This window comes from Tachyglossus aculeatus, chromosome X3 (genome assembly GCF_015852505.1).
Source record: "Tachyglossus aculeatus isolate mTacAcu1 chromosome X3, mTacAcu1.pri, whole genome shotgun sequence".
NCBI lineage: Eukaryota > Metazoa > Chordata > Mammalia > Monotremata > Tachyglossidae > Tachyglossus > Tachyglossus aculeatus.
Genome location: NC_052099.1, coordinates 5,093,160 through 5,218,916, shown reverse-complemented (window position 1 = coordinate 5,218,916; position 125,757 = coordinate 5,093,160). Strand labels below are relative to the sequence as shown.

At 49.8% G+C, this 125,757-nt stretch overlaps 7 protein-coding genes, 1 long non-coding RNA gene and 3 other non-coding genes across 11 annotated transcripts; 4 read left to right on the top strand and 7 right to left on the bottom strand.

The window, feature by feature from the left end:
- Positions 1–7,062: 7,062 nt before the first annotated feature.
- LOC119948757 (olfactory receptor 56-like) lies at positions 7,063–8,668 on the top strand. Its single transcript, XM_038770255.1, has 2 exons — positions 7,063–8,000; positions 8,665–8,668. The coding sequence occupies exons 1-2, from the start codon at positions 7,063–7,065 to the stop codon at positions 8,666–8,668; spliced, it is 942 nt and encodes a 313-aa protein (XP_038626183.1).
- Positions 8,669–9,183: 515 nt separating this feature from the next.
- Positions 9,184–11,887, bottom strand: LOC119948756 (olfactory receptor 2M3-like). The gene is made up of 2 exons (XM_038770254.1): positions 10,968–11,887; positions 9,184–9,262 (listed from the first exon to the last, which is right to left on the bottom strand). Exons 1-2 carry the CDS (start codon positions 11,885–11,887, stop codon positions 9,184–9,186), a joined length of 999 nt encoding a protein of 332 aa, XP_038626182.1.
- Positions 11,888–18,500: 6,613 nt separating this feature from the next.
- LOC119948755 (olfactory receptor 2T11-like) lies at positions 18,501–19,463 on the bottom strand. The gene has a single exon (XM_038770253.1). The coding sequence runs from the start codon at positions 19,461–19,463 to the stop codon at positions 18,501–18,503; it is 963 nt and encodes a 320-aa protein (XP_038626181.1).
- Positions 19,464–29,192: 9,729 nt separating this feature from the next.
- On the bottom strand, positions 29,193–30,155 carry LOC119948754 (olfactory receptor 2AG2-like). The gene has a single exon (XM_038770252.1). The coding sequence runs from the start codon at positions 30,153–30,155 to the stop codon at positions 29,193–29,195; it is 963 nt and encodes a 320-aa protein (XP_038626180.1).
- Positions 30,156–51,920: 21,765 nt separating this feature from the next.
- Positions 51,921–51,992, bottom strand: TRNAE-CUC. Its single transcript has one exon. It is a non-coding gene; the product is annotated as a tRNA-Glu (tRNA).
- Positions 51,993–54,682: 2,690 nt separating this feature from the next.
- TRNAL-CAA lies at positions 54,683–54,791 on the bottom strand. Its single transcript has 2 exons — positions 54,754–54,791; positions 54,683–54,728 (listed from the first exon to the last, which is right to left on the bottom strand). It is a non-coding gene; the product is annotated as a tRNA-Leu (tRNA).
- Positions 54,792–57,041: 2,250 nt separating this feature from the next.
- On the bottom strand, positions 57,042–57,113 carry TRNAE-CUC. The gene has a single exon. It is a non-coding gene; the product is annotated as a tRNA-Glu (tRNA).
- A 3,907-nt stretch (positions 57,114–61,020) lies between these two features.
- ZNF692 (zinc finger protein 692) lies at positions 61,021–81,674 on the top strand. Its single transcript, XM_038770362.1, is given in 13 exon segments — positions 61,021–61,142; positions 66,393–66,543; positions 68,909–68,940; positions 71,933–72,060; positions 72,062–72,140; positions 72,241–72,280; positions 72,357–72,599; positions 78,990–79,115; positions 79,192–79,260; positions 79,348–79,426; positions 79,548–79,662; positions 79,790–79,889; positions 81,419–81,674. Coding segments are annotated over 13 exon segments (1,452 nt in total). The 5' UTR covers positions 61,021–61,072; the 3' UTR covers positions 81,639–81,674.
- Positions 81,675–84,184: 2,510 nt separating this feature from the next.
- Positions 84,185–95,936, bottom strand: LOC119948915. Its single transcript, XR_005457055.1, has 3 exons — positions 95,688–95,936; positions 86,289–86,407; positions 84,185–84,532 (listed from the first exon to the last, which is right to left on the bottom strand). It is a non-coding gene; the product is annotated as an uncharacterized LOC119948915 (long non-coding RNA).
- A 6,088-nt stretch (positions 95,937–102,024) lies between these two features.
- LOC119948721 lies at positions 102,025–108,417 on the top strand. The gene is made up of 3 exons (XM_038770197.1): positions 102,025–102,446; positions 106,698–106,825; positions 108,158–108,417. The coding sequence occupies exons 1-3, from the start codon at positions 102,025–102,027 to the stop codon at positions 108,415–108,417; spliced, it is 810 nt and encodes a 269-aa protein (XP_038626125.1).
- Positions 108,387–117,395, top strand: SH3BP5L (SH3 binding domain protein 5 like). Its single transcript, XM_038770356.1, has 6 exons — positions 108,387–108,624; positions 110,574–110,636; positions 110,770–110,898; positions 116,019–116,180; positions 116,687–116,860; positions 116,964–117,395. The coding sequence occupies exons 1-6, from the start codon at positions 108,430–108,432 to the stop codon at positions 117,363–117,365; spliced, it is 1,125 nt and encodes a 374-aa protein (XP_038626284.1). The 5' UTR covers positions 108,387–108,429; the 3' UTR covers positions 117,366–117,395.
- Positions 117,396–125,757: the final 8,362 nt, after the last annotated feature.

The following is a 125,757-nucleotide window of genomic DNA, read 5'->3' as shown; positions in this document are numbered from 1 at the left end:
CAAACGCTCAGGACTAGGGGCGGTGACAGTCAGGCTGCGGGGACAGTGATGTGTGGATTTCATCTAGCACCGAATCCTCCATCCAAGATTATTTTTGTTCGACGTTCTTCTCCTCTGAGAGAGAACGAACGAAGGGAGCTGAAGAAGATTGTTGCGTTTCCTGGGCACGTGGCTGATCAGGCCCGAGGGAGACGAGCAGGGAGGAGGTAGATTAGAGAAACAGCTGCAAGGACAGCTGATGGCACCTGCAGAATCAAAATCTCCATCTTCCCCTCTCCTAGAAGGAATGTGATTTCACCTCTGAAAAATTTCTTGGGGTGAAGGGAACCCCAACACACTCATACCCTATTGCATTATCTGGTGAGTGCCAAGTTTGCCCTGAACAAATCCCTGGGCCTCTTACGAGCCTTCAAAATAGGGCTGAGCTGAGATTGGTACTGATTTGTGTAATTTACTGAAATTTGTAACTCTTTTTTTTATGGCATTTGTTAAGTCCTTACTATGTGCCAGGGACTGTACGAAACACAGGGCTCGATCCAAGCTGATCAGGTTGGACGCGGTCCGTGACTCACGTGGGGCTCACAGTCTTAATCCCCACTGTACGGATGAGGTAACTGAGGCTCCGAGATCTTAAGTGACTTGCCCAAGGTCACACAGCAGATAAGTGGTGAAGTTGGAGTTAGAACTCAGGTCCAGTGATTCCCAGGCCTGGACTCTTTCCATTAGATAACTCTGCCTCCTCAGTAAATAACGATGGCACGTGACATGTTCCTTCCTTCATTCATTCATTCAATCATATTTATTGAGCGCTTACTGTGTGCAGAACACTGTAGTAAGCGCTTGGGAAGTACAAGTTGGCAACATGTAGAGATGGTCCCTACCCAACAGTGGGCTCAGGGAACATGCTTACTAACTCTGTTATATCGTATTCTCCTAAGCAGTTAGTACAGTGTCCTGCACACGGTAAGTGCTCAATAAATGCAATTGATTGACTGATTGCTGGATGGATTCACCAAAGCAGAACCATCGTCGGCAGTAAACAGTAAGATTGGCTTCGACCACCAGTTAGGCCTCACTTCGCCTATATTATTTTAGCTAAGGGAAAGGGTTTTCAAGTCTGAATTATTTGTAGATATTCTCCTGGATGATACCCTTTATTTCCTCAGTGTATCTATGTGAAACTCTGGCTGGTTTTGTGGAAGGAAAAACTTCCCAGACTCTGTGTTGTTGTCGAGGTGGTGTGTCAGAGGTAAGTTTATTGCTACTAGTGCTTCTTCTAGCACTAGTAGGGAGAGGTGGTTGAGACGTAGGGTTTCCTCTGCCAGTCAATGCCAGCTCAGCTCTGAGTAATACAGAATTTCTTTTATAGGGTTAAGCAACTGATTTAATCATAGTACAATACAGGATAAATACATCAGGATAAACGGCAATAACGTCTTGGGATGGGGTTTTCTATCCAGCCCCTCACCTTGTCCTCAAGGTGACTGAACCCCACACAACCCCACTAAAAGAGCAGCTTCGTCTTGTCTTTGGCTACTCCTTTCAGAAGACCTAGAGAACAAAGTGAAGATGTGTTGTGAAATTGTTTGCCTTGGCAGGCCTACAACTGAAAAGGCCCGGAGAGAAGGAGGCAAATACAGGACCTTGACCATGATGCTTCCACAGTTTTAAGGATCCGATAAATAATAATAATAACTTGAATTTGCATAATGCTTTTATTTCTCCAGAGAACTTTCCTATGACTTATATTTCATCCTCCCAGCATTGCCGTGAGTGAAGTAGAGGCAGGTTTACTAGCTCCATTTTATAGGTGAGGTAACTGTGACAGTATAGTAACTTGCCTATGTTCACACAGCAGGCAGAGGGTAGAGCCAGGATTAGAACTCAGGTCCTGTGACGCCCAGGCCCGGACTCTTTCCACTAGGCCACGCTGCTTTGCCACTCAAGGTAAGGTTCTCCTTTACAGGGCATGTTTTGGGGACTTTGGAAATTACTGCCAGTAGTGTTTCCCGGGAAATGTGTAGACTGCAAGCCATTACCCAGAGAGTCATGGAATCCTGATATTGGGGTGAAAAGGGATGTTGATAGGCCAGGGCAGTGGAGATGAGCACACATTCCACAACTGTGTCATGTCAGAGAAAGGTTAGCATTATACTATGTGTATACGTACATCTGTATATATCCATAATTCTGTTTATTTCTATTGATGCCTGTTTACTTGTTTTGATGTCTGACTCCCCTCTTCTAGACTGTAAGCCTGGTGTGGGCAGGGATTGCCTCACTTTATTGCTGAATTGTACTTTCCAAGAGCTTAGTACGGTGTTCCGCACACGCTCAATAAATACGATTGAATGAATGAATTAACCTGTCAGCGGAGACCCCGCCAGAAATAGGTAAGGCAGATCTTCGATCATTCCATCAACCAAAAAATCGATGTATTTATCGAGCACTGTGTGCGGAGCACTGTTCTATGCTCTTGGGAGAGCATAATACAACAGAGTTGATAAACACATTCCCTGCCTCCAGTGAGTTTACCGTCTAGAAGGGGAGACATCCATTAACTTAAATGACAGATATGGACGTACGTGCTGTGGGGCCGAAGGTGAACTGAATATCAAGTGCTTAAAGGATACAGATCCTCAAGACTGTAAGCTCGTTGTGGGCAGCGAAAGTGTCCACCAACTTGGTTATTTCTACTCTCCCGAACGCTTAGTACAGTTCTCTGCACACAGGAAATCCCCCATAAGTACCATCGATTGATCGATCGGGATCCTAAAGCCAGCCGTGGCCTCATGGAATGAGCATTGACCTGGGAGCTAGAGGACGGGGGTTTTAATCCCAGCTCTGCCACCCCTTGCTGAGTCAACTCTGTGCCTCAGTTTCCTCATCTTTAAAATGGAAATCAAATGCCTGCCCCACCTCCTGCTTACACTCTGAGCCCTGTGCGGAGCAGGGACTGTGTCTGACCCAACTATTTCACGTCTAGTGTAGAGCTTGACCTATAGTAAGTGCTTAACAATTACCACTATTTTATTATTGTTATATAGCTCAGCATGCAGATGAAATTTTTGGCCAGTGGGGAATGGATGATAAATGATATAAAACAGATCAGAAAATATCTCTCCGTATTCCAGGGAAGGTGGAAAGGGTGATGGGTGGGGAGACAGGCAGACAGACAGAGGGACGGAGAGAGATGGAGAGAGACAGAGATAACCCATCAATCAATCATATTTTTTGAGCATTTATTGTGTGCTAGACACTGCACTAAGCACTTGGGAGAGTACAATACAGCAGAGTTGGTAGACAGGTTCCCTGCTTACAGTCTAGAGGAGGAGACAGACATTAATATAAATAAATTAAAGATATGGATATAAGTGCTGTGGTGGGGTAAAGGGTGAAAATCCAAGTGCAAGGATGATGGGGAAGAGAGTGGAAAATGAGGGATTAGTTGGGAAAAGCTTCTTGGAGGACTTGTGTTACAGGGGGACAGAGAGAGAGAAAGAAAAACAAAGAGACCAAGAGAGAGACAGAGAGACAGAGAGACAGAGACCAAAATACAAAAATAGACACTAATAGAGTTGTTTAGTGAGTGAATGGGCAGGTGTTTCTCTTTGTGAGAGAGTATTTCTGGGTGACATAATCCAACCCATACTGCGAAAGCGAAATAAATGTTTTTGATGGTATTGGCTAAGTGCTTACTATGTTTCAGGAACTGTTCTAGTCGCTGGGGTAGATACAAGACAACCGGGTTGGACCCAATCAGTGTCCTACATGGGGCTCACAGTCTTAATTCCCATTTTACAGTTGAGAGAACTGAGGCACAGAGAAGTTAAGTGATTTGCTTCAGGTCACAGAGCAGATAAGTGGCAGGGCTGGGATTAGAATCCAGGTCTTTCTGACTCCCGGATCGTACTGTATCCGCTAGATTGTTGAGCGGTGATACACTGGGCCACTTCTGCTAAAGGATCTTTATCTGACCCACTTCATTAGTGAGGAAGAGAACTTTCAGGAAATAGTTCCACTCGCTTTCCGTTTCACCAGAAATGATATGAATCAGGTATGAAGGTGGCATCTTCAGAGGAGCAATCATGTGCATTAACTGAGCAACTAAGGTGTGCAGAGCACTATGCTAGGCATATGGGAAAATAAGATCAGCATCTCAGGGATATTTTAGGGCACATCAGCTGGGGCTCATTTAGAGATTTCACTTTGGAGAACTGAACTCTGATGCTCCAAAGTAAGCGATTTTCTCTTTAGAGATTAATCTTCCACAACTCTCCTGTGGTGACTGCGGTTAATTGAAGTCTGGGGACACCATTCCTGCTGGACAATCTCTTGTGGGGTCTCTGCCTCTCAGGGAGGTTTTAATGATGTAATCTCTTCACCTGACCTTCCCGTATATCACACAAAGTTGGATCAGGTCTGCAGGGGACCAGACTGGGGGCCATATATGAATATCCATCCAACGCTTAATCAACCAGATGAGATTCTTTTTTTCCTGAAGACATAATGCAGTGTCTCACGGTTTGAAAACCACTCTGTGCAAAGGGGGAGTTCTGCACATCTCAACCGCTCCAAGATGCAACGATGACTGAACACAAATAAGATGTGACTGGAGAATGAGCCTAATATATTTCATCCAAAGAGAGGGCTAGATTTCTGTTGAGCTGGATTAGTCCCTATTCTAAAGGTGATAAAAGACCCAAATCCCTAGGCTCTATAGGCAAAAACTGTAGTCTAAAATGGTGACATATAGTTCTTACATCCCCCCTTTGTTAAAAAATGGTATTTGTTAAGTGCTTACTATGCAGCCGGCACTGTATTAAGTGCTGCTGAAGATACAGGATAATTAGGTTAGACACAGCCCCTCTCCCACATAGGACTCAAGAAAGAAATGGCTCAATAGCAACAGAGATCCTTTTTTTCTTTTTTTTTTTTTGAAGGTATCTGTTAAGTGCTTACTAGGCATCAAACACTGCTCTAAGCGCTGAGGTAGGTATAAGTTAATTAGATCAGACACAATCCCTGTCCCACATGGGGTTCATTCTCTTAAGCAGAAGGCAGAACAGGTATCTGCCTTTTACAGTTGAGAAAACTGAAGCCCAGAGATGTGAAGTGCCTTGCCCAAGGTCACACAGCAAGCAAGTGGCAGAGGTGGGATTAGAACCCAGGTCCTCCTGACTCTCAGGCCCGGGCTAGGCCATGCTACTTCTCCGTGGCCTTGGCCAGATAACAAATAATGAGTCAACCGGTGGTATTTGTTGAATTGTTGTTGTCGTTGAGTCCTTACTTTGTGCAGATCACTGTACCAAAGCCCTGTCATTAATAACAGACATATGAATCGTTCATTGATTCTCTCCTTATAATCGATGTGCTTCTCCTTATTCATTTAAGCGATTCGGAGTTGCAAAAACTATCCAGTAGGTCAAAAAATCCAACCATTTGGCCGGAGTTTGACTCCGCACATCAGTCTACCTGCCTGTACCGAGGACCATTCCAATCAATCAATCAATCAATGGTATTTAGGGAGTGCTTGCTGTGTGCAGAGCACTGGACTAAGCGCTTGGGAGAGACCGGTACGACAGAGCTGGTAGACTCATTCCAAGCCCACTGCCAGGAAAGATGCCTCATCTTCTGTACAAAGGTCTCCAAAGACAAATTCTTCTGGCATTGTAGCCCACGCCTGACCATATCCCCATCAATCTGGCAATGTTTCACATCGAAATCTGTGTTTTTTAGAAGGGAGGAAGACCACCATTTTTTTATAAGCAGTTTAAGTGGACCTCTGACTCCAAAGCCGAAGAGGACAGAGAAGACTCAGAAAGCGGAGCAGGTGTCCAGAGGAGGCTATAGGATGGGGCAAAGGTGAGTGCCCACATCAGTGATGAATGAGGTTGCTTCTCAGATGCAGGTTGCGGGCAAAGACTGACACTTCTTGTCTTCGGAGATGCCTGCACTATCGTCCCTCCATTGTGAAGGATTTTTTGTTGTCATTTTCTCTTTTTTTAACGGTGTTTGTTAAGTGCTTTCTAGGTGTATTGCCTCATCTGCAACATGGGGATTAAATCCTACTCCCTCCTACTTAGACTGTGAGCCGCCCGTGGGACGGGGACTATGTCCGAACTGATTAACTTGTGTCTACCCCAGTGCTTAGTCCAGTGCTTGGCACATGAATACCAAATGCCCAAAGGGCAAGGATCCAAGTGCCCAAGTGCAGAGTTTTCTCTTTACAAGATGTCTGAGGCACAGTATACTCTTAACTCCAATTTCAGGGGGTGCTGTCCCTGCCCTTGATTCGCCGAACATTCATTTTGCCGTGCGGGACAAGGACTGTGGCTAATCATATTGATAATAATTAATGGTATTTGTTAAGTGCTTCCTGTGTGCCGAGCTCTGTACTAAGTGTTGGGGTAGATTCCTGAAAGTTTCTTTATATTGTGCCTGTCCCAGATTTAGAACAGTGGGACAGGTACTCTGTCTGACTTATTACTCTATTTTACTTGTACATATTTACTATCCTATTTATTTTATTTTGTTAATATGTGTTGTTTCGTCGTCTGTCTCCCCCTTTTAGACTGTGAGTCCGCTATTGGGTAGAGACCGTCTCTATATGTTACCAACTTGTACTTCCCAAGCGCTTAGTACAGTGCTCTGCACACAGTAAGCGCTCAATAAATACGATTGAATGAATGAATCTGGGTAACTTGGATCCACCCCAGGGTTTAAAACGGTGCTTACCTCATAGTAAGCACATAACAAATATAGTAATAATGATAATGTGTTGTAGAGCTGAAACTGAGTGTACATTTGGAAACCCCCTGTTTTTCTTAACTCCAAATGTCTTAAGACGAGGGCTCCCTTGAAGAAGACAGGTTGAAGGTTGAAGAATCACGAACACCCATGTCACTCCACGTTGTCTTCCATATTGTCAGAGGCTTGAACTTTAGCAAGGAAGAGGCGAGGAGATGATGGGCAGCGAAAGCGGGAAGACAGGGGTGTGAAACAGTCGCTCCTCTCACTCCGTCCCCTCGAACTTCCGATTCGAAGCAGTGTGGAAAAGGCATGGGGAGAAGGAATGAGTCCTCGACCACAGATTTCATTCTCCTGGGACTCTTCCCCGAGTACAAGCACCGGAATCTCCTGATCTACGTCGCTCTCCTGATCTACCTCGCGGCCATCGCTGGAAACGCGGTCCTGGTTCTCCTGATCTGGGGGGACGTCCGGCTCCACACCCCCATGTACTTCCTGCTCAGCCAGCTCTCCCTCATGGACGTCATCTTGACATCCACCACCGTCCCCAAGATGGCAGCCGACTTCTTCTCGGGGAGGAGAAGCATCTCCTGTGTGGCCTGCGGAGCCCAGATGTTCTTGTATTTGTCTCTCGGGGGGGCCGAATGCCTCCTCCTGACCCTCATGTCCTACGACCGCTACGTGGCCGTCTGCCACCCGCTGCGTTACCCGGTCCTCGTGAGCCCCGTCTTCTGCCTGAAGATGGTGGTTGTTTGCTGGTCCGGCTGTGTGCTCGGTTCCCTGGCCCACACTGCCTACACCATGAACGTCCCCGTCTGTGGGGCCAGGGAGATTCACCAGTACTTCTGCGAGCTCCTCATCGTTCTGAAACTCGCCTGTCGGGACACCTCGACCTACAATACGGTGGTGTTAGTGTCGGGCATGACTTTGCTTCTCACCCCCTTCTCTCTCATCGTGGTCTCTTACGCCCTCATCTTCCTCTCCATCCTGCGCATGGACTCCCGGGAGGGGCGGAGGAAAGCCCTGGCCACCTGCTCCTCCCACCTCACCGTGGTCGCCCTCTACTTCGGGCCCGCCATGTTAATCTACATGAGGCCGGACTCCGTCCGCAGCCCCGAGCAGAGCCAGGCCCTCTCCGTGATCCCCAACATCCTCACCCCCGCCCTGAACCCCCTCATCTACAGCCTGAGGAACAAGGAAGTGTTGAGGTCGCTGACCAAAGTGTTGGGGAAGTGTTCTGTCTCGCAGTGGTGCAGGAACGCTTTACACGTCTCTCATTCATTCATTCAATAGTATTTATTGAGCGCTTACTGGGTGCAGAGCACTGTACTAAGCCCTTGGGAAGTACAAGTTGGCAGCATATAGAGACGGTCCCTACCCAACAGTGGGCTCACAGTCTAGAAGTTGCCCTTAGGGAATGGGAAGCAGCGTGGCTCAGTGGAAAGAGCACGGGCTTTGGAGTCAGAGGTCGTGGGTTCAAATCCCGACTCCGCCAACCGTCAGCTGTGTGACTTTGGGCAAGTCACTTAACTTCTCTGTGCCTCAGTTCCCTCATCTGGAAAATGGGGATTGCCTGTGAGCCCCACGTGGGACAACCTGATCACCTTGTATCCCCCCCAGTGCTTAGAACAGTGCTTCACATAGTAAGCGATTAACGAGTACCATCATTATGAGAGAACAGGCTCCCTGCCCTGATTCACAGCCTAACCTGACCGTCTCTATATGTTGCCAGCTTGTGCTTCCCAAGCGCTTAGTACAGTGCTCTGCACGCAGTAAGCGCTCAATAAATACGATTGAAGGAATGAGCCCATTAATCAGTGTCACGTCCTAAGCACTTTCTATGCGCAGAGTACTGAACGTTTGGGAGGGGACAATACAACGTGCCGCCTCTCCGGGATTCCTGTTTTCCTTCAGCTAGTGGGAATGAGGCAGTGTGGTCTAGTGGAAACAGCGCAGGCCCAGGAGTCAGAGACCTGGGTTCTAATCCTGCCTCTGCCGCTCGTCTGTTTTCCTAACGTCACTGGGCCCCTGTTTCCTCATCCGTAAAACGAGGGTTGCCAACTTGTATTTCCCAAGCACTTAGTACAGTGCTCTGCACACAGTAAGCGCTCAATAAATACGATTGATTGATTGATTGATTGAGGGTGACAAACCTGATCTTGAAGCGACCCTGTCCCCAGAAACTAGCCCAGGACCACCACGAATCTCAAACTGGACAACACATCGTACTTTTCCAAGGTCTAGAAAACAATGATCGAAGCGATATAATCGTATTTTGAGAGTGACAAATGAAGTGAATGCGGTTCCGTTAGCAATGCGAACATGTAGCAGTAATGAAAGATTTCGAGTTCCTTCTACGTGTATGAAAGTAAATACCTAATTTTCAAAGAGTTTCTTTCACATGCTATTCAACTAAAATTTTGTTAGCTGAATTTAGGGTGTCTCCCGCTTCCTTCCAGCTGCCCTCATCTTCGCCGCCACCTTCCCCTGGGTCTCCACACCAGAGCTATTTCTGAGTCGGGGCAGAATAGCACCCAGGCCTCAACCCCGCAGCCCTGATGTCCATATCCATAATCCATAACATTTATTACTTTTATGGCATTTATTAAGCGCTTCCTATGTGCAAAGCACTGTTCTAAGCACAGGGGAGGTTACAAGGTGATCAAGTTGTCCCATGGGGGGGCTCACAGTCTTCATCCCCATTTTACAGATGAGGTAACTGAGGCACACAGAAGTTAAGTGACCTGCCCAAAGTCACACAGCTAACAATCGGTGGAGCCAGGATTTGAACCCGTGACCTCTGACTCCAAAGCCCGGGCTCTTTCCACTGAGCCATGTTGCTTCCCCTGAGCACTTACTGTGTGCAGAGCACTGCACTAATCACTTGAGAGATCACGACTGAGTGAGTAGACACGATTCCTGCCCTCTAAGAGCATACAGTGTACTGTGTGCAGAGCGATGTACTGAATGTTTTGGAGAAGACAATATAGTTGGTAGACACAATCCCTACCCTCAAGAAGTTTAAAGTTAATCAGGTCCAGAGGGCTGTACTAAGCGTTTGGGAGAGTACGGATAATAGAGGCAGTAGACACAAGAACCTTATACTTCACAGTGGAGGCAGAAATTAAAATCAAGTGGGAAGGGACAGAGGAAGAGCTGGGTGAGGATTGGCGTGGGTGATTGTGTGTGTGTGTGTGTGTGTCTGTGTGTAAAACAGACAGGTAGTCGGCCGCCTCTCTGGTTATTGTAATGATGATATCGAGTTGTACTTCAAATCTAGTTTTTCCAATGCCCTTTGAAGCCAGGGCTAAATATCCTTTCTACCCTTTATTGGATAGATAGTTTGAGGTCCAATCCATCAGCCGGTGATATTTATTGAGCCTTTATAGTGTGCGGAGCACTGTACTAAGCACTTGGGAGGGTACAAGATAACAGAGTTGAAGGGCACATTTCCAGCCCACAGGGAGTTTGTAGTCTACAGGGGCAGCCAGATGTTAATTGTATTTATTGAGGGCTTACTGGGTGCAGAGCACTGTACTAAGTGCTTGGGAGAATACAACAGAGCCGGTGGACAAGTTCCCTGCCTTTAAGGAGCTTAAAGTCAAGAGCCAGATATAATAATAATAATGGGATTTGTTAAGCGCTTATTATGTGCCAAGCACTGTTCTAAGCGCTAGGGTAGATACAAGGTAATCAGGTTGTCCCACGTGGGGCTTACAGCTTTAGTCCCCATTTTACAGATGAGGTAACTGAGGCACAGAGAAGTGACTTACCCAAAGTCACACAGCTGACAAGTGATGGAGCAGGGATCAGAACACAAGACCTCTGAATCCCAAGCCCATGCTCTTTCCACTAAGTCATGTTAATCAATAATGTTTCTTTGGTCATGCATCAGGTTCCATTATGAATCTTCCATCATCCATCAGTCCAACATAGATGGTATTTATTGAGCCCTTCCTGTGTGCAGAGCACTGTATTAAGCACTTATCAGACCCTGATAGGGTCCCTTCTCACTGGGGCAAATGCTGCTTGTTGCCCTGCTTCTTCTCCTAATTTATATTTGTGTTTATCTCCCCCTCAGACTATAAGCTTGTCATAGGCAGGGATTGTGTCTGCAAATTCCGTTGTGTTGTACTCCCCCGAGCGCTTAGTACAGTGCTCTGCCCATAGTAAGAGCTCGATAAACACGATTGATCGATCGATTGAAGGAGCAGCGCGTCCCCAACGCCTTGGCCAACGCCCCTAGCACCTCTTTGTTCCTCAGGCTGTAGATGAGGGGGTTGAGGGCCGGGGTGATCAAAGTTCCGAATATGGAGCAGGCCTGGTTCTGCGCAGGGGAATGCGAGGTACCGGGGGTCATATAGATGAAGACGATCGGGCCGTAGTAGAGGGTGACCACGGTGAGGTGGGAAGAACAGGTGGTCAGGGCCTTCCTCCTCCCCTCCCGGGAGTCCATGCGCAGGACGGTGAGGAAGATGAGGGCGTAGGAAGACGCGATGAGGGAGAAGGGGATGAGGATCAGCGCGAACCCGGACGCCAACACCACCAGGTCGTAGGTAGAGGTGTCCCGGCAGGAGAGCCGCAGTACGGACGGAAGCTCGCAAAAGTATTGGGGGATCACCCTGGCCCCGCAGATGGGAATGCTCATCACGTAGAGAACGTTGCTCAGAGAAAAGAAGGCAGCCCCAATCCAGGTGCCGGCGACCGTCCCCAGGCAGAGCCCCGGGCTCACGAGGACCGGGTAACGCAGCGGGCGGCAGATGGCCACGAAGCGGTCATAGGACATGAAGGTCAGGAGGACGCACTCAGACGAGCCGAGGGTCAGGTAAAAGAACATCTGGGCTCCGCAGCCGAACGCCGAGATGTTTCTCCTCCCCGAGAAGAAGTCGTACGCCATCTTGGGCTCCGTGGCGTTGAGCAAAGCCAAGTCCATGAGGGAGAGCTGGCTGAGCAGGAAGTACATGGGGGTGTGGAGCCGGGGATCCCTCCAGATGAGGAGGATCAGGACGGCGTTCCCGGTTACGGCGACGGCGAAGATCAGGAGGTTGATGGAGATGAGGAAGGCCCGGTGTCCGAACTCGGGGAACAGGCCCAGGAGAATGAAATCCGTCGTTGGTGTCTTGTTCCCCTCCGCCATGCCTCCTCTTGGTTTCTTAGAACTGGAACTGCAGTGAGGAAAACATAGTAGATGGGAGACCAGCTCTCTGACGAATTTAATCTTCTCTAATTATAACAGTAATAAAAAAGGTACCTGTTAAGCGCTTACTATGTGTTAAGCACTGTTCTAAGTGCTAATAACATGGATCGTATTGGAAAACTCCCTCTGGACTGTGAGCCCTCTGTGGGCCGAGAACGTGTCTACCAGTTCCGTTATCCTCTCCCAAGTGCTTAATGTAGTGCTCTGCACACGGTAAGTGCTCAGTAAATACCATTGATTGATTATTAAGCACTTACTATGCTCCCATCATTGTGCTAAGCACTGAGGTGGAAGAAAATCACAACAGACACAACTCCAGCCCTGCTTTTCCTGACCCCTTGGCTAGCTTTGACTCTTTGGGACTTTCCTTTTTCTAGAAAATGCTGTTTACCCTCGATTTGATGAACCAAGTTCTCTCCTCATTCTTTTCTTACCTCTGGCTGCTTCTTCTCGGACTCTCTCCCCACTCCCCCCTAACTGCGGGCATCCATCAAAGGCTCCGTTTTGGGTCTCCTTCTCGTCGCATGCTACCTTATTATTATTAGCATGGTATTTGTTAAGCGCTCACTATGTGCCGAGCACTGTTCTAACCACTGGGGTAGTTACAAGGTAATCAGGTCATCCCACTGGGGGCTCATGGTTTTAATTCCCATTTTACAGATGCGGGAACTGAGGCACAGAGAAGCTGAGCGGCTTGCCCAAGGTCATACAGCAGACAAGTGGCGGAGCCAGATTAGAACCCATGTCTTCTGACTCCCAAGCTCAGGCTCTTTCCACTAAGCCACGCTGCTTCTCCTACCCACATCCACACCCCCATGGCTCCAGTTACCTCCTCTGGGTGGGCGACTCCCAAATCTACCTCACAGCCTGAACCTCTTCATCTCCCGTGGCGGTCACTCCACCTAGCCCCAGGATTCGGGACAGGGGAAGAAGAACTCAGAAGCTGGTCTCTGGTTTTGTAAATTAATTAATTCATTCAATCATATTTTTTGAGCGCTTACTGTGTGCAGAGCACTGTACTAAGCTCTTGGGAAGTACAAGTTGGCAACATATGTAAATGCCCTTCCCTGAGGGAGGTTCAGTGGAGCCACTTGCTTCTCGTGCCTTACGTGGATTTAACCTGGATCCAAGCTAATCAGAGGAAAATACTGGGGAGGGCGAAGGGGACCGGGGGCGGGGGGGAGTTGGTGAAGAAGACCTTTAGCCATTTTTGGATGGACGAGGGTTGGAGCCTTGATCCTGGGAGATCAGGACCCAGAAAAGGCTCAGAGCTGTGACCCTGGAAGGACACAGCTTGAAGGGAGAGAGCTTAAATGTGATTCTAGGGGATTAGCATAGCCACAGGTTTTAGCGATCCAGAGGTCGGCATTAAAAAGGAGCTTCCTTCCTGCCTCTGATGGGCATCAGGTGGCACAGAATACCCTGGAGGCCGCAGGAGAGGGCGAGTCTGCAATCTGGGGCACTCCAAGAAAACAGACCAGAGGAATGTAAGTCCTGGGACACTGATGGGAAATCAATCAATCAATCAATCGTATTTATTGAGTGCTTACTGTGTGCAGAGCACTGTACTAAGCGCTTGGGAAGTACAAGTTGGCAACATATAGAGACAGTCCCTACCCAACAGGGGGCTCACAGTCTAGAAGGGGGACACAGAGAACAAAACCAAACATACTAACAAAATAAAATAAATAGAATAGATATGTACAAGTAAAATAAATAAATAAATAGAATAATAAATATGTACAAACATATATACATATATACAGGTGCTGTGGGGAAGGGAAGGAGGTAAAATGGGGGGATGGATGGGGGATGGGGGGGAGGAAGGAAGGGGCTCAGTCTGGGAAGGCCTCCTGGAGGAGGTGAGCTCTCAGTAGGGCCTTGAAGGGAGGAAGAGAGCGAGCTTGGCGGATGGGCAGAGGGAGGGCATTCCAGGCCCAGGGGATGACGTGAGCCGGGGGTCGACGGTGGGACAGGCGAGAACGAGGTACGGTGAGGAGATTAGCGGCGGAGGGAGCGGGCTGGGCTGGAGAAGGAGAGAAGGGAGGTGAAGTAGGAGGGGGCGAGGTGATGGACAGCCTTGAAGCAGAGGGTGAGGAGTTTCTGCCTGATAGTACAGAGGGTCCTAGAGGGAAAAGAAGTAGATCTGGGAAAAGGCCATTTGGGCTGGAATTCTGTTTGTTTCCTGATTAAGAATGCCTTCAAGAAGACTACTAAACGGTGGTTGAGATTTCTGGTCTTGGGGTCTGCTAGAGGAAAAGTTCCAGGTGCGGGGGAGATATGCAGAACTGGAGAGCCATGGGAGGGAGAGCTCGCTCAATGAGCTTCCTATATCTAGCCTTGGGGGTGCCGGGGAAGGGAGGGAGATTGATCCTCTCACCTTAAGGGAAAAACCTAGGCTTAAGACAAGAGGTGGCCCAGATTGAGCCCCTTCCTTCCTCTCCCCCTCGTCCCCCTCTCCATCCCCCCCATCTTATCTCCTTCCCTTCCCCACAGCACCTGTATATATGTATATATGTTTGTACATATTTATTACTCATTTATTTATCTATTTATTTTACTTGTACATACCTATTGTATTTATTTTATTTTGTTAGTATGTTTGGTTTTGTTCTCTGTCTCCCCCTTTTAGACTGTGAGCCCACTATTGGGTAGGGACTGTCTCTATATGTTGCCAAATTGTACTTCCCAAGTGCTTAGTACAGTGCTCTGCACACAGTAAGCGCTCAATAAATATGATTGATGATGAGGTGGGGGCAGAGATTGGGGCTCAGGGATTTGCAGATATCCTGCAGCATTCTCCAAATCCGCCTGGCCCGGGAGGGGAAGAACTGGAGGGCTTTAGGCCCCAGGGGAGGCTAACTGGTTCCAGGGGGCTGCTATAGTGCCAAAGAAGCAGCGTGGCTCAGAGGAAAGAGCCCGGGCTTGGGAGTCAGAGGTCATGGGTTCTAATCCCGGCCCCGCCACTTGTCAGCTGTGTGACTTTGGGCAAGTTGCTTTGCTGTGCCTCAGTTTCCTCATCTGTAAAATGGGGATTAAGACTGTGAGCCCCACGTGGGACAACCTGATGACCTTGTATCTACCCCAGCGCTTAGAACAGTGCTTGGCACATAGCAAGCACTTAGTATCTACCCCAGCGCTTAGAACAGTGCTTGGCACATAGCAAGCACTTAACAAATGCCATCATTATTATAGTGATTCCAGACGCTCTTCTGGATGGGATTTAGAGCTGAGGACCCAGATACATCACACTCCTTTGCAATCTTGCTTCTCAACATCTCCACAATCCACCCCCTCCTCTCCTTTCCAACTGCCACCACACTGGTCCAAAAACTTGTCATGTCCTACACTCTTTTTTTCATTTTTTCATGGTATTTATAAAGCACTTACTATGTGCCAGGCACTGTATTAAGTCCCGGGGTAGATACAAGATACAGGTCCTCCAGTCTCCTTTCCAGTCCATATGTTACTCTGTTGCCCTGGTCATTTTCTGAATCTATCTCCCCCTTCCTCATAAACCTCCAAAGGTTACTCTTTCCTCTCCACATCAAATGGAACTTTCTAATCATCAGCTTTAAGATGATCAATCTCTTTGTACGGTTGAGAGAGGAGCGAAAAGAGAGAGGCATAAGAGAGGAGAGGGGAAAGGAGGAGAGAGCCTGATAAGACTAAGATTTTAGTAGTTATTTCTACTGCCTTTCTTAACGTGCCCAAAAGGGATTATAACTAAGGATTTTCCTAGATGCTCTCCATTATATTACCCCAGGAGGTCTCTGACAGCTGCAGTCTGGTCGCCTTTGCTCTTCTCTCTTCTCCGGGCCCGAGATCAGCTGGGCTCAGCCCCACAGCCATCCACTCCACTGGTTCTTGAGAAATCCAGAAGGAGCTAGCGGATCCAGTGCACTGAACAGGGCAGTCAACACCCAGATTCCATTTATAGCCAAGAACACCATGAATTCTAGTTCTGTTTCTAGTAAAGCCATTTTGAATCGTTGCTGACGGATTGGAGCTGGAAGGTAAGAACGATCCCTCCGGGATCACTGGCAAAATCCAACTTAGGCTATTTCTCCAGAAAGACGGCTGCCCCGCCATCTACGCAGCCTAAGCAGTCGCTCTGACTGGGGGAGCATTCAAAACCTTCTCCATCCCCTTTTAATCGCTGTCAGTCTTTGAATAATGAACCACGACCGCGTCTCTCCATAGAGACCGAACCCAGACGCTGGATTCGGTGGCTACGGAAAATCTGCTCTCCACAGTTCATCGGAAACGGGCTTCAGCCAGCGAGTAATGATAATAATAAAAATAATAATAATTGTTAAGCACTTACTATGTACCAAGCACTGTGCTAAGTGCTGGAGTAGGTGCAGGCTAATCGGGTCTCACATAGGGCTCACAGTCAGCATAGGAGAAAGAACAGGTATTAAATCTGTATTTTGCAGGGGAGGGAACTGAGGCACAGAGAAGTGAAGTGACTCGTCCAAGGTCACACCACAGAAAAGTGGAGAAGCAGGGTTTAGAACTCAGGTTCTCTGACTCCGAGGGCCGTGCACTTGGCACATAATAAGCGCTTAACGAATACCATCATCATCATCCATTCTGTCTAAGGCTAAACTACGGAATTGAGGCCGGGAAGAACTGTTGAGTCACACAACCCACACCACGATCTCTTTGAGTCAGAAGGAAACTCTCCTGAGAACCGTGTCCCCAAACTTTAATTAACATGACTCTCAGAGGCCGCCCCCAAAATCACGTCTCTGGAGAAGAAACAAACTTGAATCTCAAAGATCCGAGCCAAACGTTCCAGAAATGAAGTCCCCAAAGCCTTCCTCAAAGTATCCGTGAGCACACCCCCACATGTCCCTCTTTGAGATCGATGCCCCTTGGCGGGGTCAAGGATCATCATCATCATCAATCGTATTTATTGAGCGCTTACTGTGTGCAGAGCACTGTACTAAGCGCTTGGGAAGTACAAGTTGGCAACATATAGAGACAGTCCCTACCCAACAGTGGGCTCACAGTCTAAAAGGGGGAGACGGAGAACAAAACCAAACATACTAACAAAATAAAATAAAATAAGGATACGCTTCCACAACACGGAGCAGCTTAAGGAAGTGGCTTGGATCTGTGCCCTTTGGGCATTTGATATTCACCCCACCTTGAGCCCCATAGCACTTTATGTACATATCTATAAATTATGTATTTCAAACTATTTATATTAGCGTCTGTCTTTCCCTCTAGACTGTAAGCTTGTGGGCGGGAAAAATGTCTACCAACTCTTTGGTATTGTCCTCTCCCAAGGGCTTAGTACAGTGCTCCACACACAGTAAGCGCTCAATAAATACGATTGAATGAATGCTCCGCGCACAGTAAGCACTCAATACTGATGATGATGAAGTGACTTTTCCCTCTCCCATTGGTCTGGAATGTGAAAAAGAAACCCCGAACTCCTATCTGAATGAGGCTGGGGAGGAGAGCGGCTAAGATTCTCTGAGGAGATGGGAAGAATGGTGAAGTGCCCAGAGGGTGAACCAGATTGATTCAACTTGGAAAGCAGCGAGGCCTAGCGGAAAGAGCATGAGCCTAGGAGTCCGAGGACCTGGGTTCTAATCGCAGCTCTGCCACTTGTCTGCTGTGTGACCTTGGGTAAGTCATGTAGCTCCTCTATGCCTCAGTTTCCTCAACTGTAAAATGGGGATTCAATATCTGTTCTCCATCCCACTTAGACTGTGAGCCCCGTGTGGGACAGGGACTGTGTCTAACCTGATTAATCTGGATCTATTCCAGGGCTTACTACAATGCTTGGCACATAGGTAAGCATTTAACCCTCTAGACTGTAAACTCGCTGTGGGCAGGGAATGTGCCTATCAACTCCGTTATATTGTACTCTCCCAAGAGCTTGGTACGGTGCTCTTCATACAATAAGCACTCAATAAATACCATTGATTGATTGAGTGATTGATTGAGACCTCCCCGGTATTTATGTTTCCCTGTCATTCTTGGTCCATCAGTCCTGAGTCTTGGACAACCTTTTCCATCTGTCCCTTTCCCCAAAATCCCTACCCCCTCGTTCCCCCTGGAGTCTCAGAAAACCCTGACCCTTTTCTCACGGGCAAGATGTCACCATAAGGGGAGGATGTCTCAAATACAAGGCAGAGTAAGGACAGGAAAACTGCAATAATAACCAATCTACCAACTCCATTGTATTGTACTCTCCTACGTGCTTAGTTCAATGTTCTTCGCACAGTAAGAGCTCAATGAATACCACCGATTGATTGATTTGTGTCCGTCTCCTGAACTGTAAGCTCCTTGTGGGCAGGGAATGTGTCTACCAATTCTGGTGTACTGTCCTCTCCCAAGCGCTTAATGCAGTGCTCTTCACACTGTAAGCGCTCAGTCAATACCATTGGTAGATTGATTAGGGACTAAAACCGTGAGATTCTCGAAAGGGAAGGAAAGTGTCCAAGATTGTCCATGAGGAAATGCAACTCAGACCGTAGCCAAGGCCAGCTGACTGGAAATCTCCGCTCCATGTGCCTGTCTGGAATCGGTGATTTCACAGCCGAAAATTCTTCCTGCTAGACTGCAAGACCGAGCTCTGCTTCATGATCTTGGTCAAGGCCCCCAGAACCTCCCTGTTCCTCAGGCTGTAGATGAGGGGGTTCAGGGCGGGGGTGAGAAGCGTCCCGAACAGAGAGACGCCCTGGTTCTGGTCGGGGGCGTGCGAGGGGCCGGGGGTCATGTAGATGAAGATCCCCGGGCCGAAGTAGAGGGTGACCACGGTGAGGTGGGAGGAGCAGGTGGTCAGAGCCTTCCTCCGGCCCTCCCTGGAGTCCATGCGCAGGACGGAGAGGAAGATGAAGGCGTAAGACACCACGATGAGGCTCACCGGGACGAGGAGGAAAGTGATGCCTGAAACCAACACCGCCATCTCGAACGCCGAGGTGTCCTCGCAGGCCAACTTCACCACGCTCGGCAGCTCGCAGAAGTACTGGTGGATCTCCCGGGAGCCACAGATGGGGAGAGTCGCCGCGTAGACGGTGAGGACCAGAGAAGTCAGCGTCCCCCCGATCCAGGACCCGCTGACCATCTGCAGGCAGACGCCGGGGCTCACGAGGATCGGGTAGCGCAGGGGGTGACAGACGGCCACGTAGCGGTCGTAGGACATGAGGGTCAGGAGGAGGCACTCGGAGCCACCCACGGTCAGGTACAAGAACATCTGGGCTACACAAGCGACGCGTGACGTGTTTCTCTTCCCCGAGAAGAAGTCAGACACGATCTTGGGGATCGTGGTGGACGTCAAGGCCAAGTCCAAGAGAGACAGTTGGCTGAGCAGGAAGTACATGGGGATGTGGAGGCGGGAATCCACCCAAATCAGCAGGACCAAGACAGCGTTCGCAGTGAAGGCGGCGAGGTAGACCAGGAGGACGACGGAGACGAGGAAGCTGCGATGTTGGAATTCCGGGAAGAGTCCCAGGAGAATGAAATCAGTCCCTTGTGTCTCATTCTGCCTCCACATTTCTCCCCTTCCCCGTTTAGCCTGAAGGGAAATCAGTGTCCGAGTGGGCTCCGGTGAGTGGTTTCAAAAGTCTTTATTTCAGCCTGCCAGACTGCACCTCTCTCCACCCGTCCGGGACTCGGACAGAGTTTGGAAGACTTCCTCGTGCCAAATGGGTTTTCACTGGTTATCTGATGGACTCTGGCCTTTCACCCTAGAGTGAGAGGAATTCAGGGGAGAAGAAAGGGAAAGCATAAAAAGGGGTGAAGGGAAATGTGAGCAGAGGGACCGGTAGGAGTTAAGGAAGGGTTGGTGCAGGAGAGCAGAGTGAGGTGAAAGGGCATCCGGAGGAGGAGGTGGAAGTGGAGAATGGAAGAGGAAGTGAGTGTGTGTCTAGAGCTGCCGAGATGATGGGAAAGGGTGGGAGCAACCTAGATCAGTGGGGCAAGCCGGAAAAAATGGGATTAAACCAACAGAAGTGGTCAGGGTTGGGGAAGAAGAAGAATAATGGTATTTGTTAAGCACTTACTATGTGCAAAGCACTGTTCTAAGCGCTGGGGAGGTTACAAGGTGATCAGGTTGTCCCACGCAGGGCTCACAGTTTTAATCCCCATTAAACAGATGAGGTAACTGAGGCCCAGAGAAGTTAAGTGACTTGCCCAGAGTCACACAGCTGACGGATGGCGGAGCCGGGATTTGAACCCATGCCCTCTGACTCCGAAGCCCGGGCACTTTCCACTGAGCCACACTGCTTCTCAAGGGAAGGACTGGGAGTGATGAGAAAAGGCGGAAGGGAGGAAGATAAGACATTTTCTTCTCAGGAGTGAGACTGATGGCGGGGGGGACGGTTATGCCCTTTTACTCCCCTTCAGCTCCCATCAATCCATCATCCAACCAACGGTATTTATTGTGAAGCAGCATGGTCGAGTGAAAAGAGGACAGGCCTGGGTCCTTAGTTCAAATCCTGGTGCTGCCAATTGCTTGCTGGGTGACGTTGGGTAAGTCACTTTTTTAATGATATCTGTTCAGTGTTATAGTATGTGCCAGGCACTCTACTAAGCACCAGGGTGGCTATACGTTAGTCACAGTCCATGTCCTGCATGGGACTCACAATCCATGTCCTACATGGGACTCACGGTCTTAATCCTCAATTTTCAGATGAGGTAACTGAGGCACAGAGAAGTTAAGTGACTTGCTCAAGGTCACACAGCTGACAATCAATCAATCGTATTTATTGAGCGCTTACTGTGTGCAGAGCACTGTACTAAGCGCTTGGGAAGTCCAAGTTGGCAACATATAGAGACAGTCCCTACCCAACAGTGGGCTCACAGTCTAAAAGGGGGAGACGGAGAACAAAACCAAACATACTGACAACATAAAATAAATAGAATAGATATGTACAAGTAAAATAAATAAATAAATAGAGTAATAAATATGTACAAACATATATACATATATATGTATACTGTATATACATATATACAGACAAGTGACCGAGCAGGAATTAGAACCCAGGTCTTCCGACACCGAGGCCCGTGCTCTTTCCACTAGGTCACACTGCTTCTCAACTTAACCTCTCTGTGCCTCAGTTTCCTCAGCTGTAAAATGAGGACTCGTCCCCCACTCCATCCCCCCCATCTTACCTCCTTCCCTTCCCCTCAGCACCTGTATATATGTTTGTACATATTTATTACTCTATTTATTTATTTATGTATTTTACTTGTACATATCTATCCTATTTATTTTATTTTGTTAGTATGTTTGGTTTTGTTCTCTGTCTCCCCCTTTTAGACTGTGAGCCCACTGTTGGGTGGGGACTGTCTCTATATGTTGCCAATTTGTACTTCCCAAACGCTTAGTACAGTGCTCTGCACATAGTAAGCGCTCAATAAATACGATTGATGAGGAGGAGGAGGAGGAGGACTAAATCTTACTCCCTCCTACTTGGCCTGCCAGCCCCATGAGGGGCAGGGACTGTGTCCAGCTCGCTTAACGTGTATCTACCCCAGCACTTAGAACACATAGCGAATGTTTAGCAAATGCCAGAATAATAATTCATGGGGCGCTTACTCTGGGCAGAGCATTGTGCTAAGCACTTGGGAGAATTCAAGACAATAGAGTTGATAGATGTAATCCCTGCCCACAAGAAGCCAACAGTCTGAACGCCCCTCCCTCCCCACACCCTGTTTAGAAAACAAATTGTCCTGCCAGCATTTCTGGGAGAAGAAATTTGGCCCGCGGATGGACGTGAGTCCCTTACAGTCAATCAATCAATCAATCAATCGTATTTATTGAGCGCTTACTGTGTGCAGAGCACTGTACTAAGCGCTTGGAAAGTACAAGCTGGCAACATATAGAGACAGTCCCTACCCAACAGTGGGCTCACAGTCTAGAAGTCTAGAAGGGGGAGACAGAGAACAAAACCAAACATACAAAATAAAATAAAATAAATAAAATTTCATCCAGCTTTATCTGTTCCTGTCATCAATCAAAGATCTCCCCAGAGCTCTGAGGAACTCAGTGCTTAGAACAGTACTCGACACATAGTAAGCACTTAACATGCGAGCCCTTTGTTGGGCAGGGACCGTCTCTATATGTCGCCAACTTGTACGTCCCAAGCGCTTAGTACAGTGCCCGGCACACAGTAAGCGCTCAATAAGTACGACTGAATGAGTGAATTATTACCGTCTCTGCACACAGTGAAGTAACCTGACCTGGGTGACAGAGCGCGGTCCAGGGAGTCGGAGCATCTGAGTTCATTCAGTCATATTTATTGAGCGCTTACCGTGTGCAGAGCACTGTACTAAGCGCTTGGCACTGCACTAAAATCCTAATCCCAGCTCTGCCACTTGATCGACAGAGCTGCAAAAGCACCGCGGACCTGGAGAAAGAGCCCGGGCCTGGGAGAAATAAGACATGAGTTCTAATCCTGACTCTGCCGTTTGCCTGTGACCTTGGTGGGCAAGTCACTTCTCCGAGTCACAGTTTCCTCATCTGTAGGATGGGGATGGAATTCCCAGTTCTGCTGCCCTCCCAGACTGTGATCCCCATGAGGGATAGGGATTACGTCCCAGCTACTTACATTGCGGCTTCTCCAGTGCTTAGTGCAGTGTTCCAGACACACTAAGTGCTCAATAATTACCACAATTATTCCCTAGGAAATTTAGGGCTGAAGGAAACTCCTTTGTCCATGGTGGTTGAAAAGAGTGAATCCATATCTTTAAGCACCTCCCCCCCTTCCCAATGGATCAGGGAGAGATTTAAGTTCAGTATTCTGCTTCATCCTTCTTAATGTTTGAAAAAATTCTACTTGTTAATCACTTACTACATTCCAGGCACTGAACTATTCCCTGGACTAGATGCAAGCTAATCAGGTTGGACACATTCCTTGTCCCACATGGGGCTCGCTACCTTAATCCCCGTTTTACAGAGGAGGTAACTGAGGCCCGGAGAAGTGCAGTGACTTGCCCCAGGTCACACAGCAGACCCGTGGCCGAGCTAGGATTAGAACCCAAGTCCTTCTGCTTCCCAGGCCCGTGCTCTATCCACCAAGCCACGCTGCTTCACTTGATCCCAGCTCCGCCGCTTGTCAGCTGGGTGACTTTGGGCAAGTCACTTCACTTCTCTGTGCCTCAGTGACCTCATCTGTAAAATGGGGATTGATTGTGAGCCCCATATGGGGCAATCTGATCACTTTGTATCCTCCCCAGCGCTTAGAACAGTGCTTTGCACATAGCAAGTGCTTAACAAATACCAAAATTATTATTATTATTATCCAGAGCCTTCTCTCCTTCTGAAGATCCTCTGAACGGTGAGGGGCAGACATCTCAGAATGGGGTTAATGGACGGCTACATACATTCTCCAAGTACTAGAGGACATCTCAAGCCTCTATCATCATCATCAATCAATCAATCAATCAATCGTATTTATTGAGCGCTTACTGTGTGCAGAGCACTGTACTAAGCGCTTGGGAAGTACAAGTTGGCAACATATAGAGACAGTCCCTACCCAACAGTGGGCTCACAGTCTATCAGAAACAGAAGTTCAGTCATTAACAGGCAACATGGCTTAGAGGAAAGAGCCTGGATCTAGATATCAAAGGGTTCTAGTCCTGCTTCTGCCATTTGCTTTCTGTTTGACCTTGGGTAAGTCACTTAACTTCTCTTCCTCAGCTTCCTCAACTGTAAAACGGGGATTCAATACCTGTTCTCCCTCCTACTTAGATTGTGAGCCCTAGGTGGGACAGGGACTGTATCCAAAATGATTGACTCACATAATAATAATTTTGGTATTTGTTAAGCGCTTACTATGTGCCAAGCACTGTTCTAAGCGCTGGGATAGATACAAGGTTATCAGGTTGTCCCACGTGGGGCTCACAGTCTTAATCCCCACTTTCCAGATGAGGTAATTGAGGCACAGAGAAGTTAAGTGACATGCCCAAAGTCACACAGCTGACAAGTGGTGGAGCCAGGATTAGAACCCACGACTTCTGACTCTTAAGCCCATGCCACGCTGCTTCTCAGCATCTTGCCCAGCACTTAGAACAGTGGTTAACAAATACCGTAAAAAAATTTAAATTATATTTCAGGGGCCTGAAGTCCCTTATTATTGTCTGAGGTTTAGCCTTGGGTAAGTGAGTTGAGAATCTTTCCATTGATCACCTTTTTTTGAGTATTTGTTAAGGGCTTACTGTGTGTTAAGCACCATTCTAAGCAGTGGGGTAGATCAGATCAGAAAGAGTCCCTGTCCCACGTGGGGTTCGCAGAATAAGTAGGAGGATGTACAGGTATTGAATCCCCATTTCACAGATGAGGCCTAGAGAAGTGCAGCGACTTTCCCAAGTTCACACAACAACAGGCAAGTAGCAAAGCCAGAATTAGAACCCGAGTCTTCGAACTCCCAGGCCCGTATTCCTCTCACTAGGCCACGCTGTTCCTCTCATAAAATGCCACGATTTGAACCTTTAAAATTAAAGAACATCCAAGATCAATGTGATTTCGTAGATCAAACAATGGCCAGCCCTTTTCTCTGATCATACCTTTATTCTCTTTCCTGCCCATTCGTCACTGCGTCTTGGAAACCACGTAACCTTCTGCACTCTCCTTTGCCCATTGTTGCTCTTCAGATAGCGACGCTTTGAGCCATCGTCCTGAGAGAGAAATTTGGGCTATTGATCAATCGGTCGATGAGTGGTATTTATTGTGTGCAGAGCACTGTGCTAAGCACTTGGGAGGGGACAATGCAGTGTCCGCGTCCCCGGCCCAGTGGGCTCGGCCCCAAGCCTGGGACGTCTTTGACAGTCCAGGGTCTCGGGGCTTAAATAGATGGTGGGGCGGTCAGGGAGAGATGTTGCCTCACTGGATCTCCGCCCAGGGCCAATTCCGAAGCTCCGGAGTCTCAGGGGAACGTCCGGGAGGAATAGTCCCCGGGCTTCAATTAACCCCAGAGTCACAAGTCGGCTTACTCTCTCTGGAAGAACCAACTTGTGTTTTAGACGTCAGAGCTTTCCAAATCACGTCCCTGAGGAGAAGCAGCCCGCCCGGCGCTTCGGAGACGCGGCCCCGGGTCTCCAGACTCCGGGGCCGAAATCTCAGGTCTAAGCGCGGTGACGTTTTCCCGAATGCTGGAAGAAAGAACCAGGGCCTCTCCCTCTCACCTTCCCATCGGATGCAAGAGGTCCCCCGCTTCTAAGACGTGCGACGGCCGCTCGGCCAGATGGAAGGGGAAGGGAATTATCTGGGCCTCCTCAAGGGAGAAAGTGGATCAATCAATGAATCAATCAATCGTATTTATTGAGCACTTACTACGTGCAGAGCACCGAACTAAGCTCTTGGGAGAGGGCAATATAACACTATAACAGACACATTTCCTGTCCACAACGAACTTCCAGTCTGGAAGGGGAGACAGACATAAATATAAATAAATCAATTATAGATATATTACAGGTGCAGCAGAGGAGTGGCAGAGCGGGGATGAAAACCCAAGATTATTCTATTGGTAATTACGTTTACATCTCTCTCCCCTGTAAGTGTGTAAGCTACCTGTGGGAAGGTGACGCTAAGCACTTCCCGAGTGCTTAGCGCAGTCATTCATTCATTCAACCGTATTTATTGAGTGCTTACTGTGTGCAGAGCACTGTACTAAGCGCTTGGGAAGTACAAGTTGGCAACATATAGTGACGGTCCCTACCCAACAGTGGGTTCACAGTCTAGAAGGGGGAGACAGAGAACAAAACCAAACATATGAACAAATTAAAATAAATAGAATAAATATGTACAAATAAAATAAAGTCATTCATTCAACCGTATTTATTGAGCGCTTACTGTGTGCAGAGCACCGTACGAAGCACTTGGGAAGTACAAGTTGGCAACATATAGAGACGGTCCCTACCCCACAGTGGGCTCACAGTCTAGAAGGGGGAGACAGAGAACAAAACCAAACATATTAACAAAATAAAATAAATAGAATAAATATGTACAAATAAAATAAAGTCATTCATTCATTCATTCATTCAACCGTATTTATTGAGCGCTTACTGTGTGCAGAGCACCGTACGAAGCACTTGGGAAGTACAAGTTGGCAACAGATAGAGACGGTCCATACCCAACAGTTAGCTCACAGTCTAGAAGGGGGAGACAGAGAACAAAACCAAACATATGAACAAAATAAAATAAATAGAATAAATATGTCCAAATAAAATAACTAAATAAAGGCACTCGATAAATGCTCTTGCTACTGTGTAGAAAGCTGGCAGCATTTCAGCAAATAATCTATGGGTATGCTGGTCTTCAGAATACCACCTAACAATTTCAATTTGACCTCCAAGACCAATCTGCAAACCCACTTTTTATCATTAGTATTATGAGAAGGATGATAATAAACATCCATTAAGTGCTTGCTCTCTGCTAAGCGCTCTAACCGGGTCCCTGGACCTCCTAGTCTAAGAGAGAACAGTCATTTACATCATTATTCATTCATTCATTCATTCAATCGTATTTATTGAGCACTTACTGTGTGCAGGGCACTGTACTAAGCGCTTGGGAAGTACAAGTTGGCAACATATAGAGACGGTCCCTACCCAACAGCGGGCTCACATTAGCATCGTACTGTGTTGTGATACTAGCTCCCTCACACCTTCCACCCTACTGAAAGCCCACCTCCTCCAGGAGGCCTTCCCAGACTAAGCCCCCCTTTTCCTCTGCTCCCTCTCCCCTCCCCATCACCCCAACTCCCTCCTTCTGCTTTACCCCACCCCGCCCCGTGGCACTTGTGCATATACGTTCATCTTTATAATTATAATGCTATTTATTTCTACTCAGGATGTGTACACATCTATAATTCTTTTTATTGATAATGATGCTACTGATGCCCATTTACCTGTTTTGATGTCCGTCTCCCCCATTCTAGACTGCGAGCCCATTGTGGGCAGGGATTGTCTCTCCTTGTTGCCAACTTGTACTTCCCAAGCACTTAGTACAGTGCTCTGCACACAGTAAGCGCTCAATAAATACAATTGATTGATTGATTGACCCGTTTTCTAGCACTGGAGATCCACCTAGCAGGGGAAGCCGCAGTGCTTTTCTCCGATCACCTATGACCAAACTGACCGCTCACTCAACCGGCTTCTGCCTATATCATGAAGGGATATACTTGTACTTCCCAAGCGCTTAGTACAGTGTTCTGCACACAATAAGCGCTCAATAAATACGGATGAATGAATGAATGAATGGGTCCACTACACTCTCAGCTCCTTGAGGTCAGGGATTGGGTCTACTGACACTACTGTCCTCTCCCGAGCACTTAGTCACGTAGCACTCAATAGATAACACGGATTGATTGATTGTGCTTAATACAGTCAACCATTCCATCGTATTTCTTGAACTCCTACTATGTGCAGAGCACTGTACTAAGCGCTTGGGAGAGACACGTTCCCTGCAATCTAGAGGTTGATCTTACAGTCTAGAGCCTCTGCTCTGCACAGTTAATGCTCAACAGATACCACGGATTAATTAATTGCACTTAATACAGTGCTCTGCCCACAGCGAGAGCTTAATAGAAACCATTAATTGATTGACTGACTGATTGTGCTTAGTTCAGTGATATGTCCACAATTATCACTCAATAAATACCATGGATTGATTGATTGCTATTAGTAGAATTGTCTGGACATTAAGCCTTAGTAGATAACACAACTTGATTGCTTTTAGGTCTTGGGTTCTAATCCCGGCTCTGCCCGGCTCTGTCTTCTGTGTGATCTTGGGCAAATGGGGATCGAGACTGTGAGCCCCAGATGGGACAGGGACTGCGTCCAACCCAATTTGCTTGTAACCACCCCAGCGCTTAGTACAGTGTCTAGCATTCATTCATTCAATTCATTCCATCGTATTTATTGAGCGCTTACGGTGTGCAGAGCACTGTACTAAGCTCTTGGGAACTACAAGTTGGACACCGTAGGCACTTAACAAATGCCATAATAGTAATAGTAATAATGTGGTAATAGTAATAATACATAATAGTGTATTATTAATAAACACAGTGTTCTGCCCACAGTAAGTGCTCATTAGAGACCATGGATTGATTGACTGTATAAACCTGGGTATATCTGTAATTTATTTATTTATTTATTTGTTTGTTTATTTATTTATATTAATGTCTATCTCCCCCTCTAAAGTGACTCGTTGTGGACAGGAATGTGTCTGTTTGTTGTTATATTATACCCTCCCAACTGCTTAGTACAGTGCATTGCACACAATAAGAGCTCAGTAAATAGGCTTTTTTTTAAATGGCATTTATTAAGCGCTTACCATGTGCAAAGCACTGTTCTAAGCTCTGGGGAGGTTACAAGGTGATCAGGTTGTCCCGCGGCGGGGCTCACAGTCTTAATCCCCATTTTACAGACGAGGGAACTGAGGCCCAGAGAAGTGAGGTGGCGGGGTCAGGATTTGAACCCTTGACCTCTGACTCCAAAGCCTGCGCTCTTTCCACTGAGCCGCGCCGCTTCTCTGAACGAATGAATTGACTGCACTTACTACAGCGCTGTGCACGGAGCACTCGATAGAGACCACGGATTGACGGATGGATTGATCCAGAGGGAACCCGGACATCAGCGGGAAGAAGGGTTGAAACAACTCCGAGTTTGTTTCATTCCTTCTACCCAGGTGCTCTCCTTTATCCATTCATTCAATCGTATTTATTGAGCGCTTACTGTGTGCAGAGCACTGTACTAAGCGCTTATCTGGGTTTTATGTCATGGCTCACCCTCCAGAAAAGGTGGACTGGACTATTCAGTACAGGCAATACCTCCACCAGTTGCTTTCTTACTGACACCCCCAGAAAGAGAGAAAGCGAGAGAGAGAACCCCTGTACCCAGTGGGGAGGGGTTGGCAGGGGGTAGAGCTTTTCTTAGGCAAGAATCGAGTTGTATTGTCCCAAATCTGTTGTATTTTATTTTCCCTAGACAGTAAACTCATGTGGGTAGGGAATGTGTCTGTTGTATTGTTACATCGTACTCTCCCAAGCCCTTAGTAGAGTAGTCTGCACACAGAAAGCACTCAATAAATGCAATTGACTGACTGACTCTCTCGAGTGCGTAAGATAGCGCTCTTCCCCCGGTAAACGTTCAACAGATGCCACTGATTGATTGATTAATTGATTGATTAACGATCATCCACCGGTCTACGTTGGAGCCCATAGCCACAGTCCGCTGAGCCCGAGCCAAGTGGCGCCTGCTCCTTTCGGGGTTGGCTTTTTCACTGCCGAAAATTCTTCTTGCCCCACCGCAAGACGACACACTTTCCCAACACCTTGGTCAGAGCCCCCGACACCTCCCTGTTCCTCAGGCTGTAGATGAGGGGGTTCAGGGCGGGGGTGAGGAGCGTCCCGAACAGAGAGACACCCTGGTTCTGGTCGGGGGCGTGGGAGGGGCCGGGGGTCATGTAGATGAAGATCCCCGGGCCGAAGTAGAGGGTGACCACGGTGAGGTGGGAGGAGCAGGTGGTCAGAGCCTTCCTCCGGCCCTCCCTGGAGTCCATGCGCAGGACGGAGAGGAAGATGAGGGCGTAGGACGCCACGATGAGGCTCACCGGGACGAGGAGGAACCCGACGCCCGAAACCAACACCGCCATCTCGAACGCCGAGGTGTCCTCGCAGGCCAACTTCACCACGCTGGGCAGCTCGCAGAAGTACTGGTGGATCTCCCGGGAGCCGCAGACGGGGAGAGTCGCCGCGTAGACGGTGAGGACCAGGGAAGACAGCGTCCCCCCGATCCAGGACCCGCTGACCATCTGCAGGCAGACGCCGGGGCTCACGAGGACCGGGTAGCGCAGGGGGTGACAGACGGCCGCGTAGCGGTCGTAGGACATGAGGGTCAGGAGGAGGCACTCGGCAATCCCTATGGTCAGGTACAAGAACATCTGGATTCCACAGGCGACGCACGAGATGGTTCTCTTCCCCGAGAAGAAATCAGACGCGATCTTAGGGGTGGTGGTGGACGTCAAGGCCAAGTCCAAGAGAGACAGTTGGCTGAGCAGGAAGTACATGGGGATGTGGAGGCGGGAATCCACCCAAATCAGCAGGATCAAGACAGCGTTCGCGGTGAAGGCAGCGAGGTAGACCAGGAGGACGACGGAGACGAGGAAGCTGCGGTGCTGGAATTCCGGGAAGAGTCCCACGAGAATGAAACCTGTCATTCGTGTCTCATTGTCCCTCCACATTTCTCCCCTCGCCCGTTTAACCTGGAGGGAAAAACGATGTCGGCGTGAGCTCCGGTGAGTTGTTCCCAGATTTTATTTCAATTTATTTTATTTTAATTCTCCCTTGCGTTTGGATTTGTTCCCTCTATTCACCCCGCTCTCAGCCCCACAGCATATTTGAACGTATCCATAATTTATTCATTCATATTAATGCCTGTCTTCCCCTCTAGACTGTAAGCTTCTTGTGGGCAGGGACCGTGTCTACCAACTCTGTTATATTGCACTTTCTCAAGTGCTTAGTACAGTGTTCTGCACACAGTAAGCGTTCAGTGAATGTGACTGATTGATTTTATGGCATATCCAAGTTGCTAGATTGACACACCCCGGACTCTGACAGGGTTCAAGCATCTTTTTATGGTTTGTGTAGCCTAGTGGATAGAACTCGGGCCTGGGAATCCGAAGACCTGGGTTCTAATCCTGTCTCCACCATTTCTTTGCTGTGTGACCTTGGGCAAGTTACTTCGCTTCTCTACGCCTCAGTTTCATCATCTGTAAAAGGGGGATTCAATACCTTTTCTCCCTCCTACTTAGACTGTGAACCCCACGTGAGACAGGGACGGCGTCAAATCTGATTTACTTGTATCTACTCCAGTACTTAGTTCATTCATTCATTCACTCAACTGTATTTATTGAGCGCTTACTGCATGCTGAGCACTGTACTAAGCACTTGGGAAGTACAAATCGGCAACATATAGAGACGGTCCCTACTCAACAACTGGCTCACAGTCTATAAGGGGGAGACAGACAACAAAACAAAACAAGTAGACAGGTGTCGATACCATCAGAATAAATAGAATTATAGCTATATACACATCATTAAAAAAATAAATAGAGTAATAAATATGTAAAAATATACACAAGTGCTGTGGGGAGACGAAGCGGGTAGAGCAGAGGGAGCGAGGAGGAGGAGTGGAAAAGGGGGAGCTCAGTCTGGGAAAGCCTCCTGGAGGAGGTGAGCGCTCAGTAGGGCTTTGAAGGGAGGAAGAGAGCTAGTTTGGCAGATGTGAGGAGGGAGGGAATTCCAGGCCAGAGGTAGGATGAGGGCCAGGGGTTGATGGCGGGACAGGCAAGAACGAGGCCCAGAGAGGAGGTTAGCAGCACCAGAGGAGCGGAGTGTGCGGACTGGGCTGGAGAAGGAGAGAAGGGAGGTGAGGTAGAAGGGGGCGAGGTGATGGGGAGCTTTGAAGCCAAGAGTGAGGCGTTTTTGCTTCATTCAAAGGTTGATGGGCAACCACTGGAGATTTTTGAGGAGGGGAGTGACATGCCTAGAGTGTTTCTGTACTTAGTAGAGTACTTGGCCCATACAAAGCGCTTAACAAATACCACCATTATTATTAATTAAATTAGTAAATCAAATTTTTCTTGTGCTTTTTTTCTCACGGTACTTGTTGAAGACTTACTTTGTGCCCAACAGTGAATTCAGAACTGGTGGTAGATATAATAAAATCAGTTCGGACCCAATCCTGGTCCCACATGGACCTCGCTGTCTAAATAGGTTGGAATAGGATTGAATCCCCATTTTGCAGATGAGGAAAGTGAAGCACAGAGCTGCCAAGTGACTTGTCCAAGATCACACAGCAGACAGATGGCAGAGGCAGGATTAGAACCTACGTCTTCTGACTCCGAGGCCCGGGCTCTTTCCACTAGGCCACGCTGCTTCCTGTCTGACCTAAGGTTTAGAAATCACTTTGCTCAAGTCAAATTCCCCTGCCTAAATGAACGGTCAATCTCACACCATAATAAGTAAAAATTCTGGCATTTTTAAAGTCTTACTTCATGTCAAAAACTGTACTAAGCGCTGGGATAGATACAAGTAAATCAGGTTAGACGCCATCCTTATCTCCCATGGGGCTTCCAGTCCAAGTAGGAGGGGGAACAGATATTGAATCCCCAGTTTCCAGGTGAGGAAATGGAGGTGCCAAGAAGTGAAGTGACTTGTCCAAGGTCTCGCAGCAGAGAAATGGCAGAGGAGGGATTAGAGCCCACATCCTCTGGCTCTCAGCCCCGAGCTCTTTCCACCAGGCAATGCTTCTTGACCGGATATTCTCTACTTGTCCGTAGTCTCCCTCTTTGGTTAGGGGACCGGCTCAAAAAGCATATTGTTAGGACGGTGATATCCAAAGTCACTTTACCCAAGTTTCAAGTGGGTGTGCAGAGTTGCTAACGCAATTCTAGCCTTCAGGGTGACCTAGGAGAATTGCATTTAATAACCTAATTGAAACAGAGGTGGCACGGACTAGTGAAAAAGGCCCTGGGCCTGGGAATCTGAAGACCTGGGTTCTAATCCCAGGTCCACTCTTGCTTTCTGTATGGGCAAGTTGCTTCACTTCTCCGAGCCTCAGTTTCCTCCTCCATGAAACGGGGATTCAATTCCTGTTCTCCCTACTAATTAGACTGTGAGCCCCTTGTGGACCACGGACTTGTGTCTGATCTGGTTATATTGCATATACTCCAGCACTTAGCACAGTTCTCGGCCATAGTAAGTACTTGAGAAACTCCGCTATTACCATTATGTTTCTTTGTCCCTGCTGAGGAAAACCAGGGAAATGAACACATGAACTCTAAGTTATGAAAAGGTCTTCCCGTTCTCTTTTTCTTTTCAGGAGGGAAAAGCATCCCCCTGAACTCAAAAACCTTACGTCGTCATCATCACCAGTAGTAGTTACTGAGAACACTCTACTAAGCACTTAACATCTCATAGGACTGTGAGCCTATCCCACTTCAGTATCTGATCAATCAATCAATCAGTCAGCCCATCAGTGGTATTTATCAAGGACTTACTGGGTGCAAAATACTGTACTAAGCACTTGGGAAAGGAAAATACAACAGTGGTTGGTAGACACGTTTTTTTTTCCAACAGTGAGCCAATATACTCACATTGCAGCCACCCCTGTTCTAATTTCAGTGATGGGCACAATATCAAATACTCAGCAAATACCCCAACTACTCTTATTATTATTTTGCCACAATCCCTCTGGAAAAGGAACAGGATTGTATGTTAGGAATATACAATCTTCCTGAGGTAAACTCTCATACCCTCTGTCCACGGGAGAGAGAATTTGCTTCAAACTCCACCAGGAAAAGAAACGCTTCATGATCCCAGGACTTCTAGTTCACCATCATGTTCACGCTCCACCTACCAACTGACTTTGCATCCTAAATGCCCATTAATTTAATTTTAATTTTATGGTATTTTTAAGTGCTTACTAGGTACCAGGCACTGTGCTAAGTGCTGGGATAGACACAAGTTAGTCAGGTTGGCCACAGTCCCAAATAGGGCTCAGTCTTAATCCCTATTTTTAGATGAGATAACTGAGACACAGAAAAGTGAAGTGACTTACCCAAGGTCACACAGCAGATGTATCAGAGCCGGGATTAGAACCCAGATCCTCTATTTTAAGTGCTAGGTACTTACTAGGTACCAGGCACGGTACAAAGTGCTGAGATAGACACAAGTTAGTCAGGTTGGCCACAGTCCCTGTCCCAAATAGGGCTCAGTCTTAATCCCTATTTTTAGATGAGATAACTGAGACACAGAAAAGTGAAGTGACTTACCCAAGGTCACACAGCAGACGTATCAAAGCCGGAATTAGAACCCAGATGCTCTGACTCGTAGGCCTGGGCTCTTTCTGCTAGACCATGATGATTCTCTGTGAAAAGGAGCTGGAAGAGTAGGATGGATTGGTAGGTTAGAGAAGCGTCCTGGCCTAGTAGATAGAGCTCTGGCCCGGGAGTCGGAGGATCTGGGTTCTAATCTCTGCTCGGGCACTTGTTTGCTGTGCCACGGGTAAGTCGCTTCACTTTTTTGGGCCTCAGTTTCCTAATCTGTAAAATGGGGATTCAAAAGCCATTATCCCTCCCACTTGGACCAGGAACCCAATGTGGGGCAGGGACTGTGCCCATCATGATTAGCTCATCTCTACCGCAGTCCTTAGAACGGCGCTTGGCAGATAGTAAACGCTTAACAGATACCATGATCATCACAAAAATAATGAGGAGGAGGAGGAAGGACTGCTCTTGCTGGACAACGAATGGCATTCATTCCCTCTCTCTCCCTGTGCCTTCAACCCATGCCCTGGATGAGATGGCACATCACCAGCTGTTTCCATGGAAACTCACCGTTATCCTCCCCTGGATCTCTGGCAACCTCCCGCTCTTCCTTTTGCCTGTGAGCAGTCCTCTGTGGTTTGGAAGTCAGCACAGCCTGAAAAAATGTACCTCGTTGATGCCTTCCTCAGTGGTATTGATTGAGCACTCACTGTGTGCAGAGCACTGTGGAAAGCTCTTAGGACAGTACAATACAAGCACTTAGTACAGTGCTCTGCACACAGTAAGTGCTCAATAAATACGACTGAATGAATATGACAGAGTCGGTAGACACGTTCTCTGCCCACAAGTTTACAGTCTGGGGGGGGAGGCAAGCGCTAATATAAATAAATAATTCGTAATATAATCTATATTCTATAGACATGTAATAAATACTTATTTTGTAGATGCCTTTTAGAAATTCTCTACTCTCTGGAGTCCCCTTTTTCCGTGCTGTTCCTCAAACAGCAACACGCTGAGATAGCTGCGTAGGGAAAATAAACTCAGTCAATTCATCAGTGGTATTTATTGAGCACTTACTGCTTGCAGAGCACTCGGGAGAGTACAGCAGAGTTATTCATCAATCAACCAAGCAATAGTATTTATTGAGCACTTACTGTATGCAGAGCACTGTACTAAGCACTTGGGAGAGCTCCATGCATCACATGCCTGTCTCCCCAGCGCAAGAGGCTCAACCTCAAGCCTGAGACGTCTTTGACGGTCCACGGTCTCGGGCCTTAAATGGGGGGTCAGGGAGAGAGGTTGCCTCAGTTGGATCTCTGCCCAATTCAGACTCCGGAGCACCTCCCGAGAACGTCCAGGAGGAATCGTCCCCAGGCTTCAATTAACCTCGGAGTCTCCAGGGTGCTCCCCGGGAGTCCCCCCGAATGAAGTCTCCGTAGAAAACCGAACGTATGTTTTCGATAGCAGAGCGGAACATCCGAAACAGTGTCTCTGAGGAATCTCAATGGCCACTCACTCCATTTCCCACTTCTGAGACATGCTTTCGGGTTGTCGTTGCTGTTGATGTTGTTTGTTTGTTTTAATGGTGTTTAAGGGCTTACTATGTGCCCGGAACTGTACTAAGTGCTGGGGTAGGTGACCAAGGCTAATCAGAGTGGACACAGTCCATGTCCCATGTGGGGCTCACAGTCTTAATTCTGAGAGTCTGACTGGACCTCTTCCTCTGCTTCTGTGTAAAAGCAAAGCTAAGACAAATTGTGTTCTAACCTCTTTCCGCCTGCCCCTCCTTATCAGATTGCCACCATCCAGTCAAGAACTAAGCACTTCTTCCTTCCTAGGCACTGTACTAAGCACTGGAGTACGTACAAGCTAAGCAGGTTAGACACAGTCCATGTCCCACATGGGACTCACAGCCTTAATCCCCATTTTACATCAACTATGTGCAGACCACTGGACTAAGTGTGGGTTTTTTTAAGAGTGTTTGTTAAGCGTATACTATGTGCCAAACACTTTACTAAGCACTAGAATAGATAAGATATAAGCAGGTCGAACACAGTCCCTGCCCCACACAGGGCTCACAGTCTTAATTCCCATGTTACAGGTGAGGGAACTGAGGGCCAGAGAAGTTCAGGTGTTGAATTCCCATTTTAGAGTTGAGGAAATTGAGGCGCAGAGAAGTGAAGTGACTTGCCTAAGGTCACCCAGAAGGCAAGTAGCAGAGCCGGGATTCAGAAGCAGCGTGGCTCAGTAGGGACTATCTCTATATGTTGCCAACTTGTACTTCCCAAGCGCTTAGTACAGTGCTCTGCACACAGTAAGAGCTCAATAAATATGATTGATTGATTGATTGATTTGGAGTCTGAGGTCATGGATTCTAATCCTGGCTCCGCCACTTGTGTGCTGTGTGACTTTGGGCAAGTCACTTCACTTTTCTGAGCCTCAGTTCCCTCATCTGTAAAATGGGGATTAAGACTGTGAGCCCCACGTGGGACAACCTGATCACCTTGTATCCCCCCAGCACTTAGAGCAGTGCTTTGCATAGAGTAAGTGCTCAACAAATGCCATTATTATGATTAATAATAATAATAATAATAACCCAGGTCATGTGACACCCCAGGCCCGTGCTATTTTCACTTGGCCAAGCAACTTCCCATTAGTTTGTGAAAGCTAAGCACCTTCTTGGTTGGAGGTAGGAGGATGGTCGGCGTGACCTCTGATGGAATTTCTACATGTTGTCAGGTCTTGAGGACAGGGATCCTCCTTCCTTGTACTGTCTCAAGCGCTTTGTACTCTCCCAAGAGCTTAGTACAGTGCTTTGCACACAGTGAGAGCTCAATAAATACAGTTGAATGAATTCCCGCCTATTGTATTGATCTCTTACAAGCGCTTACTACAGTTCTCTGCACAAAATAAGCCCTTAATAAATGCAACTGATTGATTTGTGGATTCTTCTTGTCTGTAAGCCCTTTGTAGGCCGGAATTTTCTTTATGGCATTTATTATGTGCTTACTATGTGCAAAGCACTGGGGAGGTTAGTAGGTGATCAGGTTGTGCCACGGGGGGCTCACAGTCTTCATCCCCATTTCCCAGATGAGGTAACCGAGGCACAGAGAAGTTAAGTCACTTGCCCAAAGTCACAGGCTGACAGTTGGCAGAGCCGGGATTTGTGTCTATTATATTGTTCTCTCCCAAGCGCTCAGAACAGTGCTCTGCGCACAGTAGGCCTCAATAAATACCTGGGTGTTCTGCTCCCCCAATCTCAGCGTACGACCGGACATCGTCGCGTCCTCCCCCGTCCTCCGAAGAACTTCTAGCCCAGCTGAGTGCGTGGTCATGCTTTGGGGTTTCATCTCTTTAAGAAACGTTTGCCATGTCCACAGCCGCGGGAAATCCTGGGCAGATAATAATAATAATAATGGCATTTATTAAGCGCTTACTATGTGCAGAGCACTGTTCTAAGCGCAGATGAGAAAACACTTCCACTTTCATCTCCCAAAAGGTTGGAAAGTGGCCACAGAGACCGCAGAAGGGGTTCAGGGGTGCTGGGGGAGAGCGAGGCCCTGTCTGGTCTCTGCCGCCGGTGCGGAGAAGGGGGCTTTGGAGATGGACCCCCCGCAAGCAGGAGCTGGGACTCTCCTCTTCCTCCTCCTCCTCCTCCTCCTCCTCCTCCTCCTCCTCTTCCTCCTCCTCCTCCTCCCCCTGCTCCCCTGGAAGGGCTCGGGGATGTGTTTTCTGGGAGTGCGCTCAGCCAGAACCGGGGGGCTTCCAGGGACAGGGGTGGTGGCGAAGCTGAAACTTTCAGGGGAAGACCCTGTGGGTTTGTCAGAGAATCAATCAATCAATCAATCAATCGTATTTATTGAGCGCTTACCATGTGCAGAGCACTGCACTAAGCGCTTGGGACGTACAAGCTGGCAGCATACAGAGACGGTCCCTACCCGACAGTGGGCTCACAGTCTAGAAGGTGGAGACAGAGAACGAAACCAAACATAGTAACAAAATAAAATAAATAGAATAGATATGTACAAGTAAAATAAATAATCATCATCATCAATCATATTTATTGAGCGCTTACTATGTGCAGAGCACTGTACTAAGCGCTTGGGAAGTACAAATTGGCAACATATAGAGACAGTCCCTACCCAACAGTGGGCTCACAGTCTAGAAGGTGGAGACAGAGAACAAAACCAAACATAGTAACAAAATAAAATAAATAGAATAGATATGTACAAGTAAAATAGAGTAATCATCATCATCAATCGTATTTATTGAGGCTTACTATGTGCAGAGCACTGTACTAAGCACTTGGGAAGTACAAATTGGCAACATATAGAGACAGTCCCTACCCAACAGTGGGCTCACAGTCTAGAAGGTGGAGACAGAGAACAAAACCAAACATAGTAACAAAATAAAATAAATAGAATAGATATGTACAAGTAAAATAAATGGAGTAATCATCATCATCAATCGTATTTTTTGAGGGCTTACTATGTGCAGAGCACTGTACTAAGCGCTTGGGAAGTACAAATTGGCAACATATAGAGACAGTCCCTACCCAACAGTGGGCTCACAGTCTAAAAGGGGGAGACAGAGAACAAAACCAAACATACTAACAAAATAAAATAAATAGAATAGATATGTACAAGTAAAATAAATAAATAAATAGAGTAATAAATATGTACAAACATATATACATCTATACAGGTGCTGTGGGGAAGGGAAGGAGGCAAGATGGGGGGGCGAGGGGGAGAGGAAGGAGGGGCTCAGTCTGGGAAGGCCTCCTGGAGGAGGTGAGCTCTCAGAGAATCAATCAATCAATCAATCAATCGTATTTATTGAGCGCTTACTATGTGCAGAGCACTGTACTAAGCGCTTGGGAAGTACAAATTGGCATCACATAGAGACAGTCCCTACCCAACAGTGGGCTCATAGTCTAAAAGGGGGAGACAGAGAACAGAACCAAACATACCAACAAAATAAAATAAGTAGGATAGAAATGTACAAGTAAAATAAATAAATAAATAAATAAAAAGAGTAATAAATATGTACAACCATATATACATATATACAGGTGCTGTGGGGAAGGGAAGGAGGTAAGACGGGGGGATGGAGAGGGGGACGAGGGGGAGAGGAAAGAAGGGGCTCAGTCTGGGAAGGCCTCCTGGAGGAGGTGAGCTCTCAGCAGGGCCTTGAAGGGAGGGAGAGAGCTAGCTTGGCGGATGGGCAGAGGGAGCAGGGCATTCCAGGCCCGGGGGATGACGTGGGCCGGGGGTCGATGGCGGGACAGGCGAGAGCGAGGTACAGTGAGGAGATTAGTGGTGGAGGAGCGGAGGGTGCGGGCTGGGCAGTAGAAGGAGAGAAGGGAGGTGAGGTAGGAGGGGGCCAGGGGATGGACAGCCTTGAAGCCCAGGGTGAGGAGTCTCTGCCTGATGCGCAGATTGATCGGTAGCCACTGGAGATTTTTGAGGAGGGGAGTGATATGTCCAGAGCGTTTCTGGACAAAGATAATCCGGGCAGCAGCATGAAGTATGGATTGAAGTGGAGAGAGACACGAGGATGGGAGATCAGAGAGAAGGCTAGTGCAGTAGTCCAGACGGGATAGGATGAGAGCTTGAATTAGCAGGGTAGCGGTTTGGATGGAGAGGAAAGGGCGGATCTTGGCAACGTTGCGGAGCTGAGACCGGCAGGTTTTGGTGACGGCTTGGATGTGAGGGGTGAATGAGAGAGCGGAGTCGAGGATGACACCAAGGTTGCGGGCTTGTGAGACGGGAAGGATGGTAGTGCCGTCAACAGAGATGGGAAAGTCAGGGAGAGGACAAGGTTTGGGAGGGAAGACAAGGAGCTCAGTCTTCAACATGTTGAGCTTTAGGTGGCGGGCGGACATCCAGATGGAGATGTCCTGAAGGCAGGAGGAGATGCGAGCCTGGAGGGAGGGGGAGAGAGCAGGGGCAGAGATGGAGATCTGGGTGTCATCAGCGTAGAGATGATAGTTGAAGCCATGGGAGCGAATGAGGTCACCAAGGGAGTGAGTGTAGATTGAGAACAGAAGGGGACCAAGCACTGAACCTTGGGGAACCCCCACAGTAAGAGGATGGGAGGGGGAGGAGGAGCCTGCAGAAGAGACTGAGAAAGAACGACCGGAGAGATAAGAGGAGAACCAGGAGAGGACGGAGTCTGTGAAGCCAAGGTCAGATAACGTGTTGAGGAGAAGGGGGTGGTCCACAGTGTCAAAGGCAGCTGAGAGGTCGAGGAGGATTAGGACAGAGTAGGAGCCGTTGGATTTGGCAAGCAGGAGGTCATTGGTGACCTTTGAGAGCGCAGTTTCCGTAGAATGAAGGGGACGGAAGCCAGACTGGAGGGGGTCGAGGAGAGAGTTGTTGTTGAGGAATTCTAGGCAGCGCGTGTACGCTATGTACGTTTGTACATATTTATTACTCTATTTTACTTGTACATATATACATGTATACATATATACAACACTACTTCTATAACATGTATATAATATGTTATGTAACATACATATATAACATGTTATATAACATGCAACACTACTTCTATAAGAGCTTAGAAGAATACGGTAGAATTGGGAGACCCGATTCCTGCTCTTGAGGAGCATACATATATGTATGTTATACATAACATATATGTATGCATATATACATGTATACATATGTATATGCATATGTAAGCATATATACAAACATGTATATATGTTTGTAATTCCCAAACAGAACTCCTCATCTTCACTCTCAACCCTCTCGGCCCCGTCTTTCCCGTCGCTGTAGACACCACTATCATCCTGAGCACTGTAGGCAACACCACTGTTCTCCCCGTCTCACAAGGGGGTCGCCTGGGCATGATTCTTGATTCCTCCCTCTCTCAAACCCTACAGTTGGTCTGATTAATATACTGAGTACATATATATATATATGATATATGATATATATGTGGTATGTGATATATATGTGGTATATGATATATATCATATATACATATATATGTGTGTGTGTATATCATATACTGACCATATCTGTACCCTATACCCCACCTGCTATCACTTCAGCACATGTATGTCATAAAAGTAGCAGAGATTTCTACATACTTTCCCTCTCTCCTCCCTATAATTAATTCAAGCGTCCTTTCCCCTGCTGGATTGCAAGCTCCTCAAGGGCAGGAATCGGGTCTCCCAATTCTACCGTACTCTTCTAAGCTCTTATAGAAGTAGTGTTGCCTAGTGGAAAGAACCTGGAGCTGGGAGTCCGAGAGCATGGGTTCTAATCCTAGCACAACCAGTCAGTCCATCGTATTTATTGACCACTTAATGTGTGCAGAGCACCTGGGAAAGTACAATATAACAATAAACAGACACATTCCCTGCCCACCACGAGCTTACAGTCTAGAGAGGGAAACAGATATGGATAGAAATAAATAAAAATTAAAGATTTGCACCTAAGTGCCATGGGGCTGGGAGAGGGGATGAATAGAGGGAGCGAGTCAGGGTGATGTAGAAGGGAGTGGGAGAAGAGGAGAGGAGAGTTTAGTCAGGGAAGACCTCCTGGAGGAAGGCCTCTTGCCTGCTCTGTGACTTGGGACAAGTCAGTTCACCTCTCTGGACTTCCCTTCCCTCCTTTATAAAATGGGGGATTAAGACTGGGAGCCCCATGTGGGACATAGACTTTATCCAACTTGATTACTTCGAATCTACCCCGAGGGTGCCTGGCACACAGTAGGTGCTTGACAGATGCTATTTAAAAAAAGCACTCAGTCCAGTGCTCTGAACCTAGTAGATGCCCGATAAACGCCACTGACGGATTGGATGAAAGGGCCTCCCAGCTCAACCTCGACAGCTGCTCACCCCTTACTGTGCCCCAGCGCTCGATAAATACGACTGAATGAGTGAATTAATTGAGCACTTATTCCGTGCAGAGTGAGGTAAGCACTTGGGAGACTACAACAGATTGGAAGCTCGTTGTGGACAGGGAATTTGTCTGTTTATTGTTAGGTTGTACTCTCCCAAGTGCTTAGTACAGTGCTCTGCACACAGTAAGCACTCCTGGACTGAGCTCCCCTTTTCCTCTGCTCCTCCTCCCTCCCTCTGGTCTACCCCCCTCCCCGCCCCACAGCACTTTTGTATATATGTATATATTTATTATTCCATTTATTTTATTAATGATGTGCACATATCTATAATTCTATTTATTTATATTGATGCCTGGCTACTTGTTTTTGTTTTGTTTTGTTGTCCGTCTCCCCCCTTCAAGACTGTGAGCCCGTTGTTGGGTAGAGATGGTCTCTGTTGCCGAATTGTGCTTTCCAAGCGCTTAAAGTGCTCCGCGCGCAGTGTTATCGATAAGTAGGGTGCAAAATAGGTTAACTCGGTGTAAACCGGCCGCAGGATTTTTGTACCCAGGGTGGTGATGCAGATAGGAAAAATGACTCGGAGACATGAGTTCAGATAGAGCAGTAAAGAAGGAAAGTGGCTACCTGCCCGAGAGGTACGAGTGACAAGCAGCCCCGATCCCAATATCACTGTGTCTTTTATTGAGTTACAGCAACACGGGGGTGGGATATTTGGAAATTTCAAGAATTCAACTGGGACCGGCAGGGTGTTACAAATTCTCTTTATTCTCTGTTCTCACTGCCTTGTGCAGGTTGTTGTTACCTGCCCTATGGCCTTGCATAGATACTTGCTACTGGCCTTGAAGACATCTGTTGCTGAGCCTTGCATAAGATACAAAAAGGAGTTGCTCTCTCGGCCTACACAAAATGAAGGGTTATTGTCGGCATACACAAAACGGAGTCAGTCACGTCAAGTCCGCTGGTGGACAACACACAGTAAGCGCTCAATAAATGATTGAAGGAATGAATGAATGCCCCAGCCCGAGGGGAACCCAGGTAAAGCCAAGATGGAGGCACAGTGGGGGGTACAAGAAGAGGCGGAGCTGGGCCCTGGGAGACCCCCAAGGCATCGCTTGCCCCAGGCCCACAGGACATATTTATTACTCTATTTATTTATTTATTTATTTTACTTGTACATATCTATTCTATTTATTTTATTTTGTTAGTATGTTTGGTTTTTTTGTTTGTTTTTTTTTTGTTTTGTTTTGTTTTGTTTTCTCTGTCTCCCCCTTTTAGACTGTGAGCCCAATGTTGGGTAGGGACTGTCTCTATATGTTGCCAATTTGTACTTCCCAAGTGCTTAGTACAGTGCTCTGCACATAGTAAGCGCTCAATAAATATGATTGATTGATTGATTGATTGATTGATTGATTGACCCTTCCACGGGCCTTGCAGCAGGATAGGAAGGAGAGAGGCGGGTGAGGGTCACCCACAGCCCGGTGTCTGCCCTGGGCCCGCTGGCTAGTGCTCGTCATCCGAGCTGGCCCGGCCCCTTGGTCTCTTCTCCTGACCCTCGCCCTCCCTCCCAACCATGCCCATCTCTGCTCCATGCTGACCCTCCACCTCTGCCCATCGCCCTGTCTGCAGGGCAGCTCACGGTGACGGGGCCCACCCAGACGGTGGTCGCCCAAGTGAGGGGAGAAGTCATCCTCTCCTGCCACCTCACCCCCAAGACGGATGCTGGAATTATGGATGTGAAGTGGTTCCGGGTCGATAGAGGATTTCTGATGCATCGGTACCAGGGGAGCCAAGGTTGGGCAGAGACCGAGGGGACGAGAGATGAACAACGGGGTCCGTGCTTCGGATGAGGGCATCTATAAATGCTTCTTTCGGTCGCCCTCCTACAGCAACGGAGCTCAGTTCCAAGTCCGAGTGGCAGGTGAGAACTTAATGTGAATAGACGCGCTCAAGTGTAGGGTTCTCCACATGTATAGTAACTGCTTTGGCACCCGGGTAGGGGAGTTTAATCTGGCCAGACCCCCTTCCCGGGGTTAAAAAGGACCGATCGGGTTGTTTCCTTTACTTAGATTATTCGGATTTGGAGCACAACTTGGAGTTGTGGGAAATTCTCCGTTTTCTGCTTTGGCAGGGAGTCAATCAATCAGTCAATCAATCATATTTATTGAGCGCTTACTGTGTGCAGAGCTCTGTACTAAGCGCTTGGGAAGTACAAGTTGGCAACATATAGAGACAGTCCCTACCCAACAGCGGGCTCACAGTCTAAAATGTGACAAACCCGGAGAACTGAGCCCTGCCGTCTGTGTCAGAGCAGACTGAGCTGCATGCTTCCTCCGGTGTGCGTTTCAGGCCTCCTCCGTCTAGCACCATCCTCATTCCCTGCTGTATCCCAGCCCCTTGGGCTCACACCTTAACAATGCATTTTATTTATTGAGCGCTTACCGTGTGCAGAGCACCATACGAAGCACTTGGGAGGGCGCAATGCAACAGAGCTGGTAGACACGTCCGCAAGTTCTACCGTCACAGCATCGCTGAAATTTGCCCTTTCCTCTCCATCTAAACTTGCCGCTATGATGATCCAAATATTTATCCTACCTCTCTTTGACTACTGTGTCAGCCTCAGCCTCCTCACAGACCTCCCAACCTCCTGCCTCTCCCCACTCCGGTCCACGCTTCACTCTGCTGCCTGGATTATTTTTCTACACAGACGTTCAGTCCATGCCCCCCGACTCCTCAAGAACCGCCACACATCCACCCCCGCATCAAACAGAAACACCTTATGATGGTCGTTAAAGCACTGACTCACTTTGCCCTCTCCTATCTTATCTCCCTGATTTCCTACTGCATCCCAGCCCAAACAATTCGCTCCTCAAATGCCAACCTACTCACTGGACTTGGATCTCATCTCTCTAGCTGCTGATCCCAACTCTCTCCGCCTTCACGTCCAAAAGACGATCTCTATCCCCACCTTCAAAGCCTTACAAAAATCGCATTTCCAGTGCTTAGAACAGTGCTTTGCACATAGTAAGCGCTTAATAAATACCATTATTATTATTTCCTCCAAGTAACCTTTCCCAACTAAGCCCTCATTTCTTCTTCTGCCGCTCCCTCTTCCACATCACCTTTGCACTTGGATTTGCATCCTGTATTCACCCCGCCCATAACCCCACAGCACTTACCACGTATCCATAATTCATTTATTTATATTAATGTCTATCTCCCCTTCTAGATTATAAACTCCTCTGGGGCAGGGAACATGTCTATCCACTCTGTTAGGCTGTACTTTCTGAAGCGCTTAGTACAGTGCTCTGCATATCATACATATTTATTACTCTTTTTATTTATTTATTTATTTATTTTGCTTGTACATTTCTATCCTATTTATTTTATTTTGTTGGTATGTTTGGTTTTGTTCTCTGTCTCCCCCTTTTAGACTGTGAGCCCACTGTTGGGTAGGGACCGTCCCTATGTATTGCCAATTTGTACTTCCCAAGCGCTTAGTACAGTGCTCTGCACATAGTAAGCGCTCAATAAATACGATTGATTGATTGATTGATTGCACATAATAAGCACTTAATAATCACCACTGATTGATGGATTGCTAAGAGGTGGGACAGAGACAGGAGAGGGTTTTTGGACGTTGGGAGTGGGTTAGTAAGCTCTCAAGAAATACCATGGATTGATTGCCGCTACTGCTACTAATGATAATCAATCAATCGATCGTATTTATTGAGCGCTTACTGTGTGCAGAGCACTGGACTAAGCGCTTGGGAAGTCCAAGTTGGCAACACATAGAGACGGTCCCTACCCAACAGTGGGCTCACAGTCTAGAAGGGGGAGAGAGAGAACAAAACCAAACATATTAACAAAATAAAATACATAGAATAGATATGTACAAGTAAAATAAAAAAATAAATAGAGTAATAAATATGTACAAACATATATACATATTTATAATGGTGTCATTTGTTAAGCGCTTACTATGTGCAAAGCACTGTTCTAAGCACTGGAGAGGATACAAGGTGATCTTTTAGACTGTGAGCCCATTGTTGGGTAGGGATTGTCCCTATATGTTGCCAACTTGTACTTCCCAAGCGCTTAGTACAGTGCTGTGCACACAGTAAGCGCTCAATAAATACGATTGATTGATTGATTGATTGATTGATCAGGTTGTCCCAAGTGGGACTCACAGTCTTAATCCCCATTTTACAGATGAGGGAACTGAGGCGTAAAGAAGCTAAGTGACTCGTCAGTCACACAGCTGACAAGTGGCAGAGCCAGAATTTGAACCCATGACCCCTGACTCGCAAGCCCGGGCGCTTATTTATTTAACTTGTACATATCTATTCTATTTATTTTATTTTGTTAGTATGTTTGGCTTTGTTCTCTGTCTCCCCCTTCTAGACTGTGAGCCCGCTGTTGGGTAGGGACCGTCTCTAGACGTTGCCAACTTGGACTTCCCAAGCGCTTAGTCCAGTGCTCTGCACACAGTAAGCGCTCAATACATACGATCGATTGATTGATTGATTGATTGATTGATTTCCACTGAGCCACGTTGCTTCTCTGCTAGTAATAATAGTAGCCAGCCTCTTTCAGCCTTCCTCAATGCCCGGTCTTCTACCCCATTATAATTTTGAAGGAGTCCGACCTCCATCCCTCCCGCTGCGGCTTCTTCCCGGTCTCCCCAGACTTCCCGTTCTGGAGAATGAGTAGTAGTAGTAGCCTCCACTGGGAGACTACGGGAAATAGTCACGGCCCAGCCAAATAGCAGAGCCAACTCTCCCTCCTGGGATATAGGTTGCACCCCATTAAAAGTTTTGGCGAGGCCGATTAATGAGGCCCCCAGGTAGCCATGTTCTAACGAGATCATTATCTCCAAACCATTCCCAGTTATTAGCTCTCCGGGGCCCACGTCCCCATGGAGAACCCCCTCGGAAGTGGGCACTCGTTCAGCGTAACTGCTTCCGAACAAGCTGTGTGACCCCGAGAGAACCGGTCGCCCTCTCTGGGCAGCTGGATTCCCTCCTCTGGGACGGGCCAGGGCGTTAGAACAGCGCTTGACACCAAGTAAGCCGGGCGGGGTCAGAGGTCATGGGTTCAAATCCCGCCTATTGTCAGCTGGGTGACTTTGGGCAAGTCGCTTCACTTCTCTGGGCCTCCGTTCCCTCATCTGTCAAATGGGGATTAATAATAATAATAGCATTTGTTAAGCGCTCAGCAAGGGCTCAATAAATACGATTGATTGGTGGAGTCGCTCCGGTTTCAGTTTCCACCCATTCTCTCTAATAATAATGATGATGGTATTTGTTAAGCGCTTACTGTGTGCAAAGCACTGCTCTAAGCGCTGGGGGGGATGCAAGATGATCAGGTTGGCCCACGCGGGTTTCACAGTCTTCATCCCCATTTTACAGATGAGGTCACTGAGGCTCAGAGAAGTGAAGTGACTTGCCCAAGGTCACACAGCAGACACGTGGTGGAGCTGGGATTTATTTATTTATTTTACTTGTACGTATCTATCCTATTTATTTTATTTTGTTAGTATGTTTGGTTTTGTTCCCTGTCTCCCCCTTTTAGACCGTGAGCCCACTGTTGGGTAGGGACTGTCTCTATATGTTGCCAATTTGTACTTCCCAAGCACTTAGTACAGTGCTCTGCACATAGTAAGCGCTCAATAAATACGATTGATGATGATGATTCGAACCCATGACCGCTGACTCCAGAGCCCGGGGTCTTTCCACTGAACCGCGCTGTTTCTCTAAGACTGTGAGCCCCAGGTGGGACAACCTGATCCCCTTGTATCCCCCAGTGCTTAGAACAGTGCTTTGCACATAGTAAGCGCTTAACAAATACCATCATCATCATTATTAGAGAGAATGGGTGGGAACTGAAACAGGAGAGACTCAACCAATCCATCGTATTTATTGAGCACTTACTGTGTGCACAGCACTTGCACACGGTATTGTTATATTTATGTTGTATATTATTGTTGTATATCAATATAACAGTTGCATTCCCTGCCCACAACAAGCTTACAGTCTAGAGAGGGAGATAGCCATTAATACAAAGAAATAAATTACAGTTTTAAATGCTGTGGAGCCAAGATGGGGGTGGGAGAAGAAAGGGAGCAGGTCGGGGCGACAAAGAAGGGTGTGGGAGAGTAAGAAATGAGGGTTTAGTCAGGGAAGACCTCATGGAGGAGGTAATAGTAAGCAGCTCGCGAAGCAATCAATCAATTAATTGCATTTATTGAGCGCTTACTGTGTGCAGAGCACTGTACTAAGCGCTTGGGAAGTACAAGTCGGCAACACATATAGACACTGTTCTAAGCGCTGGGGGAGATACAAGGTGATCAGGTTGTCCCATGCGGGGCTCACATTCTTAATCCCCGTTTTACAGACGGGGAACTGAGGCTCAGAGGAGTTAAGTGACTTGCCCAAGGTCACACAGCTGGCAAGTGGCGGAGCCGGGATTAAAATTAGGGGATGCGCCTTCAGTAAGACTTGGAAGGTGGGGAGAGTCCCTGTCGGTCAGTTATGAAGAGGGAGGGCGGTCCAGGCCAGTGGCAGGACGCGAGTGAGAGAAGAAGGACGGATTACAGAAAGAACTTCCCCATAGTGAGTAAATGAGAAAAATGGGGATGGGGAGGAAACAGACCTAGACTCGTGCCTCCCAAGTCATCATCAATCGTATTTATTGAGCGCTTACTATGTGCAGAGCACTGTACTAAGTCATTTCACTTCTGTGTGCCTCAGTGACCGCATCTGTAAAATGGGGATTAAGATGGTAAACCTTAAGTGAGACGTGGACTGTGCCCCACCTTATTAGCTTGTATGTCCCCCAGAGCTTAGAACAGCGACTCGCGTAAAGTAAGTGCTTAATAAGTACCATTTTTTTTAAAAAAGTTACCCCCTCCCTCCCACTCCCCACCTGGGTCCCTGGGCCAGGCCTGTACACAGGGGAATGGACAGTGTGGCAGGTCTCACCAGCACAGCCATCCTGTTTTTGTTTTTATTTTTTATAGTCTTTGTTAAGTGCTTATTATGTGCCAGGTCCCATTATCACTAATCAGGTCCTACGTGGGGCTCACAGTCTTCGTCCCCATTTTCCGGATGAGGGAACTGAGGCCTGGAGAAGCAAAGTGACTTCCCCAAGGTCACAATCAAGTCTTCATCCCTTTCACTATTACTATTAGAATGGGTTCCATTTCTCCCACCTTCTCCACCCTGTCCTAAGTGCTGGGGTAGATACAGCACTAATCAGGTTGGACTAATCGGGTCCTACATGGGGCTCACAGTCTTCGTCCCCATTTTCCAGATGAGGGAACTGAGGCCTGGAGAAGCAAAGTGACTTCCCCAAGGTCACAATCAAGTCTTCATCCCTTTCACTATTACTATTAGAATGGGTTCCGTTTCTCCCCCCCGGCTCTACCCTGTCCTAAGTGCTGGGGTAGATACAGCACTAATCAGTTTGGACAAATCGAGTCCTACATGGGGCTCACAGTCTTCGTCCCCATTTTCCAGATGAGGGAACTGAGGCCTGGAGAAGCAAAGTGACTTCCACAAGGTCACAATCAAGTCTTCATCCCTTTCACTGTTACTATTAGAATGGGTTCCGTTTCTCCCCCCTTCTCCACCCCGGCTCTTCCCTGTCCTAAGTGCTGGGGTAGATACAGCACTAATCAGGTTGGACTGATCGGGTCCTACGTGGGGCTCACAGTCTTCGTCCCCATTTTCCAGATGAGGGAACTGAGGTCTGGAGAAGCAAAGTGACTTCCCCAAGGTCACAATCAAGTCTTCATCCCTTTCACTATTACTATTAGAATGGGTTCCGTTTCTCCCCCCTTCTCCACCCCGGCTCTACCCTGTCCTAAGTGCTGGGGTAGATACAGCACTAATCAGGTTGGACTGATCGGGTCCTACGTGGGGCTCACAGTCTTTGTCCCCATTTTCCAGATGAGGGAACTGAGGCCTGGAGAAGCAAAGTGACTTCCCTAAGGTCACACACAGCGTATAAGTGGTGGAGCAGGATTAGAACCCAGGCCATCTGTCTCCCAGACCTGGGCTCTTTCCACTCCTTCCACTCTTTCCATGCTGCTTCCGACCCGGACGTCCGCCCTGATGTAGAGAAGGAAGAAGAAGAGAAGGACGGCCATTCACCCGCCCTGTCACAGTGCCAGGGATGCCAACCCAGGAGTCCCGACGCCAAGCCTCGTGTCAAACCCACCTCGCCCTTCCATGCTGTAGTAAGCGCTCAATAAATACGATTGAATGAATGAATTAATGCCCGACCTGGGAGATGCCACTGCTGGGAGAAGCCGGGACCCAGGCGGGAAAGGAAGATGAGGCCGGAGGGCGACTGGGAAAGCGGAGGAGGGCAACCGGGCCACGCCGTCCTGGCACATGGAAGGAGAGAGCCGGAAATTGGCCCCCATGCCCGGATCTGCCAGGAATCATCATCATCATCATCATCATCAATCGTATTTATTGAGCGCTTACTATGTGCAGAGCACTGTACTAAGCGCTTGGGAAGTACAAATTGGCAACATATGGAGACAGTCCCTACCCAACAGTGGGCACACAGTCTAAAAGGGGGAGACAGAGAACAAAACCAAACATACTAACAAAATAAAATAAATAGGATAGATATGTACAAGTAAAATAAATAAATAAATAAATAGAGTAATAAATATGTACAAACATATATACATATATACAGGATCCAGCTGGCAGTGCTGCCTCGGAGTCAGGACCGGTTGATTAGAAAATAATAATAAAATAACAGTCCTTGTTAGTAACAATAATGGCATTTGTTAAGTTCCTACTATGTGCCAAGCGCTGGGAGGGATACAAGGTGATCAGGTTGTCCCACGTGGGGCTCACGGTCTTCACACTGCTTAAGAGAAGCAGTGTGGTGTAGTGGAAAGAGCTCGGGCTTTGGAGTCAGAGCTCTGGGTTCAAATCCCGGCTCTGCCAATTGTCGGCTGTGTGACGTTGGGCTAGTCACTTCACTTCTCTGGGCCTCAGTTTCCTCATCTGTAAAATGGGGATTAAGACTGTGAGCCCCCCGAGGGACAACCTGATCACCTTGTAACCTCCCCAGCGCTTAGAACAGTGCTTTGCAATCAATCAATCAATCGTATTTATTGAGCGCTTACTGTGTGCAATGTACTTTGCACATAGTAAGCACTTAATAAATGCCATTATTATTATTCTCTGGGCCTCAGTTCCCTCATCTGGAAAATGGGGGTGAAGACTAGGAGCCCCCCCGTGGGACAACCTGATCACCTTATAGCCTCCCCAGCGCTTAGTACAGTGCTTTGCACATAGTAAGCGCTTAATAAATGTTATTATTATTATTCATGCCCATTTTACAGATGAGGTGACTGAGGCTCAGAGAAGTGAAGTGACTTGCCCAAAATCACACAGCGGACAAGTGGCGGAGCCGGGGTTTGAACCCATGACCTCTGACTGCCAAGCCTGGGCTCTTTCCACCGAGCCACGATAATAATGATGGCATGCGTTAAGCGCTTACTATGTGCCAAGCACTGTTTCAAGTTCTGGGGTGGATACGAGGTCATGAGGTTGTCCCACATGGGGCTCCCACTCTTCACCCCCATTTTACAGATGAGGGAACTGAGGGACACAGAAGTGAAGTGACTTGCCCAAGGCCACACGGCAGAAAAGTGGCGGGGGAGGAATTCGAACTCATAACCTCTGACTCCCAAGCCTTTTCCACTAAGCTGAGCTGCTTCTCAAAGTGCTTACTATGCGCCAAGCCCTGTTCTAAGCATGCATTCATTCATTCATTCAACATGGGGCTCCCACTCTTCACCCCCATTTTACAGATGAGGGAACTGAGGGACAGAGAAGTGAAGTGAGTTGCCCAAGGCCACACGGCACAAAAGTGGAGGAGTGGAATTCGAACTCATGACCTCTGACTCCCAAGCTCTTTCCACTAAGCTGAGCTGCTTCTCAAGGTACTTACTATGTGCCAAGCCCTGTTCTAAGCATGCATGCATTCATTCACTCAATCAATCGTATTTATTGAGCGTTTACTGTGTGCAGAGCACTGTACTGAGCGCTTAGGAAGTACAAGCAGGCCACATATAGAGACATATAGAGCCCAACAATGGGCTCACAGTCTAGAAGAGGGGACAACAAATCAAAACACGCACTGGTGTAGATACAAATTAATCAGGTTGGACCCAGTCTCTGTCCCACATGGGGCTCCCAGTCTTAATCCCCATTTTCCAGATGAGGTCACTGAGGCCCAGTTATAGATTAAAAAATATATAAATTAAAAGAAATGAGAAAAAAGACGTTCCCTGACCGGGAATCGAACCCGGGCCGCGGCGGTGAGAGCGCCGAATCCTAACCACTAGACCACCAGGGAAGCGCAGGCGCGAAGCCTTCGGAAACGTCCTCGAGGACAGGCAGGGCTAAAGGGCGCATGCGCTGAATCTTCCGCGGCTTTAGGCGGGCTCTTGGCCTCGAAGCGCGCATGCGCACCGCACGGTTTTTTTTTTTTTTCCCCCCACCCCGGAGCTTGAGAAAATAAATCTGATTATCAAATTTTTTTTTCTTTTAATGGTATTTATTAAGCAGTGACTAGGGGTCAAATACGGTTCCCAGCGCTTAGTCCAGTGCTTGGCCCATAGCGAGCGCTCGACAAATCCCCCATTATTTTATTGTAGCTCTTATAATTAGGGGCCCTTGGCCTCGAAGCGCGCATGCGCACCGCACGTTGCCCCCCCACCAATCAATCAATCAATCAATCGTATTTATTGAGCGCTTACTGTGTGCAGAGCACTGTACTAAGCGCTTGGGAAGCACTAATTGACAATATATAGAGACAGTCCCTACCCAACAGTGGGCTCACATTCTAAAAGGGGGAGATGAGATAATAAATCTGATTATCCAATGTTTTCCTTTTTTTTAATGGCATTTATTAAGCGCTTACTATGTGCAAAGCACTGTTCTAAGCGCTGGGGTAGCTACAAGGTAATCATTTAATAATACAAGCGCTGACTAGGGGTCAAATACGGTTCCCAGCGCTTAGTCCAGTGCTTGGCCCATAATGAGCGCTCGACAAATCCCCCATTATTTTATTGTGGCTCTTATAATTAGGGTCCCTTGGCCTCGAAGCGCGCATGCGCACCGCACGTTGCCCCCCATCAAGAGCTTGAGATAATAAATCTGATTATCAAATATTTTTTTCTTTTAATAGTATTTATTAAGCGCTGACTAGGGGTCAAATACGGTTCCCAGCGCTTAGTCCAGTGCTTGGCCCATAATGAGCGCTCGACAAATCCCCCATTATTTTATTGTGGCTCATAATTAGAGTCCCTTGGCCTCGAAGTGCGCATGCGCACCGCACGTTGCCCCCCCATCAAGAGCTTGAGATAATAAATCTGATTATCAAATATTTTTTTCTTTTAATAGTATTTATTAAGCGCTGACTAGGGGTCAAATACGGTTCCCAGCGCTTAGTCCAGTGCTTGGCCCATAATGAGCGCTCGACAAATCCCCCATTATTTTATTGTGGCTCATAATTAGAGTCCCTTGGCCTCGAAGTGCGCATGCGCACCGCACGTTGCCCCCCCATCAGGAGCTTGAGATAATAAATCTGATTATCGAATATTTTTTTCTTTTAATAGTATTTATTAAGCAGTGACTGGGGGTCAAATACGGTTCCCAGCGCTTAGTCCAGTGCTTGGCCCATAATGAGCGCTCGACAAATCCCCCGTTATTTTATTGTGGCTCATAATTAGGGTCCCTTGGCCTCGAAGCGCGCATGCGCACCGCACGTTGCCCCCCCATCAAGAGCTTGAGATAATAAATCTGATTATCAAATATTTTTTTCTTTTAATAGTATTTATTAAGCGCTGACTAGGGGTCAAATACGGTTCCCAGCGCTTAGTCCAGTGCTTGGCCCATAGTGAGCGCTCGACAAATCCCCCGTTATTTTATTGTGGCTCATAATTAGGGTCCCTTGGCCTCGAACCGCGCATGCGCACCGCACGTTGCCCCCCCATCAAGAGCTTGAGATAATAAATCTGATTATCAAATATTTTTTTCTTTTAATAGTATTTATTAAGCGCTGACTAGGGGTCAAATACGGTTCCCAGCGCTTAGTCCAGTGCTTGGCCCATAGTGAGCGCTCGACAAATCCCCCATTATTTTATTGTGGCTCTTATAATTAGGGTCCCTTGGCCTCGAAGCGCGCATGCGCACCGCACATTGCCCCCCACCAGGAGCTTGAGATAATAAATCTGATTATCAAATATTTTTTTCTTTTAATGGTATTTATTAAGCAGTGACTAGGGGTCAAATACGGTTCCCAGCGCTTAGTCCAGTGCTTGGCCCATAGTGAGCGCTCGACAAATCCCCCATTATTTTATTGTAGCTCTTATAATAAGGGTCCCTTGGCCTCGAAGCGCGCATGCGCACCGCACGTTGCCCCCCCCACCAGGAGCTTGAGATAATAAATCTGATTATCCAATATGTTTTCCTTTTAATAATAATAATAATATAAGCGCTGACTAGGGGTCAAATACGGTTCCCAGCGCTCAGTCCAGTGCTTGGCCCATAGTGAGCGCTCGACAAATCCCCCATTATTTCATTGTGGCTCTTATTATAATTAGGGTCCGTGGCTTACAGGTGTATCTGGTTCTGCACGCCGAAAGGCCCACCTGATTCCGATTAAAAATACTTTATAAATACGCCTAACCGAGCGACTGACCTGATTCTGTGACCTAAAGTGGGCAGGGGGCTCCTGTATGCAAGTGTTGGGCCGCCACCGCCGGGCCCTCCCTGATTTTATTCCAAAAGGATATTCGAGGGGTGAGAGGATGCCTTTACTTCTGCACCCCTCTCCTGCATCTCTTTGGCAACTACTTTGGCACCCCTCTTTGCACTCTCTCCAGTTCCTGCACCTCCTTCTTTCCACCTCATTTCCCCCCTTTTTAGCACCTCTTTGACCCCCCAAACCCCTCTTTGCCCTCTCTCCGGTCCCCACGCTCCTCTTCCTGCCTCCTCTTTGGCAGCCTTTCCCGAAAAAAAAAAAGAAAAAAAAATGCAATGTGTCAGAAGTGGGATTTGAACCCACGCCTCCATACGGAGACCAGAACACCCATTCCGGGGAAGGAAATCACCTTGAGTCTGGCGCCTTAGACCACTCGGCCATCCTGACACCCGGTTTAATTTCCCCCGACACACTCACTTCTAGGAAGAAAGGGCCGGTGGTTGGGAGGAAAATTGTATCAAATTGTTGAAAAGCAACAACTCCACTCCCTTTTTTTCTGCTTCTGTCCCGCGTTGCAGTTGGTATAGACAGAAGCCGGTCCTGATCATTTTCTCATCCATTTTTTATGTGTGTCATTACTTCCATCCGTCCCGTTCTCTCCGTCTGTCAGTGTCACATCATAATTGTGCTCTTTATTAGTACGTTTTTTAAAACACAGGCACTGTACTAAGCGCTGGGATGGAGCCAAGCGAATCAGGTTGGACACTGTCCCTGCCCCACGTGGGAGCCCCACAGTCCCAATCCTCATTTTACAGATGAGGGAACTGAGGCCTAGAGAATTGAAGTGACTTGCCCAGGGTCACACAGCAGTAATCAATCAATCAATCAATCGTATTTATTGAGCGCTTACTATGTGCAGAGCACTGTACTAAGCGCTTGGGAAGTACAAATTGGCATCACATAGAGACAGTCCCTACCCAACAGTGGGCTCAATCAATCAATCAATCAATCGTATTTATTGAGCGCTTACTATGTGCAGAGCACTGTACTAAGCGCTTGGGAAGTACAAATTGGCATCACATAGAGACAGTCCCTACCCAACAGTGGGCTCACAGTCTAAAAGGGGGAGACAGAGAACAGAACCAAACATACCAACAAAATAAAATAAGTAGGATAGACACGTACAAGTAAAATAAATAAATAAATAAATAGAGTAATAAATATGTACAACCATATATACAGGTAGTGGCAGTAAGTGGCAGGGAGCTTACTATGTGCCCTATGTGCCTATGTTCCCCTTTTAGACTGTGAGCCCACTATTGGGTAGGGACTGTCTCTAGATGTTGCCAACTTGTACTTCCCAAGCGCTTAGTACAGTGCTCTGCACACAGTAAGCGCTCATCATCATCAATCGTATTTCTTGATACGATTGATGATGTGCCAAGCACTATTTATTTGTCTGTCTTCCCCTTCTAGACTGTGAGCCCGTTGCTGGGTAAGGGCCGTCTCTATATGTTTCCCATTTGTAGTTCCCAAGCGCTTAGTCCAGTGCTCTGCACACAGTAAGCGTCCAGTAAATCAATCGTATTTATTGAGCGCTTCCTGTGTGCAGAGCACCGTAAATACGATGGAGTGAATGAATGAAGGACTTTACTAGGCCCTGGGATGGATACAAGCAAATGGGGCTGGACACAGTCCCTGTCCCACGTAGGGCCCACAGTGTCAGCGCTGTTGTAGTCTTCCAACCGTCTAGCACAGTGCTCTGCACCAAGTAGTAAGGATTGTGGATGGTGGTTAAACGGTTACTATGTCGAGCACTGTACTAAGCGCAGAGGTAAGATAATGAGGGGGCTCACAATCGAAATAGGAAGGAGAACCGGTTCGGAATCACCATTTTACAGGTGAGAAAACTGAGGCACAGAGAAGATACGTGACACGGCATTTAAGTGGTGCCCCTTCCTTCCTCTCCCCCTCGTCCCCTTCTCCACCCCCCCATCTTACCTCCTTCCCTTCCCCACAGCACCTGTATATATGTATATATGGTTGTACATATTTATTACTCTATTTATTTTACTTGTACATATCTATCCTATTTATTTTATTTTGTCGGTATGTTTGGTTTTGTTCTCTGTCTCCACCTTTTAGACTGTGAGCCCACTGTTGGGTAGGGACTGTCTCTATGTGTTGCCAATTTGTACTTCCCAAGCGCTTAGTACAGTGCTCTGCACATAGTAAGCGCTCAATAAATACGATTGATGATGATGATGACTGTCTCTATCTGTTGCCAATTTGTACTTCCCAAGCGCTTAGTACAGTGCTCTGCACACAGTAAGCGCTCAATAAATACGATTGATGATGATGACTGTCTCTATATGTTGCCAGTTTGTACTTCCCAAGCGCTTAGTACAGTGCTCTGCACACAGTAAGCGCTCAATAAACACGATTGATGATGAAGTGGTGGAGTGAAATTAGAACCCAGGTCCCCTGTCCGGACTTCTTCCCCTAGGCCACCCTCAATAAGTAGCAGTGATGTACTGATTGACTCTGCCTCATGTGGAGACTCCCCTTCCTCTTCATGGTTCCTTGGAATGGAGTCAGGGGAGCCCCTCGCCCTCCACCTCTTAAAGCTGTATAAAGGAGGGAGCAGAATATATTTTTATTTTCTATTTCTTTTTTAAACAGGAAAAAAAAAATCCTTTCCCTGACCGGGAATCGAACCCGGGCCGCGGCGGTGAGAGCGCCGAATCCTAACCACTAGACCACCAGGGAGATGTAGACGCTTCTTACTCACATAAATATATCATCATTATCACATCAATCCTATTTATTGAGCGCTTACTGTGTGCAGAGCACTGTACTAAGTTCCTGGGAAGTACAAGTTGGCAACATATAGAGACAGTCCCTACCCAAATGTATAGAAATATAAGCTCCGCCTTTGTGAAGAAGATAGAGAAAAATGGAAAGGGAAAGAGGCAATATTGTTATCATCATAATCATGGTATTTGTTAAGTGCTTACTATGTGCCAAGCACTGTTCTAAACGCTGGGGTAGATGCAAGGTCATCAGGTTGTCCCACGTGAGGCTCACTGTCTTAATCCCCCTTTTACAGATGAGGGAACTGAGGCCCAGAGAATAATAATAATAATAATAATAATGGCATTTATTAAGCGCTTACTATGTGCAAAGCACTGTTCTAAGCGCCGAGGAGGTTACAAGGTGGTCAGGTTGTCCCACGGGGGGCTCACAGTCTTCATCCCCCTTTTACAGATGAGGGAACTGAGGCCCAGAGAATAATAATAATAACGATGATGGCATTTATTAAGCGCTTACTATGTGCAAAGCACTGTTCTAAGCGCTGAGGAGGTTACAAGGTGGTCAGGTTGTCCCACGGGGGGCTCACTATCTTAATCCTTTTACAGATGAGGGAACTGAGGCCCAGAGAATAATAATAATAATAATAATAATAATAATGGCATTTATTAAGCGCTTACTATGTGCAAAGCCCTGTTCTAAGCGCTGAGGAGGTTACAAGGTGATCAGGTTGTCCCACGGGGGGCTCAGTGTCTTAATCCCCCTCTTACAGATGAGGGAACTGAGGCCCAGAGAATAATAATAATAATGGCATTTATTAAGCGCTTACTATGTGCAAAGCACTGTTCTAAGCGCTGAGGAGGTTAGAAGGTGGCCAGGTTGTCCCACGGGGGGCTCACAGTCTTAATCCCCCTTTTACAGATGAGGGAACTGAGGCCCAGAGAATAATAATAATAATAATAATGGCATTTATTAAGCGCTTCCTATTTGCAAAGCACTGTTCTAAGCGCTGAGGAGGTTACAAGGTGGTCAGGTTGTCCCACGGGGGGCTCACTATCTTAATCCTTTTACAGATGAGGGAACTGAGGCCCAGAGAATAATAATAATAATAATGATGGCATTTATTAAGCGCTTACTATGTGCAAAGCACTGTTCTAAGCGCTGAGGAGGTTACAAGGTGGTCAGGTTGTCCCACGGGGGCTCGCAGTCTTAATCCCCCTTTTACAGATGAGGGAACTGAGGCCCAGAGAATAATAATAATAATAACAATGGCATTTATTAAGCGCTTACTATGTGCAAAGCACTGTTCTAAGCGCTGAGGAGGTTACAAGGTGATCAGGTTGTCCCACGGGGGGCTCACAGTCTTCATCCCCCTTTTACAGATGAGGGAACTGAGGCCCAGAGAATAATAATAATAATAATAATAATAATAATAGCATTTATTAAGGGCTTACTATGTGCAAAGCACTGTTCTAAGCGCTGAGGAGGTTACAAGGTGGTCAGGTTGTCCCACAGGGCGCTCACAGTCTTCATCCCCCTTTTACAGATGAGGGAACTGAGGCCCAGAGAATAATAATAACAATGGCATTTATTAAGCACTTACTATGTGCAAAGCACTGTTCTAAGCGCTGGGGAGGTTCCAAGGTGATCAGGTTGTCCCACGGGGGGCTTATAGTCTTCACCCCCATTTTCCAGATGAGGGAACTGAGGCCCAGAGACGTGAAGTGACTGGCCCAAAGTCACACAGCTGATAAGTGGCAGAGACGGGATTAGCCCCAAACCCGGGCTCTTTCCACTAAACCATTCCGCTTCTCACAAATAAAGGGGAATAATAAAAGAAGGGGGTAGGGGTTGTCCCTATTTGTTAATGAATTGTACTCTCCAAGCGCTTAGTACAGTGCTCTGCCCACAGTAAGCGCACAATAAATACCCTTGAGTGAATGAATGAAAGGAGGTAAAAGAGGAGGTAGGGCTTGTCCCTATTTGATAATGAATTGTACTCTCCAAGCGCTTAGTACAGTGCTCCGCACACGGTAAGCGTTCGCTAAATACGATTGAATGAATGAATCATCATCATCATCATCATCATCATCAATCGTATTTATTGAGCGCTTACCGTGTGCAGAGCACTGTATTAAGCGCTTGGGAAGTACAAGTTGGCAACATATATAGACAGTCCCTACCCAACAGTGGGCTCACAGTCTAAAAGGGGGAGACAAAACCAAACCTTCTAACAAAATAAAATAAATAGAATAGATATGTACAAGTAAAGTAAATAGAGTAATAATATGTACAAACATAAATAAGTAAATAATAAGTAAAATAAATAAATAAATAAATATGTACAAGCATATATACATATATACAGGTGCTGTGGGGAAGGGAAGGAGGTAAGATGAATGAAAGGCATAACATGTTACCAACTTGCACTTCCCGAGCGCTTAGTACAGTGCTCTGCACACGGTAAACGCTCGATAAATACGATTGAATGAATGAATGAAAGGCACAACTTCTGTTACCAACTTGTACTTCCCGAGCGCTTAGTACAGTGCTCTGCACACGGTAAGCGCTCGATAAATACGATTGAATCATCATTATCATCAATCGTATTTATTGAGCGTTTACCCTGTGCAGAGCACTGTACTAAGCGCTTGGGAAGTACAAATTGGCAACATATAGAGACAGTCCCTACCCAACAGTGGGCTCACAGTCTAAAAGGGGGAGACAGAGAACAAAACCAAACATACTAACAAAATTAAATAAATAGAATAGATATGTACAAGTAAAATAAATAGAGTAATAAATGTGTACAAAATAAGCGCTTAGTACAGTGCTCAGCACATAGTAAGCGCTCAATAAATACGATTGATGATGATTATGTACAAGCATATATACATATATACAGGTGCTGGGGGGAAGGGAAGGAGGTCAGATGAATGAAAGGCCCAACTTCTGTTACCAACTTGCACTTCCCGAGCGCTTAGTACAGTGCTCTGCACACGGTAAGCGCTCGATAAATACGATTGAATGAATGAATGAAAGGCCCAACTTCTGTTGCCAACTTGCACTTCCCGAGCGCTTAGTCCAGTGCTCTGCACACGGTAAGCGCTCGGTAAGTACGATTGAATGAATGAATGAAAGGCACAACTTCTGTTACCAACTCGTACTTCCCGAGCGCTTAGTACAGTGCTCTGCACACGGTAAGCGCTCGATAAATGCGATTGGATGAATGAATGAACGAACGAATGAACGAACGAATGAATGAATGAACAAATGAATGAATGAACGAATGATTGAACGAACGAATGAACGAATGAATGAACGAATGAATGAACGAACGAATGAATGAACGAACGAATGAATGAACGAATGAATGAATGAACGATCGAATGAACGAACGAATGAACGAACGAATGAACGAATGAATGAATGAACGAACGAGTGAACGAACGAATGAATGAATGAACGAATGATTGAACGAACGAATGAACGAACGAATGAATGAACGAACGAATGAATGAACGAACGAATGAATGAACGAATGAATGAATGAACGAACGAATGAACGAACGAATGAACGAACGAATGAACGAACGAGTGAACGAACGAATGAATGAATGAACGAACGAGTGAACGAACGAATGAATGAATGAACAAACGAACGAATGAATGAATGAACGAATGATCATGACTGAATGCCTCCCCCCGGGCCCGCTCTTGGTGGGTCCCTCGGCGCCTACAGCGCGAACTACATCTCCCAGAAAGCACCGCGGCGTTCGAGGGCTGCCGCGCATGCTCCCCCCGCCCCTCCGCGGCCGCGGCCCCTGCACTTCCGGCGCCGGCCGCGAGGGTTTCCTCTTCCAAGCGCGCCGTGGGCCCCCGGGGGTGCGCCGAGGTGGGCCCGCCCTGGCCGCCCCATGTCCCGCAGGAGCGCGAGGCCGGCGCGAGGGGACACGCCGACCCCCGACCCCCCCGCGGGGGGCGCAGGTGATGGGCCGACCCTCCCCGGCCGGGGGGGGGGGGAGGGAGGGAGGGAGGAGAGGGCGCCCCCCCCGCCGCCATGGTACGGTCCGCCGGCCCGGCCCCCCCTCCCCTCGCCCGCCCATGGAACGGTCCACAACCCCGCCTTCGTCAATGGAGCCCCCTCCTCCCGCGCGCGCCTCATCATCCTCACAATAATAATAATAATAATAATAATAATGATAATGGCATCTGCTAAGCGCTTACTATGTGCTAAGCGCTGGAGGGGGATACGAGGGGATGCTGAGGCGGCTCCCACTCTTCATCCCCATTTTCCAGATGAGGCCACTGAGGCCCTGAGAGGAAGAATAATGATGATAATAATAATAATGGCATTTATTAAGCGCTTACTATGTGCCAAGCACTGTGCTAAGCGCTGGGGAGGTTACAAGGTGATCAGGTTGTCCCACGGGGGGCTCCCAGTCTTCATCCCCATTTTCCAGATGAGGCCACTGAGGCCCTGAGAGGAAGAATAATGATGATGATAATAGTAATAATGGCATTTATTAAGCGCTTACTATGTGCCAAGCACTGCTCTAAGCGCTGGGGAGGCTACCAGGTGATCAGGTTGTCCCACGGGGGGCTCCCAGTCTTCATCCCCATTTTCCAGATGAGGCCACTGAGGCCCTGAGAGGAATAATAATGATGATGATAATAATAATGGCATTTATTAAGCGCTTACTATGTGCCAAGCACTGCTCTAAGCGCTGGGGAGGCTACCAGGTGATCAGGTTGTCCCACGGGGGGCTCCCAGTCTTCATCCCCATTTTCCAGATGAGGCCACTGAGGCCCTGAGAGGAAGAATAATGATGATAATAATAATAATAATGGCATTTACTAAGCGCTTACTATGTGCCAAGCACTGTGCTAAGCGCTGGGGAGGTTACAAGGTGATCAGGTTGTCCCACGGGGGGCTCCCAGTCTTCATCCCCATTTTCCAGATGAGGCCACTGAGGCCCTGAGAGGAAGAATAATGATGATGATAATAGTAATAATGGCATTTATTAAGCGCTTACTATGTGCCAAGCACTGCTCTAAGCGCTGGGGAGGCTACAAGGTGATCAGGTTGTCCCACGGGGGGCTCCCAGTCTTCATCCCCATTTTACAGATGAGGCCACTGAGGCCCAGAGAATAATAATAATAATGATGGCATTTATTAAGCGCTTACTATGTGCCAAGCACTGCTGTAAGCGCTGGGGAGGCTACCAGGTGATCAGGTTGTCCCACGGGGGGCTCACAGTCTTCATCCCCATTTTCCAGATGAGGCCACTGGGGCCCTGAGAAGAAGAATAATGGTATTTGTTAAGCGCTTACTATGTGCCAAGCACTGTTCTAAGCGCTGGGGAGGCTACAAGGTAATCAGGCTGTCCCCCTTGGGGCTCACAGTCTTCATCCCCATTTTCCAGATGAGGGAACTGAGGCCCAGAGAAGAATAATGAGGGCATTTGTTAAGCGCTTACTATGGCTAAGCACTGTTCTAATAATAATAATAATAAAATGATGGCATTTATGAAGCGCTTACTATGTGCCAAGCACTGTTCTAAGCACTGGGGTAGATACAAGATAATCAGGTTGCCCCCCGTGGGGCTCCCAGTCTTCATCCCCATTTTCCAGATGAGGCCACTGAGGCCCTGAGAAGAATAATGAGGGCATTTGTTAAGCGCTTACTATGTGCCAAGCACTGTTCTAAGCACTGGGGAGGCTACAAGGTAATCAGGCTGTCCCCCTTGGGGCTCACAGTCTTCATCCCCATTTTCCAGATGAGGCCACTGAGGCCCTGAGAAGAATAATGAGGGCATTTGTTAAGCGCTTACTATGTGCCAAGCACTGTTCTAAGCGCTGGGGAGGCTACAAGGTAATCAGGCTGTCCCCCTTGGGGCTCACAGTCTTCATCCCCATTTTCCAGATGAGGCCACTGAGGCCCTGAGAAGAATAATGAGGGCATTTGTTAAGCGCTTACTATGTGCCAAGCACTGTTCTAATAGTAATAATAATTATAATAATGATAATGATGGCATTTATGAAGCGCTTACTGTGTGCCAAGCACTGTTCTAAGCGCTGGGGAGGCTACAAGATAATCAGGTTGCCCCCCGTGGGGCTCACAGTCTTCATCCCCATTTTCCAGATGAGGCCACTGAGAAGAATTATGAGGGCATTTGTTAAGCGCTTACTATGTGCCAAGCACTGTTCTAATAATAATAATAATAATAATAATAATAATAATAATGGCATTTATTTATTTTACTTGTACATATCTGTTCTATATATTTTATTTTGTTAGTATGTTTGGTTTTGTTCTCTGTCTCCCCCTTCTAGACTGTGAGCCCACTGTTGGGTAGGGACTGTCTCTATATGTTGCCAACTTCTACTTCGCAAGCGCTTAGTACAGTGCTCTGCACACAGTAAGCGCTCAGTAAATATGATTGATTGATTGATTTATTAAGCGCTTACTATGTGCCAAGCACTGTTCTAAGCGCTGGGGAGGCTACAAGATAATCGGGTTGTCCCCCGTGGGGCTCCCAGTCTTCATCCCCATTTTCCAGATGAGGTCACTGAGGCCCTGAGAAGAAGAATGAGGGCATTTGTTAAGCGCTTACTATGTGCCGAGCACTGTTCTAATAATAATAATTATAATAATAATGATGGCATTTATGAAGCACTTACTATGTGCCAAGCACTGTTCTAAGCTCTGGGGAGGATACAAGATAATCAGGTTGTCCCCCGTGGGGCTCCCAGTCTTCATCCCCATTTTCCAGAAGAGGCCACTGAGGCCCTGAGAAGAATAATGAGGGCATTTTTTAAGCGCTTACTATGTGCTGAGCACTGTTCTAATAATAATAATTATAATAATAATGTCATTAAATGATCCCCATTTCACAGTTGAGTTAACTGAGGCTCAGAGAAGTGAAGTGACTTTCCCAAGGTCACACAGCGGACATGTGGCGGAGCCGGGATTCGAACCCAGGACCTCTGACTCCAAAGCCCGGGCTCTTTCCACTGAGCCACGCTTCTTCGCTTCTCTTCTCTGGGCCTCAGTTACCTCATCTGGAAAATGGGAATTAAGATTGTGAGCCCCACGCGGGACAACCTGATGGCCTTGTATCTACCTCAGTGCTTGGCACAGAGTAAGCGCTTAACAAATCAATCATATTTATTGAGCGCTTACTGTGTGCAGAGCACTGTACTAAGCGCTTGGGAAGTCCAAGTTGGCAACATATAGAGACAACAGACCCATCCCCTAAAAGAAGGGGGAGACAGAACAAAACCAAACATACTAACAAAATAAAATAACATACTAACAAAATAAAATACTAACAAATACTGTAATTATTATCGGGAGAGGATAATCAATCAATCAATCAATCAATCGTATTTATTGAGCGCTTCCTGTGTGCAGAGCACTGTACTAAGCGCTTGGGAAGTCCAAGTTGGCGACATATAGAGACAGTCCCTACCCAACAGTGGGCTTTACAGTCTAGAAGGGGGAGACGGAGAACAAAACCAAACATACTAACAAAATAAAATACTAACAAATACTATAATTATTATCTGGAGAGGACAATCAATCAATCAATCGTATTTATTGAGCGCTTCCTGTGTGCAGAGCACTGTACTAAGCGTTTGGGAAGTCCAAGTTGGCAACATATAGAGACTGTCCCTACCCAACAGTGGGCTCACGGTCTAAAAGGGGGAGACAGAGAACAAAACCAAACATACTAACAAAATAAAATACTATAATTATTATCGGGAGAGGACAGTCAATCAATTAATCATATTTACTGAGCGCTTCCTGTGTGCAGAGCACTGTACTAAGCGCTTGGGAAGTCCAAGTTGGCGACATATAGAGACAGTCCCTACCCAACAGTGGGCTCACAGTCTAAAAGGGGGAGACAGAGAACAAAACCAAACATACTAACAAAATAAAATACTATAATTATTATCAGGTGAGGATAATCAATCAATCATATTTATTGAGCGCTTACTGTGTGCAGAGCACTGGACTAAGCGCTTGGGAAGTCCAAGTTGGCAACATAGAGAGACGGTCCCTACCCAACAGTGGGCTCACAGTCTAAAAGGGGGAGACGGAGAACAAAACCAAACATACTAACAAAATAAAATACTATAATTATTATCGGGAGAGGACAATCAATCAATCAATCGTATTTATTGAGCGCTTCCTGTGTGCAGAGCACTGTACTAAGGGCTTGGGAAGTCCAAGTTGGCGACATCTAGAGACGGTCCCGACCCAACAGTGGGCTCACAGTCTAAAAGGGGGAGACGGAGAACAAAACCCAACATACTAACAAAATAAAATACTATAATTATTATCGGGAGAGGACAATCAATCAATCAATCGTATTTATTGAGCGCTTACCGTGTGCAGAGCACTGTACTAAGCGCTTGGGAAGTCCAAGTTGGCAACACATAGAGACAGTCCCTACCCACCAGTGGGCTCACAGCCTAAAAGGGGGAGACGGAGAACAAAACCCAACATACTAACAAAATAAAATACTATAATTATTATCGGGAGAGGACAATCAATCAATCAATCGTATTTATTGAGCGCTTCCTGTGTGCAGAGCACTGTACTAAGCGCTTGGGAAGTCCAAGTTGGCGACATCTAGAGACGGTCCCGACCCAACAGCGGGCTCACAGTCTAAAAGGGGGAGACGGAGAACAAAACCAAACATACTAACAAAATAAAATACTATAATTATTATCGGGAGAGGACAATCAATCAATCAATCGTATTTATTGAGCGCTTACCTTGTGCAGAGCACTGTACTAAGCGCTTGGGAAGTCCAAGTTGGCAACATATAGAGACGGTCCCGACCCAACAGTGGGCTCACAGTCTAAAAGGGGGAGACGGAGAACAAAACCCAACATACTAACAAAATAAAATAAATAGAATAGATATGGACAAGTAAAATAAATCAATAAATAGAGTAATAAATATGTACAAAAACATATATATCAATACAACAGACCCATCCTCTGCCCACAGCAGGGCCTCCCGTTGTGGGCAAGGAGTGCGTCTATTGTACCGCGCCCTCCCAAGCGCTTAGTACAGCGCTCTTCGCCCAGTTAAGCGCTCAGTAAGTACCACTGAGTGACGGTGCCAACTTGTACTTCCCAAGCGCTTAGCACAGTGCCCTGCACACAGTAAGCGCTCAATAAATACGATTGATTGATTGATCGATTGTCCGGCGGTCCCAGGCCCGGCGGCGGCTCGGTGCCGGAGTGAGCTGGACGCCCGTCGCAGCAGGTGCCGGATCCGTCTGGGAGGACACATGGAGCGCTGGTGTCTCCTCAAGGACCGCCTCGGCTTCGCCCTGCATTCCCAACTCGCCAAATTCCTGCTCGACAGGTGCGCCGGGAACGGGATTTGCCCCATCCGGGAGGTCTTCCCTGACTAAGCCCCCGGTGATGATGCTATTTATTGAGCGCTTCCCATGTGCCAAGCGCTGTTCTAAGCCCCCGGGGAGGTTGCGAGGTGATCAGGTTGTCCCTCAGGGGGCTCGCCGTCTTCATCCCCATTTTCCGGACGCCGGGAACGGGATTCGCCCCGTCCGGGCCGTCTTCCCTGACTAAGCCCCCGGTGATGATGCTATTTATTGAGCGCTTCCCGTGTGCCAAGCGCCGTTCTAAGCCCCGGGGAGGTTGCGAGGTGATCAGGTTGTCCCTCGGGGGGCTCGCGGTCTTCATCCCCATTTTCCGGACGCCGGGAACGGGATTCGCCCCATCCGGGACGTCTTCCCTGACTAAGCCCCCGGTGATGATGCTATTTATTGAGCGCTTACTATGTGCCAAGCACTGTTCTAAGCCCTGGGGAAGTTGCGAGGTGATCAGGTTGCCATATGTTGCCAATTTGTACTTCCCAAGCGCTTAGTACAGTGCTCTGCACATAGTACGTGCTCAATAAATACGATTGATGATGATCAGGCTGTCCCTCGGGGGGCTTGCAGTCTTCATTCCCGTTTTCCAGACGCCAGGAACGGGATTCGCCCCATCCGGGACGTCTTCCCTGACTAAGCCCCCGGTGATGATGCTATTTATTGAGCGCTTACTATGTGCCAAGCACTGTTCTAAGCCCTGGGGAGGTTGTGAGGTGATGAGGTTGTCCCTCGGGGGGCTCGCGGTCTTCATCCCCATTTTCCGGACGCCGGGAACGGGATTCGCCCCGTCCGGGACGTCTTCCCTGACTAAGCCCCTGGTGATGATGCTATTTATTGAGCGCTTCCCATGTGCCAAGCGCCGTTCTAAGCCCTGGGGAGGTTGCGAGGTGATCAGGTTGCCATATGTTGCCAATTTGTACTTCCCAAGCGCTTAGTACAGTGCTCTGCACATAGTAAGTGCTCAATAAATACGATTGACGATGATCAGGTTGTCCCTCGGGGGGCTTGCAGCCTTCATCCCCGTTTTCCGGACGCCGGGAACGGGATCCGCCCCGTCCGGGAGGTCTTCCCTGACTAAGCCCCCGGTGATGATGCTATTTATTGAGCGCTTCCCATGTGCCAAGCGCCGTTCTAAGCCCCGGGGAGGTTGCGAGGTGATCAGGTTGTCCCTCGGGGGGCTCGCGGTCTTCATCCCTATTTTCCGGACGCCAGGAACGGGATTCGCCCCGTCCGGGCCGTCTTCCCTGACTAAGCCCCCGGTGCTGATGCTATTTATTGAGCGCTTCCCATGTGCCAAGCGCCGTTCTAAGCCTCCGGGGAGGTTGCGAGGTGATCAGGTTGTCCCTCGGGGGGCTCGCGGTCTTCATCCCTATTTTCCGGACGCCGGGAACGGGATTCGCCCCGTCCGGGACGTCTTCCCTGACTAAGCCCCCGGTGATGATGCTATTTATTGAGCGCTTCCCATGTGCCAAGCGCCGTTCTAAGCCCCGGGGAGGTTGCGAGGTGATGAGGTTGTCCCTCGGGGGGCTCGCGGTCTTCATCCCCATTTTCCGGACGCCGGGAACGGGATTCGCCCCGTCCGGGCCGTCTTCCCTGACTAAGCCCCCGGTGATGATGCTATTTATTGAGCGCTTACTATGTGCCAAGCGCTGTTCTAAGCCCCGGGGAGGTTGTGAGGTGATGAGGTTGTCCCTCGGGGGGCTCGCGGTCTTCATCCCCATTTTCCGGACGCCGGGAACGGGATTCGCCCCATCCGGGACGTCTTCCCTGACTAAGCCCCCGGTGCTGATGCTATTTATTGAGCGCTTCCCATGTGCCAAGCGCCGTTCTAAGCCCCGGGGAGGTTGCGAGGTGATCAGGTTGTCCCTCGGGGGGCTCGCGGTCTTCATCCCTATTTTCCGGACGCCGGGAACGGGATTCGCCCCGTCCGGGACGTCTTCCCTGACTAAGCCCCCGGTGATGATGCTATTTATTGAGCGCTTCCCATGTGCCAAGCGCCGTTCTAAGCCCCGGGGAGGTTGCGAGGTGATCAGGTTGTCCCCCGTGGGGCTCGCGGTCTTCATCCCCATTGGACAGGCGAGGGAACTGAGGCCCGGAGGGGTGAAGTGACCGGCCCAAGGTCACCCGGCAGATGAGTGGCGGGGCCGGGATTCGAACCCGCGACCTGTGCCTCCCAAGGGCGGCTCCTCTGGGAAAACTTTCCCTGCTTTCCCTCTCCTTTGGCCAAACCGGCGGGCGCCGGGGGCGGCGGGGCCTCGGGTCGGGGGGCGTCGGGCTCCGCACGCGGTGGGCGCTCAGTAAGTACGATGGAGCGAGTGAATCCCCCTCTCCTTGCAGGTATAGCTCCCCCGGCTGCGTGCTCTGCACAGGTAGGGGGGCCAGGGTGGGGTGCACGGTTTAGGGGGGCGTGGGGGGATTTGGGGGGCCGGATCCCCGCCGCTCCGGGAGGAAGCCGGTCAGGAATCGCGGCGGATCGGGATTGCCTCCATCCGCTGCCGAGTTGTTAGTACGCTCAGTAAATACCATCAAATAATAATGACGATGATGATGATGGCATTTATTAAGCGCTCACTACGTGCAGAGCACTGTACTGAGCGCCATCAGGTGGTCCCCCGGGGGGCTCCCAGCCTTCATCCCCACTTTCCAGAGGAGGAAACCGAGGCCCAGGGAAGCGAAGGGACTCGCCCAAAGTCACGCAGCTGACAGTCGGCGGAGCCGGGACCTCTTGACTCCAGAGCCCGGGCTCTTTCCGCTGAGCCACGCTGCTTAAATAATAATAATAATAATAATAATAATAATAATAATAATAATAATGGCGTTAAGCGCTTACTACGTGCCAAGCCCTGTTCTAAGCGCTGGGGAGGTTCCAAGGCGATCCGGTTGTCCCACGGTGGGGGGGGCTCCCGGCTTTAATCCCCATCTTACAGATGAGGCCCAGAGAAGTGAAGTGACTTGCCCAGAGTCACCCAGCTGACAGCTGGCGGAGGCGGGATTTGAACCCACGACCTCGGACTCCAAAGCCCGGGCCCTCTCCACTGAGCAGTGACGGCGACGGTGGCTGTCCGACTTAAGCGCTTATTTTACGCCTCGGAGCGGACTGGGGGCTGAGGGAGACGCCGGATCATTTATCCGTTCAGTCGCATTTATTGAGCGCTTACTGTGTGCAGAGCACTGTACTAAGCGCTTGGAAAGATAATCATTCATTCAGTCGTATTTACTGAGCGCTTACTGTGTGCAGAGCACCGTACTAAGCGCTTGGAAAGATAATCAGTCATTCAGTCGTATTTACTGAGCGCTTACTGTGTGCAGAGCACCAGACTAAGCACTTGGAAAGATAATCATTCATTCAGTCATATTTACTGAGCGCTTACTGTCTGCAGAGCACCAGACTAAGTGCTTGGAAAGATAATCATTCATTCAGTCGTATTTAATGAGCACTTACTGTGTGCAGAGCACTGTACTAAGCGCTTGGAAAGATAATCATTCATTGTCATATTTACTGAGTGCTTACTGTGTGCAGAGCACCCGACTAGGCGCTTGGAACGATAATCATTCATTCAGTCGTATTTACTGAGCACCTACTGTGTGCAGAGCACCGTACTAAGCGCTTGGAAAGCTAATCATTCATTCAGTCCTATTTACTGAGCGCTTACTGTGTGCAGAGCACCGTACTAAGCGCTTGGAAAGCTAATCATTCATTCAATCATATTTACTGAGCGCTTACTGTGTGCAGAGCACCCGACTAGGCGCTTGGAACGATAATCATTCATTCAGTCGTATTTACTGAGCGCCTACTGTGTGCAGAGCACCGTACTAAGCGCTTGGAAAGCTAATCATTCATTCAGTCCTATTTACTGAGCGCTTACTGTGTGCAGAGCACCAGACTAAGCGCTTGGAAAGATAATCATTCACTCAGTCGTATTTACTGAGCGCTTACTGTGTGCAGAGCACCGTACTAAGCGCTTGGAAAGATAATCATTCATTCAGTCATATTTGCTGAGCGCTTACTGTGTGCAGAGCACTAGACTAAGCACTTGGAAAGGTAATCATTCAGTTGTATTTACTGAGCGCTTACTGTGTGCAGAGCACCATACTAAGCGCTTGGAAAGGTAATCATTCAAGTTGTATTTACTGAGCGCTTACTGTGTGCAGAGCACCGTACTAAGCGCTTGGAAAGATAATCATTCATTCAGTCGTATTTACTGAGCGCTTACTGTGTGCAGAGCACCGTACTAAGCGCTTGGAAAGCTAATCATTCATTCAGTCGTATTTACTGAGCGCTTACTGTGTGCAGAGCACCGTACTAAGTGCTTGGAAAGATAATCATTCATTCAGTCGTATTTACTGAGCGCCTACTGTGTGCAGAGCACCGTACTAAGCGCTTGGAAAGCTAATCATTCATTCAGTCGTATTTACTGAGCGCTTACTGTGTGCAGAGCACCAGACTAGGCGCTTGGAACGATAATCATTCATTCAGTCGTATTTACTGAGCGCTTACTGTGTGCAGAGCACCGTACTAAGCGCTTGGAAAGCTAATCATTCATTCAGTCGTATTTACTGAGCGCTTACTGTGTGCAGAGCACCGTACTAAGCGCTTGGAAGGATAATCATTCATTCAGTCATATTTACTGAGCGCTTACTGTGTGCAGAGCACCGTACTAAGCGATTGGAAAGATAATCATTCATTCAATCGTATTTACTGAGCGCTTACTGTGCGCAGAGCACCAGACTAAGCGCTTGGAAAGATAATCATTCATTCAGTCGTATTTACTGAGCGCTTACTATGTGCAGAGCACCGTACTAAGCGCTTGGAAAGATAATCATTCATTCAGTCGTATTTACTGAGTGCTTATTGTGTGCAGAGCACCAGACTAAGCGCTTGGAAAGCTAATCATTCATTCAGTCGTATTTACTGAGCGCCTACTGTGTGCAGAGCACCGTACTAAGCGCTTGGAAAGATAATCATTCATTCAGTCATATTTACTGAGCGCTTACTGTGTGCAGAGCACCGTACTAAGCGCTTGGAAAGCTAATCATTCATTCAGTCGTATTTACTGAGCGCCTACTGTGTGCAGAGCACCGTACTAAGCGCTTGGGAGGTCCAAGTTGGCCCCGTCTAGAGCGGGCTCACAGTGGAGCAGGCGGAGCACGACGTCCCTGTCCCCCACGAGGCTCCCAGACTAGGAGGGGCCGCGGGCGGTACCGCGTCCCCACTTCGCAGATGCGGGAACCGAGGCCCGGGGCGGTAGCGGGGATTCGAACCCAGAACCTGCGACTGCCGGGCCCGGGGCCGGATGCCCGCCCTCGGGGGGCTTGGGGGGGGTCTGAGGGGATGCTTTCCGCCCGCCCCGTTCCCGGCAGGTGTGGAGCCGCCACCGTCACCGCCGCCGCCTCCTCCTGAAGGCCTCCAGGCTCTGGTCCTGCTGTCTCACGCCCACAGCCGCTCGTGCAGCCTGGCACCGGGGCTGCGGGAGCCGGGGGGGCCCGGCCGGGGGGCTGGTTTGGGAATGCCCGGCCGGGCACAGCTTTTCCTGGACCCCCGCCCGGCCCCGGATCCGCAGGGATGCAGGTAAGCGGGGCGACGGATGCGGGATCCCCCTCCATCTCCGGGCCCGAAGCCGCCCTCTGAACCCGTCCGCGGGCATCCTTGCCCTCCGCCATCCCTGCAGCTTCCCTGGAAGAGAGCCGGGAGGAGACCGGGACGTCCAGGTGAGGCCGGAGGGAAGGGAGGGAAGGAAGGAGGGAAGGCCGGGGGCCGCCCTGACCGGGAACGTCGGGCCCGCAGCGGAGAAGGAGCCCGCCGGGTACCGGACGAGGGACGGCAGCGGGATGGAGAGGAGGAGAAGGAAGGCTTTCCACCGGATGAGGGACCGCGGCAGGAGGAAGAGGATGGAGAGGACGGAGAGGAGGAGAGGGAAGGCTTCCCACCGGACGAGGGACGGCAGCAGGAGGAAGAGGATGGAGAGGACGGGAAGGGAGGCTTTCCGGAGGCCGTGAGCCGCTGGGCCTACAGCCCTTCCATGGAGGGGTAAGTTGGGTCTTAGAGGGGGCACAGTCGGGGGGTCCCCGACGCGGGGAAGAACGGGCAGCTCGGAGGGGCGCGCCGGATCGGGATGGGAAGCCGGGGTCCGGCGGGGGCGGGCTATTTGCAGAGCGCCCCGGAGCAGACCGGATCGCCCAGTGGGTAGGCCCGGCGGTCCCCGCCCGCCACGAGCTCGCAGTCCGGAGCGGGGAGACAGACGCGGATATAAAGGAATTAATTCCCAATGTGATGGGAATGATGGCGTTTGTTAAGCGCTTACTATGTGCAAAGCACTGTTCTGAGCGCTGGGGGGGGATCAGGTTGTCCCCCGTGGGGCTCACGGTCTTCCTCCCCGTTTGGCAGGTGAGGTCACTGAGGCTCAGAGAATAATAATAATAATAATGGCATTTATTAAGCGCTTACTATGTGCAGAGCACTGTTCTAAGCGCTGGGGGGGATACAAGGTGATCAGGTTGTCCCCCGTGGGGCTCACGGTCTTCATCCCCGTTTGACGGGTGAGGTCACTGAGGCGCAGAGAATAATATAATAATAATAATGGCATTTATTAAGCGCTTACTATGTGCCAAGCACTGTTCTAAGCACTGGGGGGGATACAAGGGGATCAGGTTGTCCCCCGTGGGGCTCACGGTCTTCATCCCCGTTTGACAGGTGAGGTCACTGAGGCGCAGAGAATAATCATAATAATAATAATGGCATTTATTAAGCGCTTACTATGTGCAGAGCACTGTTCTAAGCGCTGGGGGGGATACAAGGTGATCAGGTTGTCCCCCGTGGGGCTCACGGTCTTCATCCCCGTTTGACAGGTGAGGTCACTGAGGCGCAGAGAATAATCATAATAATAATAATGGCATTTATTAAGCGCTTACTATGTGCAGAGCACTGTTCTAAGCGCTGGGGGGGATACAAGGTGATCAGGTTGTCCCCCGTGGGGCTCACGGTCTTCATCCCCGTTTGACAGGTGAGGTCACTGAGGCGCAGAGAATAATCATAATAATAATAATGGCATTTATTAAGCGCTTACTATGTGCAGAGCACTGTTCTAAGCGCTGGGGGGGATACAAGGTGATCAGGTTGTCCCCCGTGGGGCTCACGGTCTTCATCCCCGTTTGACAGGTGAGGTCACTGAGGCTCAGAGAATAATAATAATAATAATGGCATTTATTAAGCGCTTACTATGTGCAAAGCACTGTTCTGAGCGCTGGGGGGGATACAAGGGGATCAGGTTGTCCCCCGTGGGGCTCACGGTCTTCATCCCCGTTTGACAGGTGAGGTCACTGAGGCGCAGAGAATAATCATAATAATAATAATGGCATTTATTAAGCGCTTACTATGTGCAAAGCACTGTTCTAAGCGCTGGGGGGGATACAAGGGGATCAGGTTGTCCCCCGTGGGGCTCACGGTCTTCATCCCCGTTTGACGGGTGAGGTCACTGAGGCGCAGAGAATAATATAATAATAATAATGGCATTTATTAAGCGCTTACTATGTGCAAAGCACTGTTCTAAGCGCTGGGGGGGGATACAAGGGGATCAGGTTGTCCCACGTGGGGCTCACGGTCTTCATCCCCGTTTGACGGGTGAGGTCACTGAGGCTCAGAGAATAATAATAATAATGGCATTTATTAAGCGCTTACTATGTGCAAAGCACTGTTCTGAGCGCTGAGGGAGATACAGGGTGATCAGGTTGTCCCCCGGGGGGCTCACGGTCTTCATCCCCGTTTGACAGGTGAGGTCACTGAGGCGCAGAGAATAATCATAATAATAGTAATGGCATTTATTAAGCGCTTACTATGTGCAAAGCACTGTTCTGAGCGCTGGGGGGGATACAAGGTGATCAAGTTGTGCCCCGTGGGGCTCACGGTCTTCATCCCCGTTTAACAGGTGAGGTCACTGAGGCTCAGAGAATAATAATAATAATAATAATGGCATTTATTAAGCGCTTACTATGTGCAAAGCACTGTTCTAAGCGCTGGGGGGGATACAAGGTGATCAGGTTGTCCCCCGTGGGGCTCACGGTCTTCATCCCCGTTTGACGGGTGAGGTCACTGAGGCTCAGAGAATAATATAATAATAATAATGGCATTTATTAAGCGCTTACTATGTGCAAAGCACTGTTCTAAGCGCTGGGGGGATACAAGGTGATCAAATTGTCCCATGTGGGGCTCACGGTCTTCACCCCCATTTGACAGGTGAGGTCACTGAGGCTCAGAGAATAATAATAATAATAGTAATGGCATTTATTAAGCGCTTACTATGTGCAAAGCACTGTTCTGAGCACTGGGGGGATACAAGGTGATCAGGTTGTCCCCCGGGGGGCTCACGGTCTTCATCCCCATTTGACAGGTGAGGTCACTGAGGCGCAGAGAATAATCATAATAATAATAATGGCATTTATTAAGCGCTTACTATGTGCAAAGCACTGTTCTAAGTGCTGGGGGGGATACAAGGGGATCAGGTTGTCCCCCGTGGGGCTCACGGTCTTCACCCCCGTTTGACGGGTGAGGTCACTGAGGCTCAGAGAATAATATAATAATAATAATGGCATTTATTAAGCGCTTACTATGTGCAAAGCACTGTTCTAAGCGCTGGGGGGGATACAAGGGGATCAGGTTGTCCCACGTGGGGCTCACGGTCTTCATCCCCGTTTGACGGGTGAGGTCACTGAGGCTCAGAGAATAATAATAATAATGGCATTTATTAAGCGCTTACTATGTGCAAAGCACTGTTCTGAGCGCTGAGGGAGATACAGGGTGATCAGGTTGTCCCCCGGGGGGCTCACGGTCTTCATCCCCATTTGACAGGTGAGGTCACTGAGGCGCAGAGAATAATCATAATAATAATAATGGCATTTATTAAGCGCTTACTATGTGCAAAGCACTGTTCTGAGCGCTGAGGGAGATACAGGGTGATCAGGTTGTCCCCCGTGGGGCTCACGGTCTTCATCCCCGTTTGACAGGTGAGGTCACAGGCTCAGAGAATAATAATAATATTGATGGCATTTATTAGGCGCTTACTATGTGCAAAGCACTGTTCTAAGCGCTGGGGGGGATACAAGGTGATCAGGTTGTCCCCCATGGGGCTCACGGTCCTCATCCCCTTTTGACAGGTGAGGTCACTGAGGCTCAGAGAATAATAATAATAATAATAATGGCATTTATTAAGTGCTTACTATGTGCAAAACACTGTTCTAAGCGCTGGGGAGGTTACAAGGTGATCAAGTTGTCCCACGAGGGGCACATGGTCTTCATCCCCGTTTGACAGGTGAGGTCACTGAGGCTCAGAGAATAATAATAATAATAATAATAATGGCATTTATTAAGCGCTTATTATGTGCAAAGCACTGTTCTAAGCGCTGGGGAGGTTACAAGGTGATCAGGTTGTCCCACGGGGGGGGGGCTCCCGGTCATAATCCCCATTTTCCAGATGAGGGAACTGAGGCCCAGAGAAGTGAAGTGACTTGCCCAAGGTCACCCAGCAGACGTGGCGGAGCTGGGATTCGAACCCATGACCCCTGACTCCAAAGCCCGTGGGGCGGAGGGCGCAAACCTCCAGACCGCTGCCTCCTCGGACCTCAAACGAGTGTGACCCGGGAGGCAGGGGGACCCGGGTTCTAATCCCGGCTCCGCCACCCATCTGCTGGGTGTCCTTGGCCGAGTCACTTGACTTCTCTGGCCCTCAGTGCCCTCATCTGTGAAATGGACCGCAAGCTCCTTGTGAGACAGGGCGTCCCACCTGATTAGACCGTATCTGCCCCGGCGCTCAACGCAGTGCTTGGCACGTAGTAAGCGCTCAACGCATGCCATTAAAGAAGGAAAGAACGGGGATCGAAGGGTAAAGGGAAAATGTCAGAGGGTGTCTTTTCATCCATTCGTATTTTATAATAATAATGGCATTTATTAAGCGCTTACCGTGTGCAGAGCACTGTCGTAAGCGCCGAGGAGCTTACGAGGTGATCAGGTTGTCCCACGGGGGGCTCACCGTCTTCATCCCCATTTTCCAGATGACGGAACTGAGGCCTAGAAAAGTGAAGTGACTTGCCCAGAGTCACACAGCTGACAAGCCGGGATTCGAACCCACGACCTCTGACTCCAAAGCCCGGGCTCTTTGAGCCCCGCTGCTTCTCTATACTACTACTAATAATAATGTTGGTATTTAAGCGCTTACTATGTGCCAAGCACTGTTCTAAGCGCCGGGGGGGCTACAAGGTCACCAAGGTTGTCCCACGGGGGGCTCACAGTCTTCACCCCCATTTTCCAGATGAGGTCACTGAGGCGCGGAGAAGTGATGTGACTTGCCAAAGTCACACAGCCAACACTTGGTGGGGCCGGGATTTGAACCCGGGACCTCCGACTCCAAAGCCCGGGCTCTTTCCACTGAGCCACGCTGCTGCTCTATCCTAATAATAATAATGTTGGTATTTTAAGTGCTTACTAATCAATCCATCGTATTGAGCGCTTACTGTGTGCAGAGCACTGTACTAAGCGCTTGGGAAGTCCAAGTTGGCAACATAGAGAGACGGTCCCTACCCAACATCATCATCAATCATATTTATTGAGCGCTTACCGCTTCTCCAGTCATTCGCTTCGACTGAGCGCTGTACTAAGCGCTTGGGAAGTACTGTGGGGCGCGTGCTGCGTGCAAATACTGGACCCCCCCAGTGATGACGGAAATCAATCATCAATCGTATTTATTGAGCGCTTACTGTGTGCAGAGCACTGTACTAAGCGCTTGGGAAGTACAAGCTGGCGACATATAGAGACGGTCCCTACCCGACAGCGGGCCCACAGTCTAGAAGGGGGAGACGGAGAACAAAACCAAACATACTAACAAAATAAAATAAATAGAATAGATAGGTACAAGTAAAATATATAGAGTAATAAATATGTACAAACATATATATATATATATATATATACACACATACAGGTGCTGCGGGGAAGGGAAGGAAGTAAGATGCGGGGGATGCAGAGGGGGACGAGGGGGAGAGGAAGGAAGGGGCTCAGTCTGGGAAGGCCTCCTGGAGGAGGTGAGCTCTCAGTAGGGCCTTGAAGGGAGGAAATCAATCAATTGTATTTATTGAGCGCTTACCGTGTGCAGAGCACTGTACTAAGCGCTTGGGAAGTCCAAGTTGGCAACATATAGAGACGGTCCCTACCCGACGGTGGGCCCACAGTCTAGAAGGGGGAGACGGAGAACAAAACCCAACATACTAATAAAATAAATAGAATAGATAGGTACAAGTAAAATAAATAGAGTAATAAATATGTACAAACATATATATATACACATATATACAGGTGCTGCGGGGAAGGGAAGGAGGTAAGACGGGGGGGATGGAGAGGGGGGCGAGGGGGAGAGGAAGGAAGGGGCTCAGTCTGGGAAGGCCTCCTGGAGGAGGTGAGCTCTCAATAGGGCCTTGAAGGGAGGAAATCAATCGATCGTATTTATTGAGCGCTTACCGTGTGCAGAGCACTGTACTAAGCGCTTGGGAAGTACAAGTTGGCAACATATAGAGACGGTCCCTAACCGACGGTGGGCCCACAGTCTAGAAGGGGGAGACGGAGAACAAAACCCAACATACTAACAAAATAAAATAAATAGAATAGATAGGTACAAGTAAAATATATAGAGTAATAAATATGTACAAACATATATATATATATATATATACACACACATACAGGTGCTGCGGGGAAGGGAAGGAAGTAAGATGCGGGGGATGCAGAGGGGGACGAGGGGGAGAGGAAGGAAGGGGCTCAGTCTGGGAAGGCCTCCTGGAGGAGGTGAGCTCTCAATAGGGCCTTGAAGGGAGGAAATCAATCGATCGTATTTATTGAGCGCTTACCGTGTGCAGAGCACTGTACTAAGCGCTTGGGAAGTCCAAGCTGACGACATATAGAGACGGTCCCTACCCGACAGCGGGCCCACAGTCTAGAAGGGGGAGACGGAGAACAAAACCCAACATACTAACAAAATAAAATAAATAGAATAGATAGGTACAAGTAAAATAGAGTAATAAATATGTACAAACATATATACATATATGCAGGTGCTGCGGGGAAGGGAAGGAGGTAAGACGGGGGGATGGAGAGGGGGACGAGGGGGAGAGGAAGGAAGGGGCTCAGTCTGGGAAGGCTTCCTGGAGGAGATGAGCTCTCAGTAGGGCCTTGAAGGGAGGAAATCAATCGATCGTATTTATTGAGGGCTTACCGTGTGCAGAGCACTGTACTAAGCGCTTGGGAAGTCCAAGTTGGCAACAGATAGAGATGCTTCCTACCCAACGGAGGGCTTACAGTCTGGAAATGAGACCGGTAAGAACGGGAAAGCGGAGGGAAGGGGCGCGTCTTGGAGCCCCCCATCGCCGTTCCTGTCCGCAGGGAGCCGGCGGCGGCCCCCCGCTCTCCTAGCCCGGAAGCCCCCGGCCCCCCGAAGGAGGAAGGGGCGCGCGTGGCCCCGGGTGCGGCCCCCAGACCCAGCCAGGACCCAGGGGCCCGAGGAGCCGGGTGAGTCGCGGGGCCGGGGCGGGCCGGTGGGGAGGGCCGGCCCGGGGTCCCCGCTGAGCCCCCTCTCCCTTCCCAGCCGGAGACCCCGGGCCTCCCCGCAGCCCCCCGACGACGACGTAGCCCAGATCGGCCCCAAGAGGATCAGGTCAGTCTGGGGGGTCCCCGCGGCAGGGGGGGGGGGGAACCGAGGCCGGGGCTGGAGGCGTCGGACCACCGCCCCCGCCCTCCGCAGGAAGGCGGCCAAGCGGGAACTGCTGCCCTGCGACTTCCCGGGCTGCGGGAAGATCTTCTCCAACCGGCAGTACCTCAACGTAAGGCGGGCCGGGGCGGTGGTGGGGGGGACGGCGGACGGGGGGCTCGGATCGGGCGGCGGCGGGGGGCCCAGGGTGCCGCCCCCCACGCCGCGGGCGTCCGGGCCCCCCATGACCCCAGCATCACAGGAAGTACCAGCACGACCAGCAGAAGTCCTTCTCGTGCCCCGAGCCGGCCTGCCGCAAGGCCTTCAACTTCAAGAAGCACCTGAAGGAGCACGTGAAGCTGCACAGTGGTCAGTGGCCTCCCCCCCCGGCCCCGTTCCCCGACTCCCGTTCCCATCCCGGGAGGTCCCGGGCGGTCCCGGGAGGGCGGAGCGGGAAGGCCGGGAGCCGAGCGCGAGGCCCGTCCGTGCCCGCCAGACACCCGCGACTACATCTGCGAGTTCTGCGCCCGCCCCTTCCGCACCAGCAGCAACCTGGCCATCCATCGGCGCATCCACACCGGGGAGAAGCCCCTGCAGTGAGTGGGGAGGAGGGCGGAGCGCTGTGCTGAACGCTCGGGAGAGCGGGCAGACGCGTCCCCGCGTAGCGACCGCGACGGTACTTGTCAAGCTGTGTGCAAAGCGCTGGTTACGGTTTTCATCCCCATTTTCCAGACGGGGCCACTGAGGCCCAGAGCAGTGAAGGGACTCGCCCAAACACACCCGGCTGGGATTCGAACCCACCACCTCCGACTCCAAAGCCCAGGCTCTGCCCGCCGAGCCACGCTGGGTGACCGCTGGCCCATCTCTTAACCTCTCCGGGCCTCGGCGTCCCCCCCCCCGTTATTCTAATTATTATTATTAATAAGGTATCCGTTAATCAATCAATCAGTCGTATTTATTGAGCGCTTACTGTGGGCAGAGCACTGGACTAAGCGCTTGGGAAGTCCAAGTTGGCAACATCTAGAGACGGTGTCTACCCAACAGCGGGCTCACAGTCTAGAAGGGGGAGACAAGACAGCAAAACAGAACATGAGGACGAGCGTCAGGTCGTCAGAACAATAATAATAATCAATCAATCAATCAATCAATTGTATTTATTGAGCGCTTACTATGTGCAGAGCACTGGACTAAGCGCTTGGGAAGTACAAATTGGCAACACATAGAGACAGTCCCTACCCAACAGTGGGCTCACAGTCTATAAGGGGGAGACACGACAGCAAAACAGAACATGAGGACGAGTGTCAAGTCGTCAGAACAATAATAATAATAATAATGGCATTTATTCATTCATTCAGTCGTATTTATTGAGCGCTTCCTGTGGGCAGAGCACTGTACTAAGCGCTTGGGAAGTCCAAGTTGGCAACATATAGGGACGGTGTCTACCCAACAGCGGGCTCACAGTCTAGAAGGGGCAGACAGAGAACAACCATTCTAAGAACCGGGATGTGCTTAGAGAAGCAGCGTGGCTCGGTGGAAAGAGCCCGGGCTTTGGAGTCAGAGGTCATGGGTTCGAATCCCGGCTCTGCCCATTGTCAGCTGGGTGACTTTGGGCAAGTCACTTCACTTCTCTGGGCCTCAGTGACCTCATCTGGAAAATGGGGATGAAGAACGTGAGCCCCCCGCGGGCCAACCTGATCACCTTGTCACCTCCCCAGCGCTTAGAATGGTGCTTTGCCCATAGTTAGCGCTTAATAAATGCCATTATTATTATTATTATTATTATTATGATGCACGCAAGGTGATGAGGTTGTCCCACGTGGGGCTCACGGTCGTCACCCCCGTTTTCCAGATGAGGGAACTGAGGCACCGAGAAGTGATAGACCATTGTTGGGTAGGGACCGTCTCTGTATGTTGCCAATTCGTACTATCCAAGCGCTTAGTACACAGTAAGCGTTCAGTAAATACGATTGAATGACGTGACTCGTCCAAGGTCACCCAGCAGGCTCCGGCCACCGAGCCGCGCTGCCTCTCACCTGCAAAACGGGCGACCCCGGGCAAGTCGCCGCGGGCCTCGGTTTCCCCACCCGTCGGACGGGGCCGACGCGTCCCGTGTTCCCGGCCCCAGGTGCGAGATCTGCGGGTTCACGTGCCGGCAGAAGGCGTCGCTGAACTGGCACCGGCGGCGGCACGAGGAGGCGGCGGCGGCCTTCCGCTTCCCCTGCGAGCTGTGCGGCAAGCGCTTCGAGAAGCCCGACAACGTGGCCGCCCACCGCAGCAAGAGCCACCCGGACCCCCGGCCCGGCCCCGGGACCCCGCCGCTCCCCGAGGGGGGCGCGCCCCAGTGACGCGGGGAGCTGGGCGCCCAATAAAGAGTATTTTTCATAAGAAGAAGAAGAACCGTGGCATTTACTAAGCGCTCACTCTGTGCAGAGCACTGTTCTAAGCGCCGGGGAGGTTCCAGGGTGCTCAGGTTGTCCCGCGGGGGGCCCACAGTCTCCATCCCCGTTTTCCAGGTGAGGTCACTGAGGTCCGGAGAAGTGAAGCGGAGCCGGGATTCGAACCCGTGACCTCCGACTCCAAAGCCCGGGCTCTTCCCGCCGAGCCACGCCGCTTCTCGCGTCCGAGCGCGGCCCGGATCCGCGGGTGGGGGAATCCGGTGCGCGCTGTACTAAGCGCCGGGACGGAGACGAGCCGATCGAGCGCGAGGCCGGCGGGGTGACCCCGAGCAAGTCGCTTCATCATCATCATCATCAATCGTATTTATGGAGCGCTTACCGTGTGCGGAGCACTGTGCGAAGCGCTTGGGAAGCCCAAGTTGGCAACATCTAGAGGCGGTCCCTACCCAACAGTGGGCTCACAGTCTAAAAGGTAATAATCATAATGGTGTTTGTTAAGCGCTTACTATGTGCACTGTTCTAAACGCTGGGGGAGATACAAGGTGATCAGGGTGTCCCACGGTGGGGGGCTCACGGTCTTTCATCCCCATTTTCCAGATGAGGGAACTGAGGCCCAGAGAAGTGAAGTAACTCGTCCAAAGTCACACAGTTGACAGGAGGCGGAGCCGGGATTCGAACCCACGACTTCCGACTCTTTCCACCGAGTCCCTTGAGTTCTCCGGGGCCCGTCTCGCGGAAACGGGGACTCGATACCCCCCCCGTCCCCCCGCGCCGGGAAAACCGGGGTCGGGAACGCGAGCCCTCCCGGGGCGGGGGGGACGGACGGCGGGACCCCGGCGGGAATCGGAGCTTCTGCCCAGGACGTTCCCGGCTGGTCCCCTCCTTCCCACCCTGGAAGAAGGAGACTCGTTGGGAACAAACCGTCTTTATTGGACCGACAGACGCGCGGGGAGGGTCCGCGGGCTCTCCCGCCTCAGCTGGCCCCGCTCTCCGTCTCATCATCGTCATCGTCGGTCGTATTTATTGAGCGCTTACTATGTGCAGAGCGCTTGGGAAGTACGAATCGGCACCATACAGAGGGAGCTGCTGTTGTTGTCGTCTCCCCGGTTCCGGGACGGAGACCGGCTCCCGTTAAGGGGCGACCGCCGGACCGGACGCCTTCCTCGACGCCCGGGCGCCGGGCACCGACTCATGCCAAGGAGACGACGACGACGGGTAGACCCAAGGGGGGACGGGCAGAGGGAAGGAAAGGGGAGGCCGCGGTCCCCTTCGGGGGGACGGCTCAGCGGGCCTCGCCGGGGGTCTGCCGGGCGGCGGCGGCGGCCGTCCCGGCCCGGGCGTGGGCCCGGCGGTGCTGGGCCAGCGAGCGGCTGTGGCTGAAGCACCTGCCGCAGTCGGGGCAGCGGGCGGGCCGCTCGCCCCGGTGCGTCTTGCGGTGCAGCGCCAGCTTGGAGCCGACGCCGAAGGCCTTGCCGCAGTCGGGGCACCGGTGGGGCCTGTGGCCGGCGTGGCCGCGCTTGTGGACGTTGAGGTTGGAGCCGCAGGCGAAGGCCTTGCCGCACAGGTCGCAGCGGTAGGGCCGCTCGCCCGTGTGCGTCCGGCGGTGCTTGGCGAGGTCGGAGCGGTCCCCGAAGCGGCGGGCGCAGTCCGGGCAGGCGTAGGGCCGCTCGCCCGTGTGCGTGCGCCGGTGGACCAGCAGGTCCGAGCGCTGGCCGAACCGCTTGCCGCAGGCCGGGCAGCGGTGGGGCCGCTCGCCCCGGTGGCCCCGCCGGTGGCGGGCCAGCGTGGAGCTGTCGCCGAAGCGGCGGCCGCAGTCCGGGCAGGCGTAGGGCCGCTCGCCCGTGTGGGTGCGGCGGTGGCGCGCCAGCGTGGCCCGCTCGGCGAAGGCCTTGCCGCAGTCGGGGCAGCCGAAGGGCCTCTCGCCCGTGTGGCTCTGCCCGTGGCGCCGCAGGGCCGAGCTCTTGCCGAACCGCTTGCCGCACACGCCGCACTGGTGGGGGCGGGGGGCGGGGGGCGCGGCGGCGGCGGCGGCGGCGGCGGGCGCGTGCACCCGCCGGTGCTTGGCCAGCCCCCGCCGCCCCCGCGGAAGTCCCGCCCGCACTCGTCGCAGCGGTGGGACGGCCCGGCGGCCGGGGGGTCCGCCGCGCCGCCCCCCGTCGCCGCCCCCCCCCCACCACGGGGCCCCCCCCCGCCGTGGGCCCGCTCCACGTGGAAGACCAGGGCGGCGCGGCGGAAGCGGCGCCCGCAGGCCGGGCAGCGGCACGGGGGGGTCGCGGGGGTGGGCCCGCCGGTGGCGCGCCAGGGCGGCCCGGTGCGGGAAGCGGCGCCCGCACAGCCGGCAGCGGCAGGGGCCGGCCCCGCCGGTGGGCGCGCTGGTGCAGGGCCAGCTGGGCGCCGCGCCCGAAGCTCTGCCCGCACTCGCTGCAGATGTACAGGGGCTCGCCGGGGCCGCCGCGACGCCGGGCCGCCCGCGCCGGGGCCGCCGCCGGGGCCGGGCCGCCGGCGTGGACGCGCCCGTGCAGGCGCAGGACGGAGCTGTAGCGGAAGCTCTTGCCGCAGTCGGGGCAGCGGTACGGCCGCCCGCCCGCCGGGGACATGGTCAGCGCCCGGGGGGCCCCTCCTCACCCTCCGCCCGGCCGCGAGAAGAGCCCGGGCTCCGGAGGCGGGCTTCACGGGTTCCGGTCCCGGCTCCGCCGGCCGCGTGACTCGGGGCCTCGGTGACCTCGGCTGTGAAATGGGGATGAAGGCCGTCAGACGACCCGACCGCCCCGTCGGCTCCCCGGCGCTTGGGGCTAGTGCTCCGCACGCAGTCACTTAACTTCTCTTAGCCTCAGTTCCCTCATCTGTAAAATGGGGATTAAGACTGTGAGCCCCACGTGGGACAACCTGATCGCTTTGTGCGCTTAACAAATGCCAACATTATTATTATTATTATTATTATTACTAAGTGCCGTCGTCGGCAATGCCCCCCGCACCGACTCCCCCTCGTCCCCCTCTCCGTCCCCCCCTTCTCTTCCCCACAGCACCTGGATATGTGGATATATGTTTGTACAGATTTATTACTCTGCTTATATTTTACTTGTACGTATCTATTCTATTTCATTTTGTTAGTACGTTTGGTTTTGTTCCCCGTCTCCCCCTTCTAGACCGTGAGCCCGCTGTTGGGCAGGGACCGTCTCTAGATGTTGCCAATTTGGACTTCCCAAGCTCTTAGTACGGTGCTCTGCGCATAGTAAGCGCTCAATAAATACGATTGATGATGATGATGACTTCAGAGCCTCGTTGGCGGCGCGGCCCCTCCGGGAGGCCTTCCCTGGCTAAGCCCTCCTATAATAATGATAATAATAAAGGCATTCGTTAAGCGCTTACTATGTGCAAAGCACTGCTCGAGGAGGGCCGGCCCCTCCTCGGGCTGTTCAAGGCCCTGCTGAGAGCTCACCTCCTCCAGGAGGCCTTCCCACACTGAGCCCCTTCCTCTCTCCCCCCTCCACCCCACCGCCTTACCTCCTTCCCTTCCCCACAGCACCTGTATATATGTTTGTTTGTATGGATTTATTACTCTATGTATTTATTTTACTTGTACATATCTATTCTATTTATTTTATTCTGTTACTATGTTTGGTTTCGTTCTCCATCTCCCCCTTCTAGACCGTGAGCCCGCCGTTGGGTAGGGACGGTCTCTGTATGTTGCCAACTTGGACTTCCCAAGCGCTTAGTACAGTGCTCTGCACACAGTAAGCGCTCAATAAATACGATCGATTGATCAGGTTGTCCCATGTGGGGCTCACGGTCTTCATCCCCATTTGACAGGTGGGTAACTGAGGCCCAGAGAAGTTACGTGACTCGCCCAAAGTCCCATCCTCTTCTCCCGCTCCCTCCCTCCTCAGCCCCCTCGGCCTCACGGCATGTACGTCCGTATCCCTCATTTCTTTATCAAAATCAATCAATCGTGTTTATGGAGCGCTTACTGTGTGCAGAGAGAAGCAGCGTGGCTCAGTGGAAAGAGCCCGGGCTTGGGAGTCCGAGGTCATGGGTTCGAATTCCGCTCCGCCACATGTCTGCTGTGTGATCTTGGGCAAGTCACTTCACTTCTCTGGGCCTCAGTTCCATCATCTGTCAAATGGGGATGAAGACTGCGAGCCCCACGTGGGACAACCCGATCAGGCCGTGTCCTCCCCAGCGCTTAGAACAGTGCTTTGCGCATAGGAAGCGCTTAGCAAATGCCAATTATTATTATTATTATTATTATTACTTAGCGCTTGGGAAGTCCAAGTTGGCGACATATAGAGACGTTCCCTACCCAACAGCGGGCTCACGGTCTAAAATCAACGTCCTCTCTCCCTCTAGACTGGAAGCTCGTCGTGGACGGGGAACGTGCCCGTTTACCGCCACCTCGTCATCATCCTCGGTCGTATTTATTGAGCGCTTACTATGTGCAGAGCACTGGACTGAGCGCTTGGCAAGTACAAACTGGCAACACATAGAGACGGTCCCTACCCAACCCTACTCTCCCGAGCACTTGGTAAGACGCTCGGCACACGGCAGGCACTAAATAAATAGGATCTCCCCCGCCCTGCCCGAGACCCGCCGGCTCCTCACCCGTGAAAACACCCGGGGCGTCCGCTTCCCGGGGAGTCAGGCTCCGGACGGCATTCCCGGCGCCGAGCCGTCCATCCGGTTCACATTCCCCTCCCGGTCGGCCGACGGGACGCTGAATTCTGGAGAGAGAAACGGACGGTTCCCGAGAGGCCGAGACCCAGGGTCGGGGGGAGAGGAGAGAGAGTCATTCATTCACTCAATCGTATTTACTGAGCGCTTACTGCGTGCAGAGCACTGGACTATGTCTATATGTTTGTACATATTTATTACTCTATTTATTTTACTTGTACATATCTATTCTATCCATTTTATTTTGTTAGTATGTTTGGTTTTGTTCTCTGTCTCCCCCCTTTTAGACTGTGAGCCCGCTGTCGGGCAGGGACCGTCTCTATATGTTGCCAATTTGGACTTCCCAAGCGCTTAGTACGGTGCTCTGCATATAGTAAGCGCTCAATAAATACGATTGATGATGATGATGATGACTGAGCGCTTGGGAAGTCCAAGTTGGCAACATCTAGAGACGGTCCCTACCCAACAGCGGGCTCACAGTCTAGAAGGGGGAGACAGACAACAAAACCAAACATATTAACAGAGTAAAATAAATAGAATAAATATGTACAAAGTAAAATGCGGAGAACCCCACATTCCTCATTCGGTCCCTGAAATCCAATCCATCAATCAAATCGTATTTATTGAGCGCTTACTGGGTGCAGAGCACTGTACTAAGCGCTTGGCAAGTCCAGGTTGGCAACATCTAGAGACGGTCCCTACCCAACAGCGGGCTCACAGTCTAGAAGGGGGAGACAGACAACAAAACCAAACATATTAACAGAGTAAAATAAATAGAATAAATATGTACAAAGTAAAATGCGGAGAACCCCACATTCCTCATTCGGTCCCTGAAATCCAATCCATCAATCAAATCGTATTTATTGAGCGCTTACTGGGTGCAGAGCACTGTACTAAGCGCTTGGCAAGTCCAGGTTGGCAACATCTAGAGACGGTCCCTACCCAACAGCGGGCTCACGGTCTAGAAGGGGGAGACGGAGACCAAAACATATTAACAGAATAAAATAAATAGAATAAATATGTACAAGTAAAATGCGGAGAAACCCACATTCCTCATTCGGTCCCTGAAATCCAATCAATCAATCAATCGTATTTATTGAGCGCTTACTGGGTGCGGAGCGCTGGACTGAGCGCTTGGGAAGTACAAGTTGGCACCTGTATATGTGTATGTACATATTTATTACTCTATTTATTTATTTTACTTGTACATATCTATTCTATTTATTTTATTTTGTTAGTCTGTTCGGTTTTGTTCTCCGTCTCCCCCTTTTAGACTGTGAGCCCACCGTTGGGCAGGGACCGTCTCTCTATGTTGCCAATTTGGACTTCCCAAGCGCTTAGTCCGGTGCTCTGCACATAGTAAGCGCTCAATAAATACGATTGATGATGATGATGATGACTGAGCGCTTGGGAAGTCCAAGTTGGCAACATCTAGAGACGGTCCCTACCCGACGGCGGGCTCGCAGTCGAGAAGGGGGAGACGGAGACCAAAACATATTAACAGAATAAAATAAATAGAATAAATCTGTACAAGTAAAATGCGGAGAACCCCACATTCCTCATTCGGTCCCTGAAATCCAATCCATCCATCAAATCGTATTTATTGAGCGTTTACTGGGTGCGGAGCGCTGGACTAAGCGCTTGGGAAGTACAAGTTGGCAGCATCTAGAGACGGTCCCTACGCGACAGCGGGCTCACAGTCTAGAAGGGGGAGACGGAGACCAAAACATATTAACAGAATAAAATAAATAGAATAAATCTGTACAAGTAAAATGCGGAGAACCCCACATTCCTCATTCGGTCCCTGAAATCCAATCAATCAATCGTATTTATTGAGCGCTTACTGGGTGCGGAGCGCTGGACTGGGCGCTTGGGAAGTACAAGTTGGCACCTGTATATGTGTATGTACATATTTATTACTCTATTTATTGATTTATTTTACTTGTACATATCTATTCTATTTATTTTATTTTGTTAGTCTGTTCGGTTTTGTTCTCCGTCTCCCCCTTTTAGACTGTGAGCCCACCGTTGGGCAGGGACCGTCTCTAGATGTTGCCAATTTGGACTTCCCAAGCGCTTAGTACGGTGCTCTGCACATAGTAAGCGCTCAATAAATGCGATTGATGATGATGATGATGACTGAGCGCTTGGGAAGTCCAAGTTGGCAGCATCTAGAGACGGTCCCTACCCGACAGCGGGCTCACAGTCGAGAAGGGGGAGACGGAGACCAAAACATATTAACAGAATAAAATAAATAGAATAAATATGTACAAGTAAAATGCGGAGAACCCCACATTCCTCATTCGGTCCCTGAAATCCAATCCATCCATCAAATCGTATTTATTGAGCGCTTACTGCGTGCAGAGCACTGTACTAAGCGCTTGGCAAGTCCAAGTTGGCAACATCTAGAGACGGTCCCTACTCGACAGCGGGCTCACGGTCTAGAAGGGGGAGACGGAGACCAAAACATAGTAACAGAATAAAATAAATAGAATAAATCTGTATAAGTAAAATGCGGAGAACCCCACATTCCTCATTCGGTCCCTGAAATCCAATCCATCAATCAAATCGTATTTATTGAGCGCTTGCTGTGTGCAGAGCGCTGTACTGAGCGCTTGGGAAGTACAAGTTGGCACCCATATATATATGTATATATGTTTGTACATATTGATTACTCTATTTATTTTACTTGTACATATCTATTCTATTTATTTTATTTTGTTAGTCTGTTCGGTTTTGTTCTCCGTCTCCCCCTTTTAGACTGTGAGCCCGCCGTTGGGCAGGGACCGTCTCTCTATGTTGCCAATTTGGACTTCCCAAGCGCTTAGTCCAGTGCTCTGCACATAGTAAGCGCTCAATAAATACGATTGATGATGATGATGATGACTGAGCGCTTGGGAAGTCCAAGTTGGCAGCATCTAGAGACGGTCCCTACCCGACGGCGGGCTCACAGTCTAGAAGGGGGAGACGGAGACCAAAACATATTAACAGAATAAAATAAATAGAATAAATATGTACAAGTAAAATGCAGAGAACCCCACATTCCTCATTCGGTCCCTGAAATCCAATCCATCAATCAATCGTATTTATTGAGCGCTTACTGTGTGCAGGGCACTGTACTAAGCGCTTGGCAAGTCCAGGTTGGTGACATCTAGAGACGGTTCCTACCCAACAGCGGGCTCACGGTCTAGAAGGGGGAGACGGAGACCAAAACATATTAACAGAATAAAATAAATAGAATAAATATGTACAAGTAAAATGCGGAGAACCCCACATTCCTCATTCGGTCCCTGAAATCCAATCCATCAATCAAATCGTATTTATTGAGCGCTTACTGGGTGCAGAGCGCTGTACTGAGCGCTTGTGAAGTACAAGTTGGCACCTCTATATATGTATATATGTTTGTACATATTTATTACTCTATTTATTTTACTTGTACATATCTATTCTATTTATTCCCCACAGCACATATGTATCTATCTGTAGATATCTGTAATTGATTGTTTTATCTGTTTGTATTAATGTCTGTCTCCCCCTCTAGACCGTGAGCTCGTTGTTGGGTAGGGACCGTCTCTATATGTTGCCAACTTGGACTTCCCAAGCGCTTAGTACAGTGCTCCGCACACAGTAAGCGCTCAATAAATACGACTGAATGAGTGAATGAATTTTATTTTGTCAGTCTGTTTGGTTTTGTTCTCCCTCTCCCCCTTTTAGACTGCGAGCCCACCGTTGGGCAGGGACCGGCTCTCTATGTTGCCAATTTGGACTTCCCAAGCGCTTAGTACAGTGCTCTGCACACAGTAAGCGCTCAATAAATACGATTGATTGATTGATTGATATAGAGACGGTCCCCATCCAGTCACTCGAGCGAGGGAAAGCTCGTGGTGGGCGGGGAACGGGCCCGTATTTTGTCGCGCCGCTCTCTCCCGGGCGCTTAGCACAGTCCAGCCTTTGGTGTCCCGGTAGACGCCCCCCTCCCCTGCCCCTTCCTCTTTTTTCCGGTGCCCATCATCCCCACGCTCACCGCTCCCTCTAGACTATAATAATAATAATAATAATAATAATAATGGCATTTGTTAAGCGCTTACTATGTGCAAAGCACTGTTCTAAGCGCTGGGGGGGGGATACAGTGTGATCAAGTTGTCCCACGTGGGGCTCCCAGTCTCCATCCCCATTTTTCCAGATGAGGTCACTGAGGCTCAGAGAAGTGAAGTGACTCGCCCGAGGTCACACAGCGGACCTGTGGTGGGGCCGGGATTCGAACCCGTGACCTCCGACTCCGAAGCCTGGGCTCTTTCCACCGAGCCACGCTGCTTCTCTAAGCTTCTCTAAGCTCGTCGCGGGCGGGGAGCCCGACTACCAACTCCGTTCCATCGCAGTCTCCCGAGCGCTTAGCACAGTGCTCCCGCACGCGGCGAGCGCTCAGTAAATACCATCACTCGGCTGATCGTTTGGGCCGGAGCGGGGTGAGAGAGCGAAGGGGGCCCCCCTCTCCGTGGGAAACGGCCGCTTCATCATCAATCGTATTTATTCATCATCATCATCATCATCAATCGTATTTATTGAGCGCTTACTGTGTGCAGAGCACTGTACTAAACGCTTGGGAAGTCCAAGTTGGTAACATATAGAGACAGTCCCTACCCAACAGTGGGCTCACAGTCTAAAAGCTTCAGTTCATCTCCCCACAGAGCGGGTAGTGTACGGCCCATTTTCGCTCCAATCCATCAATCAATCGTATTTATTGAGCGCTTACTGTGTGCAGAGCACTGTACTAAGCGCTTGGGAAGTCCAAGTTGGTAACATATAGAGACGGTCCCTACCCAACAGTGGGCTCACAGTCTAAAAGCTTCAGTTCATCTCCCCACAGAGCGGGTAGTGTACGGCCCATTTTCGCTCCAATCAATCAATCAATCGTATTTATTGAGCGCTTACTGTGTGCAGAGCACTGTACTAAGCACTTGGGAAGTCCAAGTTGGCAACATATAGAGACGGTCCCTACCCAACAGTGGGCTCACAGTCTAAAAGCTTCAGTTCATCTCCCCACAGAGCGGGTAGCGTACGGCCCATTTTCGCCCCAATCCATCAGTCAATCGTATTTATTGAGCGCCTACTGTGTGCAGAGCACTGTACTAAGCGCTTGGGAAGTACAAGTCGGCAACACATGGAGAACCCAGAAGGGAGGCCTGTGGTTTGCTCTCCCCCGGGACAAAAAATCTGTTTTTTCCCCCAGAACAGGAAGCCATCGGTTCATTTTTCCCCAGAACACAAAGTGTGGGGACCCTTTCCTGCAAGGCCTGAATACTATTGAATATTCATTCGTTCAATCGTATTTATTGAGCGCTTACTTTGTGCGGAGCACTGTACTAAACGCTTGGGAAGTACAAGGTGACAACATATAGAGATGGTCCAAACCCAACAGCGGGCTCGCGGTTTAGAAGAGAATAAATACGATTAAATGAACGAATACAGGGCGTAGAGCGTGAGCCTGGGATTCGGAAGGTCATGGGTTCTAATTTGTTCAATCGTATTTATTGAGCGCTTACTCTGTGTGGAGCACTGTACTAAACGCTTGGGAAGTACAAGGTGACAACATATAGAGATGGTCCAAACCCAACAGCGGGCTCGCGGTTTAGAAGAGAATAAATACGATTAAATGAACGAATACAGGGCGTAGAGCGTGAGCCTGGGATTCGGAAGGTCACGGGTTCTAATTCATTCAATTGTATTTATTGAGCGCTTACCGTGTGCGGAGCACTGTACTAAGCGCTTGGGAAGTATAAGTTGGCAACGTATAGAGACGGTCCCTTCCCAACAGCGGGCTCGCGGTCTAGAAGAGAATAAATACGATTAAATGAACGAATACAGGGCATAGAGCGTGAGCCTGGGATTCGGAAGGTCACGGGTTCTAATTCATTCAATTGTATTTATTGAGCGCTTACCGTGTGCGGAGCACTGTACTAAGCGCTTGGGAAGTATAAGTTGGCAACGTATAGAGACGGTCCCTTCCCAACAGCGGGCTCGCGGTCTAGAAGAGAATAAATACGATTAAATGAACGAATACAGGGCATAGAGCGTGAGCCTGGGATTCGGAAGGTCACGGGTTCTAATTCATTCAATTGTATTTATTGAGCGCTTACCGTGTGCGGAGCACTGTACTAAGCGCTTGGGAAGTATAAGTTGGCAACGTATAGAGACGGTCCCTTCCCAACAGCGGGCTCGCGGTCTAGAAGAGAATAAATACGATTAAATGAACGAATACAGGGCATAGAGCGTGAGCCTGGGATTCGGAAGGTCATGGGTTCTAATTCATTCAATTGTATTTATTGAGCGCTTACCGTGTGCAGAGCACTGTACTAAACACTTGGGAAGTACAAGTTGGCAACACAGAGAGATGGTCCCTACCCAACAGCGGGCTCGCGGTTTAGAAGAGAATAAATACGATTAAATGAACGAATACAGGGCATAGTGGGCAGAGCGTGAGCCTGGGATTCGGAAGGTCACGGGTTCTAATTCATTCAATTGTATTTATTGAGCGCTTACCGTGTGCAGAGCACTGTACTAAGCGCTTGGGAAGTACACGTTGGCAACAAATAGAGACAGTCCCTATCCAACAGCGGGCTCGCGGTCTAGAAGAGAATAAATACGATTAAATGAATGTATACAGGGCATAGTGGGCAGAGCGTGAGCCTGGGATTCGGAAGGTCACGGGTTCTAATTCGTTCAATCGTATTTATTGAGCGCTTACTTTGTGCGGAGCACTGTACTAAGCGCTTGGGAAGTACAAGTTGGCAACATAGAGAGACGGTCCCTACCCGACAGCGGGCTCGCGGTCTAGAAGAGAATAAATACGATTAAATGAACGAATACAGGGCATAGAGGGCACAGCGTGAGCCTGGGATTCGGAAGGTCACGGGTTCTAATTCGTTCAATCGTATTTATTGAGCGCTTACCGTGTGCAGAGCACTGTACTAAGCGCTTGGGAAGTACAGTTTAGCTACAGAGACAATCCCTACCCAACAACGGGCTCAGTCTAGGATTAATCCCGGCTCTACCACTTGTCTGCCGCGTGTCCTGGGGAAGAGCCCGGGCTTGGGAGTCCGAGGTCGTGGGTTCTAATCGCGCTTCTGCCACTCGCCAGCTGTGTGGCTTTGGGCAAGTCGCTTGGCTTTTCTGTGCCTCAGTGACCTCATCTGTCAAATGGGGATGAAGACTGGGAGCCCCACGGGGTGGCCCGATTACCCTGTAGCTACCCCAGTGCTTTGCGGCGTGGTTTAGTGGAGAGAGCCGGGGGCTTAGGAGTCAGAGGTCGTGGGTTCTAATCCCGCTCCGCCGCTCCTCTGCCGTGTGACTTTGGGCAAGTCGCTTGGCTTCCCTGGGCCTCAGTTCCCTCATCTGTCAAATGGGGATGAAGACTGGGAGCCCCCCGTGGGACGACCTGATTACTCTGTATCTCCCCCAGCGCTTAGAGGAGCAGCGTGGCTCAGTGGAAAGAGCCCGGGCTTGGGAGTCAGAGGTCATGGGTTCGAATCCCGGCTCCACCACGTCCGCTGTGTGGCCTTGGGCAAGTCACTTCACTTCTCTGAGCCTCATCTGTAAAATGGGGATGAAGACTGTGAGCCCCACGTGAAACAACCTGATCACCTCGTATCCCCCCCAGCGCTTAGAACAGTGCTTTGCACATAGAAAGCGCTTAACAAATGCCATCATTATTATTACTATTATTATTATTAGAACAGTGCTCGGCACATAGTAAGCGCTTAACAAATACCAACATTATTATTAAGCGCTTAAATGCCATCATTATTATTATTCTCTGGGCCTCAGTTTCCTCATCTGTAAAATGGGGATGGAGATTGTGAGCCCCACGTGGGACGACCTGATGACCCTGTATCTCCCCCAGTGCTTAGAACAGTGCTTGGCACATAGTAAGCGCTTAACAGATACCATTATTATTATTAGTAGTAGTAAGCGCTTAAATGTCATTATTATTCTTCTCTGGGCCTCAATTTCCTCATCTGTAAAATGGGGATGGAGATTTTGAGCCCTACGTGAGACGACCTGATTACCCTGTATCTCCCCCAGCGCTCAGAACAGTGCTCGGCATATAGTAAGCGCTTAACAAATACCAATATTAGTAGTAGTAGTAAGCTTAAATGTCATTATTATTCTTCTCTGGGCCTCAATTTCCTCATCCGTAAAATGGGGATGGAGATTGTGAGCCCCACGTGGGATGACCTGATGACCCTGTATCTCCCCCAGCGCTCAGAACAGTGCTCGGCATATAGTAGGCGCTTAACAAATACCAATATTAGTAGTAGTAGTAGTAGGCGCTTAAATGTCATTATTCTTCTTCTCTGGGCCTCAATTTCCTCATCTGCAAAATGGGGATGGAGATTGTGAGCCCCACGTGAGACGACCTGATGACCCTGTATCTCCCAGCGCTTAGAACAGTGCTCGGCATATAGTAGGCGCTTAGTAAATACTAGTAGTAGTAGTAGTAGTAGTAGTAGTAGTAGTAGTAGTAGTAAGCGCTTAAATGTCATTATTTTTCTTCTCTGGGCCTCAATTTCCTCATCTGCAAAATGGGGATGGAGATTGTGAGCCCCACGTGGGACGACCTGATGACCCTGTATCTCCCCCAATATAGTAGGCGCTTAATAAATGCCAACATTAGTAGTAGTAGTAAGCGCTTAAATGCTATTATTATTCTTCTTCTCTGGGCCTCAATTTCCTCATCTGTTCAATGGGGATGGAGCCTGGGAGGCCCACGTGGGGCAGGGGACTGTTGTGTCCACCCTGGCGCTCAACAAATACCACCGTCATTTACTGTTGAGGACGCCACCCTGGCTGCCCCCCCCCCACGCCGCGTCACCCGTCGCCGGGCAGATTAGCCGGGCCGGCGCGCATGCGCCCTGGCTCCCCCTCCCCCCGACGTACACCCAGCCAATCCCTCCCCTCGCCCCGCTCGGCCCAGCCAATCGCCGCGCCGGCCGCCCCGTGACGTCACCGGTTGCCGGGCCGCCCCGCCCCGCCCCCTCGGCCCGGGCTGGGGCCGGAGCACAGAGGGGGCTGAAAAGGGAGAGTCTCGCGAGAGCGCCCCCTCCCCAACCGGCCAATCGCTGCGCTCCCTCCCCGACCAGCCAATCGCTGCGCTCCCCGGCCCCTCCGCGTCACCAGTTGCCGGGGCAGGTTCTCCCGGGAACGCGCGGGGCGTCGGGAAGCGGGGCGGGGGCTAAATGATAGACGTTTCCCGGGCGACGGGTGGGACCGGTTCTCCGCCTCTCTCCCCGTCCCTCCCCCGCCCGAAGGCCGCTCGGGCCGGGGCCTCACCCGCGGCTGGCGCTGCTCCCGTCTGACGGTCGGCGGAGGGCGGCAGCCAATCCCCGCTCCCGCCGGGCCGGGCGCGTCACGTGTTGCCGGGCAGATTCCGCCCCCCCCCCGCCGAGTTACCCCCCCCCACTTCCGGACGCGGCGCTCGAGCGCCACCTGCTGTTTGCTCGCGCGGCGACTCCCGCCCTACCGGCGGCTACGAGGAGAAGGGCGCGGGGGAAGTTCATGGAAGTAGAGGAAAAGGAGGCGAGCAGAGACCCCTAAAAATCCCCCCCGCCCAGGATGAATTTTCCCCTCCTCCCGGCTCGGCCAATCAGGAGGCGTTCGCGGCTCCCATTTTGGAGAGCCCCGGATGGAGGGAGGAAACGCTCCGATTGGGCGCAGCCAATCGCTGTTCCCGCTCTGGGGGGGCGGGTCCCTTTCGTCACTGGTTGCTAGGCAGGTTTCCCCGCCGGGGGGGGGTTTGTCTTCCTGCCCACTGGTTGGGACGGACGGGGCATGCGCAGAACCCTTCCCTTCAAGGCCCTGCTGAGAGCTCACCTCCTCCAGGAGGCCTTCCCAGACTGAGCCCCTTCCTTCCTCTCCCCCTCGTCCCCCTCTCCATCCCCCCGTCTTACCTCCTTCCCTTCCCCACAGCACCTGTATATATGTATATATGGTTGTACATATTTATTACTCTATTTATTTATTTATTTTACTTGTACATTTCTATCCTACTTATTTTATTTTGTTGGTATGTTTGGTTCTGTTCTCTGTCTCCCCCTTTTAGACTGTGAGCCCACTGTTGGGTAGGGACTGTCTCTAGGTGTTGCCAATTTGTACTTCCCAAGCGCTTAGTACAGTGCTCTGCACATAGTAAGCGCTCAGTAAATACGATTGATTGATTGAACCGCGCGCTCGCCGGAGCATGCGCAGACGGCGGCTCGCCGGGGCATGCGCAGAATGGCGGCTCTCCGGGGCATGCGCAGAACGGCGGCCCTTCGGAGCATGCGCAGATCGGGGCTCCCAAGGGCACGGGGCTTTCAGGCATGCGCAAAGCGGGGGCTGGCGCCAAATTCTCCCTTTCCCTCTTTCATTCATTCAGTCATATTAATTCATCATCATCATCAATCGTATTTATTGAGCGCTTACTATGTGCAGAGCACTGTACTAAGCGCTTGGGAAGTACAAATTGGCAACATACAGAGACAGTCCCTACCCAACAGTGGGCTCACAGTCTAGAAGGGGGAGACATTTATTTATTATTTATTTATTATTTATTTATTGAGCGCTTACTGTGTGCACAGCACTGTACTAAGCGCTTGGAAGTAACAATTTTTCCTTTAAGGTCCCATAGCATGTTGATCCCCCCACATTCACCCCTTTCCTGCACACTTCCCCTTTTTTCAATCAATCAATCAATCAATCAATCTTATTTATTGAGTGCTTCCTGTGTGCAGAGCACTGTATTAAGCGCTTGGGAAATCAATCAATCAATCGTATTTATTGAGCGCTTCCTGTGTGCAGGGCACTGTATTAAGCGCTTGGGAAGTCAATCAATCAATCAGTCGTATTTTTGAGCGTTTCCTGTGTGCAGAGCACTGTACTAAGTGCTTGGGAGGTCAATCAATCAATCATATTTATTGAGCGCTTACTGTGTGCAGAGCACTGTACTAAGCGCTTGGGAGGTCAATCAATCAATCAATCGTATTTATTGAGCGCTTCCTGTGTGCAGAGCGCTGTACTAAGCGCTTGGGAAGTCAATCAATCCATCATATTTATTGAGCGCTTACCGTGTGCAGAGCGCTGTACTAAGCGCTTGGGAAGTCAATCAATCAATCAATCGTATTTATTGAGCACTTACTGTGTGCAGAGCACTGTACTAAGCGCTTGGGAAGTCAATCAATCAATCGTATTTATTGAGCGCTTACTGTGTGCAGAGCACTGTACTAAGCGCTTGGGAAGTCAATCAATCGATCAGTCGTATTTATTGAGCGCTTCCTGTGTGCAGAGCACTGTACTAAGCGCTTGGGAAGTCCAAGTTGGCAACCTATGGAGTATCCTCCCCTTTTTCTCTTTGCCCAATTTCCTCTGCAAATAGCAACGATTTTCCCTCAGCCGTCGGGAATTCATTCATTCAGTCGTATTTATTGAGCGCTTGCTGGGTGCAGAGCACTGTACTAAGCGCTTGGGAAGTCCAAGTTGGCAACCTATGTAGTATCCTCCCCTTTTTCTCTTTGCCCAATTTCCTCTGCAAATAGCAACGATTTTCCCTCAGCCGTCGGGAATTCATTCATTCAGTCGTATTTATTGAGCGCTTGCTGGGTGCAGAGCACTGTACTAAGCGCTTGGGAAGTCCAAGTTGGCAACCTATGTAGTATCCTCCCCTTTTTCTCTTTGCCCAATTTCCTCTGCAAATAGCAACGATTTTCCCTCAGCAGTCAGGAATTATTCATTCATTCAGCCATATTTATTGAGCGCTTGCTGTGTGCAGAGCACTGTACTAAGCGCTTGGGAAGTCCAAGTTGGCAACCTATGGAGTATCCTCCCCTTTTTCTCTTTGCCCAATTTCCTCTGCAAATAGCAACGATTTTCCCTTAGCCGTCGGGAATTCATTCATTCAGTCGTATTTATTGAGCGCTTGCTGGGTGCAGAGCACTGTACTAAGCGCTTGGGAAGTCCAAGTTGGCAACCTATGGAGTATCCTCCCCTTTTTCTCTTTGCCCAATTTCCTCTGCAAATAGCAACGATTTTCCCTCAGCAGTCAGGAATTATTCATTCATTCAGCCGTATTTATTGAGCACTTGCTGGGTGCAGAGCACTGTACTAAGCGCTTGGGAAGTCCAAGTTGGCAACCTATGGAGTATCCTCCCCTTTTTCTCTTTGCCCAATTTCCTCTGCAAATAGCAACGATTTTCCCTCAGCAGTCAGGAATTCATTCATTCAGCCGTATTTATTGAGCGCTTGCTGGGTGCAGAGCACTGTACTAAGCGCTTGGGACGTCCAAGTTGGCAACCTATGTAGTATCCTCCCCTTTTTCTCTTTGCCCAATTTCCTCTGCAAATAGCAACGATTTTCCCTCAGCAGTCAGGAATTATTCATTCATTCAGCCGTATTTATTGAGCGCTTGCTGGGTGCAGAGCACTGTACTAAGCGCTTGGGAAGTCCAAGTTGGCAACCTATGGAGTATCCTCCCCTTTTTCTCTTTGCCCAATTTCCTCTGCAAATAGCAACGATTTTCCCTCAGCAGTCAGGAATTATTCATTCATTCAGCCGTATTTATTGAGCGCTTGCTGGGTGCAGAGCACTGTACTAAGCGCTTGGGAAGTGCAAGTTGGGGATGAAACGCTCGAGATTTTTTCCCCACCACATTTTGTATCCTTTTTAATCGCTGTTTATAGATCGCAGTCCGGCCTTAAGATGGTGACCTGTGTGGGGAACGAAGCCAGGGTCTAATTATCCTTAATAATAAAAAAGGCATTTGTTACATGCTTACTTACATGTTACAATCAATCAATCGTATTTATTGAGCGCTTACTGTGTGCAGAGCACTGTACTAAGCGCTTGGGAAGTCCAAGTTGGCCACGTATAGAGACGGTCCCTACCCAACAGTGGGCTCCCACAGCACCTGTATATATGTATATATGTTTGTACATATTTGTTACTCTATTTATTTATTTCACTTGTACATATCTATTCTATTTATTTTATTTTGTTAGTATGTTTGGTTTTGTTCTCCGTCTCCCCCTTTTCGACTGTGAGCCCACTGTTGGGTAGGGACTGGCTCTATATGTTGCCAACTTGGACTTCCCAAGCGCTTAGTACAGTGCTCTGCACACAGTAAGCGCTCAATAAATACGATTGATGATGATGATGATAAAAGACGGTGACAAGCACTGCTCTAAGCGCTGGGGAGATTACAAGGTGATCAGGTTGTCCCACGGGGGGCTCGTGGTCTTCATCCCCATTTTACAGTTGAGGTAACTGAGGCCCAGAGAGGTGAAGTGACTTGCCCATGGTCACACAGCTGACCGTTGGCGGAGAGGGAATTTGAACCCATGACCTCTGACTCCCAAGCCCGTGGCTCTTTCCATTGAGCCACGCTGCCACTCTAAGTGTATTTTTATTAATGGTATTTAAGTACTTAATATGTCCCGGGCATTCTGGGCCTCAGTTCCCTCATCTGTAAAATGGGGATTAAGACTGTGCGCCCCGCATGGGACAACCTGATCACCCTGTATCCTCCCCAGCGCTTAGAACAGTGCTTTGCACATAGTAAGCGCTTAACAAATGCCAATTATTATCATCATCATCATCATCAATTGTATTTATTGAGCGCTTACTATGTGCAGAGCACTGTACTAAGCGCTTGGGAAGTACAAATTGGCAACATATAGAGATGGTCCCTACCCAACAGTGGGCTCACGGTCTAAAAAGGGGAGACAGAGAACAAAACCAAACATGCTAACAAAATAAAATAAATAGAATAGCTATGTACAAGTAAAATATAAATAAATAGAGTAATAAATATGTACAAACATATATACATATATTATTTACTAGAGACAAGCTAATCGGGTTGCACATAGTCTGTGATTCAGGCGGTGGCTCACGGTCTTAGTTCCCGTTTTGCAGATGGGTGAACTGAGGCACAGAGAAGTGAGGTGACCTGCCCAAGGTCACACAGCAGGGAAGCGGCGGAGGCAGGATTAGAATCCAGGTCACTTGATTCCCAGGCTTGGGATCTTTCCACTAGGCCGCATTGCTTCTCTGCCCTTAACAAGTGCCGGGATTTTGTCAACCAACCTCATCCATCCTGCTTAAGCCGACAAAAAGCTTGCCTTTTCCCATGGATATTGAAATTGTGGGGGAACGAGGAGACAGGCTCCTTATGTTGCCAACTTGGACTTCCCAAGCGCTCAGTACAGTGCTCTGCACACAGTAAGCGCTCAATAAATACGATTGATGATTGATTAACGTTCCAGTTTTACTCTGGTCTCTTTTTGTTATGCCTCTGGTCACTCCTCTTTTTGCAGCCGCTTTTCCATGACCATTATATATCCATTACCTGTACATAGGTTTGTACGTATTTATTACTCTATTTATTTATTTTACTTATACATATCTATTCTATTTATTTTATTTTCTTAATATGTTTGGTTTTGTTGTCTGTCTCCCCCTTCTAGACCGTGAGCCCACTGTTGGGTAAGGACCGTCTCTAGATGTTGCCAACTTGGACTTCCCAAGCGCTCAGTACAGTGCTCTGCACACAGTAAGCGCTCAATAAATACGATTGATGATTGATTAACGTTCCAGTTTTCCTCTGAATGGTCTCTTTTTGTTATGCCTCTGCTCACTCCTCTTTTTGCAGCCGCTTTTCCATGAGCATTATATATCCATTACCTGTACATGGGTTTGTACGTATTTATTACTCTATTTATTTTACTTGTACATATCTATTCTATTCATTTTATTTTGTTAATATGTTTGGTTTTGTTCTCCATCTCCCCCTTCTAGACCGTGAGCCCACTGTTGGGTAAGGACCGTCTCTAGATGTTGCCAACTTGGACTTCCCAAGCGCTCAGTACAGTGCTCTGCACACAGTAAGCGCTCAATAAATACGATTGATGATTGATTAACGTTCCAGTTTTCCTCTGAATGGTCTCTTTTTGTTATGCCTCTGCTCACTCCTCTTTTTGCAGCCGCTTTTCCATGAGCATTATATATCCATTACCTGTACATGGGTTTGTACGTATTTATTACTCTATTTATTTTACTTGTACATATCTATTCTATTCATTTTATTTTGTTAATATGTTTGGTTTTGTTCTCCATCTCCCCCTTCTAGACCGTGAGCCCACTGTTGGGTAAGGACCGTCTCTAGATGTTGCCAACTTGGACTTCCCAAGCGCTCAGTACAGTGCTCTGCACACAGTAAGCGCTCAATAAATACGATTGATTGATTAATGTTCCAGTTTTACTCTGGTCTCTTTTTGTTATGCCTCTGGTCACTCCTCTTTTTGCAGCCGCTTTTCCATGACCATTATATATCCATTACCAGTACATAGGTTTGTACGTATTTATTACTCTATTTATTTATTTTACTTGTACATATCTATTCTATTTATTTTATTTTGTTAACATGTTTGGTTTTGTCGTCCGTCTCCCCCTTCTAGACCGTGAGCCCGCTGTTGGGCAGGGACCGTCTCTATGTGTTGCCAACTTGGACTTCCCAAGCGCTTAGCACAGTGCTCTGCACACAGTAAGCGCTCAATAAATGCTATTGATTGATTGATTGATTGATTGATTGATTGATGGATGGATTGCAGGGCGCAGACACGTGCCATCAATAGCGTCGATGGCTTGCAATCCCTGGCCACCAGAGGCCCCCGGACGTGACGTCACGCCCGCCCTCCCTCCAGCCGCCGTTCCGTACGACAAGATGGCGGCGCCCTGTGGGGAGACAACATGGCGCCCCCCTTGGATGCCCCCCGCCCTTCTGTACTTGGCGATTCCGCCCGCCGAACCCCAGAAACCGCCTGAATTGCATCATTTTCCTTTCCGGTTGAGGAAGCGGGGGAGATCTGGCCGCTGGGGAGGCGGGAAAGGCCTCGCCGGCTGGGCGCCGCCATGTTGTACGGAAACCGGAAATCTGGGGCCCCGCGGCGTGACGCACTTCCGCTTCTGCTCCCTGCTGGGCTGTTTGGTTGGACTGGACAGTTGTGTGTTGTGGGGGGGGAGGTTGGTGGTTGCTGAGCTGCTGGGCCGAGGCGCAGGGAGGTAAACTGAGGCAGGGGTGGGGGGGGTGGGGTGGGGGGAGGCCGAGGATGGCGGGCTTAAGGTCTTGGACCTGTATATATATATATATATATATATATATATATATATGTATATACACCTGTATATATGTATATATGGTACCTGTATATATGTATATATGGTTGTACATATTTATTACTCTATTTATTTATTTATTTATTTTACTTGTACATTTCTATCCTATTTATTTTATTTTGTTGGTATGTTTGGTTCTGTTCTCTGTCTCCCACTTTTAGACTGTGAGCCCACTGTTGGGTAGGGACCATCTCTATGTGTTGCCAATTTGTACTTCCCAAGCGCTTAGTCCAGTGCTCTGCACCTAGTAAGCGCTCAATAAATACGATTGATTGATTGATTGGACCAGGGGAAAGGGGTGGGGAGGATGGGATGGAAGCTGGGAGGAGGAGGGAGAATAACAACAACAACAATAATTATCATAATCATGCATTCATTCAATCTTATTGATCAATCAATCCATCAGTCGTATTTATTGAGCGCCTCCTGCGTGCAGAGCACCGGACTAAGCGCTTGGGAAGTCCAAGTTGGCAACATATACATATTTATTACTCTATTTATTTTACTTGTACATATCTAGTCTATTTTATTTTGTTAGTATGTTTGGTTTTGTTCTCTGTCTCCCCCTTTTAGACTGTGAGCCCACTGTTGGGCAGGGACCGTCTCTAGATGTTGCCAACTTGGACTTCCCAAGCGCTTAGTACAGTGCTCTGCACACAGGAAGCGCTCTATAAATACGATTGATTGATTGATTGGGCTCGCAGTCTAGATTGAGCGCCTACTGTGGGCAGAGCACTGGACTGAGCGCTGTCTATGTGCAGAACGCCATCCTAATAATAACGATGGCGTTTCATTCAGTCGTATTGATTGAGCACTGGACTGAGCGCTGACTCTGTGCAGAACGCCATCCTAATAATAACGATGGCATTTCATTCAGTCGTATTGATTGAGCGCCTGCTGTGGGCAGAGCACTGGACTGAGCGCTGACTATGCGCAGAACGCCATCCTAATAATAACGATGGCATTTCATTCAGTCGTATTGATTGAGCACTGGACTGAGCGCTGACTATGTGCAAAACACCATCCTAATAATAACGATGGCATTCATTCAATCGTATTGATTGAGCGCTGACTATGTGCAAAACACCATCCTAATAATAACGATGGCATTTCATTCAGTCGTATTGATTGAGCACCTACTGTGGGCAGAGCACTGGACTGAGTGCTGACTATGTGCAGAACGCCATCCTAATAACAACGATGGCATTTCATTCAGTTGGATTGATTGAGCGCTTACTGTGGGCAGAGCACTGGACTGAGCGCTGACTATGTGCTGAACGCCATCCTAATAATAACGATGGCATTTCATTCAGTCGTATTGATTGAGCGCCTACTGTGTGCAGAGCACTGGACTGAGCGCTGACTATGTGCAGAACGCCATCCTAATAATAACGATGGCATTTCATTCAGTCGTATTGATTGAGCACTGGACTGAGCGCTGACTATGTGCTAAACACCATCCTAATAACAACGATGGCATTCATTCAATCGTATTGATTGAGCGCTTACTGTGGGCAGAGCACTGGACTGAGCGCTGACTATGTGCTGAACGCCATCCTAATAATACCGATGGCATTTCATTCAGTCGTATTGATTGAGCACTGGACTGAGCGCTGACTATGTGCAAAACGCCATCCAAATAATAACAATGGCATTTCATTCAGTCGTATTGATTGAGCACCTACTGTGGGCAGAGCAGTGGACTGAGCGCTGACTATGTGCAAAACACCATCCTACTAATAACGATGGCATTTCATTCAGTCGTATTGATTGAACGCTTACTGTGGGCCGAGCACTGGACTGAGCGCTGACTATGTGCAAAACACCATCCTAATAACAATGATGGCATTTCATTCAGTCGTATTGATTGAGCGCTTACTGTGTGCAGAGCACTGGACTGAGCGCTTGACTGTGCAAAACACCATCGTAATAACAACGATGGCATTTCATTCAGTCGTATTGATTGAGCGCCTACTGTGTGCAGAGCACTGGACTGAGCGCTGTCTATGTGCAGAACGCCATCCTAATAATAACGATGGCATTTCATTCAGTCGTATTGATTGAGCACTGGACTGAGCGCTGACCATGTGCAAAACACCATCCTAATAATAACGATGGCATTCATTCAATCGTATTGATTGAGCGCTTACTGTGGGCAGAGCACTGGACTGAGCGCTGACTATGTGCTGAACGCCATCCTAATAATACCGATGGCATTTCATTCAGTCGTATTGATTGAGCACTGGACTGAGCACTATGTGCAAAACATCATCCTAATAATAACGATGGCATTTCATTCAGTCGTATTGATTGAGCGCCTACTGTGTGCAGAGCACTGGACTGAGCGCTGACTATGTGCAAAACGCCATCCAAATAATAACAATGGCATTTCATTCAGTCGTATTGATTGAGCACCTACTGTGGGCAGAGCACTGGACTGAGCGCTGACTATGTGCAAAACACCATCCTACTAATAACGATGGCATTTCATTCAGTCATATTGATTGAGCGCTTACTGTGGGCCGAGCACTGGACTGAGCGCTGACTATGTGCAAAACACCATCCTCACAATAACGATGGCATTTCATTCAATCGTATTGATTGAGCGCCTACTGTGGGCAGAGCACTGGACTGAGCGCTGACTATGTGCAGAACGCCATCCTAATAATAACGATGGCATTTCATTCAGTCGTATTGATTGAGCACTGGACTGAGCGCTGACTATGTGCAAAACACCATCCTAATAATAACGATGGCATTCATTCAGTCGTATTGATTGAGCGCCTACTGTGTGCAGAGCACTGGACTAAGCGCTTGGGAAGTCCGAGTTGGCAACATAGAGAGACGGTCCCTACCCAACAGCGGGCTACTGAGCGTGCTCGGAAATGCGTCAAATCACAGATTTGACGATTGAATGAAATCAGCCTATTTACTGAGTGTCCCTAAATCCGACAGGTCCTCCTATTTACTGAGCGCTTTCGGCAATTTGTCAACGGTGGTATTTGTTAAACGCTTACGAGGTGCTGAGCATTGTTGTAAGCGCTGAGAAATCGTCATGACTGAACTCCTTAAAATCAGCCTATTTCCTGAGCGCTTTCGTAAGTCTGTAAAGTCAGCTATTTACTGAGCGCGCCTAAATCCGTAAGATCCTCCTGTTTACTGACCGCTTTCGGAAATCTGTCAGATCGTCCTGTTTACTGAGCGCTCGCAAATCCCTAAAACCGTAATGACTGCGCACTTCCGTAACTTTTTAAAATCAGCCCATTTACTGAGCGGTCTCGTAAATCCCTAAAATCAGCCTATTTACTGAACGCTTTCATAAATCCGTCAAATCGTCCTATTTACTGAGCGCTCTCGTAAGTGTTTTGTTGTCTGTCTCCCTCTTCTAGCCTGTGAGCCCGTTGTTGGGTAGGGACTGTCCCTAGATGTTGCCGACTTGTACTTCCCAAGCGCTTAGTACAGTGCTCTGCACACAGTAAGCGCTCAATAAATGCGATTGAATGAATGAATGAATGAATAATGATAACGGTGGTATTTGTTGAGCGCCGACTCTGTTCTAAGCGCTGGGGGAGATACAAGGTCATCAGGCTGCCCCACCCGGGGCCCCCGGTTTTCCTCCCCATTTTCCAGAGGAGGGAACTGAGGCCCGGAGAAGTGAAGTGGCTGGCCCAAGGCCACCCAGCAGACGAGTGGCGGGGCCCGGATTCGAACCCGCGACCTCCAAATAGTAATAATGGTGTCTGTTAAGCCGTTTGTCAGCTGGGCGACTTGGGGCAAGCCACTTCCCTCCCCTGGAAAATGGGGAGGAAGACCGGGAGCCCCACGGGGGACAACCTGATCACCTCGCATCCACCCCGGCGCCAACAACGGTGCTTGGCACGTAGTAAGTGCTTAATAAATGCCATTATTATTGGTGTTAGGCGCCTACTATGTGCCGAGCACTGTTCTAAGCGCTGGCTCTTTTGTGGGGAGATTGGAGAGAGGGAAGAGTCCCAAGTCGGTCGGGAAGAGCGGCGGGGAGAGAACTGGCAAACTCCTTGTGGGCTGCTTTCGTGTTTTCCGACTCCGTTACACCGTGTTACCGTTATTAGTGCTATTATTAATTACTAATACTACTGCTAATACTGCGTCTGTTAGCGATTATTCCGTGTCAGGCACCGCTCCGAGCTCCAGGGTAGATCCAGGCGAGTTTGGACACAGACCTCATCCCACAAGGGCCTCCCACCGGGAGCGAGAGAACAGGCGTCGCCCCCCCCATTTTACAGGTGAGGAATCGAGGCCCAGGGAAGTGAAGTGACCTGCCCGAGGTCACACAGCAGACCGGTGGCGGCGCTGGGATTCGAACCCGGGTCCTCTGGCTCCCAAGCCCAGACTCTTCCCATAGGCCCTGTGACTCTTCCTGCTGGCTCTTTCCCCGGTTCTTAACGCGGCGCTCCGCGCACGGTAAGCACTCAGGGAATACCGTTGATCGACGGATCCAGGGACGGAGCCCGCCATCACCATCATCATCAATCGTATTTATTGAGCGCTTACTATGTGCAGAGCACTGGACTAAGCGCTTGGGAAGTCCAAATTGGCAACATATAGAGATGGCCCCTACCCAACAGTGGGCTCACAGTCTAAAATCAATCAATCAATCGTATTTATTGAGCGCTTACTATGTGCAGAGCACTGGACTAAGCGCTTGGGAAGTCCAAATTGGCAACATATAGAGACGGCCCCTACCCAACAGTGGGCTCACAGTCTAAAATCAATCAATCAGTCAATCAATCGTAGTTATTGAGCGCTTACTATGTGCAGAGCACTGGACTAAGCGCTTGGGAAGTCCAAATTGGCAACATATAGAGACAGTCCCTACCCAACAGTGGGCTCACAGTCTAAAAGGGGAAGACAGAGAACAGAACCAAACATACCAAGAAAATAAAATAAATAGGAAAGAAATGTACAAGTAAAATAAATAAATAAATAAATAAATAGAGTAATAAATATGTACAACCATATATACATATATACAGGTGCTGTGGGGAAGGGAAGGAGGTAAGATGGGGGGATGGAGAGGGGGACGAGGGGGAGAGGAAGGAAGGGGCTCAGTCTGGGAAGGCCTCCTGGAGGAGGTGAGCTCTCAGCAGGGCCTTGAAGGGAGGAAGAGAGCTAGCTTCCGGGGGATGATGTGGGCCGGGGGACGGGGGGGGGACAGAGAACAAAACCAAACATACTAACAAAAGAAAATAAATAGAATAAATAGATAAATAAATAAATAGACTAGATATGTACAAATATAATAAATAAATAAATAGAGTAAAAAATATGTACAAACATATATACAGTCCAATTCCCACGTGTGCATTAATAATAATAATAATTATGGTATCTGTCGAGCATTGACCGTGTGCCAGGCGTCTTCTTTCCCAGTGCTCTGTGCAGCGTCTGCCCCCCGTTAAGCGCTCAGGAATTGCCGTCACCCCTACGGACGGATGGGATAGCGGGGGCCCGCCCGGAGACGGCCGGCCCCGAGATTTTGGGAGTGGGGAGGTGGGGTGAGCGGAAAAGGGGGGGACGCTACTGTCTAACGAACGCCTCGTTTTCTCCCCCCACAGACCGTGCCGCCTCGGGTCTGACGTCCGTCCGTCCTCGTTGCTGCCGACCCCCCCCCCCCACCCCGGGGGCCGCTCGCCTCCCTGTCCTCCGCATGGTACATCCTGCCCGGGATCGGGGATCCGCCCGTCCTCCCGTCCCCCTTCCCGCCACCGCTCCCGTCCCCGCCCCCCGGGTCCCTCCTCGGGCCCCCACTCGCGGGGGTCCCTTCCGGGGCCGGGACCCTGGCTCCGGCGGGCCCGCCGGCATGCCTCGCGCCTAGGGCCCGGGCGGCATGGACGAGCCCCGGCAGGGCCCCGGGGGCCGGGAGACCCCGCCGGGGCAGCTGCAGACCCCCGGGGCCGGGGAGCCGGGGACCCCCGGCCCCCAGGACGCCGCCGGGCCAGGGCCGGGAGCCGCGGGGGGCGGCGAGGGCAAGCCGTCCCCCGCCGGGCAGGAGGAGGAAGAGGAGCTGGACCCCAGGATTCAGGTGGGTTGGGACTCCGGGATTCGGGGGCTGACTCGGTGGGACGCTGGGATTCCGGGGTGCTTCTGCCTCCCTAAAGGCACCCCTGCCAGGCCCGAGTGGATTTCCCCCTTTTAGATTTTCCCCCTTCCCGCTACCCTGCTCATTCAAGCTCTCATCCTATCCCGTCTGGACTACTGCACCAGCCTTCTCTCTGGTCTCCCATCCTCGTGTCTCTCTCCACTTCAATCCATACTTCACGCTGCTGCCCGGATTATCTTTGTCCAGAAACGCTCTGGACATATCACTCCCCTCCTCAAAAACCTCCAATGGCTACCGATCAATCTGTGCATCAGGCAGAAACTCCTCACCCTGGGCTTCCAGGCTGTCCATCACCTCGCCCCCTCCTACCTCACCTCCCTTCTCTCCTTCTACTGCCCAGCCCGCACCCTCCGCTCCTCCACCACTAATCTCCTCACTGTACCTCGTTCTCGCCTCTCCCGCCATCGACCCCTGGCCCACGTCATCCCCCGGGCCTGGAATGCCCTCCCTCTGCCCATCCGCCAAGCTAGCTCTCTTCCTCCCTTCAAGGCCCTGCTGAGAGCTCACCTCCTCCAGGAGGCCTTCCCAGACTGAGCCCCTTCTTTCCTCTCCCCCTCGTCCCCCTCTCCATCCCCCCGTCTTACTTCCTTCCCCTCCCCACAGCACCTGTATAGATGGATATATGGTTGTTCATATTTATTATTCTATTTATTTATTTATTTATTCTACTTGTACATTTCTATCCTACTTATTTTATTTTGTTGGTATGTTTGGTTCTGTTCTCCGTCTCCCCCTTTTAGACTGTGAGCCCACTGTTGGGTAGGGACTGTCTCTATGTGATGCCAATTTGTACTTCCCAAGCGCTTAGTACAGTGCTCTGCACATAGTAAGCGCTCAATAAATACGATTGATTGATTGATTGATTGATTTTAGACTGTGAGCCCACTGTTGGGTCAGGACTGTCTCTATACGTTGCCAAGCGCTTAGTCCAGTGCTCTGCACACAGTAAGCGCTCAATATCCCGGCTCCGCCACGTGTCTGCCGTGCGACCCTGGGCAAGTCACTTCACTTCTCTGAGCCTCCGTTCCCTCATCTGTAAAATGGGGATTGACTGTGAGCCCCACGTGGGGCAACTTAAACACCTTGTATCCTCCCCGGTGCTTAGAACAGTGCTTTGCGCATAGTAAGCGCTCAGCAAATGCCATCATCATCAATGAATACGATTGATGATGACGGTGGGGATGATTTCCCGCCCGGCCCCACCCCGCCGTCGGGTCCCCGTCTCCCCGCGGCCTCGCTCGCGGGCCTCACCCGCTTCCCGTTGAAAAGTTTCACATCCCCGTCCTCCCGCCCGTCTTCTGCCTTCCCTCCCCACGGAGGGCCTCCAGTCCCTCCCTCCCGATCCCGCCTGCCCGGGCCACCCCCTTCCGACTTCTCGCGGCGGCCCCGTGGGCCGGATCGGATGGTCCCCGGCCTTTCTGGCGTGTGTGCCCACCTCGTATTCCATGGGCCCGCATTCCCCTGTGCTGAGAGATCCCGATCCGCCCCGCATTCCCGCCGGCCCGGGAATGTGGTCCGACGTCCGGTCCCGCCTGCCCGTCCGCCTGCGGCGACCAGCTGGGAGTCACGGACCTTGCCTTCCTCCTTCCCCTTCCTCCTCCTCCTTGTCCCCCCTTATCGCCCCTGGGTCCCCCCAGCCAGGGTCCTTGGTGGCCCTCGGGGTCCCCGCTGGTCCGGGATCGGCTCCCCGTATCTTGAGAGGGGCCGGGGGACTCTTCCCCTTGGTTTTGGGGGGGCCGACGCGGGGCTCGAGAGGGACAGCCGGGGAGAAGGCTCTTCCGGTTCTTCCGGGCCTCCCCATCTCTCAGTCAGTCGTATTTATTGAGCGCTTCCCGTGTGACTAAGCACTCCCCGTCGTCCGTGTCTGCCAGGAGGAGCTGGAGCATCTGAACCAGGCCAGCGAGGAGATAAACCAGGTGGAGCTGCAGCTGGACGTAAGAGAAGCTCCGCGGTGGCTCCCCCCGGGCCCCTCAGACCCCCCGTACCCGCTGGGCGACGGGAGCCGGGACCTGCGGAGCATCCCGGGAATCCTGCCCTGATCCCCCGGGATCCCCCCCAACCCGGCAGGAGGCCCGCACGACGTACCGGCGGATCCTGTCGGAGTCGGCCCGGAAGCTGAACGCGCAGGGCTCGCACCTGGGCAGCTGCATCGAGAAGGCCAGGCCCTACTACGAGGCCCGCCGGCTGGCCAAGGAGGTGAGTCGGGGCCGGGGGGAGGCCGCCGCGGCGATCCCGGCCGGAGGGGACGACGGCCGGGATCGCCGCGGTAGCCGTCCGGAGAGGAAAGGGCCCATCCTAGCGACGTCCCGGGGGTCGAACCGACGGGATGCCGCGGCGGGTTGGGTGAGAGAGAGGAGGCGGGGATAATGCCGAGGCTCGGGAGACGCGGAGGACCGCGATGCCGCCACAGAGAAGCGGTGAGGCCTGCCGGCCCACTCTGCGAGGCGGAATTACTAATTCATTCAGTCGCATTTATTGAGCGCTTACTGTGCGCAGAGCGCTGCACTTGGGAAGGACCATCATCATCATCATGCCCTGCTACTCCTCAGTTATTAGGTACCAACTGACCCAACTTAGAAAAACTATCGTCATCATCAATCGTATTTATTGAGCGCTTACTATGTGCAGAGCACTGTACTAAGCGCTTGGGAAGTACAAATACATAGAGAGACAGTCCCTACCCAACAGTGGGCTCCCAGTCTAAAAGGGGGAGACGGAGAACGAAACCAAACAGACTAACAAAATGAAATAAATAGGATAGGTAGGTACAAGTAAAATAAATAAATAAATAGAGTAATAAATATGTCCAAACATATATCCATATATACAGGTGCTGTGGGGAAGGGAAGGAGGGAAGATGGGGGGGATGGAGAGGGGGACGAGGGGGAGAGGAAGGAAGGGGCTCAGTCTGGGAAGGACCAGTTGGCAACAGATAGAGACGGTCCCTACCCAACAGTGGGCTCGCAGTCTATTACTCTATTTATTTATTGATTGATTTTACTTGTACGTATCTATTCTATTTATTTTATTTTGTTAGTACGTTTGGTTTTGTTCTCCGTCTTCCCCTTTTAGACTGTGAGCCCGCCGTTGGGTAGGGACTGTCTCTAGATGTTGCCAGTTTGTACTTCCCGAGCGCTTAGTACAGTGCTCTGCACACAGTAAGCGCTCAATAAATACGATTGATGATGACGATGATAGAAGACTAATCCCGGTTCCGCCACCTGTCTGCTGCGTGACCTTGGACAAGTCACTTCAGTTCCCTCGTCCGTAAAACGCGGATTAGGACCGCGAGCGGACGGGGACTGTGACCGACCCCGTGATCTTGTTAGAACAGTGCTTTGCACATAGTAAGCGCTTAATAAATGCCATTATTATTATTATTATTATTATTATTACCCCAGGGCGCGAATGCCATTATTATTATTATTATTATTATTATTACCCCAGGGCGCAGAGCGGTGTCTGGCACATCAGCGCTGAACGATACCGCGCGGTCATTATTATTATCCCAGCGATGGGAACATCCCGGGGAGAACAGGATTTGGGTGGGAAGATGAGGAGTTCTCTGGTGGATTTGTGAAGTCCGAGGTGGAGAGATGTCTGGAAGGCGGGAGGAGATGGGAGATGGAGGAGGAGGAGGAGGGAGGTCAGGGCGGGAGAGGGAGATTGGCTCTATATGTTGCCAACTGGTACTTCCTAAGCGCTTAGTACAGTGCTCTGCACACGGTAAGCGCTCAATAAATACGATTGAATGAATGGATGAGTCTGCAGAGAGGTGAAAAGCAGAGCGGCCCCGTGGAAAGAGCACCAGCCTGGGAGTCAGAAAACCCGAGTTCTGATCCGCCACTCGTCTGCTGTGTGACCTTGGGGGAGTCACTTCACTTCTCCGTGCCCCCATTTTGTGAAACGGGGACTCAGTCCCCGTTCCCCCTCCTACCAGGACCGTGTCCGGCCCGATTATCTTGTGCCCATCCCAGCGTTTGGCGGATAGCGAGCCCTTAAAAAAATACCATCATTCATTCATTCATTCAGTGGTATTTATTGAGCGCTCACTGCGCAGAGCGCTTGGGAAGTCCGAGTTGCATCACCATCACTGTTATCAGAGAAGTGAAGTGACTCGACTGTGAGCCCGCTGGGGGGTAGGGACCGTCTCTATAGGTTGCCAACTTGGACTTCCCAAGCGCTTAGTACAGTGCTCTGCGCCCGGTAAGCGCTCAATAAATACGATTGAATGAATGAAGGAGTGAACGACTCGCCCAAGGTTACACGACAGACAAGTGGATGAGAATCCAGATCCTTTAGCTCCCAGGCCCGGGCTCTTCCCGCTAGGCCACCCTCCTCGCCCCCCGCCACCGCCCTGGCTCTCCCGCACCGGGCGAGCAGTCAGTAGGACAACGAGCGCTTAGCACAGTGCTCCGCACGCCGGAAGCGCTCAATAAATGCGATCGAATGAATGGGCTGATGGGTTGGACGGCGGATCGAGCTACTGGGCTGCAATGCGGGCGGGAGGGTTGGGAGCGGGAAGGCTCCCTGGAGGAGGTGGCCTGTAGCTGGGCGATATAACAAAGAGCAGTGCAGCCGAACGGAAAGAGTCGGGGCGGGGTGGATCTGGGTTCTAGTCCCAGCTCTCCCACTCGCCCGCCGGGCCTGTGCTTCGCACAGCGCTCTGCCCACGGGAAGCGCTCAATAAATAGCAGCGAGTGATTGGGGGGGGACCTTGGGTAGGTCACTTACCTTCTCTGTAAAACGGGGATTGGATCCCTGTTCTCCCTCCCGCTTAGAAAGTCAGCCCGTGTGGCGCGGGGGCTGCGGGCGGCCGACCTGATCGTCCGGTATCTACCCCAGTGCTTAAAGCGTAGTGAGCACTTAAAAAGCAGCACGGTGGTTAATTTAATTTATTATTCTTCTGAGGAGGAAAAGTGGGCCAGAGAAGAGCGGAAGAGCAGCTGTGATGTGACCTCTGCCTTTCACTCTCCCCGCAAATCCCTTGTTGCCCGCCTATCTCCCCTTTAGAGTGGACGCTCCTTGTGGGCAGGGATCCTGGATTCTGCTACTGTCCTGCTCTCCCAAGCACTTAGTTCAGCGCCTAGGACTCAGTAGGCGCTCCTTAAAGAGCACCGGTTGATGGCAAGAGGGGCAGCCGGGCAAAGGGAGTCCCGGGGACCGTGCCTTGGGGGTCCCCGGGGGAAGCCGAGGGGGCCCTGGTGGGCCTGGGGAAAAGCTGGGGGCGTCCAGACAGAAGGTGAGGGTTTACCAGGGGTCCCTGGAGGAAGCCGAGGGGGCCCCAGGGGGAGGCTAGGGGGGTCTTGCGGGTGCGGAGGGGTCCCCAGTAGCCTTTGGAGGAAGTTGAGGGGTCCTGGGGCGAAGCTGGGGGCTCCTAAGGGGTCCCGGGTGGAAACTCAGCAGTCCCTGGGGGTCCCCGGGGGTCCCCGGTGGAACCTGAGGGGACTTTGGAGGAAGTTGAGGGGTCCTGGGGCGAAGCTGGGGGCTCCTAAGGGGTCCCGGGTGGAAACTCAGCGGTCCCTGGGGGTCCCCGGGGGTCCCCGGTGGAACCTGAGGGGACTTTGGAGGAAGTTGAGGGGTCCTGGGGCGAAGCTGGGGGCTCCTAAGGGGTCCCGGGTGGAAACTCAGTGGTCCCTGGGGGTCCCCGGGGGTCCCCGGTGGAACCTGAGGGGACTTTGGAGGAAGTTGAGGGGTCCTGGGGCGAAGCTGGGGGCTCCTAAGGGGTCCCGGGTGGAAACTCAGCGGTCCCTGGGGGTCCCCGGGGGTCCCCGGGGGTCCCCGGTGGAACCTGAGGGGACTTTGGAGGAAGTTGAGAGGTCTCTGGTAAGCCCTGGGGGGGGTCTCTGGCGGGTCCAGGGAGAAGCCGAGGAGTCCCTGGTGGGCCCCGTGGGAAGCTGATCATCGTCATCATCATCATCAATCGTATTTATTGAGCGCTTACTATGTGCAGAGCACTGTACTAAGCGCCTGGGAAGTACAAATTGGCAACATCTAGAGACAGTCCCTACCCAACAGTGGGCTCACAGTCTAAAAGGGGGAGACGGAGAACAAAACCAAACATACCAACAAAGTAAAATAAATAGAATAGATATGTACAAATAAAATAGAGTAATAAATATGTCCAAACATATATACACATATACAGGTGCTGTGGGGAAGGGAAGGAGGTAAGATGGGGGGATGGAGACGGGGACGAGGGGGAGAGGGGGAGATGGTTCCAGGAAGCTTCAATCAATCAATCAATCAATCAATCGTATTTATTGAGCGCTTACTATGTGCAGAGCACTGTACTAAGCGCTTGGGAAGTACAAATTGGCAACACATAGAGACAGTCCCTACCCAACAGTGGGCTCACAGTCTAAAAGGGGGAGACAGAGAACAAAACCAAACATACTAACAAAGTAAAATAAATAGAATAGATATGTACAAATAAAATAGAGTAATAAATATGTCCAAACATATATACACATATACAGGTGCTGTGGGGAAGGGAAGGAGGTAAGATGGGGGGATGGAGACGGGGACGAGGGGGAGAGGGGGAGATGGTTCCAGGAAGCTTCAATCAATCAATCAATCAATCAATCGTATTTATTGAGCGCTTACTATGTGCAGAGCACTGTACTAAGCGCTTGGGAAGTACAAATTGGCAACACCTAGAGACAGTCCCTACCCAACAGTGGGCTCACAGTCTAAAAGGGGGAGACAGAGAACAGAACCAAACATACCAACAAAATAAAATAAATAGGATAGAAATGTACAAGTAAAATAAATAAATAAATAGAGTAATAAATATGTACAACCATATATACATATATACAGGTGCTGTGGGGAAGGGAAGGAGGTAAGATGATGGTTCCTTGCTGGTCCCAGGGAAAAGTAGGGAGGTCCCCGGGGGTGTCCGGACGCTAAGGGGTACCTGGTGGGCCCGGGGGGGTGGGTCCGACGGGAAGTAGGTAGTTCCTTGCTGGTCTCGGGGAAAAGTAGGGAGGTCCCCGGGGGTGTCCGGACGCTAAGGGGTACCTGGTGGGCCTGGGGGGTTGGGTCCCATGGGAAGTAGGTGGTTCCTTGCTGGTCCCAGGGAAAAGTAGGGAGGTCCCCAGGGGTGTCTGGACGCTAAGGGGTACCTGGTGGGCCCGGGGGGGTGGGTCCCACGGGAAGTAGGTAGTTCCTTGCTGGTCCCGGGGAAAAGTAGGGAGGTCCCCGGGGGTGTCTGGTGGATGCCGAGGAGTTCCGGGTGGTCCTGGGGGGGAGATGACGGGTCCTCGGTGGTCCCCGGAGTCCCCGGTGGAAGCCGTGTCTGCTCCCGGCGCCAGGCTCAGCAGGAGACCCAGAAGGCGGCCCTGCGCTACGAACGGGCCGTCAGCATGCACAACGCCGCCCGCGAGATGGTCTTCGTCGCCGAGCAGGGCGTCATGGCCGACAAGAACCGCCTGGACCCCACCTGGCAGGAGATGCTCAACCACGCCACCTGCAAGGTCCGGCCGGCCGCCCCCGGGTAGCGAGCGGGGAACACCCGGTCCTGGGCCTTAAGACTGTAAGCTTCTTCGGGGCAGGCATTCGGGGCTCCTTCCCCCATTGACCCTTCCCGACCGCTTTCGGCAGTCAGTCGGTGCTGTTTATCATCGAGCGCTTACCGGAGCGCCGCACTCAGCGCTGGGGAGAGCACGGCCCATCGGAGTGGGTGGATAGGCCCCCTTGCCCACCACCGTCCCGCGGTCCGAGGGCCGGAGCTGGTGCCCCTCCGACGCTCAGTACGGCGCTCCGCACACAGTAAGCGCTCAGGCTCGTGGACCGCGGGCCCGGAGCCTGGGAAGAGTCAGGAAGCGGGCCTAACGACCTCCCGCGCCCCAGAGGGATCCCCCCCTCTCCCCGTCGCTGGCTTGAAGAGCCATTCCGGGCTGGGATTAGGTTGGGGCCGGGCCACCCCGCGGGGAGGAGAGGCCCCCCCAGCCCACCCCGGCCCGGCGTCTCCCCCGCTCAGGTGAACGAGGCGGAGGAGGAGCGGCTGCGGGGCGAGCGGGAGCACCAGCGGGTGACGCGGCTGTGCCAGCAGGCCGAGGCCCGGGTCCAGGCCCTGCAGAAGGCGCTGAGGCGGCCCATCGCCAAGAGCCGCCCCTACTTCGAGCTCAAGGCCCAGTTCAACCACGTCCTCGAGGTGAGCGGGGCCGGGGCGGAGGCCGGCGGCGCGGGAGAGGACGCGGCGGGGGGGGAGAAGGCGGCTCACGGCCGTCTCCCCCCCCGCCCCGGCCCGCGCCCAGGAGCACAAGGCCCAGGTGACGGGCCTGGAGCAGCAGGTGGCCCAGGCTAAGACTCGCTACTCGGTGGCCCTGCGGAACCTGGAGCAGATCAGCGAGCAGATCCACGCCCGGCGGCGGGGCCCCCTGGCCCCCCGGGGATCCCGGCGCACGTCCCCCGTGGGGGCGGAGGCCGCGGGGGCCGCGGGGGCCGCGGGGGCCGGCCCCGCCGCCGACACCCTGAGCCAGCTGAGCCTGCGCACCGTGGCCTCCGACCTGCAGAAGTGCGATTCCGTGGAGCATCTCAGGGGCCTGGCGGAGCGCGCCAGCCTGGACGGGCGCCAGCTCAGCCCCGGGGGCCGCGCCGGCCGCGAGGACGCCGGGGGGCAGGGGGCTGCCCGCCACCAGCGCAGCCTCAGCCTCTAGTCCTCCTCTTCCCACCTCTTCCCCCCCTTCTCCTCCTCTCATCTCCTCCTCTCTCCTCCGCCTCTCTCCTCTCATATCCTCCTCCCTCCTCTCATCTCCTCCTCCTCCCTCCTCTCATCTCCTCCTCCTCCCTCCTCTCATCTCCTCCTCCTCCCTCCTCTCATCTCTTCCTCTCTCCTCTCATCTCTTCCTCTCCTCTCATCTCCTCTTCTCATCTCCTCTCATCTCTTCCTCTCCTCTCATCTCCTCTTCTCATCTCCTCTCATCTCCCCCTCTCTCCTCCTCCTCCCTCCTCTCACCTCCTCCTCTCTCCTCTCACCTCCTCCTCCCTCCTCTCATCTCCTCCTCTCTCCTCTCATCTCCTCCTCCCTCCTCTCAACTCCTCCTCTCTCCTCTCATCTCCTCCTCTCTCCTCTCATCTCCTCCTCTCTCCTCTCATCTCTTCCTCCCTCCTCTCATCTCCTCCTCCCTCCTCTCATCTCCTCCTCTCTCCTCCTCCTCTCTCCTCTCATCTCCTCCTCCTTCCTCTCATCTCCTCCTCCCTCCTCTCATCTCCTCCTCTCTCTTCCTCCTCTCTCCTCTCATCTCCTCCCTCCTCTCATCTCCTCCTCTCATCTCCTTCTCTCTCCTCCTCCTCTCTCCTCCTCCCATCTCCTCCTCTCTCCTCCTCCTCTCTCCTCTCATCTCCTCCTCTCTCCTCTCATCTCCTCCTCCCTCCTCTCATCTCCTCCTCTCTCCTCTTATCTCCCTCCTCTCATCTCCTCCTCTCATCTCCTCTTCTCTCCTCTCATCTCCTCCTCCCTCCTCTCATCTCCTCCTCTCTCCTCTCTCATCTCCTCCTCTCCTCTCATCTCCTCTTCTCTCATCTCCTCCTCTCATTTCCTCCTCTCTCCTCTCTCATCTCCTCCTCTCTCGTATCTCATCTCCTCCTCTCACCTCTCATCCTCCTCCCACCTCTCATCCTCTCCTCCCTCCTCTCATCATCTGTCTCCTCTCACCTCTTTCTCATCGCTTCCTCCGTCCTCCTCTCTCATTTCCTCTTCCCCCAACGGAGAGATGCTGGATCCCCTCCCCGCCGGCCCGGTCCCCCCCACCCCCGGGCCTCCCGCCGCCACTCACCCGTCCGCCGGCGAGGTCGGGGCCGGCCTCCCTCCCCGTGGGTCTCCGCGGAGCCCCCCACCCCGCTGCCCGGCCCTTGGTGGCCCTCACCTCTGCCTTACCCCCACGAGGCTCCTGCCTCCCTCTCCCCTTCTGAGCCCCCCCTGCCGTGGGCACGCGCGGGCATACGTGTGCACACGCGTGCGCACACACACACCCAACCGCTCCCCCACGCCTTTCCCTCAGTCCAGAAGGATGGATTGGGGATGGGGAGGGAACTTCTGCTGACGCTGGGGGGCTTCAGAGGGCGCCGGCCCCCCGCCTGCGACCCCACCGTCCCCGGCCTCACCTGGATGGGGGCCGCTCCCCTCTGTCTGCTTTAATCGGCTCCTGGCACCTCCTTCTCTTCCTTATTGCCCGGATATCTGGGTCCTGCGGACCCCCCCCACCCTGACGGCAGAGAGTAGAAACACTACAACCCCAATGGATGCCAAGAGACCCTCCTATCCCCCCGCTCCCCACCCCAGGCAGGGCCTGATCAGTTCAGGCAGGTGCTACGCGGTCCCTTAGTCCAATGTCACCCTGTGAGTTGGGGGGGGACAATGGGAGACCCCGGGGGAGAGCCCTACCCCCTGCCATGGGGCAGCTGTGCCGTGAGGGAAAGGGGTGCGGGAACGGATGTGCATCTTCGGGGACGGGGTCGGGGGGGAGGTGAGAGGCGGGGGTCCACGGGAGAGGAACCTCCCGGACCCCCGGATTTTATTTAAATAAAAAAGTTTATGCAACAGGGCTTCCCGTTCGGCTGGGGTCTCTGTGGGCCGGGTGGAGGGCTCAATGCCCGTCCTCCCCACCTCCTCAGAGTGGAAGCCCCGTGTGGGATGGAGGCCAACCTGATCATTATTCGGTAATAACGATAATAATAACGATGGCATTTGTGAAGCGCTTACTGTGTGCAAAGCACTGTTCGGATGTGTCGCTGCAGTCTAGCTCGACGTAGCCCCCGTCCCGCGTGGGGCTCCCGGCCCGCGGAGGAGGAAGAACAGCGGTGAATTATTTTGTCTATCCAGCGCGGTGCTTCGCTTGATAAATATCCCGATCGTTAGCGTTGTGATTTTGATATCTGCTAATATCTTGCCGCGTGTCCGAGTCGTGGGGACGATACAGGTTAATCGGGGGGACCCGGTCCCTGTCCCACGAGGGTCTCACGGTCTGAGGGGGAACAGGAGTTAATTCCGATCTCCTACATGTGCTCGCCACGTAAACACTTTATAATAAAGTGTCTCCCCCTTTTTGACTGTGAGCCCACCGTTGGATAGGGACTGTCTCTATATGTTGCCAATTTGTACTTCCCAAGCGCTCAGTACAGTGCTCTGCACACAGTAAGCGCTCAATAAATACGATTGATGATGATGATGATGAAAAATGGAAAAATGATCCGGGCAGCGGAGTGACGCAGGGACCGGAGTGGGGAGAGACGGGAGGCCGAGAGGTCGCCGGGGAGGCTGAGGCAGGAATCAAGGCGGGAATCAAGGCAGGATCGGATAATCGATCGTATTAACGTGGTTGTAGTTTGGATGGAGAGGAAAGGGCCGATGTTGGCGGCACATAGTAAGCACTTAAATGCTGTAAGAAAAAAGAGATGTGCTTAATTAAAGAATACCAACTGCTTAGTCCAGTGCTCTGCACATAGTAAACACTCAATATATACAACTGATTGATTGGCACATAGTAAGCACTTAACAAATATAAAAAAAATAAATAAGAAAGTCGGTTTTTTTGCCACCCTGGCTCCTCTCCCGCGACGGCTAAAGTTTTGGGTGCAGCCCACTGAAAATGGGCAAATGGGCAAATGGTGGAAGTTGGCACAGATTAATGGGCAGAGCCTGGGCCTGATAGAGAATCTGACAGTAAGCTTTCCGAGGGCAGGGATCGTGTTTCTCAACTCTACCTTCCCATACTCCGTACTGCAGTGTACCAACCAGCATGGTTCAGTGGCAAGAGCCCGGGCTTTGGAGTCAGAGGTCATGGGTTCGAATCCCAACCCTGCCACGTGTCCGCTGTGGGACCTTGGGCGAGTCACTTCACTTCTCCGAGCCTCAGTTCCCTCATCTGGAAAACGGGGATGAAGACCGTGAGCCCCACGTGGGACAACTTGATCACCTTGCATTCCCCCCCAGCGCTTAGAACACATAGTAAGCGCTTAACAAATGCTATCATTATTATTATTATTATTATTAGCGGTGTTGTGAAGGTGGGACCGACAGGATTTAGGGGTGACTCTGCCACTTGTCTGCCGTGTGACATTAGGCAAGTCACTTTTCAGGGCCTCAGTTACCTCATCTGTTTATTTATTTTACTTGTACGTTATCTATTCTATTTATTTTATTTTGTTAATATGTTTGGTTTTGTTCTCTGTCTCCCCTTTCTATCATCAATCATATTTATTGAGCGCTTACTGTGAGCCCGCTGTTGGGTAGGGACCGTCTCTAGATGTTGCCAGCTTGGACTTCCCAAGCGCCTAGTACAGTGCTCTGCACAGAGGAAGCGCTCAATAAATACGATTGATTGATTGTTGGGTAGGGACCGTCTCTATATGTTGCCAACTTGGACTTCCCAAGCGCCTAGTACAGTGCTCTGCACACAGGAAGCGCTCAATAAATATGATTGATTGTTAGGTAGGGACCGTCTCTATATGTTGCCAACTTGGACTTCCCAAGCGCCTAGTCCAGTGCTCTGCACACGGGAAGCGCTCAATAAATACGATTGATTGATTGTTGGGTAGGGACCGTCTCTATATGTTGCCACCTTGGACTTCCCAAGCGCCTAGTCCAGTGCTCTGCACACAGGAAGCGCTCAATAAATACGATTGATTGATTGATTGTTGGGTAGGGACTGTCTCTATATGTTGCCACCTTGGACTTCCCAAGCGCCTAGTACAGTGCTCTGCACACACGAAGCGCTCAATAAATACGATTGATTGCTTGATTGATCTGTAAAATAGGGACGAGGTAGATGAGGAACCCTGGTTGGGCAGGGAGGGAGTTCGAGCGGTGCGGCCTGGCGGAAAGACCCCGGAAAGAGCCCTAGTCAATCAATCAATCAATCAATCAATCAATCGTATCTATTGAGCGCTTACTGTGTGCAGAGCACTGTACTAAGCGCTTGGGAAGGACAAGTCGGCAACACATAGAGACGGTCCCTACCCAACAGCGGGCTCACAGTCTAGTCCAGGAGTCAGGAGAACCTGAGTTCTAATCCTGACTCCCCACTTATCTACGGTGCGACCTTGGACAAGCGAAGCAGCGTGGCTCAGTGGAAAGAGCCCGGAGTAATTTATTACAGAGTAATAAATCTGTGCAAACATAATAATAATGTCAAGTCATCAGAAGAAATAGAAATAAAGCTAGATGCACATCATGAACAAAAATAGAATAGCAAATATGTACAAGGAAAATAGAGCGATAAATCTGTACAAACATCATAATAATGTCAAGTCATCAGAAGAAATAGAAATAAAGCTAGATGCACATCATTAACAAAATAAATAGAATAGTAAATATGTACAAGGAAAATAGTGATAAATCTGTACAAACATCATAATAATGTCATCAGAATAAATAGAAATGAAGCTAGATGCACATCATTAACAAAATAAATAGAATAGTAAATATGTACGAGGAAAATAGAGTAATAAATCTGTACAAACATAATAATGTCGTCAGAATAAATAGAAATAAAGCTAGATGCACATCATTAACAAAATAAATAGAATAGTAAATATGTACAAGGAAAATGGAGTGATAAATCTGTGCAAACAATAATAATGTCAAGTCATCAGAAGAAATAGAAATAAAGCTAGATGCACATCATTAACAAAATAAATAGAATAGCAAATATGTACAAGGAAAATAGAGTGATAAATCTGCACAAACATCATAATAATGTCAAGTCAGAAGAAATAGAAATAAAGCTAGATGCACATCATTAACAAAATAAATAGAATAGAAAATATGTACAAGGAAAATAGAGTAATAAATCTGTACAAACATAATAATGTCAAGTCATCAGAATAAATAGAAATAAAGCTAGATGCACATCATTAACAAAAATAGAATAGCAAATATGTACAAGTAGAGTGATAAATCTGTACAAACATAATAATGTCAAGTCATCAGAAGAAATAGAAATAAAGCTAGATGCACATCATTAACAAAATAAATAGAATAGCAAATATGTACATGGAAAATAGAGTAATAAATCTATGCAAACATAATAATGTCAAGTCATCAGAAGAAATAGAAATAAAGCTAGATGCACATCATTAACAAAATAAATAGACTAGTAAATATGTAAAAGGAAGTGATAAATCTGTAGAAACATAATAATAATGTCATCAGAAGAAATAGAAATAAAGCTAGATGCACATCATTAACAAAATAAATAGAATAGTAAATATGTACAAGGAAAATAGAGTGATAAATCTGTACAAACATCATAAAAATGTCATCAGAATAAATAGAAATAAAGCTAGATGCACATCATTAACAAAATAAATAGAATAGTAAATATGTACAAGGAAAATAGAGTGATAAATCTGTACAAACATAATAATGTCATCAGAAGAAATAGAAATAAAGCTAGATGCACATCATTAACAAAATAAATAGAATAGTAAATATGTACAAGGAAAATGGAGTGATAAATCTGTACAAACATAATAATAATGTCGTCATCAGAAGAAATAGAAATAAAGCTAGATGCACATCATTAACAAAATAAATAGAATAGCAAATATGTACAAGGAAAATAGAGTGATAAATCTGTACAAACATCATAATAATGTCGTCAGAAGAAATAGAAATAAAGCTAGATGCACATCATTAACAAAATAAATAGAATAGAAAATATGTACAAGGAAAATAGAGTAATAAATCTGTACAAACATAATGTCAAGTCATCAGAATAAATAGAAATAAAGCTAGATGCACATCATTAAAATAAATAGAATAGTAAATATGTACAAGGAAAATAGAGTAATAAATCTATGCAAACAATAATGTCAAGTCATCAGAAGAAATAGAAATAAAGCTAGATGCACATCAGTAACAAAATAAATAGAATAGCAAATATGTACAAGGAAAATAGAGTAATAAATCTGTACAAACATAACAATAATGTCAAGTCGTCAGAATAAATAGAAATAAAGGTAGATGCACATCATTAACTAAATAAATAGAATAGTAAATATGTACGAGGAAAATAGAGTAATAAGTCTGTACAAACATAATAATAATGTCGTCATCAGAAGAAATAGAAATAAAGCTAGATGCACATCATTAACAAAATAAATAGAATAGTAAATATGTACAAGGAAAATAGTGATAAATATGTACAAACATAATGTCAAGTCATCAGAAGAAATAGAAATAAAGCTAGATGCACATCATTAACAAAATAAATAGAATAGCAAATATGTACAAGGAAAATAGAGTGGTAAATCTGTACAAACATAATTATAATGTCAAATCATCAGAAGAAATAGAAATAAAGCGAGATGCACATCATTAACGAAATAAATAGAATAATAAATATGTACAAGGAAAATAGAGTAATAAATCTGTGCAAACATAATAATAATGTCAAGGCATCAGAAGAAATAGAAATAAAGCTAGATGCACATCATTAACAAAATAAATAGAATAGTAAATATGTACAAGGAAAATAGAGTGATAAATCTGTACAAACATCATAATAATGTCAAGTCATCAGAAGAAATAGAAATAAAGCTAGATGCACATCATTAACAAAATAAATAGAATAGTAAATATGACAGGGAAAATAGAGTAATAAATCTGTACAAACATACCTGATCACCTTGTAACCTCCCCAGCGCTTTGGGCAAGTCACTTCACTTCTCTTTTAGACTGTGAGCCCACCGTTGGGTAGGGACCGTCTCTATATGTTGCCAACTTGTACTTCCCAAGCGCTTAGTACAGTGCTCTGCACACAGTAAGTGCTCAATATGATTGAATGAATTTATTGAGCACTTACAGTGAGCAGGACACTGTACTAAGCGCTTGGGAGAGTACAACGTTTACTATAATGCCTGGCACTTAGGAAGCGCGTGTTGGGCAGGGACCGTCTCTATATGTTGCCGACTTGTGCTTCCCAAGTGCTTAGTACAGTGCTCTGCACACAGTAAGCGCTCAATACAATTGAATGAATTTGAGCACTTACAGTGAGCAGGACACTGTACTAAACCCTTGGGAGAGTACAACGTTTAGTACAGTGCCTGGCACATAGGAAGCGCTTGTTGGGCAGGGCCCGTCGCTATATGTTGCCGACTTGTGCTTCCCAAGCGCTTAGTCCAGTGCTCTGCACGCAGTAAGCGCTCAATAAATGCGATTGAATGAATTTATTGAGCACTTACAGTGAGCAGGACACTGTACTAAGCACTTGGGAGAGTACAACGTTTAGTAGAGTGCTTGGCACTTAGGAAGCGCTTGTTGGGCAGGCCCGTCTCTATATGTTGCCGACTTGTGCTTCCCAAGCGCTTAGTCCAGTGCTCTGCACACAGTAAGTGCTCAATACGATTGAATGAATTTATTGAGCACTTACAGTGAGCAGGACACTGTACTAAGCACTTGGGAGAGTACAACGTTTAGTAGAGTGCTTGGCACTTAGGAAGCGCTTGTTGGGCAGGGGCCGTCTCTCTATGTTGCCGACTTGTGCTTCCCAAGCGCTTAGTACAGTGCTCTGCACGCTGTAAGCGCTCAATCAATATGATTGAATGAATTTATTGAGCACTTACAGTGAGCAGGACACTATACTAAGCGCTTGGGAGAGGACAACGCTTAGTATAATGCCTGGCACTTAGGGAGCGCTTGTTGGGCAGGGCCCGTCTCTATATGTTGCCGACTTGTGCTTCCCAAGCGCTTAGTCCAGTGCTCTGCACACAGTAAGCGCTCAATAAATACTATTGAATGAATTTATTGAGCACTCACAGTGAGCAGGACACTGTACTAAGCACTTGGGAGAGTACAACGTTTAGTAGAGTGCTTGGCACTTAGGGAGCGCTTGTTGGGCAGGGCCTGTCTCTATATGTTGCCGCCTTGTACTTCCCAAGCGCTTAGTACACTACTGTGCACACAATAAGTGCTCAATATAATTGAATGAATTTATTGAGCACTTACAGTGAGCAGGACACTGTACTAAGCACTTGGAAGAGCACAACGCTCAGTATAATGCCTGGCACTTAGGGAGCGCTTGTTGGGCAGGGCCCGTCTCTATATGT

What these genes read in the sequence shown, in the direction of transcription:
- LOC119948757 (XM_038770255.1), top strand. Translation starts at nt 7,063, where the DNA reads ATGGGGAGAAGGAATGAGTCCTCGACCACAGATTTCATTCTCCTGGGA.
- LOC119948721 (XM_038770197.1), top strand. Translation starts at nt 102,025, where the DNA reads ATGGCTTGCAATCCCTGGCCACCAGAGGCCCCCGGACGTGACGTCACG. An exon ending in CTGGGCCGAGGCGCAGGGAG is followed by an intron (nt 102,447 to 106,697) that starts GTAAACTGAGGC and finishes TGCGTCTGTTAG; the next exon opens with CGATTATTCCGTGTCAGGCA. An exon ending in TCGCCCCCCCCATTTTACAG is followed by an intron (nt 106,826 to 108,157) that starts GTGAGGAATCGA and finishes CTCCCCCCACAG; the next exon opens with ACCGTGCCGCCTCGGGTCTG.
- SH3BP5L (XM_038770356.1), top strand. Translation starts at nt 108,430, where the DNA reads ATGGACGAGCCCCGGCAGGGCCCCGGGGGCCGGGAGACCCCGCCGGGG. An exon ending in AGCTGGACCCCAGGATTCAG is followed by an intron (nt 108,625 to 110,573) that starts GTGGGTTGGGAC and finishes CGTGTCTGCCAG; the next exon opens with GAGGAGCTGGAGCATCTGAA. An exon ending in AGTTCAACCACGTCCTCGAG is followed by an intron (nt 116,861 to 116,963) that starts GTGAGCGGGGCC and finishes GCCCGCGCCCAG; the next exon opens with GAGCACAAGGCCCAGGTGAC.
- LOC119948755 (XM_038770253.1), bottom strand. Translation starts at nt 19,463, where the DNA reads ATGTGGAGGCAGAATGAGACACAAGGGACTGATTTCATTCTCCTGGGA.
- LOC119948754 (XM_038770252.1), bottom strand. Translation starts at nt 30,155, where the DNA reads ATGTGGAGGGACAATGAGACACGAATGACAGGTTTCATTCTCGTGGGA.
- LOC119948756 (XM_038770254.1), bottom strand. Translation starts at nt 11,887, where the DNA reads ATGGCGGAGGGGAACAAGACACCAACGACGGATTTCATTCTCCTGGGC. An exon ending in TTGGCCAAGGCGTTGGGGAC is followed by an intron (nt 9,263 to 10,967) that starts GCGCTGCTCCTT and finishes GCCCCGACTCAG; the next exon opens with AAATAGCTCTGGTGTGGAGA.